Raw genomic sequence first — 144179 nt, 5'->3', positions numbered from 1 at the left:
CAAAGAGTATGCTATTCGCATTGATGATCATGGTACTAAGTTCGAAGAAGAGGTTAGGGCAAACAAACAAGGAAAAATGTACATGGATCGAAACGGTACTCAATATGTACAAGTTGAAAATCCTGATGTGGTAGACAAATGGGGCTTAGAAGTAAACACTTTAATCCCAGATATGTCAGCAAAAGAAGGACCACCAACCTTGGAATTCGAGGGATACGATCAAGTAGACTTGAAGCCTTTGAAACGGCTTAGTACAGATAATCCTAGGATCGGAGTCTATTGTTGGGAAGATAGGAACATAAAAGATCTTTTGTGGGATTCTCATGCTAGACCAGGACAATTAACGTCCATGAAGATCATCTATATCTTCAAAATCAAAGATAAGGGATCTGTGGATCTACCAACTTACTTGTTCAGGGATTGTTATAACAACAATTTTGTTATGATGACTCCTGAGGAGGTAGAACAAACCAAATACCAGGGGTATTCCATACGGGATTGGATATTGGGACAAGGACCAGAAACCACTCCAAGAGACGAACATCGTGAGAGATCATCTGAGAGTAATGTGAAGAAACCAGAAACCACCTCATCACGTAGAAAAACGGGTGACACTAAGGCCAGTCCAGGGCTACATGAATCACTATTTCCGACAAACTGGTTTGAAGGACTCGGAAAAGGACCAACTCCCAGAAGACCTGGGGTTGAACCAAATAGACGTGTCAGACCAACTGATTTTCAAAAATGGATCAAAAAATACAGTGGATCAGGGGATCCATATGACCACTTAGCAAGCTTTAAGCAAGTGCTAAGAGCAGAGCGTATATTCGATTTTCATACTCAATTCGAGGGTTTTGGAATGACATTAGAAGGAAAAGCTTTGACATGGTTCCAAAACATTCCACCAAGGTCAATCATAGATTTGAATACATTAGCTCAAGGATTTGTAGCTGCTTGTTCTAAAATGGGGATTAAACATAATACGATAGCTCAAATCTACAGCTTTAAACAGAAACATGGTGAGTCTGTTAGGGATTGTGCAACTCGAATGATATAATACATTGCCAGATGCCCAGAGATGGAGATACCTGCAGAAGAGCGACTTGTATCATTGTTTCTGAAGGGACTGCTAAACAAAGAACTTCATGCTATACTCTATAGTAAAAAGCATACAACCCTAGAGGCATGTGTGTCTGATGCTATTGACCTAGGAGACAATTGTGAGATCTTCAATGAAGAGGATGTCCCTAAGGATAACCAAAGCGAGAAGACAGCATCCACAAAAACAGCACAAGTGGGAACGGCTGCTGCGGCACCACTCTCAGCCATAGAAGATATGCTAAAAAGGATGAATGACATGATGAACAATATGCAAAAAGCACCTATGAGAGGACTAGGGCAGGGGATACCCCCACAGGGACAACCAAATAGACCACAAAAATGGTGTGCAATCGAGGGTAAATGGACCAACCACGAGACCTACGAGTGCTACTTCAGACCAAAGTATGATGGAAATGTTTAGTACGTGCCCATGAGGCCCCAGGGACAACCATGTACAGATATCAGCCTAATATGGCCCAATCTCAAAGACCACCAATGGGTATGGAGAGACCATCCATTCTGGTGGGCTCCTATAGAGGAAGTCTGGTTGGATAACCTACCATCTGATATGAACATGGATTTACAATCCTTATATGAGGATTGTGGATCAGAGGCTTCAGGAATATTTAAACCTATGACATTAAAAACATTACCTTCTTACTTGGGAGATAACGAAGATGACTCTATCATTTGCAAGACCACTTAAGTAAAAAGAGCCAAACAGACCCTAAAAGTAGACAACATTCATTCAATCATGTCTACACCTATCCAATGCACTCTTACTTTGGGAGAATTGTTGAAACTTAGGCCATACTTATGGAACGATTTACAAAAAGCCCTAGAGAAGGTGGGGATAACGGGGTTAATCTCTAAGAATCTGGAAAACTTGAAAAATGCCACGGAAAACAAAGAGATTCGATCAGTTCCTATGAACAAGGTCGGAGAATATTATGAAGGGGAAGAAGGAAACACTACCCTCCCAGTGAAATATAATGACATTGAAACCATGGCAATACTGGATAGTGGAGCTGGCATCGACATAACCACTAAAGCAGTATGGGAATCCTGGGGACAGCCAGCCATTAGACAAACACGAATGAAATTACAATTGGCTGACGGACACATTGAAAGACCATTAGGGCTAGTAGAAAAAGTGATAGTCAACTCCTATGGAATTGAATATCAACACACTTTTGCCATAGTAGACTTTGGAAAAAAACTTAACTATGAAATCATATTGGGAAGACCTTTCATGCGACAGGTACAGCTTATCCAAGATTGGGAAAACGACTATCTGTACTTGAAGCAGGTGGGATCTATAACAAGAGTCAATCTAAAAGACCACACCTATAGAGACGTCTTGAAGACACCCATCCAAGAGCTTGATTCAGTCTCTTTGGGTGAAACTAAACTCCCAACTTGGCTAAACAAAGACACTCCTATTTGGATGTGCGGAGCTTCAGAAATGGAAGCTTGAGACGAGAGGAATGTATCCTAGAAAGGGAATGTACAAACGAAGCCTACACACCAGAACCCTTTCCAGAACATTTATTTGAACCATTCGAGTGGACTCAAATCTTAGCGACAATGGATGTATGTGTGAATACGTCTATGCCTACTCAATTTTGCAATGAGGATGGCTATAACATAATTCCCATCCAAATGATGTCAGTCCTTAACATTGAAAACAAAGATGAGGAAACAAAGGACTTGCTGAAAGCTCCACAAGTCTTTTCTGACCTCTATTACGATGCAACTGATGAGTTAGATAAACACTCAGCTACCTCAGAAGATTTGGGATCAGAAAAAGAACATACGAGGGCTCAGTTACTCTTAAGGGGAGGGGAAAAGTTTTTTGACTTTCCAAATTAGAAATCAAGAAGACAAAAATGGTATAGAAGAAAGAGAGACACTAAAATTGTGAAAGCATGACCTATGCCATCAGTCTCCAGTAAAACACAATTCCTGATGCAGATAGATGCCAATGATTGTGTCAAGGATAAAATAAATGGCAGATACCCTTCAAACCGAAACTCAAAAATATCTCAGACATCAAGAAAAACAAGGAAGGGTACTTACGAAGAACATCAGGACAAAAAACCACTCATGACTAAAGTCGAGCGGAAAAAAAAATATCAAGAGTTGAAAAAATCTCTAAAGGAGATATACACTATCAAAATGGAAACCACGGAAGAGGATAGTAAGGATGTAATGCATGTTCCATCCCATTACAAAAAGTATACTCTCCAAGATCGGAAAATCATAATCGAACAACCTGTTAGGGAACTACGGAAACAAGGCGAGTCTTATGAAGGACCTGAAAACACTAAAAGGGTAGACTTGGTTGAACAAGGAGAAGAGCCTAGACCGGCTTATATTGCAAATGACTTAACAAAAGAAGAAGAAAAGCTTTTATTGAGATTGTTAAAGGAATACCGGGATATCTTTGCTTGGTCTTACAAGGATCTCAAGGGTGTTGATCCAGAAATCTGTTAGCATACTATACCCATGAGAGATGATGCAAAACCAAGTAGACAGAGACCATACACTTATAACAAAACATTTGCCAGAAAGATCAAAGAAGAGATTGAGAAACTAAAGGAAGCCGAATTCATTTATGAAATTGAGCACACTGATTGGGTGTCTCCAATTGTGGTAGTACCTAAGAAGAATGGAAAATTATGAGTGTGCATTAATCTCAAAAAAGTGAACGCAGCTACCATTAGAGACAACTTTTCTCTTTCGATAACTGAGCATGTTTTAGGACGAGTGGTAGGAAAAGAAGCTTACAGCTTCCTAGATGGCTTTTTGGGATACAATCAACTTTTGGTTGACCCAAAAGATCAGCATAAAACTGCTTTTGTAACAGAATGGGGTATATTTGCCTATCGGGTAATGCTCCAGCCACATTTCAGAGATTGATGAGCCATGCTTTTAAAGACTATCTTCAGAAATTCTTGGAAGTATACATGGATGATTTATGCGTACATTCGTCAATCCGAGCTGATCATTTTGAACGCCTCAAAAAGGTATTTGAGAAATGTAGACTTTACAGGATTTTCTTAAACCTTGAAAAGTGCACATTCATGGGAAGACAAGGGAAAATCCTTGGACATATAGTGTCTAAAAATGGCATAGCTACCAATATTGAAAAGATTCATGTCATTGCTGATTTGCCTAGACCAACAACTATCAAAGGGGTACAAGCCTTCATGGGACATTGTGGATATTACCGACGGTTCATCTACATGTATGATATAATTGCAAAACCCATGTATAGCTTGATTACGCACTTTGAATGGACCGAGGCATGTGAAGAATCCTTCATGAAGCTTAAGCAAGCTCTCACCTCAGCTCCAATATTGAAAGCACCCGATTGGGATAAGGTATTCCACGTACACGTGATGCTTCAAACTTTGTTATTGGTTGTATATTAGCCCAACCAGGAGATCGGAAAATTGACTTTCCTATTTCTTATACTAGCCGACAATTAAATATGGCAGAAAAGAATTACACCACCACTGAAAGAGAAGGACTAGGAATGATCTATGCCGTTAAAAAGCATAGGCATTACCTATTAGCCAACAAGTTTGTGTTCTTTGTGGACCACCAAGCCTTGTTATATTTGGTCAACAAACCATGCAGCACAGGGAGAATAGTGAGATGGTTCATCATTCTTCTCGAATTTGATTTCACTGTGGTTGTAAAAAAAGGCATTACACATCAACGAGCAGATCATTTGTCAAGGATTGTTTCAGGGGAATCACCTAGAGGGGTAGATGATGATCTACCAAATGCCTATTTGTTCTCCGTGGAAATGATACCTAGATGGTCTGAAAAAATTGTGTCATTGATGACAATAGCTCAAGTGGATTCACCACTTTCTATCACAGTTGATTTAATTGAGCAATCGGCTATGTATCAATTACTAGCTGGGAGGCTATATTAATGAAATCGAGACGGGATATTGCTTTTATGCATTAACTCTGAAGAAAAGGATCAGTACCTAAGTCAAGCACATGTTACCATAGTAGGACTTCACTTTACGGAAGACCAAACTATGCAACAAATCTTAAGACTTGGAGTATTTTGGCCGACTATGAGGAGAGATGTTCGATCTTTTGTAAAAGATTGCCCTCAGTGTCTTCCTCATGTAACATTGTTTCAAATGTCACCTGTTCCTAAGTGAAGTAACTATTTGGTTACTTACTTATCGAACCAAACATTTCCTAAGGATATGAGTAAACGCCATCAAAGAGCAATTGAAAACGGAAGCAAGAGACTATGCTCTCATTGGAACCGATTGTATCGGAGAGGTAAAGCTCAACATTTGCGTCTTTGTGCAAATGAAAACGAGTATATTCCTATTATAGAACAAGCACATGCTGGATTAGCTGGAGGTCACTTTTCTAGTGAGACCACAAGAGCAATCTTGATGGCAGGCATATGGTGGCCAACACTTTTTGCAGATGCCAAAGAATATGTTCAAAGGTGTGATGCTTGTCAACGAGCAAAAATGCCAACACGAGTAGACAGCATGCCCTTAAGAAAAAGGGAAAGGGACCATTTATCATTGAAGATGTATCTCCAAGTGGAGCAGTAAAATTGTCCACCCTAGATGGTGAACCAATGGCTAATTGGATTAGTGGATGTCGTTTAAAGAAATACAATTTGCCACTGATCGATGAATTGCTAGGGAGAATGCATGCGGCCAAACAAAGGAAGATCAAGCGACAACAAGTTATTGATGAAGCTCAAGAGGAAGCTAGACTTTTGGTACTCAAGCGTAAAGCTGCCCTCAAGGCTCAACAGGTACCGATTCCCATCAACACTTTGAAAATAGATGATCGACAATGGGAATTACGTAAAGACACAGTTTCAACAGATGACGACTGGTTAGATGGAATGGATCTGCACATCAAAGTACAACTCAACAATCATAGCACCAATGCTTTGGTAGACACAGGAGCTAGAGTGAATGCAGTCAGTTATTCCACATACAAGAAAGCAACAAGTCAAGCATTGACCGCAGGAATAACGACAATCAAAGGATGCAACAAGAATCCAACTCCAACATTGGGAGTAGTCAACTTGAATGTGGTAGTACATGGATGTTCATGTCCGCATTAGTTTGTATGCTTGCCAGATGAACACATGAATGAGATAATGATTCTTGGCATTCCTTGGATGCATACATACAAAGCAGTGCCAGATTGGAATACGAATCAGCTAAAGCTATCACTTAAAGGAGGACAACTCATTGTTCCTATTGCACCAAGCAAGGAGGAATGGAAAAGATGCTATCAGAAGATCAATCCACGAAGCAAATCTTCTCCATATCCTCGACAAACAAATGCTACAAGTAGCATGCAAGGAGTCAAGCAAAATTTGGGTACCAAAAGCACAACTTGTGGATAAACCAAATCAGATCTGGGTGCCTAAAATTTCACCAAAGAAACAGAAGACGGTTCCAAGTTTTGGAGCACAGAATCGAGCATCTGTGAACAAAGAACCTAACATGAAAAAGGTTTGGAAGAAAAAGGAGCACTTATCTTCTCCACACACCGTGCAATTGATCAAACAGTGGCGAGTTAAGTCGCAACAGGCTCTAAAACACCATGCACCAAGCAGACCGAGCTACCAATGGCGAGAAAAAGCTCGACAACCGTCTAATGTGCTACCAACAGCTCAAGCAATCAGCGTCCTTAAACACCCTGATGGTACTATCAAACAGAGAGCACAAAGGCTACAAGCCTTGCTCTTTGGAAGACATCAGCAGCAAACCTCAACATCAGGAACCCTTGAGTTATTTACTCAAGACCCAGCTCTTGCACTGCATATTGAGTTGAATTGCATTGATCTTCATATCATGGTAGAGCCAATCACCGCTATGCATAGACACAATTGTTCAACCCATGCATGCAGTCGTCTCGGAGAACGCCATCTAGGAGGGGTGGAAGGACACTAAGTACTAAGTAATTAATGGCAATGTTTGAAGAGGGAGGAAAAGGTTCCATGTTAATGTGTGATTTTTTGCAAAATTACCTAATAATGCCCTTATAATTCATCAACAAGGAAAAATTCACTGATAATATCTTTCCGATGAGTGTAAATAGTGTATATACTATCACAAAATCATCAAAAATAATTCTTTTTTGGGTATTTTTCATCATTTTTGTTGATAAGGAGGCTTAAAAATGGAAAAATCCAACAAAAAACAATAAAGCTATGTTTTTCAGGGGATTTTCCTAATCATTGGATTTTCACTTTACTTTTTTAGAGCATTTTTCTATTTTCTTTGGTTTTTTCAATTAAAAAGGTCAAAAATTAATAATAAATAGCAGGGAAGCTCAGATGGAAAAATGGAAGACACGATGGTGACCGGAAAGACAAGGCAGACAAGCACAAAAATTTTCAACAAAATCAGAAGATGGAAGCGAGAAGCCTAAATTGGGCGACCAGGCCTACTTCTACAAAATTCTTGCAGAATAAGCTACAGGAATCCGATTTTTGAAATTTTTGAGCCTAACATACATTTCACGGCCTAATAGGACTAACGGGGGAATGTGGGAAAAATGTATGTTAGGCTCAAAAATGTGGGAATTTTTGAGCCTAACATACATTTCACGGCCTAATAGGACTAACGGGGGAATGTGGGAAAAATTGATTGGGGAAGTCCAAGTATAGATATCCAGGGTAGGCTAAAACCACCTCATTTCCACTTGGAGCCTTTGCAGAGAGAGCATTTCGGCCTCTTTCCTGCGACATTTTTGGAGCCCACAGTTGACCTTTTTTCACCGCCGTCTCACAACAGACATGAGGGGTAAGTTCTTTACTCATCAATGATTCATTTTGTACAGCCGGTAGCTAGTCTAAAGCCCTAGAAAAAACCCTAGAAATCGAGCAATGTACGAAGACCTACGACCTAAAACTGACCATAGCGGCCTGCCAGCTTGACCAAATCGGATGGGATTTGAACCATAGCATGCCCTAACATAATAGAACCTTTCCATACCACCAGATGACCATTCGGCTGGGGTCAAGGGTCCCCAGTAGAGAAATTAGGGTTTTTTGGGAAAGACCAGAATTCCGACCTGACTCCACAGATGGCTTGCTAATGAGGTTCATATACAATGTATATGACTGGTTTGGAGAAATCCATCAAGTAAAGCCCTCGAAAAGCGAAAAACGGCTCGAAGGTTACAAAGCGTCAAATTCGACATACGAGGCTAAACTGACTCCAAATGAGCCAAAATTGGACAGGTAGCTTCAGAACGAGGTTACGGACAAGTCCAAAGCCTCAAAGTTGACCGACCAACCCAACAAACAGAGTAATCACAAAAAACAGTGATTTCAGAGTCGATAGAGCACAAAGTGATGCCGGGATGACTAAACTTGACCAAATTTAATTTAGGACTTGTATTAGGTGTATGAAACATGTATAGGTCAAAATGTTTCATACACCTAATTAGGACTTGTATTAGGTGTATGGAACATGTCTAGGTCAAAATTTGTGATAATTGCAAAGTTTTTGTCACTGTAGTAAATAATCGCGATTATTTACTTTTACAACATTTTTGCTTGGAAATTGTCAATTCACATCACCTATCATGTGTACACGTCTATTACATGCCAAAAATCAAGTATGAGCCAAAATGACCACCCATTACTTGCAATTTTGCCAAAAAAACGCAAAGAAGTCTTTGTAAGCCAAAATCTGAGTTATGAACAAATTTTCTTGATCCAAATCACCTCGTAATTCATACCCAAGCTCTATACCATGCCCATAACCAATGCATGCCAAAAAATGTCAATTTTTGAAGAAAAGTTAATAATCGCGATTATTTACTTTTTTGTTAAAATCGGGGAATTTGGATATTTTGTCATCATACATCCAAGTACATGTTGAGATAAGCCCACGAGCCAATTTTGAGTCAATTTGGATTTCAAAATCTCAAATTTCCTTTATATCTACTGTTTCAGAGACCTAAAGCCAAAATCTGGTACTATTTTCACCCTGTACATCCAAATGAGCCCATATTTCCCTCAGAGCATATAATTGGCATATACTTCAAGCCTATAAAGCAAAGTTTGCACAAAAGTTGAAAATTTTCCCAGCTGTAAATAATCGCAATTATTTACTTTGGTTGCAAATTTTTATTTTGACCATACAATTTTGTTCCTTGCATGATTTTATGCATCTTTGCTTGTTCAAAAATTGATTTGAAGCAATTTGGACCAGATTATCAGCATTTCAATCTAAAAGGACATTCCGGAGAAAAATCTGATAACTCTGCTAACTTTGCACTCTATTCACTGAACAGGAGCAATGCAAGCCGCGGACAAGGCCAAGAAGAAGTTAAACCAAAAGGAGAAACTGCAAGAACTACCCCCGTATCAATTGGACCCCGAGTCAGTAAAGGCGGCAAAAGCATCTTACCTTTCTAAAGAGCAGTTGGAAGAACACCACACCACAGTATTCACTGGCATGTTTAAGAGTGAAGAAGGACATCAGGTAGAGTTGCAGCTCTTGCCTAAAGAGGTCTATGATGTAGCTGCAAAGCCAAAAACCAAAGAGGCTAACTGCAGGTTGGGGCTTCGACATTTTTACAAACAAGAACCTTGCGGGGTGGACTTTCAGAAAGCATACGAGCTTTTGTCCACAATCAAAGAAGATGGAACTGCCCAAATATCAGACAACCAAGGAAACAAGGTCGAGGTTGTAATTACAAAAGATATTGTGGCAGAGGCACTTAGACTGCCCACTGAAGGGATGACCATGCGGGCAAGAGACAGGAAGACAACGGGCACATTTACCAAGGAAACAACCGCGGCTACATTCATCGATCTCATCCACAAACAGGTGGAAGAGCCAGCCCGTCTGTACCATCAACACTTCCATTTCCTAGCAAAAGGCCCACCAAGGTACATGACACCAAATCATGCTGTGGCCACCACTTTTACAAAAATACTAAAGTCAACAACAAGGCAGCCTGTGGACCACGCGCAGTATGTTTTGACAACATTGAAGGCCGCCAAGAAGGAAGGGAAAATAACATACTTGGACGCGCCAGAAGTATTAACAAGAATAGGTTATCATGCCATCGGCATGGCCGACAACCTACCGCATGCCCCAGATCAGAATACATGGATCTTGGCAGCTCAACCCTCTCCAAGGGCTACAAGATCAGGTAAAAGATCATTTAAATCAGGGGATGAATCAGATGACAGCTCATCAGAGAGGCACAGCAATGAAAGCTCCAACAACGAAGAAAAAAGAGCTAGAAGGGAAGAGATGAAGAGGAAAGCTGTGGCTGCCCACCAAGAGGAGCCAATGCAGAAACAAGCACAATTTGAAAGAGAAAAACAGGCGTATCAGCGCACTAGGCAAGCACAGTGAAAAGACCCAGAAAAGTGGGTACCCACCGGCTTGAAAGGACTTCGAACGAAGCATCATTCAAGAAAAGAGGCCAAGGATCCCAAGGATCATTTAGAAATAATGTACCAAGAGGCAAAAGCCTTAAAGTTGAAAGAGGTAGAAGAAGCGGCCAAGAAAGCTGAGGAAGTAGCTACTCAAGAGCAAAGCCAAGCATCTCCCCAACCCACCTCACCGCCGCCGGAACAACAGGACCAGCCCATGCCTAGTCCACCACAATCGTCGCCAGGCCAAGAGACCAATGAAGAAGCTGAGACCGACAAAGAAAACGATTTGGAATTCGCCCACCAAACGGAAGCTACACAACAAGTTGACCACGCTGAAAAACATGAGGAAAAGGAAGCTGGGCCAGAACCAGAGCAGGCAACCAAGGAAACTTACAAGCTGGCGGATGAAACGGATAAAGAGGAAGATACGAAAAAAGAGCAAACCACTACACAAGAGAAAGAAACTGAGACTGAGAAGGCAGAAAGGCCTGCGAGACTGAAGAAACGGTGGGGGTTGAGGCCACACAGGTCATTTCCACTCATCCAGAAATTGTCGAGGTATCAAAGCCTCGGGATGGCCAAAGAGAAGAACAACCATCCACTTCTACAGAACCACCAGCACTTACAACACAACAAGAAGCAACACAGGAGGCTGTCGGCACATCACAACTCGCAAGACAGGAGGAGTGGCAGTCCAATGACGAAGTGATTATACAAGTAAACAAGTATGCAAGGCAGATGCCACTCATGACGGAGAAACTTTGCTTAGCAGCCTTTGACCGCAGTACAGAAGCCAAAGAACTAGAAATGGTCATCGATGCTCTTCAAGGAGAGCTCGATGATAGGATGGCTACTATCACTGATCTCCAAAGGCAAGTACAAGAGCTAAAGACTGAAGCAGAATGGCATCAGATAGCCAGGGACAAACAACAGAAGGAAATGGAGGAGTTGGGTGACCTCCTTACTAAATTAGCTGATGCATGCAAGGTGAAAGATGAGCAGCTGACAAAAGTGACAAACGAACTTCTTACCACCTCTCTGTTAGCTCAGAAAATTCAAGTACAGTTAGATGTCACTAACGCTTCTCTCCAATATTCCGAACAAAGAATCAATGATCGGGCCACTTTCTTGTGGCAAATAAGAGAAAATACAGCCGTGGCCTCGATCAAGGGAACAGATGAAGTGTACAGTCACAACGCAGAAACCTAACACTGATGCGGGTCCAAAGAGAGGAGGAACTCCTTAAGAAAATTGCAGAACTGAAAAGAATAAATCAACTCCTCAGAGATGGAAAGCCCGATACACAGGAATAGGTAGGTACTTTAGAGCCCCCCCAAATGGACATCCCCTCTGTCTCATTTGCTGACTTTGAGACGCAGTTTACAGGAGAGCCGAGTGGTGACGAAGACTTTCAAGTCCAAATTACAAACGAAGATACAGTGCCAATGGTCCAACTGTCAAAGGCTGAAGAGGACGCACTGAAAGACAAGATCACCTTAGAGGAAGATGAGAGTGGAAGGCCGCAATGGATTGGGAGTTGAGAGTTTTACACTCTGTCAACGTCACTCAACTCACTCCCAATCAAATCAATGCTCAATGGAACCAACAATCCCTGCCATACCCTCTCATCAAGGTAGAACTCTTACAGGTAAAGGAAAGATTATACAAGGATATGCAAGAAGATGGTGCAGATAAAGACCACCCGAAGTGGAGGTTAAGCTAGCTGAACAAGAATCCAAGATACCTGATTCTGTTCACAAAAGCACCTGCGGCCCTACAGAAAGATCCAACATTCTATCATGTACCTCGAGTAAGGACATGGCAAGCACATGAAGCACTGCAGAAGAAAAGGCCAACATGGCTTAATTTTCCCAGGTTACCAGCTCCAAAGAAAGGTCAAGCATTAGAAGAATACATGGTGAAAACATGGTGAAAACCCTAACGGGTGAAATACATGGTGAAATACATGGTGAAAACCCTAACGGGTGCCATGACATTCTTCAAGAGTCTACCAGATCTCTCCTATGCAATGCTATATAAGTTCTACAGGATGCTGCTCACATGCATACAGGTTTTCAATGAGCCTGAGCAGACAGGAGCCCCCTGGCTCTCATTCTTGGAAGGGAACAAAGGCCTATGCTATGATCTAAGTGGGCAACCCTCTGAAGAAATTCCTTATGGATTTTATTCCCGATGCATGTTCATGCCCTCGCATAATATGCTCGCTTTTGAGGAGGCATTCTACACTGGCTTCTTCACCTGGCGAACGAAGATATTTTCACCAGTGATAAGCAGCCTCACGTCAAGATTTGTAGGATACTCAGCAGTGGAACTGAAAAACAGAGTCACCATGCAATTTTAGCAAGTGCCAGAAAAAGAACACAAAATCAGATACCAAAAGGCATTGGAAGCACTGAAAGACAGCCTCGCCTGCCGTCAACCCGAAGATTACTTCAGCCCATAAAGTTGTGTCAAGGGACGACACAGACAAGGAGGGGGGAATGTTAGCAGCAAGCTAACGTGGACACCATTTTTTGGAGTTCTCGTTGTAAAACAATTATTATTTTGATAAATCGGGAATATTGTAACTCTTATTTTCTTGGTAAACTTTGTAATTAATAAGCCGGGGCTACAAGCTTCTAGATTGTATCAGCCAGTCAATTCCCAGCTTTGGTAGAACTCCAGATTATTACTTTTGACCACCCAAAAACCTTGGCTAAGGTATAAAAGCCAATTTTTTTAAGTTTTTTACAAGTTTTTAGATAAGAAATACACAGCGTGAGCTAACGGCGCTCACTTCTCTCCTTCTCGCGCTTCCTACTCCCTCTCCGGTTGTCACATTGCGAATGCGTTTGTTGCATTGCAACCGCAGGTAAGAGCTCTATGCATTGGCGTAAGCCATTCACATTATTTTGTAGCTTTTGGTGTCACCGACCCGCGGCCTAATTTCATCATAATTAGGAATTTACACTTTTAAATCAAAAACTAATCATAGGCATCATTGCTAAGCATTTAGATGCATTCTGGGTCGAAAAAAACTAGGTCAAAAATCCACTGCTATTAATAATCGCGATTTTGGAACTTGACCTAAAGTGGAGTTTGAGGCCATAGGCATGTGTGCTTAGGTCTTTTAAACTTGTCCTAGAAGTTTCATTACGTTTGGATGTCATTTGATGCTATAACGAATGTGATTTGTTTGCCGATGAGCGATTGGCTTTTGGTGATTTCAGTCACTTGAGTGTAGCTTGAGTTAGATGCGAGTTGTTAGTTGTTTTCCAAGAGATTGATAACCTCTTGTAGCCTCTATGCACTAGTCGAGTCAGCTTCATCCCATGGTTTGACAAATTAATCATGGTTCTCGCTAATACTGCAATAAGATAGGATGGTGAGGTTAGACATGCGTCCCACAGGTGCTTAAGGTACTTGGGGTCCAAGATTCTTGAGGTGTTTGAAGTCAAATCATGGCCTACAAAGGAGGGGGCAAGCCCTAAGAGTAGGGGGTGGGGTTGAATGGCCTTTCCCTCACCCAAGGGACACCCCTTGCTCAAAGAGGCAAATAGGACACATGTCAAGCCCCTAGCTAGGTTGCCCTCATAGTGTGCCTAAAACCTATTGGATGACACTTAGAGAGGTCCAATGAGAATTTAATTGATTACTTAATTGTTTGAACATTTTTCAAGCCTGTCTCTTTCAAAGGGGAAAGGAAGACACTTGTTCAAATGCTACCATTGTTGCTTGATATGTCTAATGCATGTGATTGGCTAGTCTAGAGAAGGTCCAATCAACTTCAAGCTTGAGCTAGGAAGAGGGGTCAACCCAAGAAACAAGGGAGGGTATTTGCAAGATATACTCCCTCTCACACACACACTCACACGCTCCCATTCTCATGGTGTGTTGAGAAAGAACTCCATCTCCTTCTCCAAGCTTGAGAAGTTGAAAGACTACACCAATAAATCTTGGCTATGGAATGCAAATCCAACCAAGAGCCATGCTCCAAAGTGCAAGCTTGCCATCTTCTTCATCTCTATTAATATGCTACTATGCTATGCTAAGCTACAGAAGTAATAACAAGTGAGGAGACTATTTCTTTCGCGTATGTTACATCTTCTTCCTCTTCCCTTCCCTCACTCCCTGCTAGCTCTCTCCACCTTTGAAGGTGTTTGAGGTCTTGGGATTGAGGCCACGGATATGTTAATGCTTTTGCAAGTTAATTAAGGGCATTATTTTGGTGTATGAACTCTACCATCTTCATTGCACCAACGAGGTCTCAAGGAACACAATCTTGTATTGTACCAAGTCTCTCTTTATGGGGGAAACTATAATAAAAAGCCTTTTGGAGGGGGGACCGGCTCCACATAAATCCGGTCCTCAACTATTGTCAATTTCTCTAATCCTTTCTCTCTCTCTCTTTTACAAGTATTGTTCATGCCAAGCTAATTAGGTGTAATGTTCATCTTGCTACCTTTAATCAATTACTCTTCTTGTGCTCTTTAAGATTTCTAATGCTCACTATTATTATTTCAATTTCTGCTATAGTCAATGCTATAGCCATATTCCATTACACTCTATCCCACATAGGATCCACATAACTCAATGAGCTACATGGTAGAAGAATTGACATTCTTGGACAGATCGTGTTGTAGTAGCAAAGTAGGTGTAAGCCTTCCTGCCAAGATCAAGGCTATGTGACTCCAAGTCCATGTTGGTTCTTGACACTCTCTGTGTCTCTTGTCTTGGCCATTCTCTCCAACACACACACACACACACACACACACACACACACACACACACACACAGAGTTTTTTTTATAACTTTGTACTTTAAAAGTATCACTTCTCATATTTTGATGAGCCCAAGTCTCATCATATTTGGATGAGCCCAATGCTCACACATGCTACATGCAAGTGTCTTTACCTATAAAATCCATTTATTATGTGGTTTAGAGTCTGATTGTACTAAGGGTGCTTACCAGTTAATATGCTTTAAGGGCAGTTCCCCATGATGTGGATAAGATGTGGATGCACCTAATAATTGAAAATCCACCCTATCAAGTGTTATTCAATTTTGTTTTAGTCGCTTCAAATCTATTGTACACAAGTTTTAGGTAGGTTGCAAATTGTTCAAGTTTTGGAATTAAGGTTTGGTCCCTTAGAGTGATGTCCCTACATTCTTGGACTTTTTCCTTCTATGAAGGTTTCACAAGATGTGAGATTACATTATAAAAATGGATCAAACATGTATTGATGTGTATATGTTGTGCAACAAAGTGGGTCTTAATTCATCATGGAGCTAGTGTCTACCCTTTTACAAATATGACTAGGATACATTATGTTATGCACTTAGAAAATAGGAAAGTATTATTTGAAATCTAGCTTCATGTTTACGTGTTGATTACGAAACTTTGAAAACTTGGAGTTTTCATGTATTTGCTTGTCTCAAGCTTCAAAATCATCCAAAATATAGAAGTTAGAGCCTCCTCTTGCAGTTGGAGTATCCTCTATGAGTTATCAAGAATGCATGACTTTGTGTCTAATGAAGATTGTGTCTATCAAGAGTGCAAGCACTTGTAAATTTTGAACATACATAGCAATCATTCTTATTAGAAATATTGGATCCAATATCTTTACTCAAAATCTCAAACAAGTTTCTGGTTGATAGTAAATTGAATCTTATTGGTCATCATAAGATTTGTTTTGGGCACAATCATCAAAAGAATAAGTACTCAATAAAATCTTCATCTATAATAATGATCACAAAAACTTTCTTCATAGCTTTGTCGATATTAAAGTATCTTTGAGAGCTTTGAGCTCATGAAAATATCAATTTTGATAAGTCGAGGTTGAGAAAATAAAATGATGGATGTCAAAGTACAAGGAAATTCCTAGATCGTGTAACTTCAATACATAAGCATAAGAAGTTGTGATGTTGATGAGTCAAGTACCTTGAACACTCAAAGAAGAAGAAAATTATCTCTCAAACGCTGTAGAATTTGACTCTATGCATGAGATGCACAAGCATGGAGAACAATGTTTTCCTTCCTCTTCATAGAAGTAACACACCTTTTAGTATGCAACATAGTAGCAAAATCAAGGGAGGATGCAAGAAAGCTTCTATCATAATTGGGCATGGATTATATAGCTCCATACATGCTTTCCCTAATGATTGAATTATATACCTCGGCTAGTAAAAAGAAATGGAGATATGTCCAAGTTTTGAATCAGACAAATATTGAAAAGATCTCCAGGGACAAAAGGTGTTGCAAAAAGTGTTGAAATGTTTTATAGCTTTTGGCTTGCATCAACCAATTATTTTGACGCAAACTAATGGTGGCTCTTGTGTCATGGCACAAGGCGAGTTATTTTATGGAGGCATGCTAAGGATCCCTGTAGACAAAGTGTGGCATGAATGCACAATGATGACACATGGGAAAATTTTATTCAAGACCTCAAATTTGAGCCAAATTTGTGAGCCTACTTGGGCAATGCTCCACATCATATAGTGTATGGTCCATAGTCATTGTGGTTGGCAATAAAGAAGGGACGCTTGTTCTTAAACTTGATTGTATTAGGTTGATACAAAGCGAATAACGTGGTTTATATCTTTGCTCCATGCTAGCAGAGCTATAATAATTATGGGAAGAGATAAATGTGGTGGACATTAACAAACATGCAGTTCATCTGACAACACCCTCACTAGAGGTATTCTAATGTGGACCATGCATGACTTTCTGGGCTATGATCAATGCTCATGTAATGTGAATGCTCTACATGATGTTGTAGCATATGCAAAACTTCACCCAAAAGATTAGTGGATCATCTACCTAGTGTTGTATATGTAAAGGAACTGAGACTAGTGGCTCCAAAGCATGCCTCGTCTATGGGCCAAGATTGTGTGTTTGTCAATTTGCATTGCTAAAGATAATGATCTATGAAGGTCACAAGGCATTTCTTGTAGAATCCTATGATCTACATGAAGGTATCTAGGGCAGGTGCCTAAAAGGATGTCCAATTGAGAATGGTTACAGCAAACGTCCGTAGATGCCACTTAATGAACCCAAAAAAGACGTTTTGGTCTCCTACTTGATTAATGTCTTCATCAAAGAGTAATATGTTTCAATAGTGTTTGAGTTTTCGTAATTACTGAGATTGGAAATCAACCACTTGTTGGATCTTATGTACTTTTTCAAGAACATGAGATGCTTGCTATGGGACTCTCTAATCTTGAAGAAAGCAATTTTTGGTGTCAAAGTAGACTTGTGAATTAAGAAGTCTCTAGTTTGATGATGGAGTGTAGTATCTCCGTAATCATGTATACATTTTATTTAATTCATGACAAACCTAAAACCTTTCACCTTCCTCTTTTGTGCTCTTGGCTAGGAGGAGCAACAATCAGTCCAAACCCCCAGTGGAAACACCTATAAATAGGGTCCGTTAATCTCCTTTTGGGACCTCTAATGACTCTTACAACTCTTAGCTTATAACTCTTAGACTTATCTCTTGTGACTCTTAGACCTTAACACTTGAGCTTAGGAGATCTTATGAACAGTCAGTGTTGATCATTTCAGTGTTAGTTTTTTGGCAAGGGGTTTTTCTCACGCACAAAGGCTTCTCCTCATAATGGGGCTCTAAAAATGTGTGTTTTTTTAGATAAAATTTACAAGGGGTGAATTAGGCTCCATACTTAATAGTCTGTTCAATAATTCGATTTATGCTTTGTTTGATTTTATGCTCTGTTTGGTTTGGCTTATTGAATGTAACTATCTAAATCATTGATTTGACCTTTATTAAAAAAATTGACTATAAGGTTATTTGCAAACAAAGCGTCTCTTCATTTATGAGCCTACAAAATTTGTTAGCAATATAAAATGCTTTTCGAACATAGTAGGGATTAAAAAAACAAAACTATTAGGCTCTTCGATGAGATTCTCATGTTCAATTGTTACGTGTGATCTTTATTTGGCTACTTGGAAGCAAAATGGCATTCGAGACTACCTGCTAACAAACACTATCTTAAAACTTTAGAAGTATTTAACCATTCTTTTAGATACATAGATGCTCTCTTTAATCTCAACAATAGAGACATCTACCCTTTCGATTTCTTGAGTATTGAACCTACACCATTGGAAAGTTGTGCTTTATTACAAACTAGTGTGTAAACCAGTCTTCCAGACTGGATGGAAGAAGAAAAATTAATAGAAGATAACATATGCAATGTTTGCTAAGCAAATAGTTTTGTTGGGCTAGTGGCAAAATTTGACATACATAGAGCACTACAAAACAAAATAAATTTTGAACATCTCTCAATCAAAATGAATTGCTCGTTTCTATTCAAGTTCTGCATAATGCCATGCCTATACTTGCAAGCATAGGTGATTGTTTCTTGAGGCAAATGATTGCTTTATCCTTCATTTCTCTGGCGAGCATTCCTTAAAATCTGAGAATGACAATATCTGTTGTTCATCTCCGATTAACATGGATTGAAATCAGCATGAAATTCATGAAATCTCTTTTAATGCTAATAATATCCAAGCGACCTCGGCTCTACTACTCTGACTCCCTCGTGTATGGTCACAGATTATTCATACGCCATAGATTATTAGCATGCTCTTTCAAGGAAGTGGGAGTGTAGCGACCTGATTATAGATGTTGGACTCACATCTCCGATCGCAGGGACAATTCCGTACCACTATGCTCCCCCCAATTGTTCAATTTTGACTCTTCTCACATGCCACCTTCGTCAACTGCACCCACATCGGACCATTACAAGGAGCGCTTGGATCAAGGATCTTCCCTTTGCAGGGAACTCATGCGAGTGGTGAGGTGAATTCAGGAGCCCTTTTGCTAGCAATTCCCAGCCTACCGAAGTGGCTATATTGGGCCTGGGATGAAGCAGGGACATCCCACACGGGCATGAAGCAGGTAATAGGTAGCTTCCACACCAACAAGCCTTGATAATAGCGATCGTAGGTCGAGGGCTCCTCTGTTTGCATGTCAAGAAGGCAACCTGCCAAACCATCAACGAGAGAGAGAGAGAGAGAGAGAGAGAGAGAGGCTTCATCAATGGTTTGCGTATGCACTCAAATGGTGTTATTTAAAGTCATTGCAAACAATATATTTCACAAAATTAGGAAATACAAAAACAATTAATGATTTGGTAATGCAGACAAAAATTTCCTTGATGTATTCCACACAAAAAAATAGTAAAAAAATCAAATAAAATCCCATGGGTTCTCATAATCCTTTTGATTAACATCTTAAGAGATCAAGAAAAGAAACATAATACCATTATAATGAGTATCATTAGCAAGCAATGAGATGACCACAGCAAGAAACTTATAGAAAATGCATTGAAGCATGTAACAAAAAATGCAAGGACAATCATCAAACATCATCAGGATCATATTTTAAAGACTGCACCTAGTTTTAATGCTAATTAATTAGGAAACAGACAAAAGGAAAATTGCAAACATGCCACAAAGAGACCCATCAAAAGAGCCTTTAAGTACCTTAGCACGACAGCATCACCGTCAGGAGCTTGGCTACGGTAGCTAGCGGTGGAGATGCCACGACTAATGGTGAAGAGATGGTGCAACTATATGAAGCTCCACTGATTATGTTGGGATTATGCTTGTGGCAGCAATTTTTAAGTGTTGATATCATTGTCTTAGCTAGAGGGGGATTTTATATATACGTGCAGTATACGGCTGCTCCAATCATCTCTATAGACTCTACTGTCTGCACGCTTGCATGGCCGTTTCCTAAAACATTGATCAACCTTTTTCATGATTTTGTTGAGTTGCTCGGTACAATCAATGGCCCATTTTCTAAGTACTATGTTGGGCCCCATAAAAGCTTGCCTTGAGTCCCACACCCTTTTCTCATATAAGCGGCTCTCTAATCTCTCATGAGTCATCACGTAAAATGCATTTCTTTGCTTTGTTTTGAGGATATGTTTGTGGCCCTGGCCCCTTTCAATGGCTCTAATGTGCAAATTTGTAGCTTTTTGGGTGTTGCTTTTCATCTACACTTGCGCCACGTCTACTTTAGTAGCATTTGTAGCAAGGTTCAGTAGAGACAATGTATATCACCATGACCCCTTTTTTTGTGCAAGTTTCTCCTAGTAGCCCAATTATCTTTCCTAACACTTGTAATGAAATTGCACTTTACAGAGATATATTTGACTATCCGGGATGCCCAAGTACTTGTAAGGCAATCTACAATATTTACTTGGGTACACATATATAAGAGAATGCACATACCAAATGAGGGTGCATCATGCCATATATATGCACATAAGAATTTAGTGTATAAAGGATGTTGGCTATATATGCATGCGTGTGTGTAGTACTGGCATATATAATTGTTGAGGCAAATACACTTTTGACCAAAGACCAATATTTACTTAATCTAAGATTTTCCTTTTCATGGTCAACTTGCATCAGGGCAGTTTGGAACCTAGCCTTTCTTTTTGAAGATCTTTGGTTCAAATATTTAGCATTGAGCTGTTTGTCTCAGATTATAACTGAACAGGATATGGTCAAAAACATGAAGGCAAAGTGGGAAAATCAAAGGAGGGAGGGGGCAAGGGGCCCTTGCTGCAATAATGAAGAAGCAAGAGAGAATGGCGGTATATTCAAAAGGAGCGAAATGGGGTATGTCAACAACGGGGAAAGGGGCAAGATAGGCCAATAAACAAAGTCACAAAGAGAGAGAAAAACCTGCACTCTCACAGAAAGCAAGGGCAATGCACACAGGCATGAAGCAGGTGCAGGCACAGTGCAAAGAGAGAGAGAGAGAGAGAGAGAGAGAGAGAGAGAGAGAGAGAGAGAGAGAGAGAGACCCTTATGTGATGAAGGCTGCTACTCCTCAATCTCTTTGCACAGTTTTCTTGCAAAACGGCGGTTGCCATCGCCATCTCAACATTTTTTAAAAAAAATTAATGTTCTAGGTTTACATGTAACACCCAGGTGGCACTTTCTCAAGAATCCTCTCTCCATTATATAAGTTAGAAGCCTTTATCTAAATATGGAGCTTCCTTTGATAACACTCTCATCATTAAGATAAAATGATAAATTGTGCATTGCACCCTCTAAATTGTGAATAGAAGAAGTTACATGCGTTTCAATACCTCTTCCCTATTCTCATTAAGATATCTCTAGAAAAATGATAAGCTAAGCATTGCACCTCTAAATTGTGAAAAGAAGAAGTAACATGCCCTTCAATACCCCTCCCTACTTGTCTTGGAATTATATGGCTCGTCATGTATTCTTCCTCTTATGCTTTCATAGCTTTTAAAGAAGTATCTAAATTAATACAATTTTTTTTGGAATGAGCTAAAGACAAAAAAATTCCATCAATATTATCACTCTCCCCACTGAGAAAATAGATATGGCCAAAGATCCAATTTAAACCCATTGCTCTTCTTTTTTTTAGACCTCACAAATGTGAATTGATAGATTATATTAACCATAAACAAAAAAAAACACCATAAGCCATGTTCGCAATCTCCCAAATACCCATCAGATACAAACCAAGCACCAAAATGTCACATACCCATTGCTCTTATCCACCTAATGAGATAGTATGCCCATACCAATGGGTCTACTCTTGCACCTAGTATGGTGCATCTTAGGGGTGTTCAAACCTAACCCTTGGCAATATACCAATAAAATTTTATTTTAGTGACCCTATGGGCTACTCAAGTCATTCGATTCCTTCCCATGATGGTGGGGGGAATGGGCTATTTTTATGAAAAATCCCTCTTATGGACTACTCAAGTCATTCGATTTTAGTGACCCTGTGGGCTACTCAAGTCATTCTATTCCTTCCCATGATGGTGGGGGGAAATGGGCTATTTATGAAAAATCCCTCTTATGGATGATAACCCAAGGGGGACCCAATTTAGTGGGAGCCCACTGGTTCTAATCTTGGTGGTTGATGCCACTTAAAATTTTATTTTAGTGACCCTATGGACTACTCAAGTCATTCGATTCCTTCCCATGATGGTGGGGGGAAATGGGCTATTTATGAAAAATCCCTCTTATGGATGATGACCCAAGGGGGTTTATAATAAATGAGAGAAAGTGAGAAGACTTATTTGAAGCTTTGCATTAGGTTCCTTATAGTGCTCTTTGAAAACCCTCATTGGCTTAAAGCGTGATTGAAGAAACCTTTGAACACCCTTGTAGCTTTTGATGCTTGATTGATGATTTTGAAGCGCAAGTATCACCCTTTGGAATGCTTGATTGAAGATTTTTGAAACATGAATATTGCCCTTGTTACCATATACATGTGGTAGTGATGTGTGTGAACACACTAGGACCGCCGGGGCATTTTTTCCCTCTTTAGGAGGTTTTTTCCCCCGTGCATTGTATATACGCCCATCACTCTAGGGCTATCTATCTTTCCATTGCACACTAAGTAACACACTCTCTATTGTGTGCCTTGAGCTTCCTTCATCTTCTCCAAGCTGTGTGTGTTTCTCTGCAACCCTTATTCCAACAATTGGTATCAGAGCAGGTCACGTCCTCCTTTTCTTAGTCGCCAGCTGCTCCAGCACACGCCTGCTCACTTTCTCCGATTTCAGTGAGCTTTGGCGAGCGTTCGCAGGTCGACAAAAATTTTGGGACAGCTCAAAGAGCTTGGTCTGCTCAGAATTTTGATTTGGGCTCATTTCGCCCTCCGTTTCCACTACAGGTAGTAGTGCACAGGCTATTTCGTCATTTTGTGCAGAATTTCTATCAGTGTCGTTTTCTGCATAACAGGTGCCTTATAGTCTTCTACGGTTTGTGCTATATAGCATAGGTTGTTCCCGATCCATTTCTCCTATTTTCGGGATATTTTCACATCAGGTGCAGCATTTACCATGGCTGACAACAACAACACAGATGTGTTCAAGATGTTTGCTGCTGAGGACAGGTTGGATGGGGACAACTACCCTACGTCGGCTTATATGATGCAACATGTTCTTGTGTCAAAGGGTGTCTGGAACATTGTGCAGGGCATTGATGTACGTCCTGGTTCTGAGGATGTAGGCGATGTTGAGGATGTTGCAAGTCTTTCTACAAGGATTGCAGCTGTTAGAGTTGTTTTGCCTACGGCAGAACAAGCTCGTTGGGATGTTAAGGATGCGCAGGCTCATGCATTGATTGCGTTGTCTGTGAAGCGCACCATTGTTCCTCACATCCGTTCAGCAAAATCTACAAAACAGGCTTGGGATATTCTAGCAGGTCTTTATGCAAGCTGCAATGAGGCTAAAATTGCTTTGTTGCCTAAAGAGCTGGAGTCGAAGATTATGCATGAGGAAGATGATATGGACACTTTCCTTGCTAGTGTCAAGGATATCAATGAGCAGCTTATTTCTACAGGTGAAGTCATTTCAGATAGCTCCCTTGTGCAAACTGTTCTTGATGCCTTACCAGATTCCTACCAGACTTTTGCTAGTACTTGGAGACTTATGACCCAAGGAAATCCTGAAGTCGTCAAGTTTGATGCATTATGTGCATTGCTGTTGCAAGAGTCACTTTCCAGAAAAAACAGGACTAGGCAGCGTGCAGTTGAACAGGCTTTTATTGCTTCTCAAAGAAAGGGTGGTAACAGTAATGCAGCCACTTCTTATGGTTCTGTTGCAAGTGGCAAAAATTTTGTTCCTAATGCTTCTGCTGGCAGCACTTCGTCTGGCAATTCTCGTGATAAGGGCAAAAAGAAGATGCGTTGCCATTATTGTAAAGCCAATGATCACTTGATCAAGTTGTGTCCTAAGTTGAAGGCCAAAGAGGCTAAGAAGAAAGAGGGTGTTTCCACTGCAAATGCTGGTTCCACTACAAATGCAGCCATTGTTGAGTCTTCTGTGAAAGCAGACTTTGTTGCTGATGTTGATGCAGAATGGGCGTTTAGCGCAGAGTGCACTTACAATCCTGTTGTCCATGATGCATGCTTGTCAGTTGTTGCAGATTCACATGTGTGGTATTTCGAGAGTGGTGCTACAAAGCACATTACCTCACATCATGAATTGTTTACCTCTCTCGAGTCTGTCCCTCATGGGAATTCAGTCACTTGTGCCAACAACGCCTCTTATCCAGTTCAGGGAGTTGGAAAGATTGTGCTCACTGCTGCTAATGGCAGTTCCTTCACACTTGTTGATGCACTTTATGTACCTGGGATCAAGAAGAATCTCTTCTCTGTATCCACACTTGCTAGACTTGGACTTGTAGTCAAATTTGTGGATGACAGATGTACAGTTCATGATCTCAGTTTTGGTGATGAAATTGTTGCATCTGGCCTTTTGTGCCGTGGGCTGTATAACCTCACTTTGTATGACAAGTGTGGACAAAATTTTGCAAATGCTGTTGCAGATTCAAGGGCTATTTCAGATGCAAAACTTTGGCCTGCACGTTTTGGTCATCTGAATTTTGCCAGTTTGCTGCGTTTGCAGAAATCTGATATGGTTGCTTCTTTGCCGCCTCTTGAAGCACCTGTCAAACATGTTTGTGAAGGCTGTATTTTGGATAAGATGCAGCGTTCTAAATTTCCAAAGGATGGTTCAATTCGGGCCACATGCAGGTTGCAGCTTGTGCATAGTGATGTTTGTGGGCCCATGCAAACTCCGTCCTTGGGCAATTACCTGTACTTCATGACTTTCATTGATGATTACTCCAGGCATGCATGGGTATTTCCGCTTAAAGCGAAGTCCGAAGTTTTTATGTGCTTCAAACAATTTCTGGCTATGGCTGAAAATGTCTCGAAATGTACTATGGGCACCCTCCGTTCTGATCGAGGGGGGAAGTATATGTCTCATGAATTTAATGCATTTCTGGCTAGTCGTGGGATAAAACACCAATGTACAGTGCCTTATACACCTCAGAAAAATGGTGTTGCTAAGAGGAAAAATAGTTCACTGACGGAAATGGCACGATGTATGGTCAAAAGTCAAGCTTTGCCGCATTCTTTTTGGCTTGAGGCCATTATGTGTGCCACTTATGTACTTAACAGGTGTCCTACGAAAGCTTTGCAGTCTATTACTCCATATGAAGCATGGCATGATAGAAAGCCTTCTATTGAGCACATGCGTGTTTTTGGTTGTTTTGCATATGCTTTGGTGCCACAAGTGCAGCGCAGAAAATTGCATGATAAGGCTGTCAAATGTATTTTTGTTGGTTATAGTGCTGAAAGCAAAGGTTACAGGTTGTATCTCCGCAAACAAAACGTATTCTGGTTTCACGGGATGTAGTGTTTGTGGAAGATTCTGTTCAGCCCTTGCTGTCATGTACCAGAGATAGTAATGTAAGCTCACACGACATTTATGACACTTTGTTACCTCTTTTCAGTGGTGGAAATACGAATGTAAGTTCCAATGAGGCAAATGTACAGCCTATGGGGGTTTCTAAAAATGTTCTAGATCAGCCTATTACTGATGCAGATGTACATGATGTACTTGATGTGGAAAGGGTTCAAAATAAGCAAGCTAGAGGTATGCCAAAATGGCCGGTGCATACTTTGCGTGACAATAATTTGGATGCACCTTTGTCTAGTCGTACTCGTTCAGGCTCTCGCCATGCATCTTATGCATCAGATTGTTATGCTTTGGCTGTGTCTAGTTTACATGATGTTGAGGAGCCTCTATCTTTTGATGAAGCACAGAATTCAGAAAATTGGATGACTGCCATGCAATCAGAATATGATGCACTTATAGAGAATGACCCATGGACTTTATGTGATTTGCCTCCTGGCAAAAAGGCCATTGGTACGAAGTGGATTTACAAGTTGAAACGCAAGCGGATGGTGAGATGGATCGCCATAAGGCTCGACTTGTTGCAAAGGGTTATGCATAGCAAAAAGGCATAGATTATGAAGAGACTTTTGCTCCCACTTGTCGTATGACTACTGTGTGTTTTCTATGTGCATTGGCAGCTCATTTTGGTTGGGATGTACATCAATCAGACATTGTTACTGCTTTCTTGAATGGTGACATATTTGAGGAAGTTTATGTTATGCAGCCGCACGGTTTTGTCATAAAAGGACAAGAGGACAAAGTGTGCAAATGTAACAAGGCTTTGTATGGGTTGAAGCAATCTCCTCGTGCTTGGTATGAGAAAGCTGACACTCATTTGGTCAAACAAGGCTTTCGTAACAGTCCAACAGAAAGCACATTGTATGTAAAGCGTGAGGGTGATGTATTTCTCATCGTGGTTCTTTATGTTGATGATTTGCTGATCACTGGACCAAATGAGAGACATATTGTTGAATTTAAGGCTGATTTGAATGCTACTTTCAAGATGAAAGATTTGGGGCTGTTGCATCATTATTTGGGTATACAGTTTAAGCAATGTGATGGTGGTATTGTCTTGTGTCAGAAAAGTTACATAGAGACATTGCTATGTAAGTTTGGACTTGAGGATTGCAAACCTATTGCCATTCCCATGGAAACACGTTTGAAGTTGAGTCTACATGATGCTGGTGATCCTGTTGATGTCACTCTTTACCAAATTGTTGTTGGTTGCCTCATTTATGTATGCAACACAAGGCCGGATATTCAATTTGCAGTCTCACAGGTCAGCAGATTTATGCATAGCCCAGGGTCTAAGCATTGGCAGGCTGTCAAGAGGATTTTCCACTACCTGAGTGGCACTTTACATCTTGGCTTGTTTTATCCCAAGGGGGGATCATTGCCGCCAGACTTACATGCTTTTTCGGACTCAGATTGGGCTGGTTGTTTTGACACGTTGTCGTGTTGTGACACGTACATAGTGGGAACGCATGCTACAAGATCTATCTTGTAACTTTTTAGATACATAATTATCTTTCCTATAATGTACATATGCATATTTAAGTATAATAATAAGCCTTCTATCTCATCCTATTATTTTTCTCAAGGGTAACCTATCCTTACTTTACCATCAGAAAATACTATGGGAAAAGCATCAATAGCTCCGCCTCTTTAACTTGGGGCAAAAAGCATTGATTCTTTATTTCTACTATCTCATTATCATCTCACACCCTAGCTAGATCCTATATCTAGGGTAAATTCCAATATATATATATTCTATGTATTTTTTATACTTTTCTTATATTTCTTTTTAAATAGCTACTAGGAGGGAATGAAATCCTAGTGGGACACTATGCGACATGATTTCAAAGATACACTTATTTTAATGCATTATTGCAAGCATGATTACAAAACTTTGTCAAGGAGCAATGTCATGCTTTCATATGGCATGAGGTGTCCTTTGGAATTAAATGAAAGTCTAGGCTAAGGGGACCACGGGAAGACTTTTGTTGCCAGAAATGGACCCTATTTTGATGAATTTTTTACACAAGGTTCCAATCCGAATTGGAAAATGATTTTAAAATGAAAATCGTAGCTAATGAGCTGAAGTTTTTGCCCATATTTTTACTTTTTTATTTGGAGCCACGGTTGAGGAGATATGATCAAAATACTGGACATCATGCAGGGACAGCTCATTTTCAACTTTTCCAATTCCTATTCACACTGGCTCCTCTCTTCTTGTGTAAACCCTTGGGGGTTCCCTTTACCTATAAAAGGGGACCTCTTCTTCCTTGAAAAAAAAAACTCAAGCATTCAAGCCATTGATGAGAGGAATTCTTGAGGGAGTGAGTAGTAATGCCTAATTGTACTTAGCCATTAACATAAGCCTAAGCCTACACTTTCTCCTAGAGGAAGACTAGCACTACAAGAGGTTGTGTGCTCTTGTGACGCTGTTAGCGACGGAAATACACTGGGTTTTTATCACCCCCGGCGTCACTAAAACCGTCGCTACGAGCGTCGCTACGAGAGCGTCGCTATATGCGTCGCTATAAGCGTCGCTATATAGAGACGCTCATAGCGACGGTTATAGCGACGTTTACACAGAAGACTATAGCGACGCTCATAGCGACGCTACAGAGCCATAAATAGCGACGGTTATAGCGACGCCCGAGAGAATTTTTTTTTGGTGACAGGGCATTGAATGCCCTGCCACCCATCAACCATATTGTACTTGATTCACTTTTTAAAAAAAGTGCAAGGGTAGATAATAGACCCAAAATAGTCACCCACAAGACGCATTGTTTGCAAAATTGACAAGCGTAAAATTGACAATTGTACACATCATAGACAAAATGAATTGATTGGCAAATGTAATAATGACAATTGTACAACATCATAGGCATAAAGAATTGATTGGCAAAAGGAACTGCAGTGACAAATGTAATAATATACATGGTTCAAAAAGACGTATAAAATCCGTCTCATGATACATAAGCTATGAGAAACCCTAAACTAATGCTATCTAGCTACGGCTAAACTGACGTCGTCTAGTCAGACGTCTCATCGCGTCCAAGCGGCGTATCTGTCGGATTCTGCAAAAAAAGACAATAAGACAGCTTTCAGTAAGTATAAACATATAACGACATTTATAAAACAATACAAAAAATAGAAAAGAGTAAACCCTAATACTAACCATGCCGCCGCGAGAACTGAGAATGTCCATCAGGGCGTTTAAGCCCTTCCTGCCTGCGTACTCGTGCTCGTACGGTGTGGGATCACGTCCTGTCATCGACCACTGTCAAAACATACAAAGATTTCATTATGTTAGAATTAAAAAAATCATAAACCCTAAACTATCGAAGATAAAGAGCAATGCGAAAACACTTACAAAATCGGCCTCAAATGATGCCCATCCACCGCTCCCCAAGTGGTGCGAGCTCCCTACCTCTACCCGCGCTCTGGCTGCATCCTTTTGTTGCTTCCACTTGTCGGGATTCTCGCGCGCTGCTTTCTTCGCATTCTTCCAATCTTCTTTGGCCAGCCAATCTGGCATGTTCCACCCATTCTTGATTGCTTTTTGCACTTCGGAACGCTTGTGTTTGCCGTATTCGCGCATTCGAATCTTCATCAGGTCTTCATTGAAGCGCTGATCCCGTGTTGGAATGGGAAACTCATCATGAAGTATGCTGATGACTCTGTTTTTTAAATCACTTGGTACTTCACTCCATTTGTTTGGTATGTAGTGTCTAAACAGCTGAGAGCAAAGACCACGCATGCGCGAGATCACCTTCTTGCCGTCATCATCCATGATGATGCCGTCACTGAAGTCGACGGAGTAAGGCAAGCCCTCTGGCCGGTGACGCGTGAACCTGGGTGTCCCGGCAGGGGTCTCTAGCGGCGTGTCGATGGGGGTACGGACGTCAGGTGTCTCCACCGGCGTTTGGGCCCCGAAGCGAGGAGTGTCGAGTGGGGTGGCTCCTGGCGGAGTAGGTAGAGGTGTGTAGCTGCTAGGAACAGTCAGCCGCGCAAAACCTGGCGTAGATGGCGATGCTATGGCTGCTGTGGGGGCGGGCAAAGAAGGGGAGGGTAAAGAGCCTCGTCGAACACGAGGCGGTGTGGAGGCATCGGCGGCGGAATCCCCACAACAACCGCCACCACTAGAGTGCCGGTGTCTAGACGAGTGTGAAGATCGTTTCGTCGACGCCGAAGCTTCGGAGCGCGCCGAATGCTCCGAAAGAGAGGGAGATGCGGATGGAGTAGGAACGCGCGATGATGCGCCAGAGCGATGACGCTCCACGTACCACTGTCTCTGCTGCAGTGACAAAGAAGAAAGAAACTCCTCATCATCCATACATGCATTAAACACACGAATATTTAAACTTAATATTGAATGAATAGAGTAGACAATGACGCAAAGACCATTAAATACAATGACGTAATGACGCATATAAATACAATGACGCAATGAATTGAGTGATAGAAGAGGCAAGTCGAAAACTTAGAATTTTCAATCAAAAGATGTGAGCGCGAGTAGAAAAGAGCGTTATACACCATGGAAGGTACTTAGAGAGCCAGAGCTTTTACAACACGGAGCAAAATTGTTCAAATACAATATTTGTGGCTTTAAGAGATCTCTCTCTCATCCTCGCATAACTCAGCATAACTTCCTATATCTATATAGAGCTCTCCGTTTAAACACATATCCTCTGTTTCATTTTGTAGCTCCTCTGCATGCACCCCATATAGAGTAGTAGCATCTTGATGCTCGTCTGGCACCACCGCAGCGGCTTCTGATTGAGCATCTTCTCTGATCTCCTCCATTGATGCCATTGTGATTGGCACATGGTAGCCTTCATACGTCCTTGCACTACGAGGGGCTACCTCTATGACGTACCACCAGTTTGATGTAGACTTTGTAGGATGAAATATTACCTGCCAGAGCCACATAACTTACATGAGAGCTTTCAAGCACATAACTTGTAAAAGGGGGATGTTAACTATTTACATACTTACTTGTTCACAATGCTCTGGTAGTACGAAAGTGTCTCTTAGGTCAGTCCATTTCTTAGTAGAATCCACCTCAAGAAAACCAGACTCTCCTCTACGCACAGTAGCGTTGCGACCCTCCATGATTATCTTGAACCATTGCACGTCGAACAAGTCGACAAAAAATCCTCTGTAATCGATCCTCAAAATCTCTTGCAGCGTGCCGAAGTAAGTGAGTTCCGCCACCACAGGATCTGCATCAGAGGAACGTCGTCGACTAGACTGATCAAATTTTGCCATGATTCCACAATCTTGAGTAAAACGCTTTTTGTCGATCCGTTCCACCCTAAAATGTCGACCTTTACACCATGCTGCTGTGTATGACTTATACTACAACGAACAAAGATTATGAGTGGTCGTTCAAACGTTTAGAAATAAAGTCACTAGCATGTCGTACATTGCAAACTTACCTTGGTCGCGCAACCCCGAGAGTACTCCCACTCTTCCTCAGTCACTTCGTCACCGCATTGTTGTGCGCTTTTCAATTGGTTGTGCAACCATCTTAAGCTCATGAAGGTTGGTAGGCTCTCCAGACCCGTCGGATAGTGCATCGGTGGTCGTCTTCCCTGTCTCCACTCGATTCGTACCCTTTGTCGCTCTTGCTTTGCATCCTCATATTGTGAAATCCACTTTTGCATCACTGGATTGTGAAGCATGCAAAATTGGTTGATTTTAGCCTCTAGATCTTCCGTCATCTTCTTCTCAACACCGAGATTGCACATGACAATCCCAGATATGCGCTCATCATCTATGGTTCGCCATAGCGTGTCCCGGGCTTTATCAAATCCGTCTAGCCACTCTCCAATGTACACTAGGGACTCTGATACCAACCAACCTTCTGCCATGCTACCCTCCGGACGTGCCTTTTGACGCACATATCCCTTAAGCGTTTTTATGAAACGTTCTAAGAAGAACATCCATCTGGAATGAACTGTGCCAGCTATTTCCACCTCATCTACTATGTGAACAAAAAGATGCACCTGAATGGTTAGCATGGTAGTAGGAAAATGTTTCTCAAACATGCACACAAGCTCCGTAGCATTTAGTTTGGCGAATGGTATGGAGTCTACGTTGATCTCCTTTTGTGAGATCCATTGCACCAGCTTTGCAAGTTTGTAGATTGTGTTACGGATGTCGAGAGACAAACATCCCTCAATGGCAACCGGTAAAATAAACTCTAAAGTATGTGCAGCAATGATATTAAAGTCCACATTTTATGCAATGACATTAAAGTCCACTATGAACGTACCTGACACATTTTATGCCAATCGTGTGACTTCAAACCGGTAAGCTTTCCGTCTTTAGTAAAACACATTCGGAGCGAGTGCATTACGCCAGTGGGGGTCCGCAAAGATCGAATGGTCTCTTTTACTTTGCGTTCTTGGGCTCCTGTGAAAATCCATGGTGCTTTAGGGAGTTTTATCGATCCATCAGACGCTGTTTGCGGCCAATATTGCTCCATACGATCCACATTTCTAAGGTCAACTCTGGCTCCCAAAGTATCTTTCTTGCCGGTCAGATGGTCCCATAGTAGATTACCCACATTTTTGAATATGTGCATTGGATCGAGCAAGTGATTGATCATGAGTCGGGGCCAGTATGGTAACTCGTACCATAGAGATAGTCTCTTCATCCCGGGAGGCAATCCGTCATCGCACATCTCCTTCTGCTCTAACCATGCGTTTGCAGACATCCTTGGTGGATCTCTTCCCAAAAAGCCATCGCGTAACACATGATTCTCTGGAAGATACGCTTGATGACCTTCATAGATTTGCTTCTTCAGTGAGGGCGCCCTACGTGCATTCAGTCTAGGTCCACATGTGACACATGCTCTGTATCCGCTTGTTTGAAGCCCTGCATGTATACACATGATAATAGATCAACTATGGGAAAAAACAAGATTTACAGTGTCTGAGTGAGGAGTGTCAATAGATCACCTGAGCATTTTGTTAGCCCGGGATAGTCATGCATGGTCCACATTAGAATGCCTCTGATCAAAGCATTCCGTCGTCCTGTGTGTCGGCTCATATCCACCACCTCTATGCCAATCCACAATTGTTGTAGCTCTTCCAATAGTGGACGAAGATACACATCCATATTCTCCACTTTATATCGCCCTGGCACAATCAAGCTTAGCCATAGGTGCCCCTTCTTCGTAGTCAACCACGGGGGAATGTTGTAGTTGACGATGACAACGGGCCATACACTGTAAGATGTTGATCTTTGACCAAATGGATTTACGCCATCCATAGCCAAGCCTAAGCGCAAATTTCGAGCTTCCCTGGCAAAATCCGACCATGTTCCATCTATATGTTTCCAGGCTACGCAATCTGCAGGAATTCGTAGCACACCATCCGAAGATTTATTCTCCTCATGCCATGATGCTAGGGCGGCCATGGACTTACATTCGAAGAAATGCTTGATGCGAGGAAGCAGAGGAAAATGTCGCAAAACCTTTTGTGGAATTTTTGTCCCGTGGAGATCTACTCGATATCTTTCGTAATCACATTTCGGACACTTTTCCATGTCTATGTATTCCCCTCTGAAAAGAATGCAGTCATTAGGACAAGCGTGGATAGAATTGTAATCCATCCCCAAGTTTCGCAAAATCTTTCTTGCTTCATCTCGGGAATCTGGCATCACATTGTCAGCTGGTAGTATGTGCTCTTTAAGCAATCTACACAACATAAAAATACGATACAGTCGTGTAAAAATCTATCAGATCATTATACATTTAGAGTTTTATTAAAGTAAACTAATTGTAATAGATCACCTGAAAAGCGCTGTGACGCTAGTGTCACTCCATCCAAACTTTGCCTGCATGTTGAGAAGAACCAGGAGTGCTTTCAATCTAGACATACGTGCTCCATTATACAATGGCGTATCGGCTTCACTTTTCATATCATCATAGATAAGCCTTTCTAAATCCATGATCGTCTCGATCATTTCATCAATCTCGGGCTCAAACATTGCCTCGTTGGGAATGTGCTCTGCATGATCATCCCCCGAGCTGTCAGAGGCTACATCTTGTGGCCTCACATATGCTGCTTGACCAAAGCGCCTGCGAACACGTCTATTGGGTTGCAAGATTGCTGCTTGTTGGCCAGCGTCAGAGTCCGACGAGTTATAATTGGCAACAACTCGATCTATAATAGATGGATCAAACTCGCCAAATTCGCGAACGTGCTGCAAAGAAACATGTCTTGTCCGTCGCACAGCATGCTTGCATTGATTACAAGGACATAAGACCCTCGTTGAGAGATAGGTGTTTCGGTTGGACGGTCCCACATCCTCGTCACTACTCATAATGAGGATAAAAATCTTATAACCTGGACAACAAATTTAATATTCTATTGGTATTCTTCGTCTTATCTCTCTCTCTCTCTCTCTCTCTCTCTCTCTCTCTCTCTCTCTCTCTCTCTCTCTCTTTACCTCACATTCTCTAGTCATGTCCAATCCCCGCACACCTCGGTCTAGAGGTGCACGGAGATCAGAACCACCGGGTTATAATCTCGTCTTTATTGGTCAATACATATATTTGTGGGTAGAAGAAATCTACAGACCCACGTCTACATGATACTGCATGTAGTGGACAAAACCCCTTTGCCTCTTCTCTAGCTGTAGCACTTCACAGCATCTTAACATCTTTTCACAGTAGATCTTTTCACTGTTCGTCTAACTCTAAACCCTAAACCGTAAGTAATTCTTGCGTGGACTCGATCTAACGTAAATAAGCGTAAATCTAACTAAAAATAAACCTAAATCTAATTTAACGTAAGTCTACATCTAACCTAATCTTTAACGTCTTTTGGGATAGTTTCCTACGACGTTAAAACTCTCTTCTTCTTGTGTGTCTGTGTGTGTGTGTGGGTAAACCTAAATAAACCTAAGTTTAATCTAATATAACATAAATCTAAATCTAACGTAAATTATGTCATATTAAAAACAAAGAACTAAACTAACAGGGATTATAAGAACCTTAAAACTGATTTAACACATAATTTTTCACATAACTCGGCAAGAGTTGGCATTCTCATCACTAAAGATGTGAGAGTTAACTTCCGGCGGTGACGCTGTCTCATCTCCATCCACATTTGACGACAGCAATTGGCCCTGGCCTTTGGACCGTTCTTGCTCTTGTTACTAACTTTGAAGTTGTTGTTGAATGACTAGAGGTTGTCTAGATGGTCATTGTCGGGGATGTAGTGACTCTTGCCGCCCTGAAGATCCACCTTCTTCCCTATCTTCTAAAGATATTTCACCAGTACTTTTGGATCGACGGAGCCCACCATGAGTGAAGGCAGCAATACCCTATATTCCATTGAGGGCTTTCTTCACCCGCTTCATGCAGGCATCGCAGTCTATGGAGACCTAAATCTAATCTAATATAACGTAAATCTAAATCTAGCGTAAATAAACGTAAATCTAATTAAAAATAAACCTAAATCTAATTTAATTTAACTTAAATAAACCTAAATCTAATTTAACGTAAGTCTACATCTAACCTAATCTTTAACGTCTTTTAGGATAGTTTCCTACGACGTTATAACTCTCTTCTTCTTGTGTGTGTGTGCGCGTGTGTGGATGTGTGTGCCAATAAAAAGAGATAAATGGTATAACCCTTTCTATCACCCATGCCAAGTATGATAGATTGGTTATGCCATTTCTCTCTTGAATAATAGGTCTTGAGTTCAACTCCTCGTCGGCTAGATCTTTAGGTCTTTTAATTTTAATTAGTTTCCTACGACGTTAAATTAGTTTCTCTCTCTTTCTCTCTCAATGTGTGTGCGTTTTTTGTTTATGCATATTTTCTCTCTCTTTTCCTCTCTCAATGTGTGCGTTTTTTTGTTTATGCATGTTCTCTCACTCTTTTCCTCTCTCAATGTGTGCATTTTTTGTTTATGCATGCTCTCTCTCTCTTTTCCTCTCTCAATGTGTGTGTGCATTCTTTGTTTATGTATGTGTGTGTGCGTTTTTGTTTATATTTGTACTCTTTCTCTCTCTCTCTCTCTCTCTCTCTCTCTCTCTCTCTCTCTCTCTCAAAAACACTATGTGTGTGTGTGTGTGTGTGTGTGTGTGTGTGAGAGAGAGAGAGAGAGGGAGAGAGAAAGAGGGGAAGGGAACATGAGAGTGAGGAGAGGGAAGGAGCATACCTGGCTCTCCTTCCTCTCCTCGTGTGTGTGTGTGTGTGTGTGTGTGTGTGTGTGTGTGTGTGTGTGTGTGGAGAAGAAAGAGAGAGAGAAAGAGGGAGAGCGTTACCTGCTCTTGCTTGAGGGCGCCGAAAAACTCAGATCTGAGATATGAGTTTTTGGGCGCTCTCTGTTATTTTTTTAACCCAGCCGGCGTCGCTATGAGCGTCGCAAATTTACGAGTAAATTTGCGACGCTCATAGCGACGTCGCGATTTTTTTTTGGAGCGTCGCTGTGTGAGCGTCGCTAATATGAATAGCCTCTTATAGTGTAGCCATCCTTGCATGCTATCCTTGGAAGATCAACTCTAATCAAAGAAGGGCGTGGACTTGGCGTATCAATCAAAGTTGAATTCTCCCCTCTTCTTCTCTCTCCATCAATAATGGTGCCGAAGGGTTTGTCAAGTAAGATGTGTTCTACATTGATGTTTTCTTGATTTCTTGTTGTTTTCATTTTCATCTCTAATCCAAAATATATATATATGTATCTAATCTCATCTCCTTAACCAAACCTATCTCTCTCACTCTTAGTAATTCATCCTCTCTACAAATTTTAGGTTCTCCTTGCTACAGGTACATCTCTCCCCGCAGTATCCTTATTGCCTACGGGCAAGAATAGGGCTCGGGAGGGAAACTTCTCATCTCTTCACTTCTCTCATATCTACATTTTTCTCATATCTACATTTCTCACATACTATCCTAGATAAATAACCCATATGATGATCATTTCTATCGCTTTCACTATGTACGATCTATTAGAATTAACGTATGGATTAGCCGTAAAATACACTTTCAACAACGTATAGTGTTTCTCTTCGGCCCTGAAAGGCTCAATGAAATACTTCTATCACCGGATCCCATCATACTACCTCTCATAGACTATAATTTTTCTTTTGATGTAAGCGTAGTTATCTTGCTATGAACCAAGAGGATTTGTACACACAATTAATCCCAATCACTAGACAAAATATATATATTATGGTAAGCACAAAACTACAATTCCAAAGAACAATTCGTAGCCTATTTGGTCAGCCAAGATTGAATGCCATTAACTCATCTATTAACCCTTTCATATTACCCATGATACGATATGACCATAGCCTTGATGTTTTCATCTTCGTATTGTTTTGACATTCTCTTTTGTGTTCTTTCTTTGTGTGTGTGAGTGCAAGAGAGAAAGAGTGAGTCTTCTTTGATTGCACTTCTTTCCAAACCCTAGTCTTCATGGAATCTATGGTTTAACTCCTTCATATAGTTTTTGTTGAGTTCTCTCACAAACTCTCACAGCCATAAGCCCGGTGCTTTCCTGGCAAGACCGCAAATTTCTCGACATATTTTTGGTGAACCCGACGCGAATCTGCTAGGGTGAGAGTTTGTGGGTAACCATGGGTGATCATGTTGAGCAACAAGGTATGCATTTTGACCCAGCAACAATGCAAATGTTTCAAGCATTTGCAATGTTCATGCAACAACAACATGCTACTGAAAGAAGGGAGATTTCAGCAACGAAGGCCATACAAGTGGTCGTCAATAGAATGGATCAGTTCAATGGCAAAGATGTAACCAAGTACTTACGTGAGTATGTGAAGGAGATGGAGTTGCATCGCGTGTCAGAAGGTGAGATGATTCAAAGCTTTGAGCTAGTTGTTGCTCCAGAAATTAGGGAGCATGTTAGGGCAATTAAAGATGGGCATGGGAGAAATTGGGAAGAACTCAAAGTAGCTTTAAAGGAGGAATATTTCATGGAGGACTCGGAGAGAGTGACCAAAAGGACATTCTTAGAATGGGTAGTCAAGCCAAAGCAAGGACTATCAATAACAGAGCTACTTAGGGAATTTGAGCGGCGCTATGCACAACTCACTAGGACAGAAAGGGCCACACTAGATGCAGAGAAGACAGATATTTTCTTACAAGCTGCAGGTAAAGAGTTTCAAGAAAATTTGGAGCTTCTTCTTGAAGATAAAGATGCTGAGCAAGGACTAAATACCGACTGGAATGAGGTTGAAGGTGCTGTCTCACTGCTTGCCAAACGACAAAGAAGAAGGGACAAGATGGTAGTAAACACTACAAGTCCTTCCACCTCAACTTCTGACAAAATGGTAAAGCCTACTTTTATCGCTCCTAAGTTTGATGAGTCTATGCTAGATGAGCTTGTGAAGGGAATGCGTGACTTGAAGGTGAAGTTTGCAAAGCTTTAAGAAAAAGGCCAACCATCAGAGCCACTTCCTAGGCAAAGACAACAGCCCAAAGAAGGGTTTGTTAATAGATGTATTTGGTGTGATAGTACAGACCATGTAAGAAGGGATTGTGATGATTTTAGTGATGCTTTGTCAAAAGATGTTGTCTTTTTTAAGGATGGTAAAATCCACTTAAGAGAGACAGGTCCACCCTTGAGAACTAACTTTGGGAAGGGGGGAATGCAAACCTTAGTTGAAGATATGGCAACCTAGCATGCCACCTCTTCAGTTGAGGCAGCTACTTATGGAGTAAAAATTGAACATTTTTGTGATGAAGAGGTGAGTGAACATCATGGTCAAATTTGGCCAAATGTCATGCAATTAGCTAAAAAGGAAAATCTTACAAAAGAGATTCTACATGAAGCAAGTGATTGCATACGTCTAGAAACAGGATGGAATGATCTAGTGGACTCATTGTCATTGCATGCCTACATTACAAAATGCCAACAAAATGAGGCGATGGTAGAAGAGAAGCGCAGACGTGAGAATGTTGATGAAGGACCATCAAAAAGAGCTTCTAGAAGTGGGGGAAGAAGCGACTCAATGCCTTCTCAAACACCCTCAACACAAGGAGCATCTCCACCTGAAGTACTCATGGAGGAGTCTACAACAGGAAAGAAGAAAGAGCCAACAAAAGGTAAGACAAAAGGCCCAACTTATAAACTACAATCTGATATTGAGGTTGCTACAGATTTAAAGAAAGTCTTGGAGGAAAGGATCTTGAATAGCAAGATTGAGTTTACTCTGGGAGAAGTTCTTGGCATTGCAAAGCGTGAATTCCATGAGGAGATCATTGACATCATCAAGAGGAAGAGGCAAACCCTTGCTGAAGTTTCTCGTCCACAGGTTGAAGGGGAAACCTCAAAGACACAAGGGATGCAACTGCAAAATAAGGAGAATGATGGAGCTGTGGTAGGATGCTACCAATCTAGTGGGAGAGTGAAGCAAGTGCATTTCTCAAATGATGATGAAGAAGTTGAAGATATTCCTAGGAGTTACTATTCACGAAGTCATTGGGCAAGGGCTACTACAGAAACTTTGGTCAAGGTAGGTGATCTTAAAGAGCCATTTGTTGCCTTGATTGACCATGGTTCAGAAATAAACATAATGTCAAAGAGTCTCTACAACAAGTGCAAATGGCCGATGGACACAGATCATGGCTGGATGGTAAAAGTGGCAAACAATTCATCCGGTGAATTGTATGCAGCATGTCCAGGTGTGAAGGTAACAATAGGTGATATAAAGATTGACCAAAACTTCTTTGTACAGGATACATCTTCATATCATCTCATCCTTGGACAACCCTACATTGTGGGAGTTCGAATGGAAACAAAGGTAATGGATAATGGTTCAACATATGCTAGGATACGTAGCAAAGATGGTAAACGAGCTGTCCAATTTCTCACAGTTTGTGTAAACCATGAAAGAAATTGTGACAACCTCAGAGAACATCCTCTACCAAAGGTGAGCAAAGAGTTTCATGATCATAGGGAAATGATGGGTTTTGGCCAAGTACCATTGTAAAGCGGGATTGCAATGGTACAGAAAGAAAAAGGGTCTCGCCTGATCCAAAAATAGGTGAAGCTTTTTCAACGAGCTCCTTGGTAACAAAAAATGGATCTGTATGTTTTACAAAACTTGAAGATTTGAAGAGATGTGAGAGGCAATATGTGCATAATGTACAAATAGGCATGAAAAAGAGTGGGTTGCTAGAGCCTACTGAAAATGTTTTGGGTTTGTGTGAACAAGTTTCTTTTGTAGATACTATGGGTGAGCTTGATGCTATAATGGGGTCTAGTTTGCATCTTGAAAATGAAGTTGTGGAAGTTTGCTCTATAGAAATGTATCAAGTAATAGAAGCCTTTAAAGAAAGCCAAACAGTTGGCCCAGAAGTCCATGTTGAAACTAAATACAAGAGTATAGCAAAGAAGGTGAAACCAGTAGCTTCACCCTTACCACCCAACAACAGGGAAAAGATTGAGCAGGCTTTTTTACAACCAAGTTTGAGGAATCCTAAAAAGATTGGGCATACCTTCACAAAGGAGTCGTTCCAAGAGTTGCAGATTGGTCGCGAGGAGTTTCTAACACAGGAGGAGACAAAGTGCTTCAAAGAAATGCTTTCAAAGCATGGTAAGGCTTTTGCATTTGAGCCACATGAGATAGGATGTGTTGATCCTTCTATTGTAGCTCCTATGGTAATTTTCACAATACCTCATGTGCCTTGGAATCTGCGGCCTATTCTAGTTCCAAAGGCTCATTTGCCAAAGTTAGTAGAGCTACTGAATGAGAAAATCAAAATGGGAATCTTGGAGCCTTCTTATGCTCCATACTCAAACAGGTGGTTCACAATTCCCAAGAAGAATGGTTCTCTACGCTTCATCCAAGATATGCAACCAGTGAACAAGGTGACAATTAGAAATGTAGGTACAGGTCCAATTGTGGATGAGTTTGCAGAGGCATTTGCAGGAAGGGCAATCTACTCAATGGGGGATCTCTACTCAGGGTATGATCAATTTCAGCTTGCAATCGAAAGCAGAGACTTGACAACATGAGGACACCTTTGGGTTTGGTAAGGATGTGTACCTTGCCACAGGGAGCAACCAACTCGGTTGCACATATGATGAATGGGATGAATAAGGTCTTACGTGACTTTATTCCTCAAATCACAATGCCTTTCATTGATGATTTGCCTATCAAAGGATGTGAAGAAAGTGACAAAGATGAAGCTTTGGATCTCAAGGGATGTCACAGGTTTGTGATAAATCACATAAATGATTGTGATAAAATTTTGTCTAGGTTGGAAGAAGTGACTCTTACATTGTCAGGGAAAAATTCTATGTTTGGTGTCAATGAAGTGCTTATTGTGGGGCACATATGTGGGCCATATGGTAGGAAACCTTGTCCATCAAAGGTAGATGCCATCCAAAGAATGAAAGAAACATGCACTAGCATCACTGAGGTTAGAAGGTTTCTGGGAGCATGTGTCTTCTATGTTATTTGGATTCCACATTATGCACATGTAGCTGATCCTCTTTATCAGCTGCTTAGAAAGAATCAGAATTTTAAATGGACAGAAGCACATGTAAAATCCATGAAAAAGCTAAAGGAGTTGCTCCAATCAGCAACAACTTTGAGAAAGGTAGACTATGAGTGTCAAAGGCCAGTAATTGTGACAGTAGACACCGGTCCTACAGGGATTGGATGGGCAATAGGGCAAGATGACAAAGAAGGACACAGGTATGTGGTAAGATTTGGAGAAAAGGTACTAAGTGCTCGCCAAAGAAACTATCCACAGATAAAGAGAGAGTTATGGGGTATGGTTATAGCTTTGAAAAGTGGGAAAGAGTACCTAATTGGTGCATGTGTGGTTGTAGAAACAGATTGTCTACCACTTCTTGGGATGATTACAAGCTGCTCAACGCCAGACATTGCTTTGTTGCGTTGGATTGCCTACATTAAGTCCTTAAATCCTGAGTTTAAGCACATTGCAGGTAAAGACAATACAGTGGCAGATATGCTATTAAGGGCAAGGTATGAAGATGAGTCACAAATGATTGACGAGGGAGATGATGTAGGCACAAAGTTCTATTCTATCTCTCATGTCAAAGGTAACAATTTATGCATGACTAATCTATTTGAATCATTCTTGAAAGAGCTTTATGAAGGTGATTGGCTTCTTATTGGAAGCTACTTGAGTACTCTAACAAAACAGGATGATTGGTCTGAACAAGAATTCAAGAGGATACGCAAGAAAGCATATGGGTACTTTTTGAGGGATGGTTACTTGTGGAAGCATCCTAAACAAAAGGGTGCTACACCACAACGGGTTATATGTAAAAAAGAGACTCAAGTAAAGCTCATGCAAGAGTTTCATGAGAGTCTATGGGCTGGACACAAGGGTGTGTGGGCAACCTTCTCCAAGTTGAAAGAAAAATATTGGTGGAAGGGTATGTATAAAGATGTATCTCAATTTGTAGAGTCGTGTGTAACTTGTCAAATGTATTCAAATTTTCGACATCGTGATGGATTGCACCCTACATATCCACTAGCCATGCACTATAAATGGGTTGTGGATCTAGTCACAATGCCTTTAGGACTCTGGCAGATGAGATACTTGGTTCTTGCACGAGAAGACCTAACTAATCAGGTTGAAGGAAGAGCATTAAGAGCTAAAACCACAAAAGCTGTGTGCAAATTCCTTCTTGATGAGGTGATTTGCCGTTATGGTTGTGTGGGAAAAATCACTGCAGATAGAGGTGAACTGGATGCTGAAGAAGCAAGGGAGTTCTTTTCTAGATTAGGAATCAAGCTTTCTCTTATTATAGCTTACAACCCTGAAGGCAATGGAAAGAGTGAAAGAGGGCATCCTCCTATCATCAAAGCTTTGGCCAAGGCTTGTGAAGGAAGAATTGGTGAGTGGCCAAAACTGTTACCATATGCTTTATGGGCTGATCGTACAACACATAGCTCAGTAACTGGCTACATGCCTGCGGAGCTAATGTATGGTCAAAAGCCAGTGATGCCGATTGAAGATACAATTCCCACATGGAATGTACTACCTTGGCAAGAGGGGCTTAGCAGGGAAGATCTCCTTGCACTACGTATAAGGCAGCTAGAGAGAAGACCTGGAGACATTGAAGATACAAAAGAACGACTCAAAAATGCAAGGTTGAAAAACAAGGACTTCTTTGATAAGCGACATCAACTCAGGAGCAAAGCAATTGACAAAGGTGACTAGGTTTTGGTGTATGATAGTAGCCTTGATAACCAGCACACAGTCATGCGTAAGTTTTCAAAAAGATGGTTTGGACCGTATGTTGTAGAGCATGTGCATGAAAATGCTACTTACAGCTTGTCTGGACTAGATGGTACAAAAGTAAAGATTCCCATTGCAGGAAAAAGGATAAAAATGTTTAAGAGAAGAGGAGACAATGATCTAGAAGATGTTGATGAGGAAGAAGAGCAAACCACAGGTAAAGATCAAAGTGAAGATGAAGATTTGGTATCATCCAGTGAAGAAGAAAGCAAGGAAGATGTACAAGAGGGGTGATCTTACAAAGAAATAATGTGGCACATACCGGAGGATGTGCAAGTTTAGAGGGGGTGGATGTCGTGCTGTGACACGTACATAGTGGGAACGCATGCTACAAGATCTATCTTGTAACTTTTTAGATACATAATTATCTTTCCTATAATGTACATATGCATATTTAAGTATAATAATAAGTCTTCTATCTCATCCTATTATTTTTCTCAAAGGTAACCTATCCTTACTTTACCATCAGAAAATACTATGGGAAAAGCATCAATAGCTCCGCCTCTTTAACTTGGGGCAAAAAGCATTGATTCTTTATTTCTACTATTTCATTATCATCTCACACCCTAGCTAGATCCTATATCTAGGGTAAATTTCAATATATATATATTCTATGTATTTTTTATACTTTTCTTATATTTCTTTTTAAATAGCTACTAAGAGGGAATGAAATCCTAGTGGGACACTAAGCGACATGATTTCAAAGATACACTTATTTTAATGCATTATTGCAAGCATGATTACAAAACTTTGTCAAGGAGCAATGTCATGCTTTCATATGGCATGAGGTGTCCTTTGGAATTAAATGAAAGTCTAGGCTAAGGGGACCACGGGAAGACTTTTGTTGCCAGAAATGGACCCTATTTTGATGAATTTTTTACACAAGGTTCCAATCCGAATTGGAAAATGATTTTAAAATGAAAATCGTAGCTAATGAGCTGAAGTTTTTGCCCTTATTTTTACTTTTTTATTTGGAGCCACAGTTGAGGAGATATGATCAAAATACTGGACATCATGCAGGGACAGGTCATTTCCAACTTTTCCAATTCCTATTCACACTGGCTCCTCTCTTCTTGTGTAAACCCTTGGGGGTTCCCTTCACCTATAAAAGGGGACCTCTTCTTCCTTGAAAAAAAAACTCAAGCATTCAAGCCATTGATGAGACCGCAAATGTGGACATATTTTTGGTGAACCCGACGCGAATCTGCTAGGGTGAGAGTTTGTGGGTAACCATGGGTGATCATGTTGAGCAACAAGGTATGCATTTTGACCCAGCAACAATGCAAATGTTTCAAGCATTTGCAATGTTCATGCAACAACAACATGCTACTGAAAGAAGGGAGATTTCAGCAACGAAGGCCATACAAGCGGTCGTCAACAGAATGGATCAGTTCAATGGCAAAGATGTAACCAAGTACTTACGTGAGTATGTGAAGGAGATGGAGCTGCATCACATGTCAGAAGGTGAGATGATTCAAAGCTTTGAGCTAGTTGTTGCTCCAGAAATTAGGGAGCATGTTAGGGCAATTAAAGATGGGCATGGGAGAAATTGGGAAGAACTCAAAGTAGCTTTAAAGGAGGAATATTTCATGGAGGACTCGGAGAGAGTGACCAAAAGGACATTCTTAGAATGGGTAGTCAAGCCAAAGCAAGGACTATCAATAACAGAGCTACTTAGGGAATTTGAGCGGCGCTATGCACAACTCACTAGGACAGAAAGGGCCACACTAGATGCAGAGAAGACATATCTTTTCTTACAAGCTGCTTATAACAAACTCATTGGAATAGAATTTGTTCCTCGTGAACTCTCCCCCACTCTCATCTCCTCTAACAATGGGAACTAATGTGCAGTATTGGGTATTTGTTGATACCACAAAATTGCTTGTTCTCTTTTGTACTTATAAAAGTCATGAACATAAATTCAAATGGATATCCGATTCTTCTGATGGCATCTATATATAGATATCACCAAAGATGTCACAACATGTCTCAATTTGATACTTTTAAACCCTGATAATATTTGTGCAAAAAATAAGTAAATATAATTTTACATACTTACTCCAACCCCTTTTGGATTGTTAAAAACTTTACTGGGGTAATTCTTAATCTCCTATGCGGGAAAATCATCTCTTCATTATAGACATTACCCAATGATATGAAAATATCCCACTTACTGGAGATTTAGAGTCATTAATATCTTACTTGAAATTATTAAAATGGCCTTTTATTAACAAAGGCTTCAAGGCTATAATAAAATCTCACTTATTAGGAAACTCAAATGGGTTAAAAATTCAATTCTACAACCGCCAAAACACTTCAATGAAGGAGATTTGGGGGAAATTATGTCTTGGATAACTTTGCTTAAGACAATGTGAAGGAATCCCAATGGGTTTTTCCTACCCACCAATCATGTGCAACATATATCTTACTTTTTTTGAGTGTAAATGGTTTATGAAAAATATGGCTTGCAAAAATTCCTATAAAATTTGGGATCTCTTCTCACAAACATTTGTTACATGGATGATATCTTGAATACTAATAATATATCTTTTCGGGAGGATTTCGGGAGGAATGTTGTTGCCTCTTTATTTGTGTACTCCACATGGATTTTATTCTAGTCCCAGTCATTCAAACTTGAGCAAATGGTTTGAGCTTGTTTATTTTGAGTTACTAAGATGTCATTGTTATCAATGAGAATCCGCATTCCACAAGCTTTTCAATCTCTTCTTGAACGATTTTTGCATATTTAGGATTCATTGGGTAGGGTCGTTGCTGAACGGGTTTAGCCATGCTATTCATGGGGATTGTGTGTTGCACCACGGAAGGTGGAACACCTTTCATATCATGATATGTCCAGGCAAATATATCCCTGAATTCCTTGAGAAGTTCTTTAAGTACACACTCCTTAGTCTTGGTCAGATCTTGGACAATGAAAACAGGTTTAGACTCTTCTCCTGGGTCTGCTAACTCTATTTCCTTAACTATCACTGGACCGTCATAGACTCCATTGCTCCCATCGATAGGTTTTCTTTGAGCCTTTGTATACACAACCTTACGTTCCTCTGTGGTATAGGATTTGAAATGTTCAGGTGCAGGGTGTAAGTCTGTGGAGTCCTGTTGTTCTGTGGACTGTGATTTCACTTTCGATTCCTTTTGTTGTTGAGCTAACTCTCAATTTTGTCGTCTCCTTACAGTACGGCTCAACTTTGGCTTCTCTGTAGCCTCTAGTTGTCCGATGTCAATGGGTTGTGGACTACACCACATAACGCTTTGAAGGTATTCACCCAGTTATCTACCAACTTCCGATGAGCATCACATGCCCCTATATAATTAAGCCACTCTACGATAGATTTATTTTCATTTATTCTAGCACGCACATTTGCTCGATATCGTCGCCTCTTATATCTCTTATTCTTCTTGTTTAATTCTCGATTACGACCGATCTCTAGTGAAGAGTCACTAGATGAATCACTACTTGTGTCTTCTGCTCCCTTGGATAGATTGTCATCTAGGTTACCATTGGGCCCTGAATGGTTTGTCCCCACATTTGCACTAAGATTTAACTCAGATTCTTCATCCTCAGAGTCAATTTCAACTGATGATTCTGACCCCAAATCGTGTGGGCTATAGTCTTGTGAGGTGCTACTGGTTCCAATGCAAGTCAAACTTTCATCTTGTAGGTCATCAGAAGCTATATGCATTGCTTCTAGCATATTTAAGGGTACGAGTAGTGGAATTTCATCCCCCTCAGGTGTTACCCAAGTCATCCCCCTATTTCCCCAAGTATCTATGGTTGCTGCTAGGTGGACCCGATCCACATTGTCCGACTCAGTCATCCCAGGTAGTACATCCATATAAGGAGAATCTTCCCCGACATCAGTGTCCGCTTTACACGTGTAACTATACTACAATGGGGCCGAGTGAACTGTGGTGTCAGATCTATGATCAATTATAAACCTGTTTCCTAGAGGATGTGCTCGATCAATAACAAGATCCACTCGAATGACAGAATCTTGGAACTGCAAGTAGACATGGTTTTTAGACCAGTCATGCACCATTTTTGCTTCCCTCATGAAAGGACGTCCTAAGATCATCTCCGATGCCATAGTGTGCTTGGACAAATCCATAACAATGAAGGTAACTCTTATTTTATGTCCAAAGACCTTGATCTTGAGGTCTTCTAGCATCCCAATAGACCCATTGGCCATCTTCACTACTATGGTTGTGGTCGCAAGGTGAGGTCTTCCCATAGTTTCCCATCAATTTTTAGTCACAATGCTAACCCCAGCGCCACCATCAAGGATTCCCTTCATAGTTAATCCCTTAATAGTGATTGGTATGGTCGCATTGGATTCATCACCCTCAAAGTATTGTCCCAACTTGTTAACAGGTATTTCTATAACAAGGTTCTCATCTAGGTTGGGTTGTGGATCTAAGTGTTCCTCCTCTATTGGCATCTCCCCAGCTCCATCCATCTGTGCAAATTGTGGTAGCCCAAACTTCAGTTCTCCATTGAGGAAGGCTCGAAGAGCTGAGACTAGCTCAGGGTCTTTATATAGTTTGGACATGATGGTGGTTCTAACTTCTGAAGACATAAAATCCATCAATTTGTCAATGTTTAACGACACCTTTTGGACTTCAGTCCCTTGACGTGGGGAAGATGGGATCTCCATTTCTTCGATAGGATCAGGCAGTCCCTCTGTAAACATTATTTTTATTAAGAAGTGATTACGCCCACTTTCCCATGACTTTAAGTCACTTTCTTCTTGGATGACACTAGGTATGTCTAAGGGTCTATGGACTTGGTGAGGTTGTTGTTGCGTAGGGAACACGGTGTCTGTAATCTGGATCTGCCTAGGTGCTGGTTCTAGACCCCTTTGGGTATCTTCTACCAAACTCCTTAATTGCTTGACTCACTCAATCTCCTCTGTAGGGTTTGGATAAGTTCCTATCTTCTTCTTGGATCCTGGCCATTGTGGCTCATGAAGATCTTCCTTGTTGGTTTCTATGTTAGTAGTCGTTTTGGTCTCCATGGTTTCACCTGAATCAGAATCTTCTTCAGCGTCGTTCACATATACGGGGTCGTCACCAGTCCCTATGTTGGTCTTTGAACTGGGGTCTGACTTCGCTGCTTTTTGCGAACTCTTTCTTCGTGTTTTCCTTCTTTTTCTGAGATTGGGCAATTGATGCCGTGTCTCTTTCCTCAAGAATATAATTTTGTTTTTGGAGCATCATTCGTGTGAGTACATTTACTGGTACCACTGGTGTACTTGGTGATGGCTCCTCGGTAACTTCAATCAAGTTTAATGGCGTGATCTTTGGTGCATTTGTATTATTTGGACATTGGGCAATCAAATGATCTATGCCACATCGATTACACATGGGTATCGGCATTGTAGACGTGCTCGCTTGATTGGTTTGCATTAGTGTGGCGTTCTTTTGTAGCCTAATAGGACACTCGGCTACACGATGTGGACCTCCATACTCATAGCATTGAAGAGGTGGTCTCTTAGCAGTGTAATTAATATTTTGGCCTCTTGCAGCAAGAGCAGCTACTTGATATACAGGTTTGACTTGTCCCCAATAGTCCTCCATGTAGTATTGTGGACTTTCTTCAAGCACATCCATCCCATAGGCAATATTAAGATTCATATCTTCCTCACAGCCTTCTAAACAAGAAATAGATGACTCACAACCCACTTGATTCACATAAGTGATTCTTGGATGTGGTGGTTGCGGTCCTAGCACTAGAGGTGGTAAGGGTGTTGTTTGGACAACATTTTGGGCCCTAGGGACCATGTGTTGTGATGTTTGTTCAAGAGGTGGGGCCGGCATCAATGCAGGCACTCGAGGTGTGTCTGTCCATGCTAAGGTTGGTCTATTGGCCATTGCACACTTAAATACTATGCAATCCTTAGCTTGATGACCATACCTCCCACAGGCATTGCAATTCCCATTGAATTTCACTCTAAAAGTAGGGCATTCACTAGTACTATGCGGTCCATAGTATACTGAGCACCATTGCTGCCCTTCTTGGATTCATATGATTGTTTTGCGGAGCACGATTGTCTCTAAGACTCTCTTGAATAGCCTTGGTGAGATCTGCGAAAGTCATATCAGATATCTTTGGCTCCTTAGCAATAGGCTTTAGGGTCATTGGCTGATGCCCTAATGCTTGCGAGCTAATAGATTTAGGCTCAACAGACACTCTTTCTCCTTGAATCATTAATTATCCTCCAATTGGATCGCATTGGTGGTGACTGCTTCCCAAGTGGTGATACCTCTAATGACTAGGCCATTGTAGATATCCTCATGTCGTAATCCCCAAATGAATCTATCAAGCAATTGGTTATTGTTGAAGCGCTCATTTGGATTACAACAAGAATTCAAATGCTTCAAGCGACTAATAAAGTCTCTCACCGACTCCCCTTCCTCTCGTTGGGCTTTCTAGAGCGGAGAGGCTACACCCCAAAGTACTACCTCTCGTATGTATTCTTTCAAGAACAGTCTCCTAAGAGTAGGGTAAATCATTTTTTCTTCCACCCTTAGGGTTCTATACCAATCCCCACCCTTTCCACTTAAGGTTAGGCTTAAAGCATCGCTCTTATGTAGGTCGTTGTGTTCTCCTAGAGAATCACATATTTGTTCAAACACTTCGATATGCTTTCTCACATCCCCGTCTGCACTAAATTTTTGTGTGAGCTTGGCTATTTGTACTGCCTTACTTCTAGGCTCTCTATCAGGCACGTTATGCATATTCTTAGCAATAGATCTATCGATAGCTTGAGCAAATGTTGCCAAGTCACCTAAGTGAGCAGGCACCGAGGGTGGAGGTGCTCCAGAGACTACATGTGGAGTAGGTATTGGCATTGGGCTTGGCGCATAGGAAGCCCTTGGGTTCCACGTTTGGTTTGATGGTGTGCCATGTGGTGGCCCAAAGTTCATATGTGTGGCCCTAGGCATAGCAGACATCGGATGTGACATGCTAATGCTAGCCGGTATAGTCCCATGGAAATAAGAGTTTGGGTGTTGTGGTTGTGGAGCATAGGTAGTTGAGATAATGGGAGGGGTAGGGACTACATGAGTACGAGGACCCATGGGTGTATACGATTGGTACACACTTGTAGGTACTGTTGCAGGCATTGAGCTACCATGTAGCGGTGCTTTACTAACAAATGAGGTCCATGGTGTGTTTCTTGGCATGCCCATCATTGGGGTAGGTATGGTAGCCGTGGTGTCATCAAGGGAAAGATGAGCTAGACTTGGAAAGGTAAAGCTATCACTTGTGGGCTCAAATTTCACTGAGACCCCTGGCGAAACAACGTTTGGAGGATCCATCGGACTTACCGAGGGAGTCTCCATTTGCGATAAGGTCGGTTGTTTAGCCTTTCTTGTATCCAAGAATCTCATTAGACACGTTGAAGGCATGTTGATCCCCTTGTTCTGTCTCTTTAACTCAATGACCCTATGGATGACCTCACAAACTCTTTGTTGTTGATCCTCCACACTAGTAGCACCCATTGTGGATTGCAGGACATCTAACCAACCCACGTGATAGGTGTGACCTGTGTATAGATCGGTTAGAGTTTCTGTTTGTAGTTTGTACTCCTAGTTCTCATTTAAAAACGCTCCATCTAGGATTGAGGTGCTAGGGGTGTCCTTTGAGCTGGATGCAATGTTGCTTTCTAGGGGTTGGCCCTTAGCGGTTGCTAAGTCAGGAGCACTCGATTGCTCTCTTAGCAAGGATATGGACATAGGGACTTTTGCTTTTAACTCTCTTCGTTGCTCCGCCTTACGTAAGCTCTCGACTTCCTTTTCCCTCGCTGCAAGGATATATCGCTCAACCTCTTGCACGTTGGCAAGGCTTCTACCATCGGGTAATATGACCTCGGAGGGAAATAACTCTGAAGAGTCGGGAGGTGCAGTGAATGACGTATTCACGTGCACATTCTCTAACGGTATAGGGTCTACGTTGGTCACGAATGGAGAATTTACTTCTCCATCCCCCTCATTTACATCATTAGCTCCATGTTCGGAGCGAGTGGCTCTACTAAAGGTTTCCTTCAGGCGGCTAAGCACGCTCAGCCCGGACCGCGGGCCCATGGCATGCATGTCTTGGCTTGAGCTATCAGGATTAGGCATTGGGAAACCCTCCATGACGTCGTAGTCAGAGGAAGAGTCACTAGCCGCTATGTTCGGGTCTTGGTTTGTACTGCCTTGGGTCCCCGCCGAGGCCGAAACCTAAAGTAGGTGGATATTGAGAACTCGCGTAAGTCAAAATTCTCTCTAGTTGCTCCGTCTCTAGCACACGACCAGAGCGCAGATGCATGTGCCTTTGACACCCTACAAGCGTCGGCGAATAACCTCGAAGGTTAACCGCTTACTTTTTTAAGTGTCCGTTTTCACTCGTGTTTTTTACGTTTTTAATGTTTTTTAATGATCAAATTTTTTGATTAAAGTGTGTGATAGCTCAAAACGAGCATATCACTCAGAGGGTCGCGGTGTGCTTTATATCACAACGTTCGGTCACCTGAAGCTCCGTTGGTCCTCAAAAAATCGAATTTTAGCTACGTGTGAAGCTAAAATTCGTAATTTTAAAGGGTGATAGATGCCTAAGCCTGAGCGTGAGCTTGGGCTTGGGTCTAGGCTTGGGTCTGGGAGATATTCCTGATCGCGGTGCTACCTTTAAATTTTTTTATTTTTTATTTTTTAAATTTAAGGATAAGGTTGCCGCGGCCTGCGCGAGAGCACACACACTCTATCTACCTACTTCTAACTAATACACCTACTGTTACACACTAACACACTCTATTAGCTCTCACAGATCTACTTCCTACTTACATTACACAGAAAACTAACAACCTTAATAAACAGAGAATAAACACAGTACCTTTGAAAACTCCATTAACAAAGAAAACTAACAACCTTAATACACAAAGAATAAACATAGTACCTTTGAAAACTCCATTAACAAAAAAAATACACAGTATCAACACAAGATCTTTCTTCTCAACACACACACCCTCCTTCCTTACCTTTCTTACAATTGAAATTGCACCACAAAAGAAGCACAGAGTGCCATTCAAGCTTAGTGTGTGGCATTCCCCGGCAACGGCGCCAAAAATGTGCACGTATGTCGCACGTGTCAATGCAAGGAACTTGCCGATACACCGTGTGCGAGCCACAAATGGCTCCAAGCACACAACAAGTCTAAACTAGTAAGCTCAAAGATGGCGTTGGTGTGTCACTCACCACTCTACGCTTCCTGTCGTGGAGGATTCCTCGCCGCGAAGAAGAGGGAGATGCCGATACGCCGCGCTCAACCGCCTTGCCGTCGTCGTGCTGCCGCAATGCTCGATTGCACTCTCTCTCTCTCTCTCTCTCACGCACACACACATACACAAGGAGATAAAGAAGAAGAAGATGGAGATGGAGCAAAAGCATTCTTCAATTGCACAAATGAGAGAATGAGTGAATTTTAGGTTTAGTTGACTTTTATATGAGCTCACCCCATTCACACTTGGGCGCCCATGCTTAGCCAACTAATCCCTTGAATGTTCCAGTTAGAGTGCTCCTCTCATCGTTGATCACTCTTACCCTTTTCCTATTGGACCAACAAGCCCGGTACCTGACTCTACCAAGTAAATAATACAACGTCCTTCGTAGGTGATATGGTGTCTGTGAGACGTGAGGGTTAACGGAAGAGAAGGCAAGGAAGGAAGGGGAGGGTTGAGGGGACAAGATGCTGGTAGAGGAATCATTAGAAGATGGGAGGTTCCATCGGGGTTGCGAGGCAGACGGGGGTGTTCTTTGAGGGGTGAGGGTGTAGCGGCCTCTTCCTCTGTTGTGACAGGATGGTTCCATGCGTCATTTCTTCCTGGAGCAGGTTTTCGCATCTCTAGGAGGAGTAATCGCTTGGTGGATAAATTTGTCCACCTCCAATGAGCGACCCACCGAAGGAGCCTGTTGGTTGAAGAGCACAACAAACTTGATAGCCTCCTTGAGATTTTGCCTGTAAAAAAGGTGGACAAGCATGGCTTTAATGGCTTCTTGGGCTTCTTTTTCAATCCAGATGAGGAATGCTATAGTGGAGCGTTTTAGGCTCGGGCTAGGGAAGAAAATTGGGAGGTGGTTCATGATCATCCAAAGCGCATGGTCGAACCATACGACATTCCCTCTTTACATTGCTCAGTTTGGCCCACATAATCACAACCACATTTGAGAAAAGGGAGATGAATGTTCCAAACTTGAGTGGTGTCCCTGCCGGTGGTGGAGATTACTCCCTTGACACCCACAATGCAACCAACAAATGCTTTGCAGCGGTTAGTGTCGAAGCATGACATTGTGAAAGGTGTAGCAATAAGAGAGTTCTCAATGAGATTGGAAGAATTAGAATCAAGTATTTGTTGTAATCCAATCTTCAATGCTTGCTTATCCTTGCCATTAAGTAAAGTGTGGAGCAAACCTTCAGAAAGTGGAGCCATGAGAGTGAAGTTACCAAGGGACCACGGTTTGTGGTGAGCATCTCCCAGGAGAAGTTCCAAGAAGCGGCCCGGGATAGGGGTCAGTGTATGTTTCCATCGGTTTCTTTGCGACAGTGACTGGAGAGGAGGCTTTTATGGTGAAGCTTTGGTTAGGAAGTTGTTGCTCTTCTTCATCTAGATCATTGGGGATGAGAGTGCTAGAAGCTTCCATTTGAGGCGTCAAAGAAATCTCATCAAAACCATTGAGAAGGTGTCTTTTCCTTTGGCGGGCTAAAGGGTTGTTGCAAAGTTTCCTTCCATGGCTCTCCATAAACCTTCTCATAAGGGTTGGGGAGTGTTCCATCCACTCTTTCTGTTCTCTGTCATCCTCCTCCATGATGATTTGTGAGGTTGAAAACCAATTCTCTAAGCTGTAAGATGGCACTCCGGGGGTTCTCTCGGGCTAGGGAGTACAACCTGAACCATGCGGGTAGGTCCAAAGGATTGAGAAGGAGAAGCTTCGTGTGGCTGTTTGAAGCTGAGGCAAAGCGATCCAATTCAGATAGGGTTTTGTGGAAGAGGGGATCTTTATGCACAAGAGCAAGCCTTGGACGGGTGTAAGTTCGCCATAGCCCAAAGCTCGGAGTGCAGCATCCCAGCAATCCAAAACCTGCTAAACAGAGAGGGGCGACAGGTAAGTAGGTGAACATAGAGAGAACAGAGCAGAGCGCAAGAAGGGGGGGACGAGCAGGGGGCGAAAATTGACACGCAAAGGGTAAGTCGCGTGCGAGGGGGGGGGGAACCAGGTATGGGGCGAAAAGAGGTTTTCATAAAGCTTGGTGGGTGAGGCTTATCTCTTCACACATGCCAAAATAAGCAGAGGGTCTGAAAGGCATGCGTGATCCAACATCTCCAGGAAAGCATTTTTTAAGTAAGAGGGGTCCCTAGACTCTAACAAAAGGACAACACCATAGAGAATTTATATATTAAAAAAAAGACATACCTGGTAGAAACAAGCATGTATCTTACATGTCATAGGGAGCACCCATTCAACATTAAGAGGGCTATTAGACCACTAGAGAGAGAGAGTAGGTTGTAAAAATAACTTTTTGTCTAACTTTCTTAAAAATCATAAAACATAAAAGGAGCAGTTTTGCAAAAACACATAGCATTTTATTCTTATCCAAAGAGAGCTAAAGTTAGCTCTAGCAACAAAATTGGTTTTACAGAGGTTAAGAAGTGTTGGTGTAGATGTTTACAGGATGCATAAGAAGTAGAGAGAGGAGAGTTACCTGCCACCATCGCCCATTAAAAAATAGTCAAGTTAGTCCATAAGGTGGAAGGCAGGTGTCATGGGATGCTCCTACTTGTTATTGATGTCACCCTAGCTCATACACACAAGGAAATAAAACAACCTACACACACACACCACACTTGATTTGCAGGGTCCATGGGTACACTTGTTTGAAAGTGAGCAACCTTTTTGTAAAGGTGGTGTTTTGTTTAAAAATGGGTTGTAGAGCCAGACCTTTATATAGATTCTCTCCAACTTGGGTCTCTCCAAAAAGCTAGTTGATTTTGAGTCGTGTAAGGGGGGAGAGACGGGTGTACTCATTACATGGTAGGGAATTTTTAGTGGGGGGTTAGGTATGTAAGTGGTTTCTTAAATTGAAGGGGTGGGAATCTCTTAGTCCAAGAAAATCCCATGCTCACCCATTGTCTTTTAAAGTTTTTGGTGGGTGGGGAGATTGAGGTGGGGTAGTGGAGTACCAAAACCAGATAAAAGTGTAGGGGGTGTTTCCATAAGTGGGTAAATGGGGAGAGAGAGAATTAGGGGGGGGGGGGGGGGAGAGGGAGAGAGAGAGAGAGAGAGAGAGAGGAGAGAGAGGGAGAGAGACAGATTGAGGGATTGGAGGGGAATAGAGGGAGATATATATAGAGAGAGAGAGGGAAAAGGGAGAGAGAGAGAGAGAGAGAGAGAGGGGAATGGAAGGAGAGGGATAAATAGAGAAAAGAGACAGAGTGAGGGATTAGAGAGGAGAATAGAGGGAGATTATAGAGAGTCAAAGGAATGGAGAGAGAGGAAAAAGGAAGAGGGAGAGAGAGAGAGGAATGGAGGGAGAGGGATAGATAGAGAGATATGGATAGAGAGAGAGAGAGAGAGAGATTTTATTATCGTCCTCGAAGGTCAAATATGACCTATGGGACAAAAGTTACATGTGATGTAGCATGTGTATGGCTGATGAGTGATTCTCGATGCTCCAAAATTGTGGTGATGAGAGTCGCAATGGAGAGCCCACATTGTGGTTGAGAGAGGAAAGTGTGTAGGTCTAAGTCATGGCTGAAAATGTGAGAGAAGCAAGTTCGGATGTGATTAAAAGCTGAGCACTCTAGTAGTGTGTGGTACTTAGACTCTCGAACTTGAAGTGAGCATAATGTGCACAGTCGATTTGACTCTTCTCCATTGCCCCAACGCCATGTCTCGCATCGAAGGGAATGGAAGCTCAGCCGAATGGCTGCGATAGTGCGTATCGCCGACAAGGGGATAGGCTCAAGCATGTAAGTGTGAGTATGGTTTCCTCTTTCGACGAAGAACATGGTTTTGTAGTTGGGGGCAATATGGGTGGTGTAATGTGGGAAGCGTGACCCACCGGATTTCTCCCAAGCCGTAATACATTGACGTTGTAGAAAAGATTCATTCACTTGGGAGTCAATTGAAGCATCATGTAGCAAGTGTAATGCATCCCTTCTCCCAAACCACTTCTTTATGTCTTGCATCCATTTCGTCGAGATCTTGCTTTTATTCGTCTTTTTAACTTTTTTGCTTGCTTCCCATGCAATGGTAGGAAATCGATGGAAGGGGTTTCGATGCATCTTTATCATGTACTCCACAACCCTTTCCATGTCCATAACCTCAATTGGAAGAGATACTGACTCAAGAAATACGAGCATATATGGTGTTTGTGTCTTAGCTTGAAGAAAGTTTGTAAGAAAAGGCTTTTGGACATTCTCAAACTCGTTCCAAGTAGACTTTGAGATGCTCCTGTCCCACACTTCAACTTCATAAAGAAGAATCGGTGTCACCAATGCATCAAAAACGTACTTCTTGAGAACCCAACACTTGATGTTTCCAGCATTACACATGTTTGCAAATGCATAATATGTTCTCTTTCTTGCTTCCAAACGACACATAGCACATTCATGCCACTTGTGATTGGACGGAACCTCAAGGCCAAGGTACTTAAAGCTCTCCACAATTTCAAGTGTCTCATTGTTGTACACAATGCATGGATTCTCCTAATGGTTGGATTTCTCAAGCATAACCTTTGTTTTGGATTCATTCAAAATCAGCCTCCTGTGCAAGAAAAAGTTCTCAAGGACAACCATAAGCTTTTGTGCATCTTCTAGCACTATATCGTCGCACAAAAGCATGATTACAACGTTGCAAATAGTGACCTTCAATGCCTTATTCTTGCATAAAGTCAAGTACCATTTGTTCCAATTGACCTGAGTATCTCACTCAAAATATCCCACGAACTCGTAGAGGCCTCCAAGCAAGTACCAGAGTGGCCGATCAAGTAGTCGAAGAATACAACGGTGGGTTGGTGGTTGAGGAGACAGACATTAATAAGACAATGTGGGCAATCCGTGGTATACCAAAGGGAAGTAGGGTTCCCGGCTCAATGTCAAGGGTGGCTAGGATCTAGAATCAGTAAATGCATGAAAAATATAAAGAACACGAATGCAAGTGCTGTTGCACCATCCTTTTGGGGTGTTCGGACATGGGAAAGGTGTGATGTTAGTGCACAAGGTAAAGGTTCAAAGGCACAATTCATGCGGTTCTGCAATGATAATGTGGATCACACGTGGTAGATTTGTAACACAATCACTCAATGCTTGTAAAAGTCCCAAGTACATGGCTAGTGGAAAAGGGAACAAACATAAATGCTTCAGAGTTGCTAGAATTGGAGACAGAGGCTTCACAATAAAGAAGGTTGCAGATATGGAAACAAATAATATGCGTTATCGGCCAGGAATATCAATACAAGCCTCCAAGAGAGTTGAGTCAGCAGTAACCATGGAATATCGGATTGTGTAGCACACTGTCATAAAAGCAAGCATTCATGAAAAATTCATGGTAGAGACATCTTTTTCACAAGTATGGGGCTAGAGGTATGAAGTTCATCTTGCAAGTAGCCCGATGTGTACGTGTGGAAACTTCGCAGAACGAGTAGCACAAAGCAAACCATATATGGTCTGCAAGCATATTTACTTCATCTTCCTTCGCTACTTCGGCTTGGATTTAAACCACAATATGTATATCCATAAGAGCAAGCTAACAAATGAGGATGTGTTCAAACGTCGTCGTACATCATAAAAGATAGTTGTAATTAAATTTTTTCGATCAAATCCCCTGATCCACACATTTATTTGTATGGCACGAACTGTAACTGCTAATTTTATATTGTGATTCTTTTTGGGGAATTCATGATTTGAGAGGGTGGCTTGTGTCTAAATGTTCATCTGCTATGTGCGAATCATATTTTTTGGTTACTACATGCTAGATGCCGATTTAATATTGTAATTCTTTTTTGAGAATTTTGTGATTTATTAGGGTGGCATGTATCTTCTTGCCGTAGCCCTAAGTTTAAAGCATAATTTTGTTCGATGTACATGTTACATTGAAGATTCAATTGGATTGTAAAATAGCAAAGAAAGATCCCTACAAAAAGCTCTTTCAAACGAGGGCATGGAAAGCTTAATCCTTGCAAACACTACTCTAATGAAAGGATAAAAAAATCTCCCTCGAAAACTCCTTTGCTTCCTCCAAAAGCTCTCTCCATTCCCATCCTCCATATTTGACAACCACATAAAATAGATACATGTTCATTTAATTGTGGTCTATCCAAAAACTTGCAAACAACTGAGCATAGACATTGAACACTTTATGAATATGCTCATGGAAAATATCAAGTTCAATTAGCAGAAATTCAGTCACTCCCATTAATTCGCTTTCGCAATTATAAACAAACTTAAAAAAGGCATCCACGTGCTGCACCAACTCCTTGTTCCATCTCTTTTCTTTAGCTTTGACATACCTCTCCAAGTGGTGGAGACACACAAGGGTCTAACTCCACAGCGGAGATTTTACTTCAGTAGCCTGCACCACCACCATAGAAAGCCAATCATAGTCGATTGACTAGTTATAGAAAAATATTTTATTAGATCTTTGATTCAAATATCCGATAAATATTCAACATGCATATCATCCGAGAGAGTAATAGGGAAGCCCATAGATTCTTTTAAAAGAATATGCTACCACATCAACTGAGAACATTTAATACTTGCAAGATGATTCTAAATTTGAAAGTCTTTTCATTCATTGAGGGTATGGTTTAGCATGCCTGAAATTTCACCCCCTACAAGCCACAACACTATCTAACACGGATATTGAATGAAGTGTGAGCGTTAGGATTGACGGATGGGGACTCGTTGCGGGGGTCTCGAGGAGGATAGACGATTGAGAAAAAAATCAACGCATTGTCCACGACCCTGCGTCGAGAACTCGAATCCGAGATTTTCTCGTTGGCAACTCAACGCCCTATCCATGTGCCCGCGTGGGGTTGCTTGTCCCCAAAGCGAAGCCACTCTCTCATAAAGAGAACTCAGACAGAGGTGAAAGTAAACACGAACAAAAAAAAAATAAATATGAAAAAAAAAACAAGGACAAATTGGACGGCGTACGAGCATTGCAAAAAATGTGCTTTAGCCTACTTGACGCTCTAGATCCCACAGCTTGCGCTTCATTCAATATGCATGTTGGATAGTGGCAGTTGCTGACAAGGATTCAAGTCTCACACGTCTTACGTTTCCCGCAGACGCAGATTTGAACCCGCTTTTTCCCGTTCGGCATCTCGTTAGCTGTTGTAATGGATGACGGGCTGGTTGCAGCAAGCGTATCAAGGGATGGGCTTTTATCTGAGCTGCTATCCATGGGGTTTGACATTTCTGTCGCTACTGAAGCGGTAACAACACAAGACATCGCTACTCTGGCTGATGCCATCGAGTTCTTACTAGCTGGAAATTCTCAACCTGTTACTGCCTCTACGAGTTTCCAAAACTCAAAGCCCACATTGCATGTTCCGGCAGGTCATGGACCCATTAAACCTGCTACTCGCTTACATGCAGATGGTTGCAAAGCTGAGACGATCGATGAGAAATGGAGGGCTTGTTCAGTTTATGGAAATGAGGCAGATGACGGCTTGTTTGATAAGGTGGAAAATGCACTAAGCAAATATTTTGGCTTTTCTAGGCTGAAACCCTTTCAGATGGAAGCATTAAGAGCTTGGGCTAATCATCAAGACTGTCTGGTTCTAGCAGCCACAGGTTCAGGTAAGCTTCTGAATACCTGGGTTTGCCAGCTCAGGGGTTTATTGGCTTCACAAGTTATAGATTCTGGCAGTTGAGTCATGATGACTGGTTAGTAGCTCCATGATGAAATTGTGTTTGATACTCTTTTTTTAGGGAAGTCTTTATGTTTTCAGTTGCCAGCTTTGCTCACGGGAAAGGTGGTCATAGTTGTTTCACCCTTGATCAGCCTCATGCATGACCAATGTCAGCAACTGTCAAGACGGGGCATAAGTGCATGTTTTCTTGGGTCTGGACAAGGTGATAAGAGTGTTGAAAAAAAAGCTATGGCTGGCATGTATAGCATTGTCTATGTCTGCCCTGAAACTTTGCCAAGGTGCCTCTCCCCTATCTTTTCTAGTTTCTGTGACTTCTCCTTGCTTGCAACAACTTCCATTTTGACTCCTTACTGGAGTGGTCTGTTTTTAACTGCTTTAGAATAATTCACTCCCTGAAGGAGCTTGCATGCAAACGTGGAATTGCACTTTTTGCAATTGATGAGGCTCATTGTATTTCAAAATGGGGACATGATTTTCGACCAGATTACAGGTGGCTGTAGAGGTTGAAGCTCATTTTTAGTTTCCTGATATTTCACGGTAAACAAAGCTTATGTATTTCTCTTTGCCGTCATTAGGCGTTTGTCTACTTTGAGGGAAGTTTTCAAAATTCAGAACTTACCTGGTTTGAAGGATCCGGTTCCAGTTATGGCTCTTACAGCTACAGCAACAGATTGTGTTCAAATGGATATTATGAAGTCACTGAAGATGGATACTGGCACAACTAGAGTTGTGCGGACAACCTTGTTCCGGCCAAACCTAAGGTTCTCAGTAAGTCCTGTTTGTTATGCTAGATCTTCCTCCTATCATCTATTGCTGTTTTCAGAATGCCATCTAGCGGTTCACAGATGATTTAATCCCAATTTGTTTAGGTCGTTATTTAAACCCTCTTTGGGTGCAATATCAAGCCTTGAACCGTTAATTTTGTTTATAGGGCTTTATTCTTTTATTTCTTTATATCTACTTTGCTTTACGCTTGAGCTCTTAGCTTCTGACTCCACATTTGTTTCTTGCTGCTGCTAAAACAGTTTTTAGTTTTGCATGCATATTTGGGTCAAATGCTTTACATATTTCTCTACTTTGTCGTAGCTGTTTGTTATCTACATTTCATGTTACCTTTAAATTTCAGAGGTTGACCATCAAGAGTTTCTGGTTTTCTATTAAGCTTGTTTGTTCAAGGAGTCAACGCTTTTTGAAATTGTTGCATTACAATATTTTTCTGTCCCTCCCACCAAAAAAAAAACACCTAAAATGTGTGGAGGACCAGCAATCCGTAGTATAGAGCAGTTGAAGCTTCAGAAACTGAAATGCCTTTGACAATTCCCTGGTTATCATTTACAGTCTTAAAGTTCTCGACATACGGTTCATTTAGTTTCAATCACCCATTCTAACATGTAGGGGCTGGTCATGGTGTGTACATGGTAGAACGATAAGTACCTTAATGATCTATTTTTGTCGTACAGGTACTTCACAGCAAGACATGCAGGCCATCCTCATATCCAGAGGATTTTAAAATATTGCTCGATTACTATACATGCGGTTTTGGCAGCTCTAGTCAAGTTAGTAAATGCCCAAGTATCAATACAAGCTGTTTTATTGGAAATGGTTCCAACTTGAAGCTGGAAAAGGAAAAGATTAGAGGAGATCAGAAATATGCATACTGGGCAAATCGTAAAACGTCAGCAGAGGTGGACGAAATGAATTTTGAGAGTGGGGATATTTATATGGGTGCTAGGCAAAATGAAGATCAAGATGAAGAGGAAGGCGAGGAGGAAGAGGATGAAGATGGAAGCTCAGATAAAGGTGGCAATGAAGATTTTGACGAGGTTAATCCAGGGGGACTTAGAATTTCTTTTATGAATTTGTGCCGCCTTCTTGACACCAGTCATATGCTATTCAAATTTATCAGTTTCATAATGTGGTGCAGTCTCAAAAGGCCCGTTATTTGGCTCTCAAAGATGATGAAGAGAAAGGATTGACAGTGGACTTTCTGGAAGATGATGATGAGGATGAAATGGAGCGACTAGGAGGAGACTTTGAAGGTGAATTCTCTAGGATGTAAAGAGCTTGTATTTTAGTCTCGGTTTTTGTAAACATGAATTACACCATGGTAGTCTCTAAATGCTACAGGAGATGCTTGAGAAAAAGCATAGTGAAAGAGATTGGACTGTCATATTTTTCATAGGACTAAATACGACAAGATTTATAGTCAGCTTTGACCTTCATACAGCAGTTTGATGTAGCTTATGCTGGAGGAAACTTCACAGAATCTTCGAAGATACGCAAGGCTGCCACTTTTTTGAAAGGGAATGCACTTCAATGGTGGACCGCATTGTTGAACCAGGGTCAAGCCCCAACGTGGGTCCAATTCAAACAGCCTTTGGCGTCTGCATGGCTGACAAAATTTTTTGAAATGGCACGAGCTGAATGCTAAACAGTGTGCGAATCTGGAAGAGTACACTGTTGCCAGTCACCTCTTACAGATTTGTGCCATTGTCATAACAGATTGAGAAGTATTGTTGCAGATTGCCAAGAAAATCAGGGACTACTACACAAAGACTACTGTCATGAATATGTTCCAGTTGATTGAGAATGCAAGAGTGGCCAGCAATCCGTTGAAGGGAGATTCCGATGGATTTAATAGCCACAAGAAAGGGTCCCAGGGCAAACAGTTTTCAGCCAAGGGCAATGTTGTAGCAAAGCCTTTTATGCCTCCCACAAAGAAGCCCTCCAATGAAGAAGCTGACACGTCCAAGAAGCAGTCTATATCTTCTTCGGGACGAGGAAAACGACAAAAAAGGCATTTTTTTGGCAAAACCTTTGAAGAAAGGAAAGCTCTTAGGGAGGCCAAGAAATGCTACATTTGTGAAGAGGAAGGACATTTTACAAACGAATGCCCACATTAGAAGTCATAGGATAATGATGACAAGTCAGACCATAAAGGGAAGAAGCCAAAGCCAAGTGTAGGACTTGTCCTGGATTTGGTTGGTGACCGGCCAAACATAGATGCCACGGAACTGTGCAGAGCTTGGGACAAAGTTAGAGCCCAGACAATGCTGGTTTTCTTTGATCCAAGAGTCGGAGCAAATTTCATATACCAGAATTGGCATCAAAGTTGGGCATTCGTGCAGAGGAGATGGGTATGACCGGGGAAGCAGGTTTAGCATGTCCAAGTCATTCAGAGCTTATGTAACAAACTTGGACACTCCAAGTCAAGAATCAACCGCGACAGCACCAAATAACCACTTCAAAACAATTCACAGATCACAATAGATTTGCACTGGCCCGGCGGAGTTCCGTGCCTAGAGATATTGGCCCCAAAGACTGGCGCTCCTTTCGGTATTTCTTTTTGTATTAATCAATCATCAAAGTACAAGAGAGCGGTTAGGGTTTCACTCTCAGACTCTGCGTCCAGATGCTCTGAGAAGTGAGGCCCTCACCACTAATTTAAAGGTTACAAGGGATGCCCAAAAGCAGAGCCCCAAAAGCTTTTAAAATCAAAAGCATCAGTTCTCTCTCTCTCTTAGAGAGTTTTTTCTCTTTTTTTTTTTAATAAAAAAAAAGCAAAAGCAAAATTCGCGTCGCTCATCATTTTCCAAAAAAAAATAAAAAATTTTGTTTTTGTTTTTTTTTTTAATAATCCGCCTCCGTGATTTCCGGAATTTAGGGTTTTTGGCAAAAATTAGGGTTTGCAGGAATTTTAGGGTTTCTGGCAGAAATTAGGGTTTCTGCTGTCCGCCACATCATCACTTTGTGACATACCCCCCTCTTGAAAGCATTGTAATCGACCGCGATTACGCCTGCAAAACCGACAAAAGCCATAAACCGTCTTAGCAGACACTGACTGTTAGTACCTACGTACTAGGAACGCACATCTAGCACATGTACAAAATCGACAGTCACATCACACGACATCACAGGACATCACATGACATTCAACATTCATTCGGATCTTAGACCATGATTTATCGGCAATGTAGCTAGCAATCACATCTAGGTCCAATCGGGACCTCATCGATGTCCGATTGACTAACCCCTATTGCAACCATGTCTATTCGAGATCAATCAGACCAAAATGCTGCAGTCATTTCGTCTATCAGTTCCTGTACTCACAAGAAGTCAAGAACAAATCAGTATCATAATCAGGAATTCCATTTCATAAAGTCATCCAGCAGAATACTGTCAGCTCTCAGTATCCCTGAAGCTCAGAGAGACATCAGTGACTTTAGTATCAAAATCGAGGCATCTGTTGACAAAGGAGTGGAGTAACTCCCCTCTTGTGCATCCCACTGCACCAGATCTTCGGCCAAGCTGAATTCTGGGTTCCATTTGGAGTAGACTATGCTAAACCAAAAGCATCGAGGTAAAGTTTCACAATCTGAGGAGTATCTGCTAGGTCCTCCTCCTCCATCCACTTCGCATCAAATGCAGGAAAGTTCTTGAACTTAACCAAGAACCGCCTTCGGACTTTACCTTTCTTCGTATCCTTATGTGCCAAAATCTGTTCAGGAACAAGGATCTCCTCGTTTTCTTCCACTTCGGGTTGCTCATCAGGCTCCCGATCATCAGGCACATCACCTTTAAAAGGTTTCAAGAGACTCACATGCAATGCATTGTGAATCCTCCAAGTATCTGGCAGTTTCAGTCGGAAGGAGACTTCATTTATCTTTTCAGTAATCTGGAAAGGGCCGTAGTATCGCATACTAAGCTTTGGAAAAAGCCTCTCCTTTCCCTCGTTCTTTCGTAGGCGTGCCTTCTCAAAACGTAAGAGCACCCAATCATCCTCCTTCAATTTCATGTCGCGACGACGGCGATCCGCTGCCTTTTTCTGTCGTTCTTGAGACTTCTGCAAAGTCTCGCGAACCTTGGCAAAAGCCGTATCCAGATCTCGCGTATATTTATCCGCTTCAAAGATCTTATCTTTCGTGCTCAGGAAGGGTGGAACCTTCGCAGCACCTTCAACAATCTCAAATGGCGCCTTACCCGTCGACGAGTGTATCGTGTTATTGTAGGCAAATTCCACCAGAGGTAAATATCTTTCCCATTGAGTCTTCTGATCTGAGATATAAGACTTCAATAAATCTAGAACCACTGAATTGGCAATCTCGGATTGCCCATCAGTCTGCGGGTGGAACGATGACGAGAACTGTAACCGCGTGCCAATGTTCTCCCAAATTGCCTTCCAAAACAAACTCGTAAATCTGGGGTCTCTGTCGGAGACAATTGTCTCAGGCATGCCATGTAATCTGAAAATCTGGGCCACAAATAGTCTCGCTAAGTGATCCGGCTTGACTGTTTTCTTCACTGGAATGAAATGAGCCTGTTTGCTAAATCTGTCAATAACAGTCCAGATACCATCGTGACCACTCTGTGTTCTCGGGAGATCAAAAATGAAATCCATCGCTATACTTTCCCAGGGGCGGGTGGGTATGGGTAAAGGCTGTAACAATCCCTGTGCTTTATGCCTATTAAACTTAACCTTCTGGCATACCAAGCAACTGCGCACAAACTCTTCCACATCTTTCTTGAGTCTCGGCCAAAAGAAATATCTCTCTACCCTTTCATGGTGGTAGCAATGCCGCGGTGACCCGTAAAAGGTGGACAATGGCATTCAGTCATAACCTTTTCCCTCAACGGCTGTGTAACGCACAACATAGTCTTTTTCATCAAGTAGCCTTCCCGAAGGGAGTATCCAGCTACTATCTCCCCCTCCCGTATCCGTGTGAAAATATCTGCAAAATCTGTATCTGTGGCATACTGATCGACCATATCCTCGAAGCTCCTATGATGTATCGCGGAAATAGCCAGAACCAACGGTTTCCGAGACAAAGCATCTGCCACCACATTCTTCTGTCCCTGCACATGGACAATCTGGAAGTGAAACTGTGACAAGATGTTCGCCCACCGCATCTGCTTTTCCGAAAGCTGCTTCTGTGACAAGAAGTAGCGCAAACTCTGATGGTCTGTAAAGACAGTAAAATCCGCTCCGAGTAGGTAATGCCGCCACTGAGTAAGAGCATGGATAACCGCCAAAGCTCTTTCTCATAAATCTGTGCTGTCATCTTCGGCCTAGAGAACAAACGGCTCTCGTAAGCTATGACATGGCCTTCTTGCATCAAGACCGCACCCAGACTACGACCACAAGCATCACAAAATACTTCAAATGACTTCTGCAAGTCCGACAAAGTCAAATCTGGTCCTGTAGTCAATTTCTCTTTCAATGTCCGAAAGGCAGTCACCTCTGTGGGTCCCCACGAAAAAGGTATTCCTTTCTGTGTCAAGGTATGCAAAGGGGAAGCAACCTCTGCAAACTTTCGTATGAACCGCCTGTAGTATGAACATAGTCCCAAGAAGCTTCTAACTTCATGGACATTCCTCAAATCGGGCCAATCACGGATAGTCTCTATCTTGGCCGGGTCCATTTGCACTCCTGTTGTGTTGCTGACACAATGTGTCCCAAAAAGTGTATCCATGGTAGGAAAAAATTCACTTTTCTTTGCATTAATCACTAGCGTGTGATCTCGTAATGCCTAAAAGACTTGAAGCAGATGATCTCTGTGTTCTGCCTCATTCTTCGAGAAAACAATGATGTCGTCAAAGAAAGTGCCAACAAATAGCCTGTACTCTCGAAAAATCCTGTCCATCATCCGGTCAAATGTCGCAGGAGCATTGGTTAAGCCAAAAGGCATCACCAAAAACTCAAATAACCCAAAAGTCGTCCGAAAAGCTGTCTTGTAGACATCTCCTGGCGCTATCCTGATCTGATGAAATCCACTCTTCAAGTCAATCCTGCTAAGCACGAGGATCCCTGTAACCTGTCGAGTATATCATCGATCCTAGGAATCGGAAATCTGTTCTTGATGGTGATTTCGTTGAGAGTGCTATAATCGATGCACATTCTCCAAGATCCGTCTTTCTTCAAAACCAACAACACTGGAGAGCAATACGGTGAAGTACTAGGCTGGACAAGACTCTTTTCCAAGAGGTCTTTCACTGAGTTCATAATCTTTTCATTCTGTACTCGGCTCACACGATAAGGTGGCCGATTCGATGGCGTGCTTCCAGATATCAGATCAATGGTATGATCTTCAGGCCCTCTCAAAAGCAATCGGCATGAGCGTGGAGAAAAAAAAATCTTGGCGTTCTTTTCTTCAGGTCAAAACATATTCAACTTTTATCCATGGTTCAGTTCTCCCAAAAGAATGAGTAAGAAAACTGAAGTTCATCAAGTACAATCTCTAAGCCCTTCATTTATCAAAGTCGCTTTCTCGGCCCGGTAGTCAACCACGGCGTAGTTCTTGTGGTACCAAGGGATCCCGAGTAGAACGTCACTCACGTGCCCTGAACACCCCTGTCATTGCAAACGAAGTTTGCCAATGCTCGGTGTAATGGCAACATCCCATCCGGGTGCCAGTCGAACTACCTCCGCCAGTGGCGTCAGTCTGTCGGGCGCAGTTCCAAATCGAGCCGCCAATTCCAAGTGAAAAGAAGTTGGCCTTGGCTCCTTCAAAAGAGCTTCCTGATCCTTCACTTTGCCCCAAAAAAAAAACGGCAAAGTTTGTACTTTCATTCATTTGATTCGGTTCAAGTCCCACGCCATGTGGTACCAGTTCTGCTTTTCTATTTGCCTTTTCAGCCACATTCCTCAGTTGCTCTCGACCTCTCAGACCTGTCGTCGTCTTTATCATTCTGTTCTTTCTGTGCCTTATCAGGGCACTTTGCGGAAATATGTCCATGTTTCCCGCATCCAAAGCACTTCCCCTCTCTGATGAAGCGAGCTCTCTCCTCAGGAGTAAGCTTGGGTCGTGCATCCTTTTTTTTTCTCTGGGTTGCTCTTTTTCATTCTACTTTCATTCCCAGAAGTCTGTTCGGCTCGTTGTGTCATGGCCTCATCTGTGGGGTAGGTCAGACTGCCAGAGTGAATGGCAAAGCCCCGCTTCGCATGACTCATCAACTCCTGAATAGAAGCTGACTTCTGTTCCAAGCAGTGATCTCGGATCTCTGTAGGTAGACCCAAGGTAAACCGCTCAATCTGTTCTCTGAACGAGATCTTCTTGAATGAAGAGGCGGGTAGAAAAGAGCTCCAGAATCTTTCACAATAAGAATTCACTGTATCGCTCTTGGTCATCCGAAGATGGTTCCAAGCAGCTCGTATATCTCGCTCAAACTCTTGAGTCAACCAAGAAGAAATAAAAAGCCTCTTGAATTTCAGCCATGTAACTGGCACAGTCTTGCTTAATAGAAGCGTGGACCACCAAGTACGAGCATTCCCCTTAAAGTAAGAGGCAGCTCTCCGAATCTTGGAGTGCTCTGAATAGCGTCCTCCCGCGAAAGCGATGTCAAACTGCTGTATAAAAGACAAAGCCTTCGAAGCATCTGAGTATCCTGAAAAGTATCAAACTTGATCGAGTGGCCACCTTCCTTAAACTCTCGGACTTTCTTGCTGTTATCTTCGAGAAAGTCATACTGGTTGGCTTTGTAAAAATTCTTCTTGTTCGCATAAAACTTTCCGTCATCGGAATCTGAGCTGTCTGTAGACGAGTCCTCAGTAGAACTGTCAGTCTCTGGGCGAGATGTAGCCTTCTTTGCCTTTTTCTTGCCCGTTCCGAAGCTTTGTGTCTTGCTTCGCTTTTTGCTTTTTTTTCTGTCTTCTTCGCTCTAATCCGAGGAGCTAGAAGAACTGTCAGAAGAAGAAGAAGAAGAACTGGGTACTCCTTCAAATCGAACACGCTTCTTCCGTTTCTTTGCTTTGTCGAATGTCGACTGACGACCCAAATATCCCGGGAAGTCAGTACCTTTGTTCTGCTTTTTGCCGTGCTTTTTGCCGTGCTTTTTTTTTTTGCACGTCGAAAAGTTGAGCAATCCGTGCATCAACCACGTTCTCCAGTTCCTTCTCCGTATATTTCTTGGAGGCAGAAGGTTTCTTGAGAGCGGGTTTCGGGAGTGGTGTTGTGGTTCTCTGCCACTCCATCTGTACCTCTTTCAAAGAGGTTTGGTTCATATATTTTACCATCTTCGGGTCCTTGGCAAAATTGAGCATCATCTTTGTTGCATCGCCAATCAATTGACGACGCTCCATCTCTGTTTGCTCCGCCTGAGTAGGCCGAGGCGGGCCATACTCTCTGTCTGAATCTTCGTTGTGATCCCAGCCCGCATCTCCAGATGCAGAGGGAGTCGACTGATCATTGTCTGAAGCCATAGGTGCCGCGGAAAAAAATTCGGGGATCGGATTTCCCGTAGAAGAGAAATCGGCCGTGCTCTGATACCACTGTAACAAACTTGGACACTCCAAGTCAAGAATCAACCGCGACAGCACCAAATAACCACTTCAAAACAATTCACAGATCACAATAGATTTGCACTGGCCCGGCGGAGTTCCGTGCCTAGAGATATTGGCCCCAAAGACTGGCGCCCCTTTCGGTATTTCTTTTTGTATTAATCAATCATCAAAGTACAAGAGAGCGGTTAGGGTTTCACTCTCAGACTCTGCGTCCAGATGCTCTGAGAAGTGAGGCCCTCACCACTAATTTAAAGGTTACAAGGGATGCCCAAAAGCAGAGCCCCAAAAGCTTTTAAAATCAAAAGCATCAGTTCTCTCTCTCTCTTAGAGAGTCTTTTCTCTTTTTTTTTTAATAAAAAAAAGCAAAAGCAAAATTCGCGTCGCTCATCATTTTCCAAAAAAAAAAAAATTTTTTTGTTTTTTGTTTTTTTTTTTTTAATAATCCGCCTCCGTGATTTCCGGAATTTAGGGTTTTTGGCAAAAATTAGGGTTTGCAGGAATTTTAGGGTTTCTGGCAGAAATTAGGGTTTCTGCTGTCCGCCACATCATCACTTTGTGACAGCTTATTACTTTTGTTTTGGGGAAGCTTCGTCTGCACATTCAGAGCTATGTGGATGCGGAAGAATTTCATATTATGCCACTTGAGGGTTGTGATATGTTACTGGGTATCCCATGGTGTTACAGGTTGCATGCTATGGTGGATACTGATACTTACAACAAAAAGATTACCCTTGTACATAGAGGAAAGACTCATGTCCTTGATGTAAAGCTTAAAGGCGAGTCTGTTCCAATTGTTTTTGCTTCTGCTATTTCATCTATAATAAAGAATCATCTTTCTGCGTACTTGATCTTTGCAAAAGAAGTACCTGAAGTTGTATCTAATTTGTCTACCTTAGATAAAGATAGGTCAACTTTTTGGAGCAGTTTTAGTGATTGTTTTTCGGACTCTTTGCCAAGGGAGTTACCTCCTGAGAGACCTGAGGATCATACCATAGATCTTGTTTCAGGTTCTAGTCCACCGAATAGACCACCATATAAGGTTAGTGCAGCCCAGTAGAAAGAGATTATGAGTAAGGTCAACGAGCTTTTAGAGAAGGGGTTGATTCAGCCGAGTTCATCCCCTTTTTGTTCGCCTGTACTCCTAGTGCAAAAGAAGGATGGTTCATGGCGCATCTGCATTGACTATCGCGCCTTGAATAAGAATACCATCAAGAACAGGTTCCCCATACCGAGGATAGATGTCATTCTTGATCAGCTTGAGGGAGCGTCATTGTTTACAAGGATAGACCTAAAGAGTGGATACCATCAGATACGCATTAGGCTAGAAGATGTCCATAGGACTGCGATCAAGACAACATTTGGTCTCTATGAGTTTCTTGTCATGCCATTTGGTCTCACAGATGCTCCTGCCACGTTTAATAGAATGATGGACATAATTTTTTGACCACATAGAAACTTCGTGGGTACTGTCACAAACTGGTAACGTGGCTGGCCCTTGGACACACCTTGAGTGGGCAGCAGATACACACACCCCCCAGCTGGCAGTACCTCGGAAATTCCATTGACATGTTGACGTGGCAGTATCGTACAGACTCCCGTGAATTGCGGCGGGAAAAGCGGCAGCAGGTTGACGTGGCAAAAGCTGTACGGAAAAAGCAGTTCTACATTGGCTGAATTGCGTGGCTGATTCTTGGCAGCTTTTGAGTCAAATTGCTTTATTTTTGCAAGGCTTTTCAATGAGAGCTTTTGGGGCTCTGCTTTTGGGCATCCCTTGTAACCTTTGAATACGTGGGCAGGGTCTCACAACTCAGAGCATCTGGAAGGAGAGTCTGAGAGTGAGAACCCTCCCACTCTCTTGTACTTTGAACACAGATTAATACAAAAAGAAATACCGAAAGGGGCGCGAGTCTTTGGGGCCAATATCTCTAGGCACGGAACTCCGCCAGGCCGTGTCGAATCAATTGTGAATTGTGAACTGTTTTGAAGTGAATCTCTGCTTTATCGCGGTAGAATCTTGACTTGGAGTGTCCAAGTTTGTCACAGTGGTATCAGAGCACAAAAAGATTCTTCTTCTAAGGAGGATCCGATCCTTTTTGCAGCGCAAACAGCTTTTGAGAAAGAATCTTCGTGCCTCGACCCCGGACTTATTAGCCACTCCCACCCTTCATACATTGCGCATCGGGCGCGCTCCCGTCTTCATCGCTTTGTCTTATAGGGCGTAAAGCCATAAAGAATCCCAGATTACACATGGGTTCTTGTGGAGAATCTGACAGAGATGACACCTCTCAGTGGGAAGGCAAAGAAAAGTTGAAGATCCGACATGGGAACTGAAGAAAAGAATGAAGATTTGGGGCAAATTTTTTTTGGATAAGTTTGCCAAAAAGGAACAGAAACGTCAATTGCAGATTGACATATGTGTGAACAGATTGGTTAAGTACTCCAACGATCCGAGATTGGCGAAACACCTGAAGAAGTACCTGACTGATAAGATTTACTCGAGATGGCGTGTGGCCATTGCTTCTCCTCTCAGGTAGGGAGGGAAGCCGAAAAGACAGACGAGTACAGAAAAGCAGAACCTGTACTCGCTGAAAGACATGGACAAGCGAAGCAAAAAGCAAAGATTCGGAAAGGGCAAGAAAAAGGCAAAGAAGCCTAGATTTCACCCAGTTTCTAACAGTTCTAAAAAGGAGTCATCCTCCGACAGTTCGGACTCCGACGATCACATGTTTTATGCAAAGAAGAAACATTTTTATAAAGCCAATCAATATGACTTCCTCGAAGATAAAAGCAAGAAAGTAAAAGAATTAAAAGAAGGTGGACAATCGATTTGAATCCTTTTCTGGGTTCCAAGATGCTCGAACATGGTGGTCCACTCTTCTGCTAAGAAAGGAAGCTCCGGTTAAATGGTTGAACTTCAAAAGGCTTTTTATTCCTTCTTGGCTTACTCAGGAGTACGAACAAGACATACGAATCGCTTGGAATCATCTTCGGATGACCAAGGGAGATTCTTTGGACGCTGATTGCGAGAGATTTTGGAGCTCTTTTCTACCAACTTCTTCATTTAAGAAGGTCTCATTTAAAGAACAGATTGAGCGGTTTTCTTTGCGGACTTCCTACAGAGATCCGAGACTACTGCTTGAAACAAAAGTCAAATTCTATTCAAGACTTGGACACTCCAAGTCAAGAATCAACCGCGACAGCACCAAATAACCACTTCAAAACAAGTCACAGATCACAATAGATGTACACTGGCCCGGCGGAGTTCCGTGCCTAGAGATATTGGCCCCAAAGACTGGCGCCCCTTTCGGTATTTCTTTTTGTATTAATCAATCATCAAAGTACAAGAGAGCGGTTAGGGTTTCACTCTCAGACTTTGTGTCCCGATGCTCTGAGAAGTGAGGCCCTCACCACTAATTTAAAGATTAAAAGGGATGCCCAAAAGCAGAGCCCCAAAAGCTTTTGAAATAAAAAGCATCAGTTCTCTCTCTCTCTCTCTCTCTTAGAGAGTCTTTTCTCTTTTTTTATAAAAAAAAAGAAAAACTCGCGTCGCTCATCATTTTCCAAAAAAAAAAAAGTTTTTTTTTTCAAAGCCTCCGTGATTTCCGGAAATTAGGGTTTTTGGCAAAAATTAGGGTTTGCAAGAATTTTAGGGTTTCTGGCAGAAATTAGGGTTTCTGTTGTCCGCCACATCGTCACTTTGTGACATACCCCTCTCTTTAAAGCATTGTAATCGACCGCGATTACGCCTGCAAAACCGACAAAAGCCATAAACCGTCTTAGCAGACACTGACTGTTAGTACCTATGTACTAGGAACACACATCTAGCACATGTACAAAATCGACAGTCACATCACACGACATCACAAGACATCACCAGACATCACAGGACATCACATGACATTCAACATTCATTCGGATCTTAGAACATGATTTATCGGCAATGTAGCTAGCAATCACATCTAGGTCCAATCGGGACCTCATCGATGTCCGATTGACTAACCCCTATTGCAACCATGTCTATTCGAGATCAATCAGACCAAAATGCTACAGTCATTTCGGCTATCAGTTCCTGCACTCACAAGAAATCAAGAACAAATCAGTATCATAATCAGGAATTCCATTTCAATACTTTCCCAGGGGCGGGTGGGTATGGGTAATGGGTGTAACAATCCCTGTGCCTTATGCCTGTCAAACTTGACCTTCTGGCATACTGCGCACAACTCTTCCACGTCCTTTTTGAGTCACGGCCAATAGAAGTATGTCTCTATCCCTTTCATGGTGGTAGCAATGCCACGGTGACCCATAAAAGGTGGACAGTGGCATTCAGTCATAACGTTTTTCCTCAACGGCTGTGTAACGCACAACATAGTCTTTTTCATCAAGTAGCCTTCCCGAAGGGAGTATCCCGCTACTGTCTCCCCATCCCGTATACGTGTGAAAATATCTGCAAAATCTGTATCTGTGGCATACTGATCGACCATATCCTCGAAGCTCCTATGATGTATCGCGGAAATAGCCAGAACCAACGGTTTCCGAGACAAAGCATCTGCCACCACATTCTTCTATCCCTGCACATGGACAATCTGGAAGTGGAACTGTGACAAGATGTTCGCCCACCGCATCTGCTTTTCCGAAAGCTGCTTCTGTGACAAGAAGTAGCGCAAACTCTGATGGTCTGTAAAGACAGTAAAATCCGCTCTGAGTAGGTAATGCTGCCACTGAGTAAGAGCATGGATAACTGCCAAAAGCTCTTTCTCATAAATTTGTGCTGTCATCTCCAGCCTAGAGAACAAACGGCTCTCGTAAGCTATGACATGGCCTTCTTGCATCAAGACCGCACCCAGTCTACGACCACAAGCATCACAATATACTTCAAATGACTTCTGCAAGTCTGACAAAGTCAAAATAGGTCCTGTAGTGAATTTCTCTTTCAATGTCGGAAAGACAGTCACCTCTACGGGTCCCCACGAAAAAGGTACTCCTTTCTGTGTCAAGGTATGCAAAGGGGAAGCAACCTCTGCAAACTTTCGTATGAACCGCCTGTAGTACGAACACAGTCCCAAGAAGCTTCTAACTTCATGGACATTCCTCAAATCGGGCCAATCACGGATAGTCTCTATCTTGGCCGGGTCCATTTGCACTCCTACTGCTGACACAATGTGTCCCAAAAAGTGTATCTCTGGTAGGAAAAATTCACTTTTCTTTGCATTAATCACTAACGTGTGATCTCGTAATGCCTGAAAGACTTGAAGTAGATGATCTCTGTGTTCTGGCTCATTCTTGGAGAAAACAATGATGTCGTCAAAGAAAGTGCCAACAAATAGCCTGTACTCTCGAAAAATCCTGTCCATCATCCGGTTAAATGTCGCAGGAGCATTGGTTAAGCCAAAAGGCTTACCAAAAACTCAAATAACCCAAAAGTCATCCGAAAAGCTGTCTTGTAGACATCTTCTGGCGCTATCCTGATCTGATGATATCCACTCTTCAAGTCAATCCTGCTAAAGCACGAGGATCCCTGTAACCTGTCGAGTATATCATCGATCCTAGGAATCGGAAATCTGTTCTTGATGGTGATTTCGTTGAGAGTGCTATAATCGATGCACATTCTCCAAGATCCGTCTTTCTTCAAAACCAACAACACTGGAGAGCAATACGGTGAAGTACTAGGCTGGACAAGACCCTTTTCCAAGAGGTCTTTCACTGGGTTCATAATCTTTTTATTCTGTACTCGGCTCACACGGTAAGGTGGCCGATTCGGTGGCGTGCTTCCAGATATCAGATCAATGGTTTGATCATTGATCTTCAGGCCCTTTGAAAAGCAATCGGCATGAGTGCGGAGAAAAATCTTGGCGTTCTTTTGATCAGGTCAAAACATATTCAACCTTTATCCATCGTTCAGTTCTCTCCCAAAAGAATGAGTAAGAAACTGAAGCTCATCAAGTACAATCTCTAAGCCCTTCATTTATCAAAGTTGCTTTCTCGGCCCGGTAGTCAACCACGGTGTAGTTCTTGTGGTACCAAGGGATTCTGAGTAGAACGTCACTCGCGTGCCTTGAACACCCCTGTCATTGCAAACGAAGTTTGCCAATGCTCGGTGTAATGGCAAATCCCATCCGGGTGCCAGTCGAACTACCTCCGCCTGTGGCGTCAATCTGTCAGGTGTAATTCCAAATCAAGCCGCCAATTCCAAGTGAAAAGAAGTTGGCCTTGGCTCCTTCAAAAGAGCTTTCTGATCCTTCACATTGCCCCAAAAGCGGCAAAGTTTGTACTTTCATTCATTAGATTCGGTGCAGGTCCCACGCCATGTGGTACTAGTTCTGCTTTTCTATCTGCCTTCTCTGCCACGTTCCTCAGCTGCTCTCGAACTCTCAGGCCTGTCGTCGTCTTTATCATTCTGTTCTTTTGTGCCTTTTTAGGGCACTTCGCGGAGATATGTCCATGTTCCCCGCATCCAAAGCACTTCCCCTCTCTAATGAAGCGAGCTCTCTCCTGAGGAGTAAGCTTGGGTCGTGCATCCTTTTTCTCTGGGTTGCTCTTTTTCTTTCTACTTTCATTCCCAGAAGTCTGTTCGGCTCGTTGTGTCATGGTCTCATCTGTGGGGTAGGTCAGACTGCCAGAGTGAATGGCAAAGCCCTGCTTCGCATGACACATCAACTCCTGAATAGAAGCTGACTTCTGTTCCAAGCAGTGATCTCGGATCTCTGTAGGTAGACCCAAGGTAAACTGCTCAATCTGTTCTCTGAACGAGATCTTCTTGAATGAAGAGGCGGGTAGAAAAGAGCTCCAGAATCGTTCACAATAAGCATTGATTGTATCTTTCTTGGTCATCTGCAGATGGTTCCAAGCAGCTCATATATCTCGTTCATATTCTTGCGTCAACCAAGAAGAAATAAAAAGCTTTTTAAATTTCAGCCATTTAACTGGTGCAGTCTTGTTTAAAAGAAGCATGGATCACCAAGTACGAGCATTCCTCTTAAAGTAAGAGGCAGCTCTCCGAATCTTGGAGTGCTCTGAATAGCATCGAAATCTGAGCTGTCTGTAGACGAGTCCTCAGTAGAACTGTCAGTCTCTGGGCGAGACTTAGACTTCCTTGCCTTTTTCTTGCCCTTTCCGAAGCGTTGTTTCTTGCTTCGCTTTTTGCTTTTCCTGTCTTCTTTGCTCGAGTCTGAAGAGCTAGAAGAACTGTCAGAAGAAGAAGAAGAAGAAGAACTGGGTAGGCCTTCAAACTTGACGCGCTTCTTCAGTTTTTTTGCCTTGTCGAAAGTCGACCGACGACCCAAATATCCCGGGAAGTCAGTGCTTTTCTTTTGCTTTTTTTGCCGCGCTTTTTGCCTTTCTTTTGCACGTCGAAAAGCTAAGCAATCCGTGCATCAACCACATTCTCTAGTTCCTTCTCCGTATATTTCTTGGAGGCAGAAGGTTTCTTGAGAGCGGGTTTCGGGAGTGGTGTTGTGGTTCTTTGCCACTCCATCTGTACCTCTTCCAAAGAGGTCTGGTTCATATATTTTGCCATCTTCGGGTCCTTGGCAAAATTGAGCATCATCTTTGTTGCATCGCCGATCAACTGGCGACGCTCCATCTCTCGCCGCTCCGTCTGAGTAGGCCAAGGCGGGCCATACTCTCTGCCGGAATCTTCGTTGTGATCCCTGTCCGCATCTCCAGATGCAGAGGGAGTCGACTGATCCTTGCATGAAGCCATAGGTGCCGCGGAAAAAAAATTGGGGATCGGATTTCCCGTAGAAGAGAAATCGGCCGTGCTCTGATACCACTGTAACAGACTTGGACACTCCAAGTCAAGAATCAACCGCGACAGCACCAAATAACCACTTCAAAACAAGTCACAGATCACAATAGATGTACACTGGCCCGACGGAGTTCCGTGCCTAGAGATATTGGCCCCAAAGACTGGCTCCCCTTTCGGTATTTCTTTTTGTATTAATCAATCATCAAAGTACAAGAGAGCGGTTAGGGTTTCACTCTCAGACTCTGCGTCCAGATGCTCTGAGAAGTGAGGCCCTCACCACTAATTTAAAGATTACAAGGGATGCCCAAAAGCAGAGCCCCAAAAGCTTTTGAAATAAAAAGCATCAGTTCTCTCTCTCTCTCTCTTAGAGAGTCTTTTCTCTTTTTTTATAAAAAAAAAGCAAAATTCGCGTCGCTCAATTTTTTTTTTTCAAAGCCTCTGCGATTTCCGGAAATTAGGGTTTTTGGCAAAAATTAGGGTTTGCAGAAATTTTAGGGTTTCTGGCAGAAATTAGGGTTTCTGCTGTCCGCCACATCATCACTTTGTGACATGGGCAATCTGACTTACCCCGCTGATGAGATCTTGACTCAAACAACCCAACAGACTTCTAATAATGGAAGTAGAAAGAGCAAGAGTTCCAAAGAAAAGAAAAGAAAGATACACGTCCCCGACAGACTCTCAGAGAAAGGTTTATCTATCTCAAAGAGGGGAAGTGTTTTGATTGCAGGGAATTTGGACACATCTCCGCAAAGTGCCCCAAAAAGGCATATCAAGAACAGATTGAAGACAGGCTAGAGAGTTCTAGAGGAGCAGAGGAATGTGGCAGAAAAGGCAGATGAAAGCATAACTGGTACCACATTGCGTGGGGCTCGAACCGAATCAGATGAACGAAATACAAAACTTTGTCGGACTTGGGGCAAAGTGAAAGATCAGGAAGCCCTCATTTTCTTTGATGGAGGAGCCAAGGCCAACTTCTTTTCACTTGAATTGGTGGCTCGATTTGGAATTATGCCAGATTGGCTGAGGCCACAAGCGGAGGTAGTTCTAGCGGCACCCTGACGGGATGTTGCCATTACACCGATCATTGGCAAACTTCGTTTGCAATAATAGGGGTGTTTAGGGCACGAAGACTTCTATGTAATTCCCTTGGGAGGTTGTGACGTCCTTCTCGAAATCCCTTAGTACCACAAGAACACTGCTGTGGTTGACTATCAGGCTGAGAAAGCGACTTTAACAAATGAAGGGCATAGAGATTGTACTTGATAAAATTCACCTTCTTTACTCGATTTTCTGGAGAGAGCTGAATAATGATTGAAGGTCGATATGTTTTGACCTCGAAAAGAACGCCAATATTTTCTCCTCACATGCTGATTGTTTCTCTGAGGGCTTGCTAGGCAAGTTGCCACCAGCTCGTCGTGAGGATCATTCTATTGATCTGATACTTGGAAGCACACCATAGAATCGGCCACCTTACCGTGTGAGCCGAGCTCAGAATGAAGAGATTATGAACCAAGTGAAAGACCTCTTGGAAAAGGGTCTTATCCACCGGAGTACTTCACCTTACTGCTCTCCGGTGAAAGACGGATCTTGGAGAATGTGCATTGATTATAGAGCTCTCAACAAAATCACCATCAAGAACAGATTTCTGATTCCTAGGATCGATGATATTCTAGACCGACCACAGGGACCCTCTTGTTTCAGCAGGATCGATTTGAAGAGTGGATATCATGAGATCTGAATCGCGCCGGGAGATGTCTACAAGACAGCTTTTCGGACGACCTTCGGTTTATTCGAATTTTTGGTGATGCCTTTTGGCCTTACCAATGCTCTAGTGACCTTTAACCGAATGATGCACATGATTTTCAGAGAGTACAAATCTTTTGTTGGCGCTTTCTTTGATGACATTATTGCCTTCTCCAAGGATGAGGAAGAACATAGAGCACATCTGCTACAGGTCTTTCAGGCATTGCAAGATCCCAAGTTGGTGATTAATGCAAAGAAGAGTGAATTTTTCCTACTAGAGATACACTTTTTGGGACATATCGTCTTAGCAGTAAGAGTGCAGATGGGCCTGGCCAAGATTGAGACTATACGTGATAGGCCCGATTTGAAGAATGTCCATGACGTTAGAAGCTTCTTGCGCTTATGTTCTTACTACCTGCGGTTCATTAGAAAGTTTGCAGAGGTTTCTTCCCCTTTGCATATTTTGACACAGAAAGGAGTCTCTTTCTCGTGGGGACCCACAGAGGTGACTCCCTTTCAGACATTGAAAGAGAAATTGACTACATGATCAGTTTTGACTTTGCCGGATTTGTAGAAGTCATTTGAGGTAAATTGTGATGCTTGTGGTCGTAGTCTGGTGTGGTCTTAATGCAAGAAGGCCATGTCATTGCCTATGAGAGCCAATTGTTTTCAAGGCCGGAACTGATAGCACAAATATATGAGAAAGAGCTTTTGGCGGTTATCCATGCTCTTACTTAGTGGCGACATTACCTACTCGGAGCCGACTTTACGGTCTTCACAGATCACCAGAGTTTACGCTACTTCTTGTCACAGAAGCAGCTATCGGAAAAGTAGATGCGGTGGGCGAAAAGCTCACGATCACGCAAATCCATTACTCCGCACTAGAGAAGGAATTGTTGACAGTCATCCATGCTTTGAAAACTTGGCGTCATTACCTCTATGGTGCCTACTTACCAAAATCTTGACTAACTTCTATCTCTCTCTCAAAGGGTGTTGCCAAAAAGACCCTCGTTTTAGTGAGATATGGCGACAAGTCCAAGAGAAATTACGTAGTCTAGAGCACAATGGTGGTCCGAACGCCCATCTGTTGGCCATGGAGAGAAAGGTAGCGGAAAAGTATTCTATTAGTGGTGGATTACTTTCAAGAAAGACAAAGTGTGTGTGCCCATTCAAGAGGAATTTTTGCTAGCACATTTTGTTTGAGTGTCACGATGCTTCAAGTGAGGGACACCATGGCATACACATACTTTGACCTTAGTAAGTTGGTACTTCTATTGGCCGCACACGACAACTTTTGAACAAAGCTGACCGTCAAAAGCGTGTTGGGCTCTTACATCCTCTGCAATTCTCGATAAGAAATGGACTATTTGGTAGTTGGATTGTCCCGGATCAATTGTGGTCATGATGCCATTTGGGTCGTTATCGACCAGCTTCCATGTTTACTCACAATTTCTGGCAAACGGTTTTCTAGACATTGGAGACCGGCTCGGTCATGTCGTCCTCGGATCATCGTGAAAACGATGGAGAGACCAAATGCACTCGTCAAACAATGGAGGATATGTCACGTGCATATGTCTCCCGCCTTTAATCTGATTGGGAATGTTATCTTCTATGAGCCGAAACCACCAATTGCCACTGGACTCAAAGTCGTCAAAATGCAATCTGTAGGGATTTCTTGCCCGACATGCAGGAAATTCTTATGATCCCTAAGGAAAGCATAAAGACTACCAAAGATCGAGCTACCTTTTATGCTAAACAGTATTGACAACCTCGTAATCTCCAGGAGGGGATGTGGGTGTACCTCAAGGTACGGAAGGATTCTCAAACGATCTGTACTGGTCAATGCTTGAAATTATCTTTGCGACATTGTGGACCATTCCAAATTATTAAGAAGATTAGTGATGTCTCCTACCAACAGGATCTTCCCTCCAACAATATTATCCAGGTTAGCCGCTTGAAGGAGCGGTTGGGACAGGATGAACAAGTTGGCCCTCTGGAGAAAAGCTCGAGTTTGGAAGATACCAACTTCGTTGCATTCCACTTGAGCCTGAACTCGTTCTTGATCAAAGGGTCAAGCGGTCTCGCAAGGCTTCTTACCCTGAGTATTTGATCAAGTGGAAGTATCGGCCTGAAGTATCGACTTGAGTCAAGCGTTACTTGTTAATCAATACGCTTGTTAAGGAGTCTGCCCCCCGGTTTCATAACCAAGGATATTGTTGAGGACAAGAATAAAAAATAAAGGGGTAGGTGTTACATCCCCAGACATCAGGATGGGTGCCTCAACTATGTCAGGTTTCATAACCAAGGATATTGTTGAGGATAGGAGTTAAAAATAAGGGGGTACGTGTTACATCCCTAGACATCAGGTTGGGCGTGTGAGCTATGTCCGGCCAAGTGTGAACATGGCCCTTGGTTAGGGCGGCTATGAAATCCTATAAATAGGACCCTTGGCTCATTTGAGAGCTATCTTGTGTGATCACCACACTTGGACTCTAGGCCCTTGGCAACTCTACCCGCACACCCGTTTGGTGTGGGCTTGGTGGTATGAGACACAAGCCCTTGTGGTAGAGGCTAGCTGTTGGCTATGGGTGGGAGATGAGCCCGATGTCCGCTCTCTACGCTCGTTTATGCATGAGTATGACTTGTGTCATGCCATGTGTGCATGATGGATCCGGCGAGGGACTAACACACTCCTTGTCACGTGTCCCTGGGAGATAGCGGGACCGAGTTGACGAATCCAGAGAGATGTCATAACTTTAACAGAAGCATGTGCCTCATCTATAGTCTTCTCTCTTAATGGTGGTGCCATTGCTTTGTGGTGGTAAAGATAACCATCTCAAATTGAATAGGGATACACATTCACACCATTCTGTAACCTTTTTCAAATAGAGGTGAACTCTGGATTGTTTGGATACATGTCGGGTGTCACAAACAGGAGCGCATAACAATATAAAATACATTCGGATAAATAGGATTTATCACTTATTATTGAAGCGAGAGGATATAAAGAGAAATAGAGAGAGAGAGAGAGAGAGAGAGAGAGAGAGAGAGAGAGAGAGAGAGAGAGAGAGAGAGAGAGAGAGAGAGAGAGAGAGAGAGAGAGAGAGAGAGAGAGAGAGAGAGAGAGAGAGAGTACTGGGGACCGGAAGATGGGCTGGTCCCCCCCCGTAATAGTATCTTTATTATTGAGGAGAAGTCTATACAAGAACTTCAAACGAACGTATTACCACGTTCGTTCTAGAATAAGACTTGATGTTTCTTGGAAGCCTCAGCTTTCGATTCCTAGGGCAAAACCCTATTCCAAGGAACTTCCGTTCCTTATTCCAAATCCTTGAGAACCAAGGTTCTCGCCTCGGAATCTCACCTTCCAAACTCAGGGCATGACATCCGTGCAACTCTTTTTTCCAACTCTGTTTCCAGAGTCCTCTTCCCGTAGAACAACTCTGCTTTCCCAAACACAAAGTTCTTACTTGAGAATCCCAACTCCCGGATCACAACTTGAGAGACTACCTCTCTCCGATCTGTGGATCTACTTCCCAAACTCGGGTACGAAACCCTTGGGCTGATCTGGCTCTAGGTCTCAGAGCGCTTTTCTCCTGCAGAGGCTCATGCCTTCCTCTGCTCCTACTCCCTCATGAAGAGGAAGTACACCTGCAATCAAATACTCAGAGATCATAACATGAAAATCGTTACCTTCAAAGTCTCGACGCTCGAAACGCAACTTGGTTCTCGAAAAGCAATTCCCTGGAAGAGATCTCTACATAGAAAATTTTCTCTTCCAATCCTGCACACAAAAGAGGTGTGTTCTTGGGTTCCTTCTCGTAAATCAGTCCCGTCTATGACGTTTATAGGCTGAAAACAGAGAAAAGGAGCAACTTGTTGCGATGGAAACATGCTCCGTAGGCACTTCTTCGCGAGGGAACTCACTCACTGGGTCTTGGACACTTAGGACAGTCATGGGCATCACTAGCAAACGTCTTCTTTGCGGGTGAACTCTGCAACAGCATCTCCTTCTTGCAAAAACTGATCCTCCCCTCTGAGTGAGGGCATGTGATGCTTTTATAGCTCCTGGCCACGGGCACGAATAGCTGCTTGCGTAGAGATCGTGGCCGTTTTTCTTTGTTTTTGTTTTTTTTTTGACGTTGTTCTGTATGAAAAAGAGAGAGAGAAAACGCTGGCTGATTTGTTGCCTTATTTATCAGATGGCTGCCCACTCATTACGTGGGCGGCCGGCGTATTTTAAAAATAGCCCGAATCTGCCCAAAACTCAATAAAACCTTATAAGTTAAAAACAATGCTTTCACAGCACTTCCAAGGCGTCCTTGGATGCAATCACATGCACAGTTACAATGCAGACATAGACTTCCTCGCGGGAAAACATCTGCTTTTCCGAAAAGCAATCCCGCTTTCTCAAAAAGCATTTATTTTTCCTCAAAGTTTCCTCTGAACCCATCTTCCTTGTGCACAATTCTAACACAGTTCGGAATTTCCTCCTGACTATGGATGCACCTATTACCCACCTTGTGACGCATCAAGAATACCCATCACCTAGTCCTTTCGTACCGAACTTACGGTACAATCTCCTTAGTGATGCTGTATGTCACCCATCCTATGACGCATCAGAGATGTCCGTTCCTAGATGGTTGAATACTTCTTCCCAATGCTCCCGGTCACCCATCCGATGTGACGCATCATAAGTACCCGTTCTTGGTGGCCTTACAGATATTCCCTTTCACAATGCTCCCGTCGTTACTCTAAATGACGCACTAGGAATACTCGGTACTCGGGATGTCTCCAGTGAGAAAAACCCTCTCACTTAAAATTCCAATAAATCATTAGAATTATTTTTCTTGGTGTTCCAAGCGAGAAAACCCTCTCACTTATAAATCCAATAATTCATTTAGAATTATTTTTCTGTCAAATAAAGCCAATTTAGCAACACGGGAAGTGATTCTAGTTCTTGGTGATTTAATGAAGTAATTGCATTTACCCTTGGCCGTCTAGACAAAGCGTCAGTAGCCACTTTTTTACTCCCAGATGTATGGAGAATTTGGAAATGAAACATGGACAAGAAGTTGCCCATCTCATGTGTTGCTCGGATAATTTTCGTTGTGCGAGAAAATATCTTAGACTCTGATGATCCGTCTTAATCACAAAGTTTACTCTCAGAAGATAATGCTTCGAGGTAGATAAAGTGTGTATCTTAACCATAAGTTCCTTCTCATATATAGAGGCATGCAATTTCGCATCTTGAAGCCTTCTACTCTCAAAAGCCACTCCTTGAGCTTTTTGGTTAAGCGTTGCACCCATGCAATGGCTTGAAGCATCGCAGTGTACCTCAAAGGGTTTCCTCAAGTCTCATACTATCAAAATAGGACCATGGCTCGAAAGGTATTTAAGCTTTTCAGCAATAGCCTTTTGTCTCATTCCCCACTTGAAAGGGATCTTGTTTTTTGTTAACTCATGGAGTGATCTTGCTACATTAGTGAACCCTCGTATGAATCTTCGATAATATGAACAAAACTACGTGCACCATGTATAGTAGAGGGAGTTGGCCAGTCTTGAACAACTTGAATCTTTGCCTGGTTGTGAGAGACTATTTAGCCTAAATAATGAATCCATGGGAGAAAGAACTCACTTTTCTTTGCATTGATATGCAACTCATGTTTACGCAATTCTCGAAACACTCCTCTTTTGATTGAGAGAGTGGTAGTATGCCATCAAAGAATACTCCTATAAGAGGGCGATATGGACAAAGATACGATTCATCATTTGGTTGAATGTGGCAAGAGCATTGCTTAGGCCGTAAGGCATGACAAAAAGTTCATAGTCTCCGGAGGTTGTGTGGAAAGCAGTCTTGTGCACATCTTTAGGTGCTATGCGTATTTGATGATACCCACTCTTTAAATCTATGCGACTAAAGATACTTGCACCTTGTAGCTTGTCGAGAATATCATTGATTCAAGGAATCGGAAACCGAGTGTTGATCGTCATCTTGGTTAAAGATCAGTAATTGATGCACATACGAAATGTTCCATCTTTCTTTTGTATAGTAGAACGGGAGAGCAAGAAGGAGAGAAGAAGCGGTACTCGGTTGTCTGAGACCTTTCTCTAGAAGCTCATTAACTTGCTTCAAAATTTCTTCTTACCGAGTTAGACTCACCCTCTATGGGGGTTGATTAGGAGGAGAGTACCAGGTATGAGATCCATACGATGATCTTCCGACATTCGGAGGCAGCTAGAAGTGACTCAACAAATATTCTTTATACCTTTCAATAAATTGAAATCAAATTTTATCAAGACTCGAGAATGAACTCTCTTTTGACTGTCTCTCGTGTAGAAATCTTCCCGTTGTGGTAGGCACCATTTTTGGGCGCTCCAAGAGGGATCAAGTAGTAGAATTTTGGCTACGCTATTGATTGATTGATTGAGAGAGAGAGAGAGAGAGAGAGAGAGAGAGAGAGAGAGAGAGAGAGAGAGAGAGAGAGAGAGAGAGAGAGAGAGAGAGAGAGAGAGAGAGATGATGATGAAATGAAATGAAATGAAATGAAATATTAACGTCTTCAAAAGGCCAAAATGACCTATGAGACCACAAAGTTACAACATGGTGGAATCTAGTACAGTGTCTAGAAAAGATAAAAAGTGGGGTGCTGAAAAATATATCCAAAATCCCTACCTACTAGATGGTAAAGGGGGGGGGGGGGGGGGGGTCTCATACAATATTTGATACAAAGGCTGATACAAGGCTGAGACAATAGTGGTACAAGGGTTGATATAAGAGTGAGTACGATATACAATCCTCATCAGGATCACAGGAAGTCCATCATCGGTCGCTGGTGGATCTCATCAATCTCCTCCATGGTCAGTAGTCTGACCGGGCGTCGTGCATATCGGGCCAAGATGACCCGAATCCGTTGATGTAGTCTCCGCCGATGCTGTGTAGCCCTCCTCAGTCGTGGGCACCTGAATCTCCCGAGCTCAGTCGCTCGGTTGATCAGCGTGCCTTTGGCGTGAGGAGAGTATGGGCTCTGCTGTGGTCGCTACACCTCTGGTTGCACAATATCTGCTCTACAGAAGAAGTCTCCCTATAGAAAGCCATCTTCGTGTCCAACTCCTTTGTCGGCTGAATCCAAATCCTCCTGGTATCCAGCTGAGTAATGTCCTGGCAAATGAGCCTGGTGATCTCGGATTGTGTAAGAGTCAGAGAGGGGGCATCCAATGAGTATTGGAAGGGGGGTAGTCAATCCATGTAGCTCAAACCATGATGTCGTCTCTCCATAACAGCATGTCGTGTCTCCCTGCAAGGCTAAGCGGGCATATTTGTCTCTAGGAAGGTTCCACACGGTGTATAAAGGAGGCTGGTCTGGTAAGCGCCTCAACTGCTATGGGGGGGGGGGGGGGGGGGGGGGGGGCTAGCTCTGCTCGAATAATGTCATGTGGTATTGAATCCTTGGCTCTAATAAGCCGTGCAATCATAGAGACCAGAGGTTCTCCCTACCTCCCCATCCATCAGAGCGACCTTTCCTCCCGTGGTGGTCCACTGAAGGCCCCCATATCTAAACTCTGTATAGCAATGTAGAAGCCACTAGAGTGTCAAAAAGCCAGAGCTTCGTCCGAGGCTCCTGAAACTGGATTTGTGAACACATCCTCTCCAATCCACCCAATCCTGCATAGGCTCTAGTCAATCTAGTCTCTGTTGCTCTCCTCAATGAAAATATAGGCCCAGTAAAGATCGCCCCTAGATAAGTGTAAGCATCAGATGTATACTCCACTGTCTCATGACTGTATGTGAATGCCGGTGCTGATCTCCTAATCCATTGTGGGTGGTGTTAAACACCATAACCTTGGTTTTGCCAAGGTTGACAGACAAACCACTATCATGAGCAAACCTGTGCAATGCATCCAAATGACGCTGCATCCCCTCTGGAGAGTCAGAAATCAACACAATCTTATCAGCATATAACAATAGTGGAATCAATGTCCCTGCCAACTGGGCACCTCTATCACCATCTCTCTGAGTGTAGTCTAAAACCTCATCCACATACATACCAAATAGTGTAGGAGATAGTGGGCATCCCTGTTTCACCCCAATAGTGGAGTGAACTAAAGTAGATAGCCCCTCTAATGTACCTGCATGTCCCACTATTGACTTGTGTAGTGCCATGATGTGGCATGATCCTCCAAATCAGCTCTATGGGCTCTTCCATCTCCTGAAGCCTGTGCATCAATCTAGCTCTTGGTACTGTGTCAAATGCTTTGCAGAAGTCCACAAAGTTGCAATAAATCCGTCTCCCATGTGCCCTATCCTCCTCAATAATCTCTCTGAGTGTCAGAATGTGATCAAGAGTAGAAAAACCTCTCCTGAACCCTGCCTGCCCTGCGGCTAGTACACCCTCCCGTTTTGCCCATCTACTCAGCTGCTGATCAAGAATAGATGCGTACAACCATGCTAGCGTGTGTCCAATCATGATAGTGCGGTAGTTCCCATGCTCCATATGGTCTCCTGACTTGAAGATAGGCACAATAGTGGATAAGCTCCAAGTATTAGGCAGGCCCTCACACATGGCACGGTTAAACATCATCGCTATAAGCTCTATAAGCAAATCCCTCGCATGTATAAAATGCTCTGCAACCAAACCATCATGATCATATGCTCTTCCGGTCCTCATCCTATCAATGGTCCATATGGTCTCCCGACTTGAAGATAGGCACAATAGTGGATAAGCTCCAAGTATTAGGCAGGCCCTCACACATGGCACGGTTAAATATCATCGCTATAAGCTCTATAAGCAAATCCCTCGCATGTATAAAATGCTCTCCTACCAAACCATCATGATCATATGCTCTTCCGGTCCTCATCCTATCAATGGCCTTCTTCACCATCTCAGCGGTGAAAAAAGCACGTATGTGGGCATGACTCATGGGGGTCGGGAAGAGGTGGCTGTCCAGGCACTTTGTACAAGGATGATGCATACTGTCCCGAGGTCTCTGTAGAAGTGATGGCAAGAGGAGTGGAGTGCTCATGGAAGAGTCTCCATGCCTCACCTAAGTCCTGACTCAAGAATAGCGGATATAGATCCTCCTCAAATCGTGCCAGAAATGCCCTCTTCTTCCGCCGCACTAGGCGTCGGAAGCCAACCTGCGATTGTCTGTGAGTGACGTCTCCCAAAAGTACCTCTCTCTGGAGTCTAGCTCTCGTCTCGCGGCACTCACAGAGAGAGAGAGAGAGAGAGAGAGAGAGAGAGAGAGAGAGAGAGAGAGAGAGAGAGAGAGAGAGAAACCGGCATGTTCAATCCAAAAAGGGCGGTAGACTTTACTTTAAACCTTGATTTAGCTTTCACACATTTAATTTGTCGTCCACTTTACCTGTACTTTCAAGACACAACAAAGGGGAGAGGGATACAGGCTGCTAGACTGCACTTGTATGAGTAGACTGACACCAGATTGGCCCCTAACTTAGGCGCCCCTTTCGGTATTTCTTTATTGTTCAAAAGAGGGAATAAACGTTGTGGTTCCCTACAAGCTGCCCCGCACAAACTCGGCTGAATTTCTGGCCCGATTTCGGCAGCATAACTGTACTAGGACACTTCACAGTCAGTATTCCCACGCATTGACTGACTTTCCCGACGCATACGGGCACTTTGCAAAACTTGGCGAGAATCGGCAGCACGCTGAATTCTCTGTTTTCAGCCCCGAAAATGCGCCAGATCACCTGTACAGCGGTTCCCTCCCATCCCCGAACCTCCTGGGGGTATTAGGGTCCGTTTAGGGCCAAAACCCTAAACCTGCAAAAATACACAGCAGGCTGTAAATTACTGTTTCGGGCTCCGTTTCGCGTGCCGGTCGCATCCGTAGCAAGTCCTCGAGCTCCCGCACCTGTAGGGCTACTTGCCCTTTGAATCGGACGAGATTTCTGGCGAGAAACCTCTCCAATTCACCTGTACGTGCGGGGGATTAGCCGCTAGCTAATCCAGTACCTGTGCAAGAGGCTCTTGCCTCGGCAATCGCGCATGAACCCACACAACTGTACATTGGTCAAATGAAGAGCCCACTAGTGGGGCATAACATACTGCCATAGGGGAGAGAGAGAGCAGTGCGTAGTGTGCAGGGCATCACTCCTGGCACCGCACTATGCATAAGAGGGAAAGCAAGCACTCCATAGCTCTTAACCTGTGACAAAATCTGAAAATGAGCCTCTCCCAGCTTAAAATTCAGCGCCCCCTTCTCTTGCATGAGGAAAGTGCACCAGAAGGTGCCACTTGGCACATTTATAAGCATTTTCCCGTTTCGGGGTTGCCGCCTAAAAATCTCCCAACCGGTTGCCCAGCTGACTTCACGGCAGAGTAAGAAAATGTTCCCTTTGTCATTCCGGAGGTAATGACGCCAACACATTTTCAGGTCCCAAAATAGCAGTTCCCTAAATTTTAGGAGATGCTGCCATTGTATCTTTCTAGGTCATCTGACCCTCTTTGTACACTGCGGCCACATCCAGAACTGAAATGTAGCCTCTGTAGCAAAGGATTCCACTTTGGCTAGTCAATGACCCCACTTTGGCTAACCATAGTCTTTGTCCAACCTTAGTGCTCTCTTGCCCTCAGGCCTGGACTCCCTCTGAACAGTTCCACACTAGCTATGCAATGCAGGGTAGTTAGATTTCCCGAGGGGTGTTTCCAAAAAGTGAAAGTAAATAATAATAAGAAAGAAATCAACAAAAAGGATAGATAGTAGTCACACGCTGGTGACATACCCCTCTCTTGAAATCTCAAACGTCCTCGTTTGCATCTATGTCGTACATGCTCACGGTCAACACTGATGTATTCAACACCTGTCGACACATGTACGACACATACATGCTCATTGTCAACCCTGGTGTATTCAACACCTTGTCGACTCATGTATTGCCTGCGTGTGAACCTTGTCCCAATGACATAGTGGTAGCTTCGCACTGTGCCATTGCTTTGAGTCACTAACTTTCCAATGACAAAATGGTAGCTGCACATTTTGCCACTGTCTTATAGTACACGTTGGATCCCGTAACACTTTCGAGCATACCCAAACCGATAGTTTAAGAATGTAGTTACACATGTACTCTTTAATAGAAGCAATTACTGTATCCTTGACAAATTGACAAGAAATACTCACTTCTATAGCACTAACCAAACTTTTGGACATTCTATAAGAGCAATTGCCAAACTGACAATCTGTACAGCTCTAACATTCATGTAACAGGTATTTCATTTGAGCTCACTTTAAATACCATGTACATCATTTGTTTCAGAAGTCATTGTCACACTGACAGTCCATGTAGCTTTGAAACTCAAGGGGTCAAGGTAGGTTGCAAATCGAAGGCTTCAAGGTAAAGTGATAACACAGTTGGTGACTCTGCAAGTTCACCTTCTTCCATCCACTTAGCATCCATTGGTGGATAGTTTCTGAACTTTACCAAGTAACGCCTAGCAACCTTGCCTTTCACTTTCCTTTCTTTGTGTGCCAAAATCTGTTCAGGGACCAAGATCTCGTCAAGTTCCTCGACTTCCGGCTGATCTTCAGCTGGCATATCTTCTGGCACATCACCCACATAGGGTCTGAGAAGACTCACATGAAACGCATTGTGAATCTTCCAACTGTCAGGCAATTTCAGCCTATATGCAACATCACTGATTATGTCGCATACTTGAAAAGGCCCATAGTAACGCATGCTGAGCTTTGGAAACAGTCTTTCCTTGCCCTTCATCTTCTTTAACCTTGCCTTTTCAAAGCGCAAAAGCACCCAATCACCAAGTGAATATACCACTTCACGACGGTGACGATCAGCTGCTTTCTTTTGCTTTGCCTGAGTCTTTTCTAAGGCCACTTTGACCTTCTTGTACATTTCATCCATGTCCTGAACATACTTATCTGCTTCAAATATCTTGTCCTTTGTATGCAGTATGGGAGGAACTTTCTTGCCACCTTCAACTATCTCAAAAGGTGCCTTGCCAGTTGATGAATGCACTGTATTATTGTATGCATACTCCACCAATGGCAAATAGTGCTCCCACTTTCCTTTATGCTCTGACACATAGCACTTCAGCAGATCTAGGACAGTAGAATTTGCCTCTTCTGACTGCCCATCTGTTTGAGGATGAAATGACGAAGAGAATTTGAGCGTGGTGCCCATATTCTCAAACAAGCCTCTCCAGAACAAACTTGTCATGCGTGGATCACGGTCGCTAACAATCGAATGTGGCATGCTATGATACTTGAAAATATTGCTCATAAACAAGCGTGCCATCTGATCTGGTTTTATCTTCTTCCTGACAGGAATAAAATGAGCTTGTTTGCTAAATCTGCAAATAATGGTCCAAATACCATCGTTTCCTGTCTGCGTTCTCGGAAGATCAAAGATAAAATCCATAGCAATACTTTCCAATGGTTTATCTGGAATAGGTAGTGGTTGCAATAACCCTGGTGCCTTTTGCCTGTCAAACTTGACCTTCTGGCAAATTAGGCATTCTCGCACAAAGGCATCCACATCTCTTCTCAATGTAGGCCAGTAGAAGAATGTCTCAACCGCTTTAACTGTAGCATCAATACCACGATGCCCTGCATATGGTGGGACATGACTCTCTTCCATAACTTTGCGTCGCAATGGCTTTGTGACACACAATCTGCCATGCATCATCATGAACCCGTCTTTAAGAAGATATTGTTCATGACGTTGTCCATCCATTAGTTGCTCGAAGACCCTTGCAAAATCTTCATCATTTGCATACTGTTCTCTCATATCATCAAGTTCATGATGATAAGGAATTGACACAGCTGAAATTTGTGGCTTCCTTGACAAGGCATCAGCCACAACGTTCTTCTTGCCTTCCACATGCACAATCTGAAAATGGAACATGGACAAAATATTTGCCCATCGCATATGCTTCTCAGATAACTTTGTCTGTGTCAAGAAGTATCGCAAGGTCTGATGGTCCGTTTGGACAACGAAATCTGCACCTAGCAGGTAGTGTTTCCAACTTAAGAGCGCATGAATCACAGCCAGTAACTCTTTCTCATAGACCTGCATGGTCATCTCTGGCCCTTGCAAAATTCTGCTCTCATAGGCTACTACCCTGCCATCTTGCATTAGCACTGCACCAATGCTACTACCACAGGCATCACACTGGACCACAAATGACTTCCTAAGATCTGGCAACACAATGACTGGATGTGAAGTCATCTTTTCCTTTAAGAGATTAAAAGCTGAAATCTCTTTCTGTGTCCATCTAAAGGTGACTGCCTTCTTTTGAAGAGCATGTAAAGGTGAAGCAATCTCAGCGAAATTTCGGATAAACCTTCTGTAATAGGAGCATAGTCCCAAGAAACTTCGGACATCGTGCACCGTCTTCAAATTTGGCCATGACTTGATCACTTCAACTATTGCAGGATCCATTCTGACACCATCCTTTGAGACAATGTGTCCAAGAAAGTGAATCTCTTCCAGAAAAAATTCACTTTTCTTTGCATCGATGAGCAACCTATGACTGCGTAACTCTTTGAACACAATGGCCAAGTGATGCCTATGCTCCTCTTCATTCTTTGAGTAGACTATCATGTCATCAAAGAATGTACCAACAAACTGCCGGTGTGGACGGAAAATTCTGTCCATCATCCTATTGAACGTAGCAGGAGCATTTGTGAGACCAAAGGGCATCACTAAAAATTCGTAAAGGCCAAACGTTGTTCTAAAAGCAGTCTTGTGCACATCCTTTGATCTAATGCGGATCTGATGGTACCCACTCTTTAGATCTATCCTGCTGAACATAGCTGCTCCTTCTAATTTGTCCATAATATCATCAATTCTAGGTATAGGGAACCTATTCTTGATGGTATTCTTGTTCAGTGCACGGTAGTCGATGCACATACGCCGTGAGCCATCCTTTTTCTGCACCAACAACACTGGAGAACAGAATGGAGATGAAGTGGGCTGAATCAGCCCCTTTTCTAACAACTCCTGTACTTGGCCCATTATCTCTTTCTGCTGAGCCGCACTAACCCTGTACGGAGGCTTATTTGGTGGGCTACTGCTTGGCACCAAATCTATCGAATGGTCCTCGGGTCTCTCTGGCGGTAATTGAGACGGTAATGAATCGGAAAACCAGTCACTATATTGTTGTAAAAACATTGACCTTTCTTTATCTAGCACAGATAAATTTGATTCATCACAATCTGACACTTCACGTGCAAAAACCAAGTACGCAGAAAGATGCTTTTTCATTACAGAAGTAATAGCAGAAGCTGATACAGTGGGAATAGACTCCCCTTTAAGCTTTACATCCAGAATGTGAGTCTTTCCTCTGCTCTGTACAGTGATCTTTTTGTTGTAGGCATCCATTATTCCCTGTACACGAAACAACCAAGGAATACCTAACAACACATCACATCCGTCCAGTGGCATGATGTAAAATTCTTTAGCATCTACATAGGACTGGATATGTAGACGCAACTTTCCAATGATGGGTGTCACAGTCTCTGTATGGCCAGGACATGCCAAACCTGCCTCTGTTGTATACCCCATCTCTTCAGGTCTGATTCCCAACTTTGAAGCCAATTATGGGGAAATGAAGTTGGCTTTGGCACCTGGATCAAAGAAGATAAGCACTGTTTGATCCCTGACCTTTCCCCATGCTCTGCAAAGCTCACTTGCATCTGAATTTGGCTTGTCGCCACCATATCTGGCACTAGACCAGCCATGGGCTTCTTTCCTTTCCTGTCCTCCTTGTCTTCAGAATCAGCTGGCCTTTTCTTTGTAGGACAGTTGTAAGCAATGTGGCCAGGCTGCTCACAGATAAAGCATTTGTTCTCTGACCTCAGGACCTTCTTTTGCTCTTCCGACTTGCGAGGAAAACGTCTTTTCCATTTCTTCGCTGGTCCCTTTTCTGATTCAGCCGAAGCTTTGCCTTTCCCTGCGTTGGCTGGCTCCTGAGTCACTTTAGGAACCTCCTTGGAAACATACTTCTTCGCTGAATTTTTCTTGGCTGATCCTTCCTTGATGCCAGTATTGAATTCACAATCTTCTCCCTTGAGCAAACCATTGCCAGTGTTTGCTACCTCGATGAGCTGCGTCAAAGTAGTGACTTTGGTCTTCGTACAGTACTTTCTCAATCCTTTGGGTAGGCCACAACAATATTTTTCAATCTGTTCTGTCAATGGCATAAACCTATAGGAAGTTACTGGAAGTAGAGCTTTCCAAAACTTCCGATTGTAATCGTCCAGATTCTTGCAAGTAGCAGCATTAAGCTGGTGCCATTCTGTCATGACATCTGCTTCAAAGTCATCAGATAACCACGCTGCTGCAAAAATCTGCTTGAAGTAAATCCATGTGGACGGAGCTTGCCCTTGAAGCAATAAAGTTGTCCACCATTGTCCCGCATTCCCTGTCAAGAAAGTGGCTGCCTTGCGGACCTTTGAAGCCTCTGTAAAGTTTCCCCCTGCATAGGCCTCGTCAAACTGCTGGAGGAATGAGAGAGCCTTCTTCCTGTCATCAAACCCTGTAAAGGTCGTGAATGTCACACCTTTGCCACCTTCTTTGTACGGAGTTGGCATCTCCAGCGGCGTCAAATTGTCATATGGAAGTGACTGAAACATGGGAACACTGTTAGGGTTCATTTGTGTTCCCTGACCGCAATTAAGTTGACCTAGAAACGCCGTATTTAGCTGCTGATTTGTAATTCCAGCCATACCAAAATTTGCCTGTGGCATCCCAAATTGGCCCTGAGTGCTCTGAAACCCTGGTAGCATGCCCGTGACACCATACATGGGGTTAGGCATCATCGTTTGAGCACCCCCAAACACTGTTCCTGGCGTGTAAAACTGATTACCAGGTGCATGACCAGCCATGCTCTGGAATACCGATCCACCTCCAAAATAGCCAGGGTGTACCGAAGGTGGTGGGAAGACGTGTTGCATAGCCTGTAGGTTGCTTCCCTGCCCATTAGAACCATCTATAGGCAGCTGAAAAGTGGCTGGCTGAACTGGTACAGCTTGAAAGACTGGCATCTCAGCCACCTGTTCTTGCACCTTAGGCACAGGTTGTGGAGACTGCATGTTCTCCGTCAAGTGTACAGGTGTTTCCATTGACTGTGCAGTATGAATCACCTGTGCTTGAGCCTTAACAGGCTTTTGAATATGATCCAGTGACCCAACTTGCTGAGACGGAACAGGAGGTTGTAGAAAGGCTAAAAACCTCGGGTTCTGCATTACTTGTGTGAACATAGCCACAGCAGTAGCCAATTGGGTCCTGAATATATCATCATCCGTCTGTGGTGGTCTTGAGGACTCACCCACTTCATGTGTCTGTTGACCCTGTGAAGAGGAAACCTCTTCAGTCACATCATCTGGTTTGTCAGCCATAATTGCAATTCCCTGTGTCTGGTCTATGATCCCCTGTGTCTTCAAGCCCAATTTGACCAAGGCTCACTTCTATGGGAAAAAGCGATTTAATCCCGTCGATGGAACCATGAAACCGGCCTGTTCAATCCAAAATGGGTGGTAGACTTTACTTTAAACCTTGATTTAGCTTTCACCCATTTAATTTGTCGTCCACTTTACCTGTACTTTCAAGACACAACAAAGGAGAGAGGGATACAGGCTGCTAGATTGCACCTGTATGAGTAGACCGACACCAGGTTGGCCCCTAACTTAGGCGCCCCTTTCGGTATTTCTTTATTGTTCAAAAGAGGGAATAAACGGTGTGGTTCCCTACAAGCTGCCCCGCACAAATTCGGCTGAATTTCTGGCCCGATTTCGGCAGCATAACTGTACTAGGTGTCACAAAGTGATGATGTGGCGGACAGCAGAAACCCTAATTTCTGCCAGAAACCCTAAAATTCCTGCAAACCCTAATTTTTGCCAAAAACCCTAATTTCCGGAAATCGCGGAGGCGGATTATTAAATTTTTTAAATATTTTTTTTTTTGGAAAATAATGAGCGACGCGAATTTTGCTTTTGCTTTTTTTTATATAAAAAAAAGAAAAGACTCTCTAAGAGAGAGAGAGAACTGATGCTTTTGATTTTAAAAGCTTTTGGGGCTCTGCTTTTGGGCATCCCTTGTAACCTTTAAATTAGTGGTGAGGGCCTCACTTCTCAGAGCATCTGGACGCAGAGTCTGAGAGTGAAACCCTAACCGCTCTCCTGTACTTTGATGATTGATTAATACAAAAAGAAATACCGAAAGGGGCGCCAGTCTTTGGGACCAATATCTCTAGGCACGGAACTCCGTCGGGCCAATGCAAATCTATTGTGATCTGTAAATTGTTTTGAAGTGGTTATTTGGTGCTGTCGCGGTTGATTCTTGACTTGGAGTGTCCAAGTTTGTTACAGTGGTATCAGAGCACGGCCGATTTCTCTTCTACGGGAAATCCGATCGCCGAATTTTTTTCCGCGGCACCTATGGCTTCAGGCAATGATCAGTCGACTCCCTCTGCATCTGGAGATGCGGGCTGGGATCACAACGAAGATTCAGACAGAGAGTATGGCCCGCCTCGGCCTACTCAGGCGAAGCAAAGAGAGATGGAGCGTCGTCAATTGATTGGTGATGCAACAAAGACGATGCTCAATTTTGCCAAGGACCCGAAGATGGCAAAATATATGAACCAGACCTCTTTGGAAGAGGTACAGATGGAGTGGCAGAGAACCACAACACCACTCCCGAAACCCGCTCTCAAGAAATCTTCTGCCTCCAAGAAATATACGGAGAAGGAACTGGAGAACGTGGTTGATGCACGGATTGCTCAACTTTTCGACGTGCAAAAGAAAGGCAAAAAGCACGGCAAAAAGCAGAACAAAGGTACTGACTTCCCGGGATATTTGGGTCGTCAGTCGACATTCGACAAAGCAAAGAAACTGAAGAAGCGCGTCAAGTTTGAAGGCCTACCCAGTTCTTCTTCTTCTTCTTCTTCTGACAGTTCTTCTAGCTCTTCAGACTCGAGTGAAGAAGACAGGAAAAGCAAAAAGCGAAGCAAGAAACAACGCTTCGGAAAGGGCAAGAAAAAGGCAAGGAAATCTAGGTCTCGCCCAGTGAGTGACACTTCTACAGAGGACTCGTCTACGGACAGTTTAGACTCTGACAACGGAAACTTTTATGCAAACAAGAGGAATTTTTACAAAGCCAACCAGTATGACTTTCTCGAAGATAAAAGCAAGAAAGTCCGAGAGTTTAAGGAAGGTGGCCAAGCACTTAAGTTTGATACTTTTTCGGGATACTCCGATGCTTCAAAGGCTTTGTCTTTTATACAGCAGTTTGACATCGCTTTCGCGGGAGGACGCTATTCAGAGCACTCCAAGATTCGGAGAGCTGCCTCTTATTTTAAGGGGAATGCTCGCACTTGGTGGTCCACGCTTCTATTAAGCAAGACTGTGCCAGTTACATGGCTGAAATTCAAGAGGCTTTTTATTTCTTCTTGGTTGACTCAAGAATTTGAGCGAGATATACGAGCTGCTTGGAACCATCTCCGGATGACCAAGAGCAATACAGTGAATTCTTACTGTGAAAGATTTTGGAACTCTTTTCTACCTGCCTCTTCATTCAAGAAGATCTCGTTCAGAGAACAGATTGAGCGGTTTACATTGGGTCTACCTACAGAGATCCGAGACCACTGCTTGGAACAGAAGTCAGCTTCTATTCAGGAGTTGATGAGTCATGCGAAGCGGGGCTTTGCAATTCAGTCTGGCAGTCTGACCTACCCCACAGATGAGGTCACGACACAACGAACCGGACAGACTTCTGGGAATGAAAGTAGAAAAAGAAAGAGCAACCCAGAGAAAAAGGATGCACGACCCAGACTTACTCCTTAGGAGCGGACTCGCTACATCATGGAGGGGAAGTGCTTTGGATGTGGGGAAACTGGACATATCTCCGCGAAGTGCCCTAAAAAGGCAGAGAAAGAACAAAATGACAAGGACGACGAAAGGTCTGAGAGTTCGAGAGCAGCTGAGGACCATTTACGAAAAGGCAAGATGAAAACAGGACTGGTTCCAGATTGTGTGGGTACTGATCCCGACACCATGGATGAGAGTACAGAACTTTGCCGAGCTTGGGGCAAAGTGAAAGATCAAGAGGCCCTGATTTTCTTTGATGGAGGAGCCAAGGCCAACTTCATTTCACCGGAATTGGCGGCGCGGCTCGAGATTACTCCCGATCGGATGGGACCACTTGCAGAGGCAGTTCTAGCGGCACCCGACAGGGACGTAGCCATTACACCTGTCATTGGCAAACTTCGGTTGCATTGTCAGGGGTATTTGGGGCATGAGGACTTCTTCATAATGCCTTTGGAGGGTTGTGATGTTCTCTTAGGGATTCCCTTGGTACCACAAGAACTACGCCGTGGTTGACTACCGGGCCGAGAAAGCGACTTTGATAAATGAAGGGCTTAGAGATTGTACTTGATGAACTTCAGTTTTCTTACTCATTCTTTTGGGAGAACTGAACGATGGATAAAGGTTGAATATGTTTTGACCTGAAGAAAAGAACGCCAAGATTTTTTTTCTCCACGCTCATGCCGATTGCTTTTGAGAGGGCCTGAAGATCATACCATTGATCTGATATCTGGAAGCACGCCACCGAATCGGCCACCTTATCGTGTGAGCCGAGTACAGAATGAAAAGATTATGAACTCAGTGAAAGACCTCTTGGAAAAGGGTCTTGTCCAGCCTAGTACTTCACCGTATTGCTCTCCAATGTTGTTGGTTTTGAAGAAAGACGGATCTTGGAGAATGTGCATCGATTATAGCACTCTCAACGAAATCACCATCAAGAACAGATTTCCGATTCCTAGGATCGATGATATACTCGACAGGTTACAGGGATCCTCGTGCTTTAGCAGGATTGACTTGAAGAGTGGATATCATCAGATCAGGATAGCACCAGAAGATGTCTACAAGACAGCTTTTCGGACGACTTTTGGGTTATTTGAGTTTTTGGTAAGCCTTTTGGCTTAACCAATGCTCCTGGGACATTTAACCGGATGATGGACAAGATTTTTCGAGAGTACAGGCTATTTGTTGGCACTTTCTTTGACGACATCATTGTTTTCTCCAAGAATGAGCCAGAACACAGAGATCATCTACTTCAAGTCTTTCAGGCATTACGAGATCACACGTTAGTGATTAATGCAAAGAAAAGTGAATTTTTCCTACCAGAGATACACTTTTTGGGACACATTGTGTCAGCAACAGGAGTGCGAATGGACCCGGCCAAGATAGAGACTATCGGTGATTGGCCCGATTTGAGGAATGTCCATGAAGTTAGAAGCTTCTTGGGACTGTGTTCGTACTACAGGCGGTTCATACGAAAGTTTGCAGCGGTTGCTTCCCCTTTGCATACCTTGACACAGAAAGGAGTACCTTTTTCGTGGGGACCCACAGAGGTGACTGCCTTTCAGACATTGAAAGAGAAATTGACTACAGGACCATATTTTGACTTTGCCGGACTTGCAGAAGTCATTTGAAGTATATTGTGATGCTTGTGGTCGTAGTCTGGGTACGGTCTTGATGCAAGAAGGCCATGTCATAGCTTACGAGAGCCGTTTGTTCTCTAGGCCGGAGATGACAGCACAGATTTATGGGAAAGAGCTTTTGGCGGTTATCCACGCTCTTACTCAGTGGCGGCATTACCTACTCGGAGCGGATTTTACTGTCTTTACAGACCATTAGAGTTTGCGCTACTTCTTGTCACAGAAGCAGCTTTCGGAAAAGCAGATGCGGTGGGCGAACATCTTGTCACAGTTTCACTTCCAGATTGTCCATGTGCAGGGACAGAAGAATGTGGTGGCAGATGCTTTGTTTCGGAAACCGTTGGTTCTGTCTATTTCCGCGATACATCATAGGAGCTTCGAGGATATGGTCGATCAGTATGCCACAGATATAGATTTTGCAGATATTTTTACACGGATACGGGATGGGGAGACATTAGCGGGATACTCCCTTCGGGAAGGCTACTTGATGAAAAAGACTATGTTGTGCGTTACACAGCCGTTGAGGGAAAAGGTTATGACTGATTGCCACTGTCCACCTTTTACGGGTCACCGCGGCATTGCTACCACCATGAAAGGGGTAGAGAGAGATTTCTTTTGGCGGAGACTGAAGAAGGATGTGGAAGAATTTTTGCGCAGTTGCTTGGTATGCCAGAAGGTCAAGTTTGACAGGCATAAGGCACAGGGATTGTTACAGCCTTTACCCATACCCACCCGCCCCTAGGAAAATATTGAAATGGATTTCATTTTTTTTAATCTCTCGAGAATACAGAATGATCACGATGATTTTTCCGATTACATGGCACGTCTGAGACGATTCTCTCCGACAGAGACCCCAGATTTATGAGTTGGTTTTGGAAGGCAATTTGGGAGAACATTGGCACGCGGTTGCAGTTCTCGTCATCGTTCCACTTGCAGACTGACGGGCAATTTGAGATTGCCAATTAAGTGATTTTAGATTTATTGAAGTCTTGTATCTCGCATCAGAAGACTCAATGGGAAAAGAACTTACCTTTGGTGGAATTTGCCTACAATAACACGATACACTCTTCGACGGGGAAGATGCCATGTGAGAGATTGTTGAAACTGCTGCGAAGGTTCCATCCTTCCTGAGCACGAAAGATTAGAAATTTGAAGCGGATGAATATTCGCGAGATTTGGATACGGCTTTTGCCAAGGTTCGTGAGACTTTACAGAAGTCTCAAGAACGACAGAAAAAGGCAGCGGATCGCCATCGTCGCGACTGGAAACTGAAGGAGGATGATTGGGTGCTCTTACTTTTGAGAAGGCACGCCTAAGAAAGAAACAGGGAAAGGAGAGGCTTTTTCCAAAGCTTAGTATGTGATACTACGGACCTTTCCAGATTACTGACAAGATAAATGATGTCTCCTTCCGATTGAAACTGCTAGATACTTGGAGGATTCACAATGCATTGCATGTGAGTCTCTTGAACCCTGTTAAGGGTGATGTGCCTGATGATGGGGAGCCTGATGAGCAACCCAAAGTGGAAGAAAACGAGGAGATCCTTGTTCCTGAACAGATTTTGGCACATAATGATACGAAGAAAGGTAAAGCCCGAAGGCGGTTCTTGGTTAAGTTCAAGAACTTTCCTGCATTTGATGCGAAGTGGATGGAGGAGGAGGACCTAGCAGATACTCCTCGGATTGTGAAACTTTACCTCGATGTTTTGGTTTAGCATAGTCTACTCCAAACGGAACCCAAAAACTCAGCTTGGCCGAAGATCTGGTGCAGTGGGATGCACAAGAGAGGAGTTACTCCGCTCCTTTGTCAACAGATGCCTCGATTTTGATACTAAAGTCACTGATGTCTCTTTGAGCTTCAGGGATACTGAGAGCTGACAGTATTCTGCTGGATGACTTTATGAAATGGAATTTCTGATTATGATACTGATTTGTTCTTGACTTCTTGTGAGTGCAGAAACTGATAGCTGAAATGACTGCAGCATTTTGGTCTGATTGATCTCGAATAGACATGGTTGCAATAGGGGTTAGTCAATCGGACATCGATGAGGTCCCGATTGGACCTAGATGTGATTGCTAGCTACATTGCCGATAAATCATGGTCTAAGATCCGAATGAATGTTGAATGTCATGTGATGTCCTGTGATGTCTGGTGATGTCCTGTGATGTCGTGTGATGTGACTGTCGATTTTGTACATGTGCTAGATGTGCGTTCCTAGTACGTAGGTACTAACAGTCAGTGTCTGCTAAGATGGTTTATGGCTTTTGTCGGTTTTGCAGGCGTAATCGCGGTCGATTACAATGCTTTCAAGAGGGGGGTATGTTACAAAGTGATGACGTGGCGGACAGCAGAAACCCTAATTTTTGCCAAAAACCCTAAAATTCTTGCAAACCCTAATTTTTGCCAAAAACCCTAAATTCCGGAAATCGCGGAGGCGAATTATTAAATTTTTTTTTTTTTTGTGGAAAATGATGAGCGACGCGAATTTTGCTTTTGCTTTTTTTTTATTAAAAAAAAAGAAAAGACTCTCTAAGAGAGAGAGAGAACTGATGCTTTTGATTTTAAAAGCTTTTGGGGCTCTGCTTTTGGGCATCCCTTGTAACCTTTAAATTAGTGGTGAGGGCCTCACTTCTCAGAGCATCTGGACGCAGAGTCTGAGAGTGAAACCCTAACCGCTCTCTTGTACTTTGATGATTGATTAATACAAAAAGAAGTACCGAAAGGGGCGCCAATCTTTGGGGCCAATATCTCTAGGCACGGAACTCCGCCGGGCCAATGCAAATCTATTGTGATCTGTAAATTGTTTTGAAGTGGTTATTTGGTGCTGTCGCGGTTGATTCTTGACTTGGAGTGTCCAAGTTTGTTACACTAGGACACTTCACAGTCAGTATTCCCACGCATTGACTGACTTTCCCGATGCATACGGGCACTTTGCAAAACCTGGCGAGAATCGGCAGCACGCTGAATTCTCTGTTTTTAGCCCCGAAAATGCGCCAGATCACCTATACAGCGGTTCCCTCGCCGTATGTGAATGTAGGTGCTGATCTCCTGATCCACTGTGGGGTGGTATTAAACACCATAACCTTGGTTTTACCAAGGTTGACAGACAAACCACTTTCGTGGGCAAACATATGCAAAGCATCTAATTGACATTGCATTCCCTCTGGGGATTCGGAGATCAACACAATATCATCAGCATATATCAAAAGTGGAATCCATGTCCCTGCCAGCTGTGCACCTTTATCCCCATCGCTGTCAATGTAGTCAGAAACCTCATCCACATACATACCGAAAAGAGTAGGAGAGAGCGGGCAGCCCTGCTTCACCCCAATAGTGGAGTGAACCGGTGTAGAGAGTCCCTCCGGGGTGCGTACATGCCCTACTACTTATTTGTACAATGCCATGATCCCCCAAATGAGCTTTGTGGGTACTCCCATTTCCTGTAATCTGCGCATCAATCTAGCTCTGGGTACTGTGTCAAAAGCTTTGCGGAAGTCCACAAAGCTACAATAGATCCGTCTCCCATGAGATCTGCCTTCCTCGATGAGGGCCCTGAGTGTCAAGATGTGGTCAAGAGTAGAGAAGCCTCTCCTGAACCCTGCCTGCCCAGTTGCACGCATTCCTTCCCTCTTTGCCCATCTACTCAGTTGTTGCTCAAGAATAGATGCATACAACTGTGCCAGTGTGTGCCCAATCATAATAGTGCGATAATTCCCAGGCTCCATGGGGTCTCCTGACTTGAAGATAGGTACGATCGTAGATAGGCTCCAAGTGTCTAGTAGGCCCTCACACATGGCCCGGTTAAACATAACTGCTAGAAGCTTTGCTAGTAGGTCTTTGGCATGCATGAAATGCTCAGCGACTAGGCCATCATGATCATATGCTCTCCCGGTCCTCATCCTGTCAATAGCTTTCTTCACCATCTCAGCGGTGAAAAAAGCACATGTGTGTGGGCATGGGTCGGGGGGGTTGGGGAGGGGCGGCTGTCCAGGTACTGTGTACAAAGATGATGCGTACTGACCCCAGGTCTCTATGGAGGAGTTAGCAGGGGGGGGGGACTGCTCATCAAAGAGCCGCCACGCCTCACGCGAGTCCTGACTCAAGAATAGCTGATATAGATCCTGTTCGAGTCGGGCCAAAAAAGCCCTCTTCTTCCGCTGTACTAGGCGTCTGAAGTCAATCTGTGACTGTCTGTGAGTGATGTCCCCCAAAAGCACCTCCCTCTGAAGTCTGGCTCTAGTCTGGCGGCACTCCTCATTGTACCAGCTGTTCTGAGGCATGCTCCCTGATCGGCGGCTCTGCTCAGGCTGGGTGTGTGGGTATGCTTCTGCTGCTGCCTCATGTAATGTCTGTGTTAGTATAGTAGTTAGCTCCTCTAGAGGTCGCCCCGGGTCCTCAGTGCATAGGCGTCTGTAGATCCCGTCCATGTATACAGAATCCGTCTCCCGTGTGAATGTGTAGCGAGTAGGGGCTGCTACCCGTGGTCTGTGTGCTACACTGAACTGGAAAGAGATGGTCATCTACACCAGAGCATGATCTATTGCCACCCCGACCGGTCTGGGCCCTACTCTGAGATCCTGGATAGTAGAGATGAGATTCGGCTGTGCCATGCCACTGTGCTCTCTCCATGCCTGTGTGGTAATGTAAAACCTCCCGCAGCAGGAAATCTCTGTAGGCCGTTCAAGATGGCCAATCCATGTGTAGTGCCCATGTCTATTAGGTGTCGCCCATACTCGGTATATTCCACATCGTGTGATAGTCTGGACAGGCCCGTCTCCACAACATCTAGCTCTCTTAGCATCTCCTCTGAAGTATCATAAAACACTGCCTGGTGATAGGCTGTCCTAGCATTGAAGTACCCTAGGATGATAATGTCCCCATCCCTAGAGAACTCCCATATGTCATCATCCAGAATAGAGAAAGGGGACTGTCCTCTGGGTGATGCATAAACTGATGTACTCGGGGGACAGTAGCAAATAGCTAGGTAGAGATATCTGCCTGTCTCTGCTTTGAGTCTCACCCACATGTACCTAGCCTGCTCATGACTGCGGGCTATATGTATCAGTGGCTGCAGATTTTCTCTAAATAACACTGCCACTCCCCCCCAGCCCCGCCCTCTGTGTTCTGAGTGTGTCTCCTTTCTGTAAGCTGTCTCCCACTTGTATCCACTGATGTGAGGCATGGATTGCCCAGGGGCTTGGTGTGTCTCAGAGTAAAAGATGATGTCTCTTCCAGTAAAGCTGTCCTCAAAAGCACCTACATCAAGACGCATCGATCCATTACAGTTCCAGGCAGCCACTTTGAGTGTGGTCCCATAAGTCTCGCACCGTCATTTGGAGCGTCGCTCTAGTATTACCACTCTTCCGTCTCGGTAAAAGGCAATCTTGCCTTTTCCCCTTGCCGCTCTAATCTCTGGCATTACTTCCTGCATATGAGCGATCTGCGAGAGGGTGAGATCATCCCCGAGAAAGATGCAAGTCTCTTTAAGAGTTGGTCTTTTCTTCAAGAAGGACTTCTTCGCTTCCATGGAGGGGAAACGGAGGATGAGTGCTCTTTCTTTTGAGGTTTCTCCATTGCTTCCATTTTTCTTTATGTTGCCCAGTCTCCATGCCCTTGTGTGCGTCGGTTCATGAACCCCATCAAGGCTGTGAGTTCTTTTACTTCTTCGTCCACATTGCCTGTCTTTAAGATCGCAAATTCTCACATGTAAAGCGCGCACCCGTCTCCTTTGCTCCTCCTCTAGTGTCTGATTAATGATAGTGGGTGTGGACGTGTGCGTTATCTCCTTGCGTTTTCCTTTCTTGGCCACCTTGATCCATTTCTCGGCTTCATCAACCTTGTGTTGAGTTTTGGTAAGAACATCCACCCAAGAAGTCATTTCTTTGTGTTGCTCTTCTCCCTCTTTGATGGCCCGTACTTGCTCCTTGATTGTGTTGATTTCTTCGATTACTGAGGGTTGCAGTTCGCCCTCTTCCAGTGTGTTTCTTGATCGGGCTTCGGCGAGATCTTTCTTGAGCGACACAATCTCTGCCTCTTGAGTCGTCACTCGGTCTTCCAGCGTACTTATCTTGCTCTCTTGGATCAGCATGCGTCCTTCGAGTATGTTTATTGTGCCCCAGAGCTTGCGGTTCATCTTGGTAGTGGCCTCCGTCATTTCCTCTTTGCACTTTTGTATGGCATCCTCTAGGGGGTCGGCTTTATCGTTCAGCTTCCTCATGCTTGATTGCCGTACGCCAGGGAGGCACTAACCGTATGTGTGCACCCACACTAGCGGCGGGCGCGGTAGCTGGGCGAGTGGGAGAACGTTGGGCGGTATGGCAAGAGAGAGGGAGCGATAGAGTGCAGACGAGAGAGAGAAAGGGGGGGAAGAACGGGGGGGGGGGGGGAGAGAGTATCAGAAAGAAAAGGGAATAGAATGATATATTAATGCCTTCGAAAGGCCAAATTGACCTATGAAATCAAATGATATATTAACGTCTTTGAAAGGCCAAATTGACCTATGAGACCAAGGGATTTAATCAGCATAGCGAATTTGATACCATGTCCCAAAAAAAAAAAAAAAAAAAACTTCCTAGCGTAGCAGAACGGGGGGGGACATCCTACGCGTTAAAAGTTGGGGGGGGGGGGGGGGGGGCACCCTATGCGTAGAGGAAGGGGGGGGGGGACATCCTACGCGTAGCATGTGGGGAGGGGGGGGGGGAGGGGACCTGGCGGGGCTGCAGGCGAAACGAGGGGAGGCGGGCTTGCAGAGGCAGTGCGAGGGAGGGGGCAGCGCAGGGGTTGCAGGGGCTTAGCAGCGCGCGGGGTTGCAGGCGGGCATAGCGGCAGGCGGGCAAGAGCAGGCGGGCACAGCGGCGCGCGAGCAGGGTGAGGGGGGCGCGGGGAGGCAGTGAGGGCGCGAGGGGGCAGCGATGGAGCAGGGAAGCGGGGGAGCAGGGCACAGAGAGAGAGAGAGAGAGAGAGAGAGAGAGAGAGAGAGAGAGAGACCTGGCGGGGCTGTAGGCGAAATGAGGGGGGGTGGCTTGCAGAGGCAGCGCGAGGGAAGCGACAACACAGGGGTTGCAGGGGCTCAGCAGCGCGCGGGGCTGCAGGCAGGCACAGCGGCGCGCGGGCAGGAGCAGGCGGGCACAGCGGCGGGCGAGCAGGGGAGGGGGGCGCGGGGGGGCAGCGAGCATGGCGAGGGGGGCGCGAGGGGGCAGCGAGCAGGGTAGCGGGGGAGCAGGGCAGAGAGAGAGAGAGAGAGAGAGAGAGAGAGAGAGAGAGAGAGAGAGAGAGATGAAATGAAATGAAATGATAACGTCTACAAAAAACTATGAGACCAAACTTATTACAATGGTGAGTCTAGTACCAAGTCCGGGCACAAAGAAAGAAAACTACAAACTAGAAACTGATATAGGAGTGCTACCGACTCCTATGGGTGGCTGGTAAGCTGAGCAATGGTATAATGCCACAAAGGTACAAAGTGGGGATAAGTATCACCATGATACAATATAGTAGTAGCATGAAGCCTATCCTGATCGACACTTTGGGTGTCGTGCTAGAATCCTGTGGATCCTCTTCCACAATCTCCGTCGGTGCTGCGTGGCTCCCCATCTCAGTTGTGGTCGTCTCGATCTCCCCAACTCTATGGCTCGGTCAATGAGAGTATTACTGGTGCGTGTATGGGTGGGAACTGAGCTTTGTGGTGGTGGTGGCCCCTCTACCTCTGTGGTACTCGGACTGAAGAAATCTGAGATGCGTCTCTGGGACTCTGTGTCTATGTCCTCTCAATAGAGATTCTCTATGTCTCTGTATCTCAAGTAGAATTAATCCGAGACATCTCTGGTCCTGATATCTCATGACTCTATCTAACGAGTCAAAACTATCTCTGAATAAACAGTGAAAGCGTCCCCGTATCTCATAGTAGACTGTGCAGTGATATATGTAGTGAAACTCTCTCTGGCTCTGCATCGCATAACTGACATATCCTACTGTCTGTTGGTATGCCTTTGAATCTACCCGTCTCAATCCCGAGCTGGTGTGAAGATGTGCGTATCTGGCCTATGGCACATCGTAACCCATGAGATAGATGTGTGTCCATGTAGCTGGGTTGTGTGACGAATCCGTCTGTCGTGAGTTGGAGAAGATGCTCTCTATAGAAAGCCCTCTTCGTACCCAATGCCCGTGATGGCTCTATCCATGTCCTCCTGCTATCAAGCTGGATAAGATCCTGCTGAATGAGTCTAGTAATCTCCATCCGTGTGAGAGCCAAAGATGGTGCATCAAGAGAATACTGGAAAGGGGGCAGCCTGTCCATGCTGAAACCATGCCTCTGAAACCATGAGCTCATCTGTGCATACCAACATGATGTATCTCCCTGTAATGCCAACTGTCTGGATGACTCAAGAGCAAGCCTAGCATATCTGTCCCTGGTGGTGTCCCATAAGCTTTGTACAAATGATACTGATCTGGTAAGTGCCTCAATTTCCACAGGTGGGGTAGCCAGCTCCGCTCGTATGATGTCATGTGGAACTGAGGCCTTGGCTCTAAACAGCCTAGAAATCGTAGATACCAAGGGCCTCTCCGTATTACTCCATCCAACACTGTCAATAGATGGTCCCCAAACCTGAACCCTGTAGTGCATAACTGAAGCAACCAAAGTGTCGAAGAGCCAGACCTTTGTTCGAGGTTCCTGGAACTGAACCTGTGAACAAATCCTCTCTAAACCGCCTAGGGCTGCAGAGGCACGAGTCAATCTAGTGTCTGCTGCCACTTTCAGTGTGAACCTCGGTCCACTAAAGACCACCCCAAGATATGTGTATGCATCAGTGTACTCCATACTGTCCTGACCATATGTGAATGTAGGTGCTGATCTCCTGACCCACTGTGGCGTGGTATTAAATACCATGACCTTGGTTTTACCAAGGTTGACAGACTATCCCCTGCAAAACTATGCAGTTCGTCCAAATGTCTCTGCATACCCTCTGGTGAGTCTGATATCAACACTATATCGTCAGCATACAATAAAAGAGGGATCCATGTCCCTGCAAGCTGAGCACCTCTATCTCCTCCTCTGTCAATATAATCAGAGACCTCATCAACGTACATACCAAATAAAGTAGAGGACAATGGGCATCCCTATTTCACTCTGATAGTGGAGTGAACTATGTCAGATATCCCCTCTAGTGTGCGTACATGACCCATCACTGAACTGTACAATGCCATAATCCCCCATATCAGCTCTGTGGGTACCCCCAATTCCATAAGTCGGCGCATCAATCTGGCCCTCGGTACTGTGTCAAAAGCTTTGCGGAAGTCCACAAAGCTGCAATATATCCGTCTACCATGTGCTCGACCCTCCTCAATGATAGCTCTGAGTGTAAAGACATGATCCAGTGTGGAGAAACCCCTCTTGAAACCAGCTTGTCCAGGTGTCCGTATGCCCATAGTCTCTGCCCAACTGCTCAGCCTATGCTCACGGATGGATGCATACAACTGTGCCAATGTGTGTCCTACCATGATAGTACGGTAATTCCCCGGCACTGTGGGGTCTCCTGTCTTGAAGATAGGTACAATAGTAGACAATCTCCAAGACTCAGGAAAGCCCTCACACATGACACGGTTGAACAACCGTCCAAGCATCTCTGCCAACAAGTCCCCAGCATGTATAATGTGCTCTGCTACCAAACCCTCATGATCCTGTGCCCGTCTGGTCTTCATCCTGTCAATGGCCTCCTTTACCATCTCAGTGGTAAAGAAGGTGCTCGTAGCCGGACATGGCTGTGGTGGATCTGGTAGTGGTGGCTGTCCACACACACACACACACACACACACACACACACACACACACACACACAGAGAGAGAGAGAGAGAGAGAGAGAGAGAGAGAGAGAGAGAGAGAGAGAGAGAGAGAGAGAGAGAGAGAGAAATGACATGAAATGAAATGTTATATTAACGTCTTCAAAAGGCCATAGTGACCTATGAGACCAGAAAGTTACAAGGTGGTGGATCTGATACAAAGTCAGAGTAACGAAAATAACCTAACAACAGTACAAAACAAAGATATATACTATGGGATCCTAGGTTGGTCGATGTGAGCTAAGCAAAAGACTAAGCAAAAATGGGCGGTTTATCACAAAAAATCTAGCATCCGTCGTTGGCAAATCTCATCAATTTCCTCCATGGTTAGTAGTCTGACTAGGCGTCGTGCATGCCTGGCCAACGTGCTCCGAATCTTTTGACGTAGCCTCCGTCGGTGCTGTGTAGTCCTTCGCAGTCGTGGGCGCCTGGATTTCCCTAGTTCAATCGCTCGGTCGATCAATGTGCCGCTGGTGTGAGACGAGGGGGAGCTCTGCTGTGGGAGTGGCTCTTGCGGCTGTCCTGTGTCTGCTTTGAAGAAGTCTATGATCGGTCTTTGAGACTGGCTAGCCCTGCCATTCATCAGGCTCTCTCTGTGTCTGCGCAGCTCGAGCAAGAACAAACCTAGGCATCTCTGATCTTCATATCCCATTACTCTTGTGAGTGGTCCAAAACCCTTTCTGAACAAGCAATGGAATCGGCCTCGTATCTCGTAGTAGACAGGGTAGCGGCATGTATAATGCAGCTCTGTCTCCGGTTCCATGTCACACAAGGGGCATGTCCTGGCCTCTGCTGGTACTCCGCTGTATCTCCCAGTTTCAATCCGTAGCTGGTGAGACGATGTGCGTAGTTGGCCAATAGCACATCGTATCCCATAAGACAAGTGGGTATCCAGGTATCTTGGTCTCGTCACAAAACCATCTTCCGTAAGTTGGAGAAGGTGGTCTCTGTAGAAAGCCATCTTCGTGCCCAATTCTTGTGCTGGTTGTATCCATGTCCTCCTGGTGTCTAGCTGGGTCAGGTCTTGGCGGATGAGCTTGGTGATCTTCGACTGTGTAAGAATGAGAGATGGTGCATCCAATGAGTATTGGAATGGTGGTAGCGTGTCTATGCTGAACCCATGCGCCTGAAACCATGATGTCATCTCCATAGTAACAAGGAATGGCCGTTTTCAGGTCTCCGTTCCCCGTTCCCATTCCAAGTTCCCGTTCCGAATCCCCGTTCCGTGTTTCAAACGTGAGTACCCGTAACAGGGAATGGCATTTTGTTCCGTGTTCCCGTTCCCCGTTCCCGTTCCGGTTTCCCGTTCCTGGTAACTATGGTCATCTCCCCATACCAGCATGTTGTATCTCCTTGTATGGCTAATTGTCGAGAGGACTCAAGTGCTATGCGAGCATATCTGTCTCTGGGAAGTTCCCATGTGCTGTTTATGAAGGAGACTGCTCTGGTGAGCGCCTCCACCACTAGTGGGGGGGCCGCTAGCTCTGTGCGGATAATGGCCCGTGGTACTGATGCCTTGGATCTAATGAGCCGCGAGATCATAGAGATGAGAGGTTTCTCCATGTTCCCCCATCCGTCTGTGCGACCCGACCTCCCGTGGTGATCCAAAGAGGGCCCCCATATCTCGGCCCCATAGAGCAATGCTGAAGCCACCAAGGTGTCAAAGAGCCAGAGCTTCGTCCGGGGCTCCTGAAATTGAACCTGCGAACACATCCTCTCCAATCTACCCAGTGCTGCGTGGGCTCTAGTCAGTATGGTCTCTACTGCTCTTCTGAGTGAGAATGTGGGTCCGCTGAAAACCACTCCAAGGTAAGTGTAAGCGTCTGTGTACTCCACAGTCTCCTGGCCGTATGTGAATGTAGGTGTTGACCTCCTGATCCACTGTGGGGTGGTATTAAACACCATAACCTTGGTTTTACCAAGGTTGACAGACAAACCACTTTCGTGGGCAAACGTATGCAGAGTATCGAGTTGACGTTGCATTCCCTCTGGGGATTCGGAGATCAACACAATATCATCAGCATATAACAGAAGTGGAATCCATGTCCCTGCCAGCTGTGCACCTTTATCCCCATCGCTGTCAATGTAGTCAGAAACCTCATCCACATACATACCGAAAAGAGTAGGAGAGAGCGGGCAGCCTTGCTTCACCCCAATAGTGGAGTGAACCGGTGTAGAAAGTGCCTCCAGGGTGCGTACATGCCCTACTACTGATTTGTACAATGCCATGATCCCCCAAATGAGCTCTGTGGGTACTCCCATTTCCTGTAATCTGCGCATCAATCTAGCTCTGGGTACTGTGTCAAAAGCTTTGCGGAAGTCCACAAAGCTACAATAGATCCGTCTCCCATGAGATCTACCTTCCTCGATGATGGCCCTGAGTGTGAGGATATGGTCAAGAGTAGAGAAGCCTTTCCTGAACCGTGCCTGCCCAGTTGCACGCATTCCTTCCCTCTCTGCCCATCTACTCAGCTATTGCTCAAGAATGGATGCATACAACCGTGCCAGTGTGGCCCAATCATAATAGTGCGATAATTCCGAGGCTGCATGGGGTCTCCTGCCTTGAAGATAGGTACGATCGTAGATAGGCTCCAAGTGTCCGGTAGGCCCTCACACATGGCACGGTTAAACATAATTGCTAGAAGCTATGCTAGTAGGTCTCTGGCATGCATGAAATGCTCAGCGACTAAGCCATCATGATCATATGCTCTCCCAGTCCTCATCCTGTCAATGGCTTTTTTCACCATCTCAACGGTGAAAAAAGCACATGTGTGTGGGCATGGGTCGGGGGGGTTGGTTGAGGGGTGGTTGTCCAGGTACTGTGTACAAGGATGATGCGTACTGACCCCAGGTCTCTGTGGAGGAAATTGCAGGGGGGGGGGGACTGCTCATGAAAGAGCCGCCATGCCTCCCGCGAGTCCTGACTTAAGAATAGTTGATATAGATCCTGCTCGAGTCGAGCCAAGAAAGCTCTCTTTTTCCGCCGTACCAGGCGTTGGAAGTTAATCTCTGACTGTTTGTGAGTGACATCCCCCACAAGCACCTCCCTCTGAAGTTTGGCTCTGGTCTGGCGGCATTCCTCATCGTACCAGCTGTTCTAGGGGATGCTTCCTGATCGGCGGCTCTGCTCAGGGTGGGTGTGTGGGTATGCTTCTGCTGCTGCCTCATGCAGTGTCTGTGTCAGTATAGTAGTTAGCTCCTCCAAAGGTCGCCCCGGGTTCTCAGTGCATAGGCGTCTGTAAATCCCGTCCATGTATACAGAATCCGTCTCCCGTGTGAATGTGTAGCGAGTAGGGGCTGCTACCCGTGGCCTGTGTGCTACATGAACTGGAAAGAGATGGTCATCGACACCAAAGCATGATCTACTGCTACCCCGACCGGTCTGGGCCCAACTGTGAGATCCTGGATACTAGCGATGAGATTCGGCTGTGCCATGACATAAGTCCACTGTGCTGGCTCCGTGCCTGTGTGGGAAGCATGCAAAACCTCCCGCAGCAGGAAATCTCTGTAGGCCGTTCAAGATGGCCAATCCATGTGCAGTGCCCATGTCTATCAGGTGTCGACCATACTCAGTATATTCCACATCGTGTGATAGTCTGGACAGGCCCGTCTCCATGACATCTAGCTCTCTTAGCATCTCCTCTAAGTATCATAAAACACTGCCTGGTGATGGGCAGTCCTAGCATTGAAGTCCCCTAGTATGATAATGTCACCATCTCTAGAGAACTCCCATATGTCATCATCTAGAATAGAGAAAGGGGATTGTCCTCTGGGTGATGCATAAACTGATGTACTCGGGGGAAAGTAGCAAATAGCTAGGTAGAGATATCTGCCTGTCTCTGCTTTCAATCTCACCCACATGTACCTAGCCTGTTCATCCCTGCGGGCTATGTGTATCAGTGGCTGCAGATCCTCTCTAAATAACACTGCCACTCCCCCCGAGCCCTGTCCTCTGTGCTCTGAGTGTGTCTCCTGTCTGTAAGCTGTCTCCCACCTGTATCCACTGATGTGAGGCATGGGTTGCCCAGGGGCTTGGTGTGTCTCAGAGGAAAAGATGATGTCTCTGCCAGTAAAGCTATCCTCAAAAGCACCTACATCAAGACGCATAGATCCATTACAGTTCCAGGCAGCCACTTTGAGTGTGGTCCCATAAGTCTCGCACCGTCATGTGGAGCGTCGCTCTAGTATTACCACTCTAGTAAAAGGCAATCTTACCTTTTCCCCTTGCCGCTCTAATTTCCGGCATTACTTCCTGCATATGGGCGATCTGTGAGAGGGTGAGATCATCCCCGAGAAAGATGCCAGTCTCTTTAAGAGTTTGTTTTTTTCAAAACGGACTTCTTCGGTTCCATGGAGGGAAAACGGAGGATGAGTGCTCTTTCTTTTGAGGTTTCCCCACTGCTTCCATTTTTCTTTATGTTGCCCACTCTCCATGCCCTTGTGTGCGTCGGCTCATGCACCCCCATCAAGGCTGTGAGTTCTTTTACTTCTAAGTCCACATTGCCTTTGTCTTTAAGACCGCAAATTCTCACATGTAAAGTGCGCATCCGCCTCCTTTGTTCCTCCTCTAGTGTTTGATTAATGATAGTGGGTGTGGACGTGGGCGTTAACTCCTTGCCTTTTCCTTTCTTGGCCACCTTGATCCATTTCTCGGCTTCATCAACCTTCTGTTGAGTTTTGGTAAGAACATCCACCCAAGAAGAAGTCATTTCTTTGTGTTGCTCTTCTCCCTCATTGATGGCCCGTACTTGCTCCTTGATTGTGTTGATTTCTTCGATTACTGAGGGTTGCAGTTCGTCCTCTTCCAGTGTGTTTCTTGATCGGGCTTCGGCGAGATCTTTCTTGAGCGACGCAATCTATGCCTCTTGAGTCGTCACTCGGTCTTCCAGCGTACTTATCTTGCTCTCTTGGATCAGCATGCGTCCTTCGAGTATGTTTATTGTGCCCCAGAGCTTGCGGTTCATCTTGGTAGTGGCCTCCGTCATTTCCTCTTTGCACTTAAGTTTGTATGGCATCCTCTAGGGGGTCGGCTTTATCGTTCAGCTTCCTCATGCTTGATCTCCGTCCGTCAAGGGGTCCCTTCGCGTACGTGTGCACCCACACTAGCAGCGGGCCCGTAGCTGGGCGAGTGGGGTAGCGTGGAGCTGCGAGAGAGTGCAGACGAGAGATAGAGAGAGGGGGGAGGGGGTATCAAAAAGAAATAAAATAAAATAAAATGAAATGATATATTAGAGTGCAGACAAGAGATAGAGAGAGGGAGGGGGTATCAAGAAGAAAAAAAGAAAAATAAAATAAAATAAAATGATATATTAACGTCTTCAAAAGGCCAAATTGACCTATGAGAGCAAGCTTATACACCAATGGGAGTCTGATACCGCATCCCGAAAAAAATAAAATAAAAAAAAATCGACCTTCTACGCTTAGAAGAAGGGGGGGGGACATGCTACACGTAAAAAAGGGGGGGGGGGGGTGCACCCTACGCGTAGAGGAAGGGGGGACATCCTACGTGTAGAAAGAGGGGGGTACCTTACGCGTAGAAAAGAGGGGGTACCTTACGCGGGGAGCGGGGGAGCAGTGCATGGCGGGGCTGCAGGCAGAGCGAAGGGGGGGGGTTGCAAATGCAGCGTGAGGGGAGGTGCGGCAGAAGGTAGGGGAGCAGGGCGCGGCAGCGTGCAGAGGGCAGGACGCGGCAGTAGGGGAGGTCGCGGGAGGGGAGCAGGGAGGGGGGCAGGTCGCGGGAGGGGAGCAGGGCAGGGAGGGCAGGTCGCGGTAGAGAGAGAGAGAGAGAGAGAGAGAGAGAGAGAGAGAGAGAGAGAGAGCGCTTGACTCAACATAATGAACAACACTAAAATGATAATGACCAGAATACATTGCAGTGTGTATGTGTGTGTGATGTCCAAGGTGAAAATGGACCTTGGACATGTATGAAGTTTAGTCATGATGTAATAGCATGTATGTCATGACGCATATGGTGTGTGTGTGCCCGGGCACTCTTTTTTGTTGGGAATGGTTGGAAAAATTTAAGGGGTTTGCTTGCACGCCTCAATTTTTGTTCCTTCAATGCACTGAAATTCATCACCTTACCAGCCTTAACAATTGGGCTTGTGAGTCTGCAGTAGCTTGTAATGAAATTTTAGTCGATGATCCCATGTTCAAAAATCGAAGCATTCAGAGTCGAAGTCCAAGCAGGGCAGTTGAGGAAGGGCCTTCAATCGTCTATGTTCCTACAAGGAAGGAGGCAGAGTCTGTTGCCAAGTTTTTTTGCAAATCTGGTCTAAAAGCAGCTCCTTATCATGCAAAGGTAGGCTTCAAACTTCTTTAACGAGTCCTAGTTTTGAAGCAGGCATAGCCTAATTTATGAATAGCGATTGGCTGAATGATTTTTGGTTTCAAAAATCAGTCGCGACTTTCTGTTTCATTGTTCTTTGCAAAAGGAAGGTTGTGAGGACCCAATTATGCTACCAATCTGAAGCTTGTATTGACATAAATGCATTGAAATAATCAACTTTTATGACAAACAGTTGCAAGTTCAAAATCAGAAAATCCTTGACCATCAACACAAACTACAAGGGAACAATTGCTGTGTACATCGTTTAAGTGAGAGAAGGGCTAATAGCTTGTCTACCAAGGAAAAAGTGTTTTGTTGAAAATTTTCAAAACAATAAAAATCATCATATGATAAAGAATCTTCAGAATCACTCTATGTCATTGGGACGTGGATTATGCCCATGGAGTAAACATCTCTTGGTCTATTGACAGCCTGAAGGTAGAATGGGTTTAGGTACTTAGTGTTTGAAGGCTGTTAGTGGCTGTTAGAAATGAAAATACTCTATTATATGTTTTGTTTTTTAATTTTGCGGGGTACAGAAAGAGTCCCACTGGTTCACTGTGAGATCAGGTCCGTGTGCAAATGCCTAGAGGCATGGCATAGGACATGTTAAGAAAAACTTGAAGGTTCCATTCATTCTATCTGCCTTGGCAATCCAATAAAGTTGCAAAATTAATCAAGGTGATCCTGAAAGCGTCTCCATGCTGCATGTTTTGTGCCAATGGAAGGTGATAGATCATGGGAACCATTAATTGCCAAGAAGGTAGTAATATATAGTATCACTTTGCAGTATCGCTGCTTGACAACTCGTTTTGAGATGGTGCAACTTCTCTAGCAAGCTTCTTGTTCAGAATACTACAAGATTCTGCCTCTTCTTTAGATGGTACAATGTATTTGTGAATCTTTAGCATATTGAAATTGGCAGAAACACCACTTACAGTGTCTCCTCGGCTTTTCAAATATGTATCATTTAGGCTCCTGTTTCCTTTCACGGGCATCACCATGAGGTGGGGACCATCTATGAGAATACGTTTAAAGTTAAGGCTCTCCAGGTCTCAATCTGACAAGCTTCATTGTTTTAGCCTATGGCTTAGGTCTGGGTCTATGGCTTACGTATGTTTCCGTAGGCATCAATTTGACAAGCTTCAGTATTCTGGTCTATGATTTTTTTACGAAGTTTCTTGCAACAGGAACTAGCGGTTCTATTTGAGCTGTTGTTTCAGGAGTTCTTTATCTAGATTTTTGTGTCGTAACATCTGGAACACTTTTTATTTTTCAGCTAGCAAAAGGGCATCTTCGGAGAGTTCATGAGCAGTTTCATCTTGGTACTATGCAGGTCGTCAGTTTTACTTGTTATTTAAAACTCATCTTTTGTTTCGATATTATGTCTTCAGTGCCTTAAGTAGTTTATAGTATGCTCTAAACCTTGCTTAAGGCAACAGTTTAATCACATCAACATCCTGTGTATTTATTTAAATAAGTTATTTAATAGATGAATGAATAAAAAATTATATCTACATATATGTATGTATGTTTGAATATTCACTTATAATGTGTGGTGTGCACGCATGTCTCTTGCATGCGTGCATGGGGAATGATTGTGGATAATTGCGAAGCTGCTTCAAACATTGAAAGTTTATGGTACTTAAGGATTGAGTTTGTATCACTGATGGGTAGTGTGCACGCATGTCTGCTTGCATGCGTGCATTGGGAATGATTGTGGATAATTGCAAAGCTGCTTCAAACATTGAAAGTTTATGGTACTTAAGGATTGAGTTTACATTGCTGATGCATTGGCAACACAAAATTTGCAGGTAGTAGTAGCGACAATAGCATTTGGAATGGGGATAGACAAACCAGATGTGAGGCACATCATTCATTATGGCTGGCCACAGGTAGTTATATGTTTGGGATACGAATATATTCAACTAGTACTCTCCATGATAGGCTGTATACCATATTGTCTGCATGCATACTTAAGCTGTTGTAGGCATAGGCATCACAAGCTGACAGTAGCATGGTTGTCTTGTAGAGCTTGGAAGCATATTATCAGGAGGCAGGCAGAGCAGGAAGAGATGGGCTTCCCTCTGAGTGCAGTATGAATATTTAATTGATAGTTTGTCTCATATAAAGTACCACATTTCTGCTAAAAGAAATTCAGAAGCAGCCTTATGGGTTTGATGCAGTTCTTTATTGCGACATTACTACGCTTCCTTCTCTGTTACCCAGTCGACGAGATCAAGAGCAAACCCAGCATGCTCTTCATATGCTGGATCAATGCTTTAGGTATAGAAGTGTTGAATGACCAGTAGGAGCACACACAAGTTTTGATTCAGCCTTCACCCCTACTTTTTGGCATTTACAGGTATGGCCTTTCCACTAATAAATGTCGGGCAAATACCTTACTGCAGTACTTCGGGGAGGACCTAGCAACAACTCGCTGTGAGATGTGAGTTTCCCATTGCAAATTAGGAAAAGAAAAACAGGCAACAATGCATTATCATTACTCACTTTTGAGTATGGATAATTATTTTGGTAGTGCATTATTATTAGGCAATCTTAAATATAATTATGTTGAAAGTCTGCTGGAAGCCGTGCGAGTCCCTCAACTTATTTGGCTGGATTGTAGTTGTGATGTTTGTTCAACGGGCCCTCCACCTTTGGAAAACTTGACGATGGAGGCTGAAATACTACTCATGCAGCTTTCAAGCCCAACGGTAGTTTAAGTTTTGCCTTAATGTTGAACTGAAGTGCCAAGTTCTACTTTGTATTAAGTCTTCAGAATGGTATTCAGGAAAATCATGGCCCCTCTAACTCACAGCACGGCATCGTAAATCAAAGAAAGAGGCGAGCTGGTAATGAGCGAGCTTATCGGCATGCAATAGAAGAGATAGCCAAGGTTTGAGGTGTTGAGGAATTGATCTTTTCCTCTCTTTAAAAATTCTTATTAGCTCCTGCATTGAGTGACATACTGACACACCAATTTTTAACTATTTGGAGTACGGTGAGGTTCCTCAGAGAAACTGCCTTTGGTGGAGAGGATTTGGAAGAGTTGTTGCCGATGCTGGATATCTGAAGGAAGCTAGTCCAGTAAGTGTACGTGTGTGTGTGTGTGGGCATGTGCATTTGTGCAAAACAGGTTGTTGTGGTGTGCATGAGTGATGATTTACAAAGATGCCCTGTTTGACCGCAATGGCTAGTGGTCAAGGTATGCTCATAGATATTCTCATCTTTTCCATTTCTTCAGGTCGGAAGGCCTCCCAGAAAGCTGATTGTGCCACACCTCAGAAACCCAGAAGTCACGGCTGATGGTCAGAAGTTCCTTGATGATCGAAGGAGAGAAGGCTCGGTGAGTTTTTGGGTCCATCCAGAAGGAGACATGATCCAGGCCCTGCTGGAGCCGTCCAGGCTCAGCAGGGCACAAGAGTGGGGACGAGGCTGGGGAGACCCAGAGGTACGGAAACAGCGGCTTGCAAGGAAAAAAATCTCAAGACGACCACCTCGGCAGAAAAGACAGCGCAGAAGCAGGGACAACAGTAGAGGTAGACAGAAGACTCGAAGAGTATGTGCCTAAAGCATACGCAGCACCAGGCCGTATTCTTGACTAATCAAACTCAAAGCTTCTACACATTAAAGTCTCCTGTCTTGAAAGGAGCTCTATTTCAGGTGATCTTTTGTACATCCTTACTACTTTTTGCTCTTAAAATCAAACCTACAATGTGATCATTCTTTTGGTGTGTACTTGATGAGCTTACAATTTATCATTGGATGAGCGTTCCGAGTGTGTGCTTGAGCCACATGAAGCACCATATTATCGATTTGGTTGGGAAATCAGAATATAGACTGAGCTTTAGCAATGCAGAATTTTTGTGTTTCCCAGTGGACCGTATAAAGTTGAAAACGAGGCTCATAATTCTAGCCGGTTACCGCTGTCAAAGTGTCACTTTTGTTATCGTCATTAAGTTTCATGTCGTGTTGAGTCTTCCATTATGGGAAATTAAAATTATTAAAAGGTCATTATGGATGCTTGGGTGTCGTTTTTGCGAGGTCTTCATTGGAATTCTATGTGCATCAAACAAGGAATCGTAGAAAGTTCTTTTAGGAGCCCTTTTTACAAACAGATAATGAGGCCTATGAAAAAACTATAGACTACATATTTATACTTGTTCTCTTTTGAATAACTTACTTCCAGTTTCTTTGAGTAAGTATCGATGTTTACACAATTACATAGCTAAAATATACTTACATAGCTAAAATGGCACAAAAAGTTTCTCCCTTTTTCTTAGAGATATTACACACAAAATTGTACATAACTCAAAATTTTTAGTCAATGTTAACTAATCTCTTGAGAAAAGCACAGTTGAAGCACCTACAATTTACTTTTGCATGGTTTGATGAATTTTGAAATTTTGTGCTCGTTATTTCAATGTACAAATTCACTTGGAATCATAGCGTTGCATTAAAATTTCGTTAGTTCTTTGAGGAGCCCTTTGGATACCAAAATCTGGCTCTCATAGAGCATTTTTAAAACTATGTTTTTTCGTTTATAACTAAGAGGCCTGAAAACTAGAGTAAAAATCACAATTTTTCTCTTTTGAATGTCAAATGTGTATTCACCGAATCTATAAGAATATCCAAGAGTTATTTTCAAGAATTTAGACAATATTTATGAAAATTTTGAGAGGACGGTCTCAATTTGGTGAAGTTTTGCAATAAAAAACTTGGTGTAAGCTTCTTAATACTGTTCATTTAAACATAAATAGAATAGAATTCTTTGAACATTTCATATCATATATAATGAGCAAGGCTTGGAAAGGTGGTTGTTAACTATTGAAATTAGCACCAAAGGTTGTATCAAAGTGCTCAAACCTCCTATCATCTAAGACCATGTTAGAAGGTAAGCTCGCCACTTTTGGATGTATTCATTATAATAATTGAAGTAATTTGAATATTGTGGCTAATGCCAATGTTTTTATCACAGTCTTTTATCGAATCTTTTTGAACTAAGGTTGTGGAATGTTAAACGGTACTAGGTCTCTTGACACACATAAATGACATCTTTGCGGTACATGAGGGATTTTTACGTACCCTTGTGTGGGAGATTTTTGGCAATGACTCTCGACTGAGGTCCTACAAAGAGAGTCCAAGCCAATACTTTCAAAAGAGAAATTTATCACAAGCCTAGTGAAACGCTCGATATAGATGATTTCTAGTTTCATTTATTGGTGGGGGAGTAGATGAAATCATGAAAATGAAGGACAAGTTCATTATTGCTACAATTTTAATATTTGCATTCAGTTCAAGGTATAGAGGAGTAGGTATAGGCAAGGTGAGATTCGGCAGCGATCGATGCTAGATCTCTTGTGATTTACCTACCCCAGCTAGCTAGCTGCTCTGCCCCGTTTCACACCTAGCAGTCCAGGATTCTTTGTTTTGTCATTTTGTCATCTTGTTACTCTGACTTTGTATCAGATCCACCACATTGTAACTTTTTGGTCTCATAGGTCACTTTGGCCTTTTGAAGACGTTAATATAACATTTCATTCTCTCTCTCTCTCTCTCTCTCTCTCTCTCTCTCTCTCTCTCTCTCTCGGCTCGCAACTACGGCTCTTGTAGCAAATGGACCCATTTGCGGCCTATGACAGTGGAGTGTCGCTCCTGCTCTTGTCGTTCTACTTCCACATGTGCCAATAAGACAATCTTGTGAATGCTCCAATTTCCTTGCGACGTCTCGCCATTGCTCTACCATTGTTCACATCGCCAATGTATGCTGCTCATTGGCTTATTAGGTAGGGGATCACCTTGTGCACTACGCCCCTTCTCTCAGCTATGTCATGGCCATGCTCTGTGATTTGGTGTTGGTAGTTACTGGAGCATCATTGTGTCACCTCTCTTTGTTGTGATTTAGAGCCCCCCCCCCCCCCCCCCCCCCCCCCCCCAACACACACACACACACACACACACACACACACACAAATAGCTATATCTTACACGAGCATGAGAGGGGATGGGATCTGTGGTGGGATGATTGAGAATTGTAGATCTTTGACAAAGTAAACTCGAGTGCCTGAGTTTACTTCGCCTCCCTTAACCCCCTCCGAGATTGAACCCACAACTTGGGGGATGAGAGCCATGTGTCCTAGCCACATTGCCCATGTAGGTCATTTGTGGAATGTAGACGTCTTCCTTGACTTCTCACGTGCAAATGTGAAAGTAAATTATAAACTCGGGTACCCCTGAGTTTATTTTTGTACCTAAATTTACTTTTGTGACAAGATCTATGGCGCTCGATTGATGTCAGGACCTTAGATTGATGGGGGTCTTTGTTCCCTCCCAGCCCGTGTAAGATATAGAAGAGGGCATGCCTCCCCCCAAAGCAAGTTCTTTCGCTCATACGTCATTTCAAAAGGCGCTCACTTAAAAAAGAAACTCTTGCATTGCCTTAATGGCTTGGTGGGTTCATATGCCCTGGGTAGTTTACAACAAACTGATGCTTTCCCCTTCAAAGAGTAAAATAGAGCTCTCACGCTCTATGCCCCCCTTCCCGAAAATGTTTTTCTTTTTTCCTTCGTGAACATGACTAATTTTGTATTGTTCATAGAGCAGCTCCAAATCCACTGAGAGAATAGGAGAGGAGCAACATTAGTGTAGAGGAAGAGAATGATTAGGATTGGTCAAAAACCTATCCTAAGAAGAAGGATTTGTACTGAAGCAGTAGGATACGTGCTAATATTCACGATAGTAAGCTACTTGAGAAGAAGAGGAACAAGTTGGTCAAAGTGTATGTCAAAGTGCAACTGAATTTTTGTCTAGGAGTTGAATGTACTGCTATGCATAGAATTGAGTTGTGCTTGCTACAAACGCCCTCTCAACTTTTGTTTCCCAATAATAACTAAAGCTTGGGCCCTTCAAGCTAAACAAATGTTCTTGAGCCAGTTCTAGATGTAGCTTATCATGTTGCTACAGTGAGTTCCATTATTTTTTTAAGACTAGGATATTCTAATTTGGTCCAACATATAATGTGAATGCATTATGAAATTATTGCAACTATTGAGCTCAGGTCTTGCTTTGTTGAACACTTTGAATGCTTGCCTGTATTTGAGTATCAAATGTGAAAAATTAATGTTTCTAAAGGTACCTAGATTTTGGTGGAGAGGAATTTACACATTAAGTGCACCATGCACATTTCATTTCAGGTTCGCTAGACTAAAGTTCAAATAAAATCTACAAATACTTTTGTAAATTCAATGCATTATGAAGTTATTGCTAATCAAACAATCATCACTATACAACTGAATCAATGTTGCTTGAACTATGGAGGGGCTATAGTGTAGAAGGCACTAATGGTGTACGAAAAGGAGTGATGTTGAAAAATGGAAAAGTCGTCTATTGTCTAAGTGGAGGATAGACTTGCTTTGGGTGCATGCCTGATGTTTTGAATGCCCAAAATATTGATGATGAAGAAAACACTAGCTAGTTATGTGTTTTGAGTGTATATCTAGAATGTGAAGTTGATATTGGGCAGTAAGGGTTTGTAAGAGCTAAGATGTTACTTGAGATGCAAGTTCTATTCATGGGAGAATATTTTTCCAAGTTGGTGGCCTTGTTGTGAGCCACTTGAAGAGCTTGATGTTATGTATACATGGAGAACTTTCACGTAACATGGATGGGAAAAGGCTGTTGAATGTAATATTTTGAATGTAACCTTCTGAAATTTATTAAGCAACAACACAAAGGGAACACGCAATGGGGACTTTGAAATTGGAGTTTCTGATCTGATAGGCCTTGAAACAGAGTTCCCTTGAGTTTCATTGTCACAATGGTGTGCGTACTAAGTTTAAGTTGAGCTATAGAAAGGTAACATTGCTATACCCATAATTATTTACAACCTGTATTGATAACATGAGGGGAAAATTGGTAGTGAACAAACAATAGATACCTCAAGCAAGCAGCTACATTCATGGATGCTTCAAAGCAACATCTTTCATTCTCATGCGGTAAAAGTTATGTACCTCCTACAAGCCAAAAGCATTACAAATATTCTATAGGATTACATCCATCTAGTTGTATTGAAAGATCAGCTATACAAATATTATGTAGCATCACATCCATATACGTATTGAAAGCTGAAGGGAGAACCCTCCAAACTTCCACTTCTCCATTTTTGACAAGCATCTAGAAGAGTGGAGAAAACTTGAGGATGATCAAATGATAGCATCATCTTAATTACTCTCATAGCTTTGTCAAACAGCTTTGCACATCCAAAAAGATTAGCAATGCCACAATGTTCTTTGTTTGGTGCATTACCATAATCTTTTCCTCATGTTATCAAGGTATGTCTAGCCCTTGATCAGTAGGCTTGATTGATTACATGCATGGCGCACATTGATTGAAGTGATTGCATTTGGGAAGGTTCCCTCTTGCTTGATCAACAATAATTAGCTTCCTTGGCCAATCCTTGTAGGCCACATACTCCTTCAGTGCAGTCCAAGAGACTACGTCTAGAAAAAAACCCTTGCTTCACGTTTGCTTCACTCAAAGCCCCCTCACCCCACAATCAATGCTTTTCCAAGAGATGGGACCTTGAACAATCAATCTATTTTTTGAGAAAATGGATAATTTCCCATGCATAACACACACCCTCTATTGAGAGCTAGATGCCCTCATCAAACTATGAAGAAAAGGGTGGGTAGTTCCACCATTTCTTCAAAAAGCAAGCATAGAGTGCATAGCATACAAGATTTTAAAAAGACTTCCATAAACTCTTTGGGAAGTACTCCTAAGAGACAGAGAGTTATGACCATGTAGTAATAATGCCTCTTACCGAGCTGAATTGGAATACACCAATGAGAGTAGCTTCTAGATAAACCAAGTTGTATTCTAGGAAATCAACCATATACACAGCCTCAAAGGTGTTTTCGTTGGGTTCAAGCACCCATGCAATAAGCGAATTGTGATGCATTGCACACACCATGGGTGATATAGGACTTTTCTATCTGTGCACTCATAACCATATTTTCTTGCACATGCTAGCTTGTCTAGCCTTCATTATCTGCCATCCCACAACCCTCATCAACCTGCATTTTGCAACCCTCAACTCCACATGCATTGTTGATGCTATGCAAATAACACTTGTCACGTTTCCTACCATCTGAGTGATTGATGTACACCCATGAGTTGACAATGTTGCAATCAAGATGTTAGCCAAGCTTGCAACCCGCTACACCTACACTTTATCAATTCCTTGCTCCCTCCCTAAACACTACTTACTATTTCCCATTAAACCCCTCCACTGAAGGGTCATCACCCCTATTGTGCACCACACCAAAAAACAAATCATCCCAACCCACACACAAACCACACCGCATGTGTCAACAATATCCATCGACTCTCACATTGTGGTGTTACCAACATCCTCTCCCATATTGATAGCCAAAGTTCCATCAACCAAATTGCATCCACAATAGAAACTTGTCCCATTTACTAGAGAATGCACCTCGACAGCCACAATAGCGTATATGTATTTTCTACCCTCAACCAATCCCCTTCTCCACATTTAGACTTCCACAATCTATTGATCATGACTCACCAAGACCACTTACTCTACAAATGTGCAAGGCCATGCTTCATATTTGATGGAAATAGTTTAGAGCTCCTAATCTTTCCCTTGATGGGTGATCACAATCAATGCATTCCAAGAAACAACATATAGATATAGAGGGCTCATAAAAAACTTTGCGCTTTCAAAAGTAAAATGCGTTTGGCATACACCAAAGCGCTACAAAGCAAGTCTTTTTTCAGCAGCCCCTAACTAACAATTTGATCATGAATTTCCTTGCCCATATCAATGCCTTGTAAAATGCCACATGCCTTCAAAAATGGTTTTGAGAGAGGCCCTCCCTTTGCACCCATTGAAAAAAACATGGAGCTTTTGCCTAGCTCTCGTTGGCATATCGTTTAATCAATGCATCCAAAAGACCGCATCGCCAACAAAAAGCTCATCAAAAACTTTTCTGCTTTCATTTGGCAATAGTGAATGTGAAGTCAAAATGGCTGGCCTCCGTGGCTTCTTTGATGTGCCCTAGCAAAATAGGGCAAGCTTCCCTTGGCTGTGGCTATGCACGTGGCAATAACCTTTGAATGATTAGATCAAAGCCAATGGTATATGGTCTCATCTTGCCTACTTTGACTTCTATTGCTTGTCTTTTGGTTGGGACCCATCTTTCACCCGCTCTTGCTTCCTTTTGTGAGCTTTGATTTGCTTCACGACCTTTCTCATGAGAATATTCACCCTATGATCCACAAATCCATGGCTGCCTCACATAATTTTCTTTCCTTGTTTCTAACTCAATCTCTCATCTATCTTCTCCTCCCGTGCATTCTTACTTGATCATTTTCCTCTAATTATTCTAGCATTAGACCACATGCCAAGGAATCTTTAATTGATTTGGCTTCTTGTCCTATGGATATTGGTGGCATGGTTTGCGATGCCCTTGGTGGTGGATTTCCTCACCTTCCCTAGGAGGTGATGCAATTGTTTCCTTTGGAATGTGCTCTGCTTAAGTGGGCTTTTGACTACCTTTGCCACCATAGGTCTTCAAATCCTCTCGGTGTGCTTCTATTAGTGACTTCGAATTCCTACTTAGAGGAAAGCATTCTCTTCTTCATGTACTTCATTGGGATAACCTCAAAGGGCCAATTCCCTTCACTCAGGTCACTTAACCTTTGATATATGCTTCTACATGGTGCTCTTGTGCCCATTGCTTTATCTTGGGGCTTCTGTAGTTTCTTGTCCTATTTATTCTTGTGTTTGACATCCTCCTTAGGGACATGCTCTAGAATTCCCTCACCCAGGGGGAAAGGACCACATAGATGGCCAATATTGCAATTAGATATCGTGCTCCACCGTTAAAAAAGGCCTTAGTCACCATAGCTGTATGGAGGCATCTCACTCCCTCTATGCTATGTCAGAGTTGCCTTGTACCATGTCTTATTGGCCACAAAGTGTGTGTATCACCTTTGAATAGACATTAATTGAAATATCAATTGGAAAGGTTTCATGGGGATGAGAGCTTCCATGGGTTGTGCATGTGGGGGAAAACACACTACGATGGGGTTCACATCGTGAGAAAAAGTACCAATTGGAAAGGCTATACGGGATGGAAGCTTCCAAGGGTTGTGCATGTGGGGGGGTGTTCAACTAAAAAGGAGTGGTAGTCCTAGATAGAATTATTGCCATGGATATACCCGCGGATGTTAATTAGGATATACCTTTGAACCACCATGGGGTTGAAAATCTTGCCTCTCTTTGTGCTTTCCACCACCACCTCTCTCTCTCTCTCTCTCTCTCTCTCTCTCTCTCTCTCTCTCTCTCTCTCTCTCTCTCTCTCTCCTCTTCCTTCTCCTTTCCATGGTAAATAGCCGCCATAGTGGACTCAACCTGCCTAAAACCATTTTGCTCATTTTAAGGAGAAGTTACATGAACATTTGCATTTAACTAATCAACAGTTACATTAGGATTTTGTAGAAAATTGTTTAATCTTTGCAATTTTAGCATTTATGCTAGTGGGTGCATCCATTCAATTGCTGGATTGGAGCCACTGCAAAAGGCTGCCCTCAATTGGCTACACAAGAACAATATGGGTGTTTCTTTGGAAAACACATCACGAACCACATGGTTGCCATGAGCATGGGTTTCCAAGTCTCTCATGTAGAGAAAATTAAATTAATGCATTTGTTTTGGAGGTGGTCCACTCCACAAATACCGCCCTCTATATTTGTGTCGAGTCTTCTCTCCTCTCTCTCTCTCTCTCTCTCTCTCTCTCTCTCTCTCTCTCAACATGTGAACATGGTGATTGGTGTATGTTTTATTATGCAAATTGATACAAGTGTTACGCACACATCTTAATCACGTAACTCATTCCAATGACATTGTATAATTAAATATTTATAACGACAATATCATAATATTCATAAAAAAATAAGAACTCCTAATGTATTGCGTCAATTTTGTTCATATTTTTCAACATTGAAGGGATTGTTTAAGTTGAATAACAAGAAAATAATGAGGCATTTACAACGAAGCCTTTTTCTCTCTATCAGAGGGCTCTCCCATAGGCCTGCTAGAGGCGTCTTTCAAGGGCCTTCAAAAAGTGCAAGATAGCCCAAGATGTGCAAGAACAATTTCAAGCTTTTATGTCCCATCACCCACATCTTTACTGGAGGGGTGCTTTAGCCACCTCCCAAGCTGCATATGCACCTTGTTTCATGGGCTATGGTTAGCATGCGAGACAAATGGGTTGCTTAAGTTCCAATGCACACTTGCCTCTTGCCAGCCAACTTCAACCTATAATTACTATCTCCATCGAGCAATTATCAATTAGTGACAACTCAAAAGGCATGGCTGGTGTGGTCAAAAGGTAGAAAAAGACTCGGTAACACACCTTTTCTATGCAAATCTTCAACTTTAAGTCAACATAGGCTGCAAGCCATTGGTGAAAGGATCCGATAGTGGGTTGAAGCGCAATGGTTACCTGAGTCTAGACCTAAGAGAGTCTTCTCAAGGCTTTCTATTATTGTTTTATTGAGACAATGTCATAATAACTAATATCTAATTCTCTTAAATGATTTTCTCATGTTAAACTGATCATTTAATATGGGGAACTACCAGGGGAGAAAAAGCTAGAATATTGGTTAAGCTGGCAGACCAGTCACAATAGGGATCCAAAGGGGGGGCCATTTGCAAAAGAGCAAAGTGCAAACAATGGGCTTCAAAGATCCTAAGGTTGAGCCCATTAAGACTTCCAAAATGTTAAGGTTCCAAATATAAAGGTTAGATGCAATGGTCAAACTCTAGGTAAAATTGAATGCTTATGTGAAGACCAAAAAGTCTTCACATATCCCTAGATAGGAGGGGGCGAGCCCTTTTAGTAGGGGATGAGAGAGAAACACACACACACACACACACACACACACACACACACTAGCAAGCTCCCCTTACACAAAGGGAATAGGGGACACATGTTAGCTCCCTAGGCCAGTTGCCCCCAAGGTGCATTCAAATCCTATTGGATGGCCATAGAGGTGGACCAATGAGAATTAGGCTAGAGTACATTTAGTTAAATTCATTTTAAAACACTTGATAAAAGAACCAATAGAAATTAAGCTGTCTAGAAGACTATTGGACAGTCTCCCAAGGGTCCAATGAGCATTCAGCAACCCAATGGCTTGTTCAATTCCTATTGGCCAGAAGACTAAAGGTTCCATTGAGAGTTTAATTGCATTAATTAATTACCTAAAGCTCTCACAAAAGGGGAAAGGGGGACACACAAGTTCTAGATTAATAGTGTCAAGCCAGATTAGTTTAGTAAGCATTACTGAACTTAGGATAAAGGACCTCTCAATGTGTTTAATACCAGACATCCAAATCGACTTTGAGCATCATTCAGGCCTATGTATCTGAATGAAAGTTTATCTTTGCAATACTCTGTTTGAAGCACTATGTAAGAGCATTTCCCCTAAAAATAAAAACATCTGTACAATCTCATCTTAACTCAATCAAGCATGGAAAAGATATGTACTGAGTAGGTGCGACATATACTGAGTAGGTGATTTCTGACACATACTTAACCGTACATGAAAAAGGCTATCACTTATGCTTCTTAATTATCATTGGCTAAGCTTTGCAGGGTCCAATGGGATGCTAGCATGAGTGAAAATCAAGAGGGGTCGACCAAGAGAGAGAGGGGGCTGATTTTGGCAAGGCATTATCACACGCACACTCATACAATCTCATTTGTGTAGCAAAGAAGACTCTCTCTCCTTCTCAAGCTTTAATGGAAAGCTCATCACCTACTCCAAGCTTGTGAGAAGGGAGGCCTACACCAACAACTCTTGGCTTTGTGATGCAAATCCAACCTAGAGCCAAGATCCAATGCATGCTCATCTCCTTTACCATGCTAATTACTAAGCTATGCTAAGCTATTATGAGTGATTATGAGAGGAGAGATACTTCTTTCTCGTAATAATACTCCTTCTTCCTCTCAATCTACTCTCATACCCCGCTAGCTCTCACCATCTTTGAAGGTGTGTGAGGTCTTGGGTCTGAGACCGTGAGGGAATTGATGTTGTGTTTAACAAGTGTTAGCTTGGTGCTTGAAGCTTCCATCTTCATTGCACCAGCAAGTTATTGAAGGAACACAAAGTATTGTATTGTAAAATGTCTCCCTTGATGGGGGAAACCTATAATACAAAGCCTTTTGGAGGGTGGACCGGCTCCATGTAAATCCGGTCCTCAGCTGTTGTCAATAGCTTAATTTCTCTCTCTTTTGGAGTATTGTTCATGCGTGCAGATAACAGGGCATCATCGTTCGAGAGCTATGGCCTTAATAGTGGAGTCTTACGAGGCTTGCCTACGGCTTAACCATATTGAGCTATTAGAAGCTTGCGGCTCCAATAATACTGTACATACCTCCATGAGAAAGGCAAAAAGGTACTATGCTAAGTTAGCAAAAAGGTACTATGGTCCCTTCCAGATTCTTACACCAATCAATGAAATGGCCTATCAACTCAAGTTTCCCAGTCATTGGCTCATACACAATGCGTTTCATGTGAGCCTACTACAGCCTTACAAAGGAAGGCCACCTGAAGAACCAATTATTGAAGACCCACCGGAGATTGAGGACAAAGAAGAGGTGCTCTAGCCCGAATCCATTCTCCGACATGAAGACAAGGTATTAAGAGGCGGTAAGATTATCCGATGATATCTTATTAAGCTTAAGAAGTATCCTTTTGAAGATGGTAGATGGATACAAGACATACAATTAAAGGATAACCTAAACCTTGTCAATGCTTACAATGCTTCCCTAGAGTAAGCAAATGTACAAATGTTTAAAATGAACAAAGTTTTTGTCTTATAAGACTCTCTTTTTCTTTATTGGGCACAAATGTTAATTAGTATGCATGCTTAGGATCAAGTTTGTGGAGACGACGTCTTCCAAACACCAAGTAGATCTTGTCACTCTACTATGGAAAATTGATATGACTAATGCACAGACATGCTTGTGGCAGCTTAGGCTCTCAAGAGCCAAATGGATTAGTCATACATTCGATTCTGAAACGATGTCGTAAGGTAAGACATGGATCCTCTACCCACTAGGAAAAAGTACTAATGAATAGGCTTTATCTTCCCTACCCCATAGTCGAGGATGACTATGATTTCAAGAGAGAGGTAATGTCATAATAATTAATATCTAATTCTCCTAAATGAGTTTCTCATGTTTAACTGACCAGTTAATATGGGGAAGTACCAGGGGAGAAAAAGCTAGAATATTGGTTAAGCTGGCAGACCGGTCTTAGTAGGGATTCAAACGAGGGAAAATAAGGATCCAAAGGGGGGGCCATCTGCAAAAGAGCAATGTGCAAACAATGGGCTTCAAAGACCCTAAGGTTCAACCCATTAAGACTTCCAAAATGCTAAGGTTCTAAATTCAAAGGTTAGATCCAATGGTCAAACTCTAGGTAAAATTGAATGCTTATGTGAAGACCAAAAAGTCTTCACATATCCCTAGATAGGAGGGGGCGAGCCCTTTTAGTAGGGGCTGAGAAAGAAACACACACACTCTAGCAAGCTCCCCTTACACAAAGGGAATAGGGGACACATGTAAGCTCCCTAGGCCAGTTGCCCCCAAGGTGCATTCAAATCCTATTGGATGGCCATAGTGGTGGACCAATGAGAATTAGGCTAGAGTATATTTAGTTTAATTCATTTTAAAAACTTGATAAAGAACCAATAGAAATTAAGCTGTCTAGAAGACTGTTGGACAGTCTCCCAAGGGGTCCAATGAGCATTCAACATCCCAATGGCTTGCCTGATTCCTATTGGCCAGAAGACTAAAGAGTCCAATGAGAGTTTAATTGCATTAATTAATTATCTAAATCTCTCACAAAAGGGGAAGGGGGACACATGTCATAAGGCTATCACTTATGCTTCTTAATTATCATTGGCTAAGCTTTGCAGGGTCCAATGGGATGCTAGCATGAGTAAAAATCAAGAGGGGTTGACCAAGAGAGAGAGGGGGCTGATTTTGGCAAGGCATTATCACAATCTCATGTGTGAAGCAAAGAAGACTCTCTCTCCTTCTCAAGCTTTAATGGAAAGCTCATCACCTACTCCAAGCTTGTGAGAAGGCAGGCCTACACCAATAACTCTTGGCTTTGTGATGCAAATACAACCAAGAGCCAAGATCCAATGCATGCTCATCTCCTCTACCATGCTAATTACTAAGCGATGCTAAGCTATTATGAGTGATTATGAGAGGAAATATACTTCTTTATCGTAAGAATACTCCTTCTTCCTCTCAATCTACTCTCATACCCCGCTAGCTCTCACCATTTTCGAAGGTGTGTGAGGTCTTGGGTTGATGTTGTGTTTAACAAGTGTTAGCTTGGTGCTTGAAGCTTCCATCTTCATTGCACCAGCAAGTTATTGAAGGAACACAAAGTACTGTATTGTAAAATGTCTCCCTTGATGGGGGAAACCTATAATACAAAGCCTTTTGGAGGGGGGACCAGCTCCATGTAAATCTGGTCCTCAGCTATTGTCAAAAGCTTAATTTCTCTCTCTTTTGAAGTATTGTTCATGACTATCTAACTAGATGTTATGATTTTTGTTGCTCTCTCCATCCAAGCACTCTTGCTATGCTCATTAGGAATCTATTCTAATGAAATGCTCACTATGTCTATGTTATTTTCCGATACACACAAGTTACTAGACCATTAAATGTTACAGACAATATTTTAAATTAGAGGGCCCTCTACTGTTGCTTGTACCGCTACCTTCAACCACTAGATTTTTCTAATTTTTGTACTTGTTTCTTTATGGGCATTAGTGTATCACCAAACGTGGTTCAAAGAGGTATCTTTTTCCTTGTAAGGGTGGCCCAACCACCCTCCTCTTTAGAGTCAAGACCTCATCCACTTTTTGCTCGGTTGCAAGTTTTTAATGTATGGGTTGAGCCTCACAATTGCATGGGCCTTCAAAACATTGATGTCCAACTTGAGAGAAGGACCTCTAAGAAGACCCTCTCAAATGGGCTAACCTGCAAAGATCCATTAATCTCGATGGTATCCTAGGTACGAATAACAAATGGTGACACTTTGTTGGAGTTAGGGTTGCAAAGAAACGCACACAGCTTGGAGAAGACGAAGGAATCTTACGGCACACAATAGAGAGTGTGTTAATTAGTATTCAATGGAAAGATAGATAGCCCTAGAGTGATGGGCGTATATACAATGCTCGGGGGAAAAAACCTCCTAAAGAGGGAAAAAATGCCCCGACGGTCCTAGTATGTTCACACACATCACTACCACATGTATATGGTAACAAATCCCCCCTGGAGTGATGCGGTGAACGAGAGCTGGCACATGAGTAAAGGGAAGTGCCATGCCCTGAGGACATGATTAGTCCACAAAGTGGAGTAAGCCCAAAGCTTTGCGGAAAGCTTCAAGCTTCTCACGAGATAATGCCTTTGTGAAAAGGTCTGCAAGGTTGTCCTGTGTTGGCACATAAGCCAAGCTGATCTCTCTTGCTGAGAGCCTCTCCCTGACATAGTGGTAATGCACCTCAATGTGCTTTGTGCGAGCATGAGAAACCGGGTTCCTCGCAACTGCCAATTCCCTCTAACTGTCAGTGTAGATAGTGTTGGCAGTGTCCTGTCCAACACCCAAATAAGCCATAAGGCGTCTGATCCATACACACTCAACCATAGCTGTGAAGATTACCCTGTACACAGCCTCACAACTCAAAGTGGCCACATTAGGTTGCTTCTTGCTCAACCATGATATACATGAACTGCCAAGCATGTAACAAAAACCACTTGTGGACACTCGCGTGTCAAAACAACCTGCCCCATCTGAGTCCGAAAAAGCATGTAAGTCTGGCGGCAATGATCCCCCCTTGGGATAAAACAAGCCAAGATGTAAAGTGCCACTAAGGTAGCAGAAAATCCTCTTGACAGCCTGCCAATGCTTAGACCCTGGGCTATGCATAAATCTGCTGACCTGTGAGACTGCAAACTAAATATCTGGCCTCGTGTTGCATACATAAATGAAGCAGCCAACAACAGTTTGGTAAAGAGTGACATTAGCATGATCGCCAGCATCATGCTTAGACTCAACTTCAAACCTGTTTCCATGGGAGTAGCAATAGGTCTGCAATCCTCAAATCTAAACTTACATAGCAATGTCTCTATGTAACTTTTATGATACAAGGCAATACCACCATCACACTGCTTAAACTGTATACCCAAGTAATGATGCAACATCCCCAAATCTTTCATCTTGAAAGTAGCATTCAAATCAGCCTTAAATCCAGCAATATGTCTCTCACTTGGTCCAGTGATCAACAAATCATCGACATAAAGAACCACAATGAGAAGTACCTCACCCTCACGCTTTACATACAATGTACTTTCTGTTGGACTGTTACGAAAGCCTCGTTTAACCAAATGAGTGTCAGCTTTCACATACCAAGCACGAGGAGATTGCTTCAACCCATACAAAGACTTCTTACATCTGCACACTTTGTCCTCTTGTCCTTTTATGACAAAACCGCGAGGCTGCGTTACATAAACTTCCTCAAATATGTCACCATTCAAGAAAGCAGTAGCAATGTCTGATTGATGTACATCCCAACCAAAATGAGCTGCCAATGCACATAGAAAACGCACAGTAGTCATACGACAAGTGGGAGCAAAAGTCTCTTCATAATCTATGCCTTTTTGCTGTGCATAACCCTTTGCAACAAGTCGAACCTTATGGCGATCGATCTCACCATCTGGCTTGCGTTTCAACTTGTAAACCCACTTCGTACCAATGGCCTTTTTGCCAGGAGGCAAATCACATAAAGTCCATGTGTCATTTTCTATAAGTGCATCATATTCTGATTGCATGGCAGCCATCCAATTTTTTGAATTATGTGCTTCATCAAAAGACAGAGGCTCCTCAACAGCATGTAAGCTAGACACAGCCAAAGCATAACAATCTGATGCATAAGATGCATGGCGAGAGCCTGAACGAGTACGACTAAACAAAGGTGCATCCAATTTACTGTCACGCAAAGTGTGAACCAGCCATTTTGGCATACCTCTAGCCTGCTCATTTTCAGCCCTTTCCTCATCAAGTACATCATGTACATCTGCATCAGTAATAGGCTGATCTGTAACATTTTCAGAAACCCCCATAGGTTGTACATTTTCCTCATTGGAACTTACATTCGTATTTCCACCACTGAAAAGAGGCAACAAAGTGTCATAAATGTCCTATGAGCTTACATTACTGTCTCTAGTACATGACAGCAAGGGTTGAACAGAATCTTCCACAAACACTACATCCCGTGAAACCAGAATACGCTTTGTTTGCGGATGATACAACATGTAACCTTTGCTTTCAGCACTATAACCAACATAAATGCATTTGACAGCCTTATCATCCAATTTTCTGCGCTGTGTTTGTGGCACCAACGCATATGCCAAACAGCCAAAAACACGCATGTGCTCAATAGAAGGCTTTCTATCATGCCATGCTTCATATGGAGTAATAGACTGCAAAGCTTTTGTAGGACACTTGTTAAGTACATAAGTGGCACACATGATGGCCTCAAGCCAAAAAGAATGCGGCAAGGCTTGAGTTTTGACCATACATCATGCCATTTCCGTTAGTGACCTGTTTTTCCTCTCAGCAACACCATTTTGCTGAGGTGTATAAGGCACTGTACATTGGTGTTTTATCCACGACTAGCCAAAAATGCATTAAATTCATGAGACATATACTCCCCCCCTCGATCGGAACGAAGGGTGTCCATAGTACATTTTGAGACATTTTCAGCCATAGCCAGAAATTGGTTGAAGCACATAAAAACTTCGGACTTCGCTTTAAGCAGAAATACCCATGCATGCTTGGAGTAATCATCAATGAAACTCACAAAGTAAAGGTAATTGCCCAAGGACGGAGTTTGCATGGGCCCACAAACATCACTATGGACAAGCTGCAACCTGCATGTGGCCCGAACTGAACCATCCTTTGGAAACTTAGAACGTTGCATCTTACCCAAAATACAGCCTTCACAAACATGTTTGACAGGTGCTTCAAGAGGCGGCAAAGAAGCAACCATATCAGATTTCTGCAAACGCAGCAAACTGACAAAATTCAGATGACCAAAACATGCATGCCAAAGTTTTGCATCTGAAATAGCCCTTGAATCTGCAACAACATTTGCAAAATTTTGTCCACACTTGTCATACAAAGTGAGCTTATACAGCCCACGACACAAATGGCCAAATGCAACAATTTCATCACCAAAACTGAGATCATGAACTGTACATCTGTCATCCACAAATTTGACTACAAGTCAAAGTCTAGCAAGTGCGGATATAGACAAGAGATTCTTCTTGATCCCAGGTACATAAAGTGCATCAACAAGTGTGACGGAACATCCATTTGCAGCAGTAAGCAAAATCTTTCCAACTCTCTGAACTGGATAAGAGGCATTGTTGGCACAAGTGACTGAATTCCCATGAGGGACAGACTCGAGAGAGGTAAACAATTCACGATGTGAGGTAATGTGCTTTGTAGCACCACTGTCGAAATACCACACATGTGAATCTGCAGCAACTGACAAGCATGCATCATGGACAGCATGATTGTAAGTGCACTCTGCGCTAAAAGCCCATTCTGCATCAACATCAGCAACAAAGTCTGCTTTCACAGAAGACTCAACAATGGCTGCACTTGTAGTGGAACCACCCTCTTTCTTCTTAGCCTCTTTGGCCTTCAACTTAGGAGACGACTTGATCAAGTGATCATTAGCTTTACAATAATGGCAACGCATCTTCTTTTTGCCCTTATCACCAGAATTGCCAGACGAATTGCTGCTAGCAGAAGCATTAGGAACAAAAGTTTTTCCACTCGCAGCAGAATCATAAGAAGTGGCCGCATTGCTGTTACCACCCTTTCTTTGAGAAGCAATAAAAGCCTGTTCAACTGCACGTTGCCTAGTTCTGTTTTTTTTGGAAAGCGACTCTTGCAACAGCAAAGTGCATAATGCATCAAACTTGACAACTTTAGGATTTCCTTGGGTCATCAGTATCCAAGTACTAGCAAAAGTCTGGTAGGAATCTGGTAAGGCATCAAGAACAGTCTGCACAAGGGAACTATCTGAAATGACTTCACCTGCAGAAATAAGTTGCTCATTGATATCCTTGACACCAGCAAGGAAAATTTCCATATCATCTTCCTCATGCATAATCTTCGACTCCAGCTCTTTACGCAGCAAAGCAATTTTAGCGTCATTGTGGCTTGCATAAAGACCTGCTAGAATATCCCAAGCATGTTTTGCAGATTTTGCTGAACGAATGTGAGGAACAATGGTGCGCTTCACAGACAACGCAATCAATGCATGAGCCTGCGCATCCATTACATCCCAATGAGCTTGTTCTGTCGTAGGCAAAACAACTCTAATAGCAGCAATCCTTGTAGCAAGACCTGCAACATCCTCAACATCGCCTACATCCTCAGAACTAGGACGTACATCAATGCCCTGCACAATGTTCCAGACGCCCTTTGACACAAGAACATGTTGCATCATATAAGCCCACATAGGGTAGTTGTCTCCATCCAACTTGTCCTTAGCAGCAAACATCTTGAACACATCTGTGTTGTTGTCAGCCATGGTAAATGTTGCACTTGATGTGGAAATTGCCCGAAAATAGGAGAAACGGAGTGGGAACAACACATGCTATATAGCACAAACTGTAGAAGACTATGAGGCACCTATTATGCAGAAAACGGCACTGACAGAAATTCTGCACAAAATGACGAAATAGCCTGTGCAGTATTGCCTATAGTGGAAACGGAGGCCGAAATGAGCGCGAATCAAAAATCTGAGCAGACTGAGCTCTATGAGCATGCTTGAAATTTTTGTCGACCTGCAAACGCTTGCCAAAGCTCACTGAAATCGAAGAAAGTGAGCAGGCGTGTGCTGGAGCAGCTGGCGACTGAGCTCGGAGGACGCAACCTGCTCTGATACCAATTGTTGGAATTAGGGTTGCAGAGAAACGCACACAGCTTGGAGAAGACGAAGGAAGCTTAAGGCACATAATAGAGAGTGTGTTACTTAGTATGCAATGGAAAGATAGATAGCCCTAGAGTGATGGGCGTATATACAATGCTCGGGGGGAAAAACCTCCTAAAGAGGGAAAAAATGCCCCGGCGGTCCTAGTGTGTTCACACACATCACTACCACATGTATATGGTAACATATTTCATGTATTGTGCTCAATTGAACATCTATTCCATCAAAATGGAAATTTGTTAATGTGGGGGGTGGTGAGACATGCCTATGAGCAAGTTGCAGGTAGAGCCGGTCATTTAGTTGTCGTCCTATCTTGCACGAGTAGTTATGTGGCACACTAGCCACATTTAAAGGGACCTTTAAAGGCACCATAAAGGATATGGGAAAACCCTCTAAGCCACCAGGGTTGCAAAGCAATCGCTAATTAAGGTATAGCCCAATTTCCACTAATAGAGACTAGGCCATTTGGGTTGGCTTGACCCTTTGCGGGCATTGTGTGTGTGTGTGTCCACTAGTATGTGCACACAAAAGCTAGTAATAAAGAGAGAGATGAATATGAAAGGGGCTTGAAAGATTAGGTTCATTACTATAAACCCTCATGCAATTGTCCTCATAGCCTCCTTTCCATATGCCAAATCCTCTTTACAAGCCTCTTGATAGCACACAACAACAAGACGTTTTCTCTCTAATAGATGTATAGCTTGAATGAAGAGTTTTGGTTGCCTCAGATGAGTGAGGATGAGAAGATCCAAAAAAAGGCCATTTGGGACTTGCCAGTGCATTCATTCAGAAAGCCCTACTAGGACACCCTCTAGCTATGATTAAGAGTATGTAGACGAGGGCAGGGTACCCTTAAACTGCCCTATAATGCTCATTATATTGAAGAGCTGCTCTGCAATGTCGCCAAGAGTATTTGCTTTGCCATGCTACTGCTAACGTCACTTTTGCCATACTTGCCTTGCAATTGTTTCTGCAGGTAGATGTATGGCCTAAATTATCCACATGCATTCAAGTTGTTGTACTTGGCGTGTGGTAACTTCTCTAGAAAACCTTACAAAGCTTTCATCAATGCTTTTGAGGTCCAAACGTTGATACCTCATCTTTGCAATGTTAATTACCCTAGGAGGGGCTTCTAGCTAAAGGCAACTTGCTAGTTCTTCACAAAATTGTATATATTTGCAGTAGATGCCCAAACAACCAAAATTGAAGTATACATCTCAAGTTGAGAAAAATTCCAGCCTTTGTTGTGGATATATAAGATCTCACATTTTAAATTTCTCTAATTCACAAGAGAAGCCTGTGAATCTATGAGTGGTGGTGGAGCTCTCTCTCTCTCTCTCTCTCTCTCTCTCTCTCTCTCTCTCTCTTCCCAAGGTTGGGCCCTCGGGTCCATAAGCTAGCATCATCATTAAAGGAGTCCGCCCTCGGGCCATGGGCTGTGCATATGATGTGCATCTTCTCATACACCTTCAAACATGGTATCCAATTGCTGCCATTCAAATGGAGCACTTTACTCCTACTACACTTGCATGGCGGATTGCTCATTAAAATCAAGCTTTGACCTCATTGTCAAGTGGCCAATTCGTCATTCAGACGACCTTTGGCCAAGAAGCAGTAAGGCCTTCTTCATGCCAAAAAATAGAAGAAATACTACAAGATTACACATACGTCAACCGTATTTAATGCTACCTTTATAATGACCTACTCACACGATGGCCCACTCTTTTAAAAATTAATTCACCCACACAACACAAAACGTAGTATTATAGTTATACTACCTCAAACAAAAAGCCACTGACCTGGCTTCTTGAAGAGGGGGCTTCTTGCAGTGGAGCTCGAAGGTGACGACATATCAGACCGGCCCAACCCAACCCCGCACACGCAGGTAGAGTGACAGAGTGACCATTGCACGCATTCCGAGAGAGAGAGAGAGAGAGAGAGAGAGAGAGAGAGAGAGAGAGAGAGAGAGAGAGAGAGAGAGAGAGAGAGAGAGAGAGAGAGAGAGTCCCCTCCTCCAACCTGCTGAGACGCATCCCTCGATGCCATGGCCACCATGAGAGAAGGAGAGAGAGACAGAGAGCATGTGGAAGAGAAAGGGGGTGACGGTTAATTTTTTTGGGGGGCGGTTGCTCCATTCCCTAGAAGTCAAAGTTATTATTAAATAATAACAGAAACTTGTTATCACAATAAAAATAGCAAGTGATTTCCTTTCAGTTTTGAAGAGTTTGGAGAGTTAAAGAATCTTTTGGTTTTTTGTGGAAACTAGTCTTGCTTGGTGGGCCTTGCTATATAACATCTATACTAGGACATTTGCAAATTGGATTTATAGAAAACAAGACCATGACTAATTTGGGAATGACGGTGCAATTAACAGAGATTATAAGGACGCTTTTGGGAGAGTTAGTTGAGTTTTGAAGAGAAGTAGAAAAACATTTTAAAGCTGTTATTATGTTTTCGGTTATGGGAGGATACAAACTTAGGTGCATGAATTAATAGAGATAAATAGAGATTGATATTAAAAATTAACATATTGTTGGTTTAAATGAAATTGCGAGTTGCGTGAGTAATCAACATGTGCAGATCTTGATCGACATCGAATGTATACTTCTAAAAACAACATCCAAGTAAACCTAACCAAATAGAGTAATGTGCAAAATTTTAAAACAAGCAAATGGCTAAAGCGGTAATGAACTTCAACAAGAAACTGTAGTGTTTTACTGACTTGCAATGTTGTACTGGTGCTTTTCAATTGTCCAATATACATGCCGATATTTGAGTCAAGCTACAAAAAATCAATGTGAATAGTTAAACATTTTATCTTGCAATGAAACATCACAGGGTGAAATTGCAAAGTATACAGTGCACATCATGCAGAAGTGCCATACAAAAGTATGGTGGAGAGTTGACACTGTGGTCTCTCCAAAAATTATAAGAAACGAAAGCTGTGCCCTGCGCCGCAGCGTTTATGTGTTGCGCCAAATGAACACATAGACATGAAAAATTGGATGCAGATAATGGACCTTGTAGTGTTGTCGAGTTGGAGTCGCGCTCATACAATCGAAATGTCAAGTGTTGTGAATATATGTCTTCCCAGCCATACACAAAACATGCACTAAGACAAATACAATAGATGTAGGATATTGATTAAGTCAGCCTATCAAAAATCTGGCCTTGGGTCCCAAGTCTGTCTCTTCTTTCCAAAGTCAAATTCAAGAAAGGCTCAATCTATCAAAAAAGGTGGAGCGACTGTAAACATCAACAAATCTATAGTTGGCTTGGGCCCTAGAGTCCCTTATAAAGCTGGTACGGAGTTGCAACGGATCAGCATCTCCCAGCACACCTCTGCTCTCTCTCTCTCTCTCTCTCTCTCTCTCTCTCTCTCTCTCGTTCTCTTGCAACTATGGTTCACAAGAACAAATTGGTGGGTTGGAGGAGCTCCATGTGAACGGCCACAATTGAAGCGACCGTTGTGAAGAGAGCAAACATGGGACTCGAGAGATCTGGATAGCTCATATTGGGCACCTTTCCCTCGCTCCTCACAAAATTCTCTACAAGCATCTCAGCATCTCTCCCCACCTCCCTCTCCCCCTCTCTCTCTCTCTCTCTCTCTCTCTCTCTCTCTCTCTCTCTCTCTCGCAAATATGGTTTCATGTGAACTCTTGGTAAACCTCTTGGTATTGAGGTTTTTGGTAAAGAAAAACATGTTTACAGGTTGAGTAAGGCCTTGTATGGTCTTAAGCAAAAACCTCTTGGTATTGAGGTTTTTGGTAAACAAAAGCATGTTTACACACACTTGGCGACACTCTTGATACCACACACATCTCGTGCTCCTCTTGGCCATAAGCTCCTTCGCAGCCAGTTCTTGTTTTCTCTGCACGGACAAGCACCACCATGTCTTGCTCTAGCGTGCAACCACCTCTCTCTCTCTCTCTCTCTCTCTCTCTCTCTCTCTCTCTCTCTCTCTCTCTCTCTCTCTCTCTCTCTCTCTCTCTCTCTCTCTCTCTGTGCCAGAGACAAACCTGCAGAGAAAGCTCGGAATTGCTCTGAACTACTATCTACAAAAAAATCACTGAATTGCTTTGAACTTGGTGCTTTTATTTAGTTAGTTGGTAGCTTTTCATGGCAGTGTTTCTTATTTCACAACGTTTTTATTTTGCCAGGCAGTGGCTTCTGCGTCCAGATAGCCCAGAAAGAGCCTTTCGCTCACCAAAGTAACAAGAGAATGGAGAAAGCGTGAATGAATTGCAACTTGAAATGAAGTGCTTTACTGACCTCCAATGTTGTACTAGCACTCATCAACTCTACAAGCCGATATTTGAGTCAAGCTACAAGAAAGGAATGTGAATAGTTAAACATTATGTGATACAATAAAACGTTACATATCAAAATTGCAAAGTATGTAGTGCACGTCATGCAGAAGTGCCATACAAAAGTATGGTGGAGAACTGGCACTGTGGTCTCTCCAAAAATTATAAGAAACGGAAGTCGTGCCCTGCCCCGTAGCGTTTATGTGTTGCGCCAAGCAAACACATTGTCATGGGGAGTTGGATGCAGATAATAAACCTTGCAGTGTAGTCCGCGCTTGTTCAATTGAAACGTCCACTATTATGAATAGATGTTCTCTCTGCCAAACACAAAACATGCATTAAGATAAATACAGGAGATGTAGCATATTGATTAAGCTTAAAGAGAAACATATCTAATTTTATGTTCTATATCAAAGGTCTGGTACATAAGAGTTATGGGTGCTTTTCGGTAGATTTTTCCTTGCTAAAATTGAACTATCTCCCTCTTCTTAGGCCGTCAACTTCTTGTCTTGTCTTATATTGTAGCATGCTTTCTATTTGTGGTGCGCTTTCTCCTTGTAGACCAGGCAGGGCTTCTTCTCAATTATGCAATTCATCGGCCATGCAATAGCATGCTATCACACATAGGGTTTGTCCTCACGAACTCTAGGGGTCTTAGGGTTATGTTCACGGGAGCGGCCGGAGTGCTCTCCTTGGGGCTTTTCTTTTTAGTTTGGCTAAGGAAAGAGAGCCTTTCGCTCACCAAGCAAATATTGGCGATTTTTAATATTGTTTAGGCCTAGTGTTAAAAACAGGCAATTCAGATTTGATACTTTCCTTTTCACCTTGGGAATGAAGGTGTTAAGCTAAGCCTTAAGGAGGAGGGACCATGTGAAGGAAGCATTAAGGAGTGAGCACACGTAGAAGGAAGGGATCTAGGAAGAGAGAGAGGGATGGAGCGAGGGAGTGGAGTGCCTATGAATACAAAGAAGCAAAATTGCAGCACCTTCTTGCTCAACATGATGTTGCTCTTGGGCACCTACTCAACTTGTGAAAGATCATCAGGGGCGTTCAAACGAAAGAAGGGTCTTCCCTTTCCAACCTCTCTCCTTCCAGTCCCCTCTCCCTACTTTACTGTGCAACCATCTTTCCTGCAGCAAATACGAGGTCTCTCTCTCTCTCTCTCTCTCTCTCTCACTCACTCTCTCTCTCTCTCTCTCACACACACACACACACACACACACACACACACACACACACACACACACACACACACACACACACACACACACACACACACACACACACACACACAGATTTGTCATTTTTCGGTAAACTATGAGATACGAGGCCGCTTTCACTGTCTAATCAGAGAGGCTTTGGACCATTGACTAGAGTCATGAGATATCAGGATCAGAGATGCCTCGGGTTGTTTTTTCTAGAGCTATGCAGACACAGGGAGAGTCCCTTGAGGAGACCAAACAATGGGAGACATTCACAGAGGGAGATCACTGACTTCTTTAGAGTAGGGACTCAGCAACCAGATGAGCATGCTTCACAATAGACTTCAGAGCCCACTTCTACTAGAGGTATATTAGTGGACAGAGTCACTGAGCTCGGGAGAGCTAAACGCCCACATCTATGGGGGCAATCATGACTTCGACATAGGCTCCATCAAAGAATCATGACTATTCTAGCACGACATGGGAGACGCCTAGTACGACTATTTACAGAGGCGGACATTGACGAAGCTCTTCAGTGATTGATGCAATACTTTCTCGGACAACGCCCGATCCCAGGCATCCTTGGCTTTCTGCCTTGCTGCACTCGACTTAACGAGTTTGATTATTTGAAATTTCTTTGGCTGCCTGCTGAGGCATTGCAAAGGGGCCCTACAGTGCCCTAATTGCTCATGATGAGGCCTTCCTCTAAGCACTGCAAGCTCGCCAGCTCTTTGCAAGTTTCCTTGCACGCGTGGCCTCATGACAGAGACCCTCTGTGGAGGTGCTATTAGGCGATGCTCCCATGGCCCATATGGCATTCTTCCTCACTCTACGGCGCAAGCAGTAATGTAGCATGGGTGCAGCGCCTGCTTTGCAAGGAATGTTATAACCAGGGCTTCATGCACTTTGACCCAAGACAATTGGTCGATTTTGTCATGATCAACAAAGAAGACCCCTACTGTAGTAACGTGTAAGCCACCAGTATTGGCATTTTTCTCTCCTGGTTGGATCATGTTTGGTCATGAAACATGAGCACGTAACTACTCATGTTCACAGAGAGAGAGAGAGAGAGAGAGAGAGAGAGAGAGAGAGAGAGAGAGAGAGAGAGAGAGAGAGAGAGAGAGAGA

General features: G+C 43.2%; 1 protein-coding gene across 4 annotated transcripts; it reads left to right on the top strand.

Annotated features, from left to right (window-relative positions):
* Nucleotides 1-59308: 59308 nt before the first annotated feature.
* RECQSIM (RECQ helicase SIM) lies at nucleotides 59309-119438 on the top strand. 4 transcript variants are annotated; one of them, XR_015185853.1, is made up of 16 exons: nucleotides 59309-59931; nucleotides 60064-60283; nucleotides 60385-60495; nucleotides 60581-60773; nucleotides 61466-61828; nucleotides 61912-62044; nucleotides 115203-115387; nucleotides 116694-116750; nucleotides 117229-117309; nucleotides 117447-117510; nucleotides 117601-117700; nucleotides 117780-117863; nucleotides 118044-118131; nucleotides 118209-118320; nucleotides 118415-118504; nucleotides 118662-118687. XR_015185853.1 is itself a non-coding variant. In XM_086495595.1 (16 exons), exons 1-16 carry the CDS (start codon nucleotides 59469-59471, stop codon nucleotides 118986-118988), a joined length of 2646 nt encoding a protein of 881 aa, XP_086351721.1. In that variant the 5' UTR covers nucleotides 59310-59468; the 3' UTR covers nucleotides 118989-119438. The 4 variants fall into 4 exon arrangements, 3 of the variants coding, with proteins under 3 accessions (XP_086351721.1, XP_086351719.1, XP_086351720.1); XM_086495595.1 differs by having other exon boundaries at nucleotides 59310-59931; nucleotides 118209-118313; nucleotides 118433-118504; nucleotides 118662-119438; XM_086495593.1 differs by having other exon boundaries at nucleotides 59311-59931; nucleotides 118209-118313; nucleotides 118662-119438.
* Nucleotides 119439-144179: the final 24741 nt, after the last annotated feature.

This window comes from Adiantum capillus-veneris, chromosome 22 (genome assembly GCF_014529385.1).
Source record: "Adiantum capillus-veneris isolate H3 chromosome 22, ASM1452938v2, whole genome shotgun sequence".
Taxonomy (NCBI): Eukaryota; Viridiplantae; Streptophyta; class Polypodiopsida; order Polypodiales; family Pteridaceae; genus Adiantum; species Adiantum capillus-veneris.
The sequence above is the reverse complement of the archived record's forward strand: the minus strand, read 5'-3'. Positions and strand labels throughout refer to the sequence as shown.

Bases quoted from the DNA above. Each gene is read 5' to 3' on its own strand.
- RECQSIM (XM_086495593.1), top strand. From the start codon at position 59,469: ATGGATGACGGGCTGGTTGCAGCAAGCGTATCAAGGGATGGGCTTTTA. The intron at 115,388-116,693 runs GTAGGCTTCAAA...TTTATTTTTCAG, and splicing joins CAGCTCCTTATCATGCAAAG to CTAGCAAAAGGGCATCTTCG. The intron at 116,751-117,228 runs GTCGTCAGTTTT...CAAAATTTGCAG, and splicing joins TTCATCTTGGTACTATGCAG to GTAGTAGTAGCGACAATAGC.